Source organism: Astatotilapia calliptera, chromosome 3, assembly GCF_964374335.1.
Source record: "Astatotilapia calliptera chromosome 3, fAstCal68.1, whole genome shotgun sequence".
In the NCBI taxonomy this organism is placed as follows: domain Eukaryota; kingdom Metazoa; phylum Chordata; class Actinopteri; order Cichliformes; family Cichlidae; genus Astatotilapia; species Astatotilapia calliptera.
This window is the reverse complement of record NC_137424.1, coordinates 46324928-46469106: the sequence shown is the minus strand read 5'-3', so window position 1 is coordinate 46469106 and position 144179 is coordinate 46324928. Positions and strand designations below refer to the sequence as shown.

At 40.7% G+C, this 144179-nt stretch overlaps 4 protein-coding genes, 1 long non-coding RNA gene and 1 pseudogene across 5 annotated transcripts in view; 1 reads left to right on the top strand and 5 right to left on the bottom strand.

The window, feature by feature from the left end:
• The window catches only part of LOC145423213 (Fc receptor-like protein 5), a 12147-nt gene extending 6292 nt beyond the window's left edge, over positions 1-5855 (bottom strand). The window contains exons 1-2 of the mRNA XM_080295430.1: positions 5729-5855; positions 3509-3775 (exon numbers count right to left, since the gene is read on the bottom strand). Of these exons, the coding sequence (XP_080151556.1) occupies positions 3509-3775; positions 5729-5855 (394 nt within the window). The remainder of the gene's footprint in view (positions 1-3508; positions 3776-5728) is intronic.
• Positions 5856-32833: 26978 nt separating this feature from the next.
• LOC145425421 (uncharacterized) lies at positions 32834-35008 on the bottom strand. The gene is made up of 3 exons (XR_013906107.1): positions 34974-35008; positions 33812-34084; positions 32834-33190 (listed from the first exon to the last, which is right to left on the bottom strand). It is a non-coding gene; the product is annotated as an uncharacterized LOC145425421 (long non-coding RNA).
• Positions 35009-39023: 4015 nt separating this feature from the next.
• LOC145423209 (Fc receptor-like protein 5) lies at positions 39024-45504 on the bottom strand. The gene is made up of 12 exons (XM_080295426.1): positions 45493-45504; positions 45192-45433; positions 44144-44403; positions 42504-42803; positions 42154-42331; positions 41098-41177; positions 40621-40869; positions 40186-40457; positions 40017-40108; positions 39575-39637; positions 39428-39487; positions 39024-39098 (listed from the first exon to the last, which is right to left on the bottom strand). Exons 1-9 carry the CDS (start codon positions 45502-45504, stop codon positions 40094-40096), a joined length of 1608 nt encoding a protein of 535 aa, XP_080151552.1. The 3' UTR covers positions 39024-39098; positions 39428-39487; positions 39575-39637; positions 40017-40093.
• LOC145423206 (putative high affinity immunoglobulin gamma Fc receptor IC) lies at positions 45406-54119 on the bottom strand. The gene is made up of 3 exons (XM_080295423.1): positions 54089-54119; positions 50695-50955; positions 45406-45935 (listed from the first exon to the last, which is right to left on the bottom strand). The coding sequence occupies exons 1-3, from the start codon at positions 54117-54119 to the stop codon at positions 45547-45549; spliced, it is 681 nt and encodes a 226-aa protein (XP_080151549.1). The 3' UTR covers positions 45406-45546.
• Positions 54120-63029: 8910 nt separating this feature from the next.
• Positions 63030-129335, bottom strand: LOC113017995 (Fc receptor-like protein 5). Its single transcript, XM_080295418.1, has 14 exons — positions 129299-129335; positions 126775-126810; positions 126306-126572; positions 72892-73158; positions 72491-72769; positions 70950-71222; positions 70575-70839; positions 68360-68619; positions 66705-67004; positions 66275-66532; positions 65784-66032; positions 65504-65623; positions 63979-64038; positions 63030-63438 (listed from the first exon to the last, which is right to left on the bottom strand). Exons 1-14 carry the CDS (start codon positions 129333-129335, stop codon positions 63314-63316), a joined length of 2796 nt encoding a protein of 931 aa, XP_080151544.1. The 3' UTR covers positions 63030-63313.
• A 5989-nt stretch (positions 129336-135324) lies between these two features.
• The window catches only part of LOC145423199 (uncharacterized), a 10360-nt pseudogene continuing 1505 nt past the window's right edge, over positions 135325-144179 (top strand).

Below are 144179 nucleotides of genomic sequence, written 5' to 3'. Positions count from 1 at the left end.
GTTTAATAAACTCACAGTTGTTGAATAAAATTGTTAGCACAGAACACAAAATAACATCTCTCAGTTTGGCAAAAATAAAATAATTGAACCCACGAGTTTCTGTAACTGTGACGTCACTGCTGTCCTCTGTGTAGTAAACTGGATCTCCTCTCCCTCCTCTGCAGTGGTACAGACCTCCTTGTGAGACACTAATAACTCCGTTTGCTTCATTTCCTCTCATGAGCTGAGCTTTAGAAGAGACTGAATCACGTCTGAACCAGTCAAACTTCCAGCCAGCAGAGCCCTCCACAGAGCATCTCAGTGTCACACTGCCCCCTGCTGGTATGACTGAACTTTGTGCTGTCAGTGTGGCTCTGGGTTTACTTGCTGTTGAAGAAACAAAATAAGTAAAACATTAAAACATCATGAAGAATAAACTTGTTACAGTACTGATCACACTTTAAACATTCACTGATTAATTTATCTACAAACACAAACAGTAATTAGTAATCCTGCATGTAGGGATGGGAGTAGAGAACTGGATTACAGCATACAGGATGAGAGTGATGGTAAATTGGAAACTGTTCTAGGACAGAAACAACTGCATTCAAATAATCACCTGTTAACACAACTTTGGCTCTTTAAAGCACAGCATGCTAACGCTAAGCTAGCCAAGAACCCAGAGTGACGTTAAAGCTGAGTGAATGCTGACCCCAGACCAGCACTGTGAGAAATGAGTTGTGATTTACAGTAAAGCTGCTGCTGAAATTCAACAGGTAACAAACTGATGAGCAGTCAGGCTGCAGCTCCGTTTCTACCTGTTCAAGTTTCTACTGTAAAATCACCATGACGACCGCTTTAAAGTCTCTTTGTGCTGATTTTGTGTAAGAACTTTTTTCTTTACTTTTTTCTAGTAATGATCCCAACAAAGAGGGGAAATACCTCCAACATGCACAAACATTTGACCTCACAGCCTCTAATCTGCATGAATGTCTTTGATATTCTGCTTAGAGATGGTGGCGACTCTCAAAGTGGAGCCAATGAGAATCAATCAATTCTTATCCATTCCCATCCCTACCTGCATGTGACACATTAGACTGTCTAACAAACTAAAGATTTCACTGATTTATCATTCTCTTATCAAACTGTCATCTCTGCACATTCCTCTTTAAATTGCTGATATTTTAAGAGCCTCCATGGTGTCTCTCCTTTCTGTTTGCACAGTGAGAAAAACTGTTGTCCTGAGCTGCCTGCAGACAGCTGGATCATTGTTGGAGTTTTCCTGTTAAGACAGATGTAAACATGAAAACATGAAATGTCAGCATGAATCATGGTCCAACTCACATGAAACTGTCAGTCTGAAGGCATCACTCCATCCTGTTAAGAGATAGTCACTGCTACCCCGACATCTGTAGTCTCCACTGTGGGACACTGAAACTCTGCTGATCCTGTATTCACTGGATGTTGGAGGGCTGTTTGTGTTGGCTGCTGTCCATTCATATTTCCACACCTTTCCTTCACCTCCCTGAATCTCACATCTGAGAGTGATTGTCTCACCAGTGAATATCTGAGACCAGCTGTGCTGCAGTTTCACAGCAGCCCAAACTTTCCCTAACAAATAAACAGAAACATTAAAATGAAAAAATCATAACTTAATTGTTACTTCAGGTTAATCATGATGTTTCGTTTTATTTCACAACAAGATTTCACCCTCACCTTGTTTCTGAATTGTAACTGCAGCACTGTCCTCTGTGGAGAAAACTGGATCTCCTCTCCCTCCTCTGCAGTAATAGATGCCTCCTTCTGAAATACTGATCGTGTGCTCTGATGTTCCAGCTCCTATTTTCTGAGCTCCAGAAAACCGTGAATCACGTCTGAACCAGTCAAACTTCCAGCCAGCAGAGCCCTCCACAGAGCAGCTCAGTGTCACACTGCCCCCTGCTGGTATGACTGAACTTTGTGCTGTCAGTGTGGCTCTGGGTTTACTTGCTGTTGATGTTACAGGAAAGACAAACATCAGACCGTCAGTTGCTTCAGGAAAAACTTTGTTACAATAAATAAAGATTTTAAAGAGAAAGTAAAAAATTCAAGAATCATTTTAGAAATATGCAATTTGTTGTTTTTTTCAGTAAGTGCTTAATAGTAATGATCAAACTTTACACATTCACTCAGTCATTTAGCTTCTAGCACCAAACAGAAAACATTTACCTGCATGTGACACATTAGACGGTCTTCATGCACAACTACACTACAGATTCCCTCTGATTTATTCTTCATCTATTCAAAGACAAATGTCACAAATACAAAGTACTTTATCCATGTTTAATCCATGGTCAGTGTGTTTGTGTCCTCTCTACATTTCCCTTTAATAATAGTCTAAAGTCACACTACACTGAATGGTGTCTGTTATTGTTCGAGCACCGTGACCATCACTGACATGGTTCCAACATCAAGTTCATGTAGTTTTCTATGATGTAATTTTGAATAATGTAAACACCTTATTTACAGAGGAAAACTGAACAATCAGAGAGGCTGACAGACTCCAATGAAGTCTCCAATAAAATAAAACCACACAGGAGTCCTTTGAGTTTAATTCAGCTAAAGATGGAGTTTGTGTTCCTCATGAGACCAAACTTGCCAAAATGTGATCAACCTGTGGAGGGTCTTGTTTAACGCTGCCACTGCAGCTCGTCTAACATCTGATTGGTTACCATGTAGAGTAAGTCAGCACAGATCAATACTAGACAATCGACTGCGATGAACTGGTGGTACTGTGGGCGTGAGGCAGCCAGGTATCCCAGAATGCATTTCAATTCACAAGCAGCAACTATAGTGGTATAGAGTATAAGTAAAGTTTTAAAATACCCTGTTTGTCTGTCACCAAGTGTACTTTTTTAATCCATACTCAGTTTGTTGCTGACGGACTGTTTTGAGCTCTCGATGCCACAAAGCACGACTCCAGTCACACAGTTTAACACCCACACTGAGTGAACACTGGACATAATTCACTGAGGTTGTATCTGTGGGGTGATGTTTATTTCATTGATTTATTTAATGCTGATTAAATCAGTTTGACTCAGATTAAAGTTTCATAACTGCACAGTGTTACTGAAGTTTAATGTCTGACTGGAGCGCTTGTTGAACTGAAACATTCACTTGCTTTTTCTATGATGTTCACATGTGTTACATGTTTTTAACCATTAATTTTGAATTAAAACTAACATTAAAAATATTTTTATACAAGAAGAAAAGAAAGAATTTCTACCCTGAGAAGAAATGTCTGAACCAGCATGTTGATGCTGTTCATGGACACTGAAGACTGCAGCCTGTCCACAAATGGTTAAATGATCAGTTTTGTAATATAAACACAAACTGTCTGTTATCATGTTTGAAAGTTTACTAGAATAAAAAATAAATAAATTAACATCTGATTTGTGATTTTATTTAATAGGCAGATGACTCATTTTCCCAATTAAAGGTTAGATTAACACAATAAGTAATTTGAAATAATCTGAATGAAAGATCTTACATGATACAGTCAGTGTGATGATATCACTCCACTCTGAGAAGAAATAGTCCCTTCTGCCCCGGCAGCTGTATCCTCCACTGTCAGACTCAGTAGCTCTGATGATTCTGTATTCATTGGATGTTGGAGGTGTGTTTAACTTGGCTGCTCTCCATTCATACGTCCACTGAGCTCCTTCACCTCCCTGAATCTCACATCTGACAGTGACTGTCTCACCGCTGTATATCTGAGGCCAGGATGGCTGCAGGGTCACAGTGGGCTTTCTGGGAACTGTTCACAGACAAATATCCAGTTAGACACAAATAGAAACATGAAGTCATTTTGAAGCCTGACTTTCTTTTTGCTGTTGTTCAGAGGAGAAAGATTTACTGCATCCTGGTGACACTTTGACTTTAAATGAAGTTGGATTTAAAAATCAGTGTTTACATTTATTTAATGTGTGGTGGCCCACTGGTGTATCTGACTCACACAGCCTGTTCTCCACACACTCCACATTTATAAAGTGATCTACAAATCCTAACATTACAGCTAACAGCTGCATTTTCCCTTTGAAGAACCACTTACAGCTACAGAGACAGGGAGTGAAGGTGGACAGTATATCCTTGTTTTATGGCAACAAATTTACCTTGAAAGTGGTGCAACTGTGTATAATATGATTCACAAGCAGAAAGTAAGATTTACAGATGTGTGCAGTGATTTGTGTGCAACTTTTCAGGTCTCCAGTTCACACAAACTATTGTACAAATGTGTCAACACAAACCTGAGTAACTGCTGATCATTGAGGCACAAATTTTAACGTCTGGATTGTTTTTCAGATTTCTTTCTTTAAAATTCATCGTCCATAATTCAGAGATGATAATAAATATACTTAATACAATACAAGATGTCTTAATAAGAAGAAGAGCTTTTTTACCTTTTAAGAACTTTTTAACAAAAACTTTAAAGAGGAGAAAAACAGCACAGGCCTGTGCAGGCCTACTTTAAATAAAGCATCATTCTGCAGGTCTGTTTGACTTCAGAATAAGTAAATAAAATGTAGCTGTGGTCCAATAATTGTAAAATAAGAAGAATAATCATGAAAACTATTTGTATATAATTATGTCTTCAGTCCGTTTCAATGAGCGATCATCTTCTGTTGTTTTCATGCAGCCACGGGCAGCCCTGAGTATAAAATACATCAGCTCAGGGTCGAAAACATAAAGATATTTATTGCACAATAACAGCATATCTGGTGATAATACACAGCTCACAACACCTTAAATACATGTGGACGAATCACCTGACACGCACAGATCACGTCTCGTGCCCACGTGGGGTTTTGAGTCTAATTTAACTGCCAGCTTCACACAGATCCACAAATGTGAGCTGCTTTCAAGTCACAAATCATTGCTTGTTGATCATGTCGTGTGTGTTTGTAACACTTTCAACACAAATTTGTCTCCTTATGGAAAGCAGACTTTGTCGTGTTGACATGAATGTCAGAACGGCAGGTTTATCTCCAGATCCACGGCTCTGACCCACGGAGACCTCTGGCTGATGCTCAGTGTTCTGAGTTTGGCTCGTAGCTGCTAACTAGCTTTCTGCTCTGGGTCAACTTATGGCAAAGTGCAGAGATGGAGAGAGGCGTGGGAAGGTCACAGCAGCACATTTTCTTCCTCTGGAGGCGGTGAACACAGTGAACAGCTGGATACTAACATGTGGCTCACAGCTGGGCCTGTCAGACTCTCTCTGGCTGCAGTAGCTGCTGCTATAAACACACTTTTCTTTTTCTCACTCCATAAACTTCCTCCTGCAGATGTTGGGGATGTTGTGTGGGACTTTTGTTTTTCATTTTTTCACCCAAAGCTTGCAGGAGCCACAGCTGAGGGGCGGAAGAGCCGCGGGTTACCGACCCTGATCTGACCTGATGTTAGCTGAGCTGTTGATGACCTCGGATGACAACATGTTCAGGATTAACCTTTATTTTTGTTTGTTTGTTTGTTTGTTTCTATGGCTCTGTGGCTTCATACATGTAGTCTTTCATGTCCACTTAAAGTCAGTTTAGGATGAAGAAGCATTTAGAAAGAGAGGCCAAAAATATTTAATAAAACACAATTTAAAGACTAACAGCAGCTAATGAGCGATAAATATGCAGGTTTTCTTTGGAGTTGATGCCACAATGTTTATTTTTACATTTGTATGAAACACATGAGAAACTTGAATAACAGAAAGTTTAAAACTCACAAGTCTCCACAACTGTGAGGTTACTGCTGTCCTCTGTGTAGTAAACTGGATCTCCTCTCCCTCCTCTGCAGTGGTACAGACCTCCTTGTGAGACACTAATAACTCCGTTTGCTTCACTTCCTCTCATGAGCTGAGCTTTAGAAGAGACTGAATCACGTCTGAACCAGTCAAACTTCCAGCCAGCAGAGCCCTCCACAGAGCAGCTCAGTGTCACACTGCCCCCTGCTGGTATGACTGAACTTTGTGCTGTCAGTGTGGCTCTGGGTTTACTTGCTGTTGAAGAAACAAAACCATTAAAAAAATTAAATCATCAACATGAATACATTTCTTACAGCACTAATCACACTTTAAACATTCACAGAGTAATTTATCTACAAACACAAAGATTAATTAGTTTCCCTGCATGTGACACATTAGACTGTCTAACAAACTAAAGATTTCACTGATTTATCATTCTCTTATCAAACTGTCATCTCTGCACATTCCTCTTTAAACTGCTGATATTTTAAGAGCCTCCATGGTGTCTCTCCTTTCTGTTCGCACAGTGAGAAAAACTGTTGTCCTGAGCTGCCTGCAGACAGCTGGATCATTGTTGGACTTTTCCTGTTAAGACAGATGTAAACATGAAAACATGAAATGTCAGCATGAATCATGGTCCAACTCACATGAAACTGTCAGTGTGAAGGCATCACTTCATCCTGTTAAGAGATAGTCACTGCTACCCCGACATCTGTAGTCTCCACTGTGGGACACTGAAACTCTGCTGATCCTGTATTCACTGGATGTTGGAGGGCTGTTTGTGTTGGGTGCTGTCCATTCATATTTCCACACCTTTCCTTCACCTCCCTGAATCTCACATCTGAGAGTGATTGTCTCACCAGTGAATATCTGAGACCAGCTGTGCTGCAGTTTCACAGCAGCCCAAACTTTCCCTAACAAATAAACAGAAACATTAAAATGAAAAAATCATAAATTAATTGTTACTTCAGGTTAATCATGATGTTTCGTTTTATTTCACAACAAAATTTCACCCTCACCTTGTTTCTGAATTGTAACTGCAGCACTGTCCTCTGTGGAGAAAACTGGATCTCCTCTCCCTCCTCTGCAGTAATAGATGCCTCCTTCTGAAATACTGATCGTGTGCTCTGATGTTCCAGCTCCTATTTTCTGACCTCCAGAAAACTCTGAATCACGTCTGAACCAGTCAAACTTCCAGCCAGCAGAGCCCTCCACAGAGCAGCTCAGTGTCACACTGCCCCCTGCTGGTATGACTGAACTTTGTGCTGTCAGTGTGGCTCTGGGTTTACTTGCTGTTGTAGTTACAGGAAAGACAAACATCAGACTGTCAGTTGCTTCAGGAAAAACTTTGTTATATAACAAATAAAGATTTCAACACAAAAACTCAATAGTAATTTTTAATTTTATTAATTTATAATTTATGTATTTTTTTAAATTCAATAAGTGCTTAATATGTCACAACCCTTGGTAACCTTCCGATTACTCCCAACTCTTGAGCCACGATCGCCTAACGTGCATAACCAACGGACAGTCAGCAGCATTTATCAGTCATAATTCACACAGATGTTTTTCATACTGTATGCTATCCCCGACCCCAACCAGGGCTGTGATGTGATAACAGAACTCTTCTCTGTTGATGATCAGCCTTTTCTTTTTTCAGCATCTGTATTTCCATCGTCAGACAGCAGCTCTGCTCATTCTGTATTTATTGATCATGTTTGTTCAACAACTTCAAATAAATTATAAAAACAAAATAATTGTGTCATAATTCTGAGCTGCAGTGGTGGAAACTACACATGTGCAGGTACTGAAGAAACTGAGATCATCACATCTGTGTTTAATGTTTGTTACGATTTTCTCTGATTTTGTTACTAAACTAAAACAAAGAACAATATGACTCAATGAAATGTGTCAAACTTACATGATACAGTCAGTGTGATGATGTCACTGCACTTTAAATCAGCTATGGTGCAGCAGCTGTATCCTCCACTGTCAGACTCAGTAGCTCTGCTGATTCTGTATTCAGATGTTTTAGGTCTGATTAACTTGTTTTCTCTCCATACAAACAGCGACTGACTTCCTTCACATCTGACAGTGACTGTCTCACTGCTGTATATCTGAGGCCAGGATGGTTCGAGGATCACGGTGGGCTTATTGGGAACTGTTCACATAAACACATCAAGTTAGAGATTGATGGAAGCATCAAGTCATTTTGAAGCTGAACTGATTTTTATTGCTGCTGTTAAGAGTCAAAAGATTTACTGCATCCTGGTGACATTTGGACTTGAAAATAATAAGATGTGTTTTTATGAAACAAATTAAAGCAGTTAATTAATATTCTGAGTAAAACCACAGAGTGACTGCACAGAGCTGCAGGATTTAACTCACTCACTGTTTATAAACCCATTTAGTATCTTAAATAAAATGATGCACAAACAGAGAAACAGAATGTGATTTAAAATGGTGCATGAAATATAAAATATCAGAGCAAAATTATACATATTATATAAATGTGAAGAAAAGAAAGAAACATTTCTCACCTTCAGCATTAACGTAGAAGAGAGAACCGAGCACTAAAGTAAAGATTAAACATCATCAGGATCAAACTGACAGAAAATCAAAATCAAAATGAACAAAAGTGTTTTTTAAAGATTAATTTTCACATGACGCAGTTACTGCTCATCAAAATATTTCTGTGCATAAAACACTATTAATACAGGGAGCGCAGAATTATTAGGCAAATGAGTATTTTGTCCACATCATCCTCTTCATGCATGTTGTCTTACTCCAAGCTGTATAGGCTCGAAAGCCTACTACCAATTAAGCATATTAGGTGATGTGCATCTCTGTAATGAGAAGGGGTGTGGTCTAATGACATCAACACCCTATATCAGGTGTGCATAATTATTAGGCAACGTCCTTTCCTTTGGCAAAATGGGTCAAAAGAAGGACTTGACAGGCTCAGAAAAGTCAAAAATAGTGAGATATCTTGCAGAGGGATGCAGCAGTCTCAAAATTGCAAAGCTTCTGAAGCGTGATCATCGAACAATCAAGCGTTTCATTCAAAATAGTCAACAGGGTCGCAAGAAGCGTGTGGAAAAACCAAGGCGCAAAATAACTGCCCATGAACTGAGAAAAGTCAAGCGTGCAGCTGCCAAGATGCCACTTGCCACCAGTTTGGCCATATTTCAGAGCTGCAACATCACTGGAGTGCCCAAAAGCACAAGGTGTGCAATACTCAGAGACATGGCCAAGGTAAGAAAGGCTGAAAGACGACCACCACTGAACAAGACACACAAGCTGAAACGTCAAGACTGGGCCAAGAAATATCTCAAGACTGGTTTTTCTAAGGTTTTATGGACTGATGAAATGAGAGTGAGTCTTGATGGGCCAGATGGATGGGCCCGTGGCTGGATTGGTAAAGGGCAGAGAGCTCCAGTCCGACTCAGACGCCAGCAAGGTGGAGGTGGAGTACTGGTTTGGGCTGGTATCATCAAAGATGAGCTTGTGGGGCCTTTTCGGGTTGAGAATGGAGTCAAGCTCAACTCCCAGTCCTACTGCCAGTTTCTGGAAGACACCTTCTTCAAGCAGTGGTACAGGAAGAAGTCTGCATCCTTCAAGAAAAACATGATTTTCATGCAGGACAATGCTCCATCACACGCGTCCAAGTACTCCACAGCGTGGCTGGCAAGAAAGGGTATAAAAGAAGAAAAACTAATGACATGGCCTCCTTGTTCACCTGATCTGAACCCCATTGAGAACCTGTGGTCCATCATCAAATGTGAGATTTACAAGGAGGGAAAACAGTACACCTCTCTGAACAGTGTCTGGGAGGCTGTGGTTGCTGCTGCACGCAATGTTGATGGTGAACAGATCAAAACACTGACAGAATCCATGGATGGCAGGCTTTTGAGTGTCCTTGCAAAGAAAGGTGGCTATATTGGTCGCTGATTTGTTTTTGTTTTGTTTTTGAATGTCAGAAATGTATATTTGTGAATGTGGAGATGTTATATTGGTTTCACTGGTAAAAATAAATAATTGAAATGGGTATATATTTGTTTTTTGTTAAGTTGCCTAATAATTATGCACAGTAATAGTCACCTGCACACACAGATATCCCCCTAAAATAGCTAAAACTAAAAACAAACTAAAAACTACTTCCAAAAACATTCAGCTTTGATATTAATGAGTTTTTTGGGTTCATTGAGAACATGGTTGTTGTTCAATAATAACATTATTCCTCAAAAATACAACTTGCCTAATAATTCTGCACTCCCTGTATATGAACTTGTACACAACAGTGAGTCAAGTGCAACAAGCAGCGATGTATCCAACACGATACTCCAGACTAAACTGAACCAAGGAACCAGCCAACATTTGTCTGTAACTTTCATAAACATCACAAATATGCTTTGTTCAAACTCTCACATAAACACTTCAAACCAGTGATACACTCTAATTCTCACACATGAGAAACACTTTCATTAATCAGTGCCATTCAAACAATGTCACAAATGTACTTACACAATAACCCCGTCATGCAGAGCAAAGAGTGCCCCATCCTCACATCCAGCCCTGCTGCACTCTGATCCTCAGCTGATCTCAAACACTTTGACTTTACATCAATAATAAAACGAGAAGCTGCATTTAATACAGATAAGACCAGAGTGTTTCTTCTGGCTGTGGCCTCTCTGTGCTTCCTTTCCTTTTATACAAACCTCAAACAGCTCCTGTAGCTTTGACCACAGCAGTTGTGTGACGTGTTCACATTTCCTGTCCACTGCAAACATGCAGGCTTGCTTCTTGTGTTTGCTTCTTACCTTCTGTTGTTTCAGGTCAGGTGACATATTTTACCAGCTCATAGTCATGTTTTATTATTATTTATTTTTATTCTTTTATGTGATTTGTGCAGTGTCCTGTGTGGTCATCATAAAGCTGAAATATTTTATCTCGAGTCATCTTATCAGCAAATGTTTCTGAACATCCACAGACATTTATTGTGCGATACATGAATGCTGTCTTCCCAAAATGTGTTGTTTTCAGTTTCTGGCCACCACACTCACTCACTCTCCAGGATTATGCACAGACAATGATCTCAAAATATTTATTTGGTTTCATCTGCTTCCAATATCATATCAAATATCACTCATACGAAGGTGCCAGTGTTCACATTTTGAAAGAGGAGTGAGAAAGTACATCTATGTCCACTGTGGATGACCAGAGGTGGTGCCTTATGGCATCAGCTGTCAGTCACCTACACTGTAGTTTTGAGATCCCTTCCTTGTACCACAACCCCTCCATGGTACTTTCCTCAGGTGACCTCAGTAGGTTACATGATGGGGGGAGGAAAGGTCTCGAACGTCGTGTCCAAATTCATGAGCTGCATCCTCCTGAGGCCGCATTTGTAGACCGATTATGTCACAGCGACGCGCCGAAGGCTGTCCAAATTCATATACTGCTCCGAATGCAGCCGACAAACGAGTCCTCCTTTTCCCCGAATTTGAAGGATGGGTCGGGTGTATCCTTCGTGGCTTACCATATCCCAGAATTCATAGCGCGGCCCAGCCAAACTCCAGTTTCCAACAATGGCGGCCGCTACTAAGTTTTAAAATTACTCATACTAATCTTTCTGGGTCACAAAATAAACTTTTAACGTATTTTCAGGCGAGAAAGTAGCTCTGTAAACATCAAATATCTGCTCGGTTTATCAAGATATTGTATATTTGCATAAGTGCTTCGCCGTTTTCGGAGACGTCTGCTACCCACCAGCTCGAAAGCTAGCCGGGAGCTCGAGGGTTACTGATGCGGCCGAGAACGGCACAACTCCCGGCACATCATTTTCAGATCACCGCGGACTTTCGCTGCTCGGGTTAAACGTAATATATAAGTCACTTAGACAACCTAAAAATGTTATTGTTGGGCTTTTTTCAGTGTTTTGTTTGTTCGTGAGTAAATCGGTTTGGCTGAGATTAAAGTTATTAGATTAGATAAAATAAAACTTTATTAATCCCCCGGGTGGGTTCCTCCTTGATTTTTACACAGCTGACTAAACGTCAAACAGAAAACTGATTAAACAGAAGTATGAGACAGTTGAGAATTTACGCCAGTGTCCTGTTATACTTTAGATAGCAAGGATCAGACGGCTGAGTTTATTAAACTCCACCGAGACAGCGGTGACGCTAATCAGAAGGCTAGACCGTCCAATTTCACGGCCGTTTACTTCCGGCGTACCCGATCTTCTGAGGACCCGGCCCACGTAGACCGCGAAGGCCAGGTCCTCAGGAGAATGCAGCCCATGAATTTGGACACGACAAAAGTGTTCTTACCCCAAATCTCTGGTGATAGTTTTTGAATAAGACAGAAGTTGGAAATTCTGAGTTACCAGTCGAAAAGTTTTTTTGTGGAACACAACTCACATTTACCGCTTGGAAAGTCTGAGCAGACACACAGACTGTGAGTTAGCAATCCAAGATGGCAGCACTGAACCTAAAACAACAGTCAAACTGTAAACTTTTATTTGTGCTGCCACTCTTTTGTATTTTTGAATCACTAAATAAGCCAAACACAGAGCACTGATTAGCTTTGATTCATGAATGTGTTTTTAAGTCCAAAAACTTATAGGTCTATAATGACCCACACCTTTTTTCACAGCTTGGCTCATGTGATGACTCACGTTATTAATTGTGGGTCTTTGACCCACTTGAAGTAAAACCCTCACTGAGGTTAAAATACCTGAGACTCTCTACTGTTTGCTTTTAGAAATGAAAAAGCCTCTTAGATGAGAGGTGACACGTCTTCAAGAAAGTTAAAGAAGTTTAGTTACTTTCCTTCCAAACCTCTTAGACCACCATGAGCTGGATGACTGTGGTTCATACTGTTGCCTCACAGGAAGAAAGTTGTTGGTTTGAATCCACCAGCTGGGCTGTTTGTGTGAAGTTTGCATCTTCTCCCTCCACCTATCTGACTTCTCCCCAGAGTCCAAAGTCATATATTATTATGTTAACTGGTGATTCCAATGATTGCCTGCAGGTGTGAATGTGAACATGAATGGTTGTCTGTCTCTCCATAACCTGTCTAGGTGATCTTTTACACTATGAAAGCTACTATAGGCTCCGCCCACATTAGAGTCCAAAAGGACAACAAAGCAGTGAAAGCTTTAAGGTGTGGTAACTTTGTGATTGGCTAATCCCCTCCATATGAGCATAAGGTGTACCTCAGTTTCTCACTTCTCATTCTCAATATACAGTCTATAATATTAATAATAGTTAAAGCCTGCAAACACAGCATCTGTCCTTATTCTGTCAAACACTTTCTTACAAAGATAACCTTCGATTAAGGTTTGTTGCAGTATCATCTACACACACTCACAAACATGTCGATATCGAAGTGTTTTAGATTGTTTAACAGCAGGTGTGTTTTTCCTTCCCTCCACTTTTCTGTGGGAAAGGTAAAATACATTAAGATGTTACTTCATTTTTTTATGTTATTTGCAGTTTATATGTTAACATAAGTGCAAAAGTTTCAGTACATATCAATATGTTATGAGGCTTGAAGACAGGAAGTCTCTGTGATGCTGCAGAGTCCAGCAGACAGTTTGGAGTCAAACACTGACGTCATCATCACAGGTGTAGGAACCATTTCTGTAACAGCAGCCAAACAGACACATTAGTATCAGTAGGTTTAGATGATTTACTGGCTCCTCTGCTGGTTACAAAGCAGTGATTATACTTTGGAGTTTTGTGTTATACTGTGAGGAACTGGCCTGTTTGGAAGTTGCAGTAAGAAGAAAACATGTCTGTATATGATGTTGTGGACAGAGAGAGTGATGGATGATTTTATTTATTTCAGAGATAAATGAACATTTACAGCACGTCCATGCAGAGACTCTTAAAGACATGAGCGTGAGAAACAAGCTTTTCACCGTTTCTCTTGATGCCCACATGCTTTATTTATCCTTTAGTCCAGCATGTGTCATCACCACAATAAAGCTACTTTTAACCTCTTTTCACACATTGTCATACCTGCACATTTCCACTGTGCTGTGTTGACTTTAAAGAAAACAAACGTTAGACTTCAGGCTGAAACCACAGGCTGCATTTCCTCTTTTCTTGGAGGCCCAGACAGAAATTTTGTGGTATCAGATTTTCAACAGATAAAAATAAACCACATGCAGTCATCACAGTCTGCTCAGAGAAACAAAGGGGGGTCAGAAAAGAATTAAAGGGTGACCTGAACCACTAGACTCACATGTCATATGTACTCTTGTCTACACGCTGAGGCATCTGTCAATTAATATTAATCTGAAACATCATCACCCTCCTTTTTTTCTTCTTTGTGTGTGTGTTTGTATTCAGATTTGTGAAGTTGTGCCCTTAATCTTCATAACATCAAAATCAATAATCAAAAACACAAGCAAAGTGCATCATGATGAGACCCAGAATCAAAACATTACAGCAAAGCTGAATACACTAGTGTATATAACACCCAGCAGTGTGGTAAATTGTGCTGAGAGAGTATCTGCACCCCATAAGACCAAGAAGCCAAGAGCACCAGCATGCTGGGTGAGAAACATGCATGAAAGTCAGAACACCTCTGTCAGTGCATTCATGTGGCTAGTGGGTCCTCTCTGTGGCTGACTGGGTGTTAACCCAGTTAGTGAGAGTTTCTCCCACTGCATAAAGGACAGTTTTGCAGCCATGTAGCTCTGCTCATGTCATGTGCAGCCTTCCCACATCACATAATTTCTGGGCATGACTGTGGAGTCCATCAGAGCCTCCATGTCCCTCACCCCGAATTGACAGCAGGCCTTCGGGGTTTTCCTAGACCCATTTGGGCTTCACTCGTGGGGTCAGCTCCTGAGGCTGAGGGCTCTACAGTCTACAGCTCTTATATCAGTCATTGGGCGTCTCTGACATAAATATGCTGGAGATACAAGCTGTTATCCTGGCACTCAAGCAGTTTCTGTCGTGACTGTTAGGGTACCAAGTTATCATCAAGACAGAAAGCATGGTCACAGTAGCCTACATCAACAGGTAAGGGGGCCGAGGGTCTCCCCTCCTCTGCATGATAGCTACCAGACTGTGGCAGTGGGCTCACCCCGTTCTACTCACTGAAAGCAGTTTATGTGCCAGGACCATTGAACATGAAAGTGGACATTACAATATGTTGAGGGGGAGCCCGATCCAAGAGGAGTGGAGACTCCATCCAGAGGTGGTCCACCAGATCTGGAGTCGCTTCAGAGGAGCAGAAGTTTTTTTTCCCCCAGAGAATCGACACATTGCCATCTGTTCTTCTCCCTGCAGACAACTTGGTGCACTCCTCACCACAGGCTCTTCTCTGTGCCTTCCCTCCATACCCCTCCTCCAGTTATTCCTTCACCAGGGGCCCGTTCTTCGTACGTCGCTTACTAAATCCAAGATCAAATGACACATCCAACACATCCAAGACCAAATCATCGCGCTAACCGTGAGCTCGCTAATCCGGTTCTCCAAACACACCTGCTGTTGACGATTAGTACAGCTGGATGAAGTAATGTGAGATCACTGGGTGTCGTAAAAGGGGCTACGCATCGATAGTAGAAACATTGATCGGCAACCCTCTGATTGGTCGGTGAAAATGTCGAAGGAGCGCGTTCGGTATTTTTCGGCAGCAGAGCAAGAACTCTTGAGTGTGGGATTTCAGGAGTTTCAGAGTTTAATTAAAACGCAAGGGAACACTGCAAAGGCTGCAAAAGCAAGGAGAGAGGGCTGGCAGAAAGTTGCTGACAAATTTAACTCGTAAGTAATTTAATAATAACAATAATAATGGAGCGGATTTATATAGCGCTTTTCAAGGCACCCAAAGCGCATGACAATGCCACTATTCAGTCACTTTATTATTTATTTATAGATTTATTATATTACACTGTATTATCCAATATTATATTACATTATATTATATTGTTATATTATATCCCCTTTCACATTAGAGCCACAACAGGACCCACTAGAACATGGGAACAAGTAAAAGTGAAATATAAGAATATTCTACAGAATGGTAATATTTATCACTTATATTGCTTTTCGTCTCTTGGAAAGAGACCCTGAAATACTCTGTTTGTTTGTTCATAACAGCAACCAAGAAAAGGGCAGAGCACAAAAAAGACAGGTGGTGGTCCTGCACCCCCTCGTCAACAAGTTGGTTAAGTGAATAATACCCTCACGGGAATATCGATATCTCTCAATGAGCACACTGTCGCGCTGAGCTAAAGGATCCTGTCTGTCCCGCAATATACGCTGAATTCTGAAGACTCTCCTTATCAATCTTGCACCTTCCGCAATGGGTGGCTCGCGTATACGGACAGGACATGGCTGCGACAGACTTCCCAAATCCACCTTCGCTTTTATAGCCGTGGTCTCTCATCTTGATTACACGAAGTAATTTACTATTACTACTCTGAAATATGAATTACATCTGTAATAATCACATACATGTAATAGAATGTTAATAGTACATTTCCCTTTTTTAGGAAATGACCTGTATGTATCTGTGTGACATCAATAAAAGGATCAAGTACTGCATTATCTTTAGTTACATTGATGTTATTTATTTATGGTGAAACAGTGGAAAAATATCGCTGTTGCTTTCGTATAAATGAAGCGGACATACCTGCGTGGCCGCGATCTAATCCTGTTTACATAAAGTAAACCTGCTCCCGAGCAGGTTTACGCTTACGGCTCTGTTGCTATGACAGCAAGTCCCAGATGAGCTTCGGGGAACCGAACGATCCAGGATCACGCGAAATCGTCAACAATCTAATCCAGCTAACTTACTTAGTGAGGTACGAAGAACAGGCCCCAGGTCCAGACCGAGGAGTTGATCCTGGTGACCCCTCTTTGGCCACACATGCTAGTTTTCAGCTATCCTGCCAGTCATGACCAGGACACCCGTGGAGCTCCCTGTTCCGAGGGACCTCCTGTTCCAGGTGAGGGGGTCACTGTTCCATCTTTTCCCAGTAGGGCTCAGGGTGACAGCCGTACCCTGAGAGGGAGAGGCTCCATGCCTGGCCTGATCTAAAAGTGAGAATGCTGCAGGAGTTTTGTGTGCTATCCACTAGGGCTGCCTACTGCTTCCTTCGGGGGCTGTTTGCCTCCTGGTGTGCGGCCCACCAGCTGGACCCCCACCAGACCACAGTTAACATGATTCTTTGTGAGCTGCACACTCTGTCGGTCCAAAGGCCATGATGAAGGTGACACAGGGGTTATCCTCCGGCCTAACCCTGGGTTGCTGCTGACGACCCCATCTGAATTTCACCTGTCCAAGTCAGTGGAGTTATGAATATTCCTCACAGGGGACCTGCACAAGGAGGCAGCTGGGAGCCAGGTTGCCCTGTGCCATCTCTGTGCTTTGGCACAGAACTTCTTGCTTATCCGGCCGTTCAGGAAGTCAGACCAGCCGTTTGTGGGCTTCCACTACGGAATTCTGGTCAGACCCTTGTCTAAGTCTCGATTGTCCCACAGGGTTGTGGAGGCCATTCAGCAGGCGTATGCCTCTTCGGATGTTCCCCTCCCTTCCAGAGTGCGGACCCACTGTGTCACAATATTAAAAATTTTAATCCCTTTCAGCCAATAATCAATATACATATATTTTTTAATTAAAATTATTAACCTATTACAGAGAGAGCTATGTGTGCATGCAGCTAAATTTGTCCACCACTACAAACAGTCACGTGTTAGAGAGCACAGCTCATGCAGTGAAAACCTTGTGTGCTGTCCATGGTGCTGAAATTATATCAGTTTAATGAATTTAATATCACTACTTATTAGTCGTGTGCAATACTGCAAGACTTGGTATCAATCTAATACCAAGTAAATACCAGGCCTATATCGCTGATACTGATACCAGTACCAATACTTTTTAATAATTACCATCATCAGTGTTGCTAATTCTGAATGAATTTTCATGACCTTTAAGACAGCCAGGTTGCTTCTTAGATGAAACTGCAGCAGTGCGTACAGGAAAGAAACAGAAAGTAAAGTATCGAGTTCATTACACTCGTAAGGAAAGAGAACGTGTTGGTTGACCAGGAGGACTGGGAGACTATGACAGATACAATAAATTATAAATGGATTATGTCTCCCTCTATTGGCCACCAGCTGTAAACACAGTCCAGTGATTGTACTTGGAAGCTGTGTTCAGAGTCTGACATGAGAAATATGGGAGAGGAACTATATCTGTATGTCCACACTGACACTTACCCTTATTTACCATGGGCCCACCAGCGGAGAATGCGCTTTAGAAAAGAAGAGAAGCTGAGATTTACAGGGATATTTGGTGTATTACGGTACAATCACTATAGTGTAAGCATAGTTTGAGTTCCAAAAATGATAACACTTCGCCCAGTCATGAAGAATTTTCTTAATACTGTTTGTTTAAAGAAATTTTTAACATATTTAAACGATGCCTTCTCTGTGCGATTAATGAATGGTGAAATAAAAAATGTGATATAGGCTTTTAGGCAAGAAGTGCAAAACAAAAAATAACTTAAAAACCTCTGAAATTAAAAAATGGTACAGAAAGAAGGCCTTATCTGTATAAGAAAAATTACCAGTACCGCGATGGTATGAGGGAAATTTCTTTTGCAGTTCGTCTGAAAAGCTGCACTTGTGCTTTGACATCTTTTAAAGATCATCTGTTCCATCTGTGAGGCAGAACAACCACTCACAAAGCAGCAGCTCGGCGTGTGACATCACACATATGCCCCATATGTGTGATGTCACACCTGTAGGCCTATAGAAAAACCCGGACATTTTCATCAGTCTCGAAAATCCCCTCGGACAGAACGTGTAAAGAGGACATGTCCGGGGAAAAGAGGAGGGTTGGTTACCCTAGATCACACGCTATCGCTGTCTTAACACAGAAAAGTCAACTCCGGCTGGTTTTACCAGGGTGACTCGCACTACTGTATCTCTCGACCAGTTGGGCTCGAGAGAAACGGTTACTGAAAGATGAGAAGAAAAACATTACGAAACTTTACGGTGCATCATTAGAATGCACGGTCCAATCACAGGTAAGTAATGATGGCACATGGAGCACTTGGCTCTCCACAATAGAGAGAGATTTGCAATATAAAAAGAAGGATATACAAAAAATTGAGTGGGCTAGGCTCAAATACTTTTTTGTACTAGTATAGTTCATATTTAAAGTTGATGTTGTATTACATTTCATTTATGTTAAATCTGTTTCCACTTCACTATAAATCTGAAAAAACAGAGTCTGTTTTTTCCCCACTGTTGTTCCACTGTCATACGAATACAATAAAGTATAACGACTGCCAGGTATTGAAAGCTGAGGATTTTCTGGGAAAAAGGGCAAAAGCTGTCACTTACAGTATGATTTCTGACACTTTTACAGCCAAGATTATGACACCTGGTAAAGGGTCTTTTAAAGGACCTTTGAACCATGATATCTGCTGTTTTCTGTCTGTACCGTTCGGCACTGTATTTTTGTCTGATATTTTTCTAAATGAGAGTTTTCATCAGTTGTCACAGTGTGGTATTTTTCCTAGTACAGGTAGATCATATAAAATGTGCAGTCCACACAGAGAACAAGTGCAGTCCTACAGTGGCACACCTGACACTTTTGTATCCCTTAAACTAACGAAATACTTTATATTTATATTTGACAATATCAGCATGTAGCTGTCAAGAGAACAACACTGTGCTGTTATTGTCTGCATTTCTTGTTGCCTGTTTGCTAAAACAAGTCATTTACTTTTTCTCTTCAACCACAGGCTGCTTTTCCTCTTTTCTGGGGGCTCAGGCAGAAATCATGAGTCATTTTCAGCTGATTAATAAATAGGATATAGCAGACAATTAGAAAAGACATTTTTATCCACATATAAGCATCACGGGTCACTCAGAAGAACAAAGACGTTTTGTCGTGATATTATTTGATTATTTTTAAAAGCACCACAATTATTTTACACACATCAAACTGTAAACAGCATAAAAGACACAAACATCACCTACAGAAAACAATTTGATTGCACACAAAATGTTCTCTGTCATGGCCTCAGTGATGACATGAATAACATTGAAAAATCTGAACATTGACAATAAGTTTTTGTGCATCACAATTTGGAAACATGTATATTAACATAATTCTTATTATTTATTGTTACTTATATGAAAAATATGCAATAAACATCTCCATACAGCAAGCTTTTGTTAAATTCTCCAATTCTTTGATCTTTGCGCTGAAGGAAGAACAACACTCGGTGTATAAATGCTCAATCAACAATCTCTTTAATCGATACAATTCTCTTTATTCCATACAACACTTTGAGCATTACAAACGGCCAGACGGGAGAGGTGGACAGGAGGGTGTCTGGCAAAATCTTGAAGTGTCTGACCGTTTCTCACACTCTTGTAGCTTCAGCCTCCCTCCAAACTAAGCATTTACATTTTTTTCTCTCTCTCAGTCAGTGTAAGTTATGACCTTGGCTTCCTGTGCAGTATGTTTTGTTCTTTCTAATCAGACAAATAAGGCTATGATTCTCTGCAAACAGCATTTCTTATAAATCAGCACTATAATGCATCATAAGACAGTGTAATATTTCATTCCTGTTTTTTCTCAGAACAAATAATCAACTAATTTTATTACATGTACATGGGGATTTTCACAGTTCAGCATCAATCATCAAAATCTGCTGGGGCAGTCCCAACAGCACACAGAGGTCAACAACCTTTGTCTTCTCAAAACTAGGCGCCTGCTAATGTCTCTCTATCTGCTGTCTCCCTTTCTCGTGTCCTTGCTGCCCATTTCTTTGCACACTGTGTTCTCCTTTCTGTCGCCTCTGCTTCTCACATACACCTCTGACTTATTCTCCCAATTCTGTGTGTCTGCTCTATGTGTGAGTGTTTAGCAGCTTGACCTGTGGCCTACTTAAATGAATAACGGATATAATGCTTTACTATCGTTAATACAACTAAATCCCTAATACTAAAATAATCTGTTCTTACACTTTAAAGATAACATGTAAAATTCAGCAGGAAGTGAGTGAACATCTTATAGAAATAAAACAAAGAGACTGAAACAAACTCACAGAACCAAATCATGAAATTGTGTCTTTTTTTTTTTTTTTTGTCCCGTTTGGATCTATAGCCATCAGAATTGTTGTCTTGAGGCCAAGAAAGATGCCAAGCGGATTTATTTTACCAAGTGGATCATCATGGCCTTGCCATATTGGTCCATTTGATTGACCTTTATTATAATTATGAATTTATTTTATTTTCAGTTGCAAACGGGACAGACATGACTGTGGGATAGGACAGGGGGAAAGAATGAAAGAAAGAGGGGGAGAGAAAGAAAGAAAACCAAAGGGGAGAAGAGAGAGAAAAAAAAACAGAGGAGACAGCAAACAACAAAGAGCAACATAATAATAGAAAAAAAAGCACCATCACAATAAACTAGCTAGCCATAGATATCAATAGTTACTAAATAATAAACGATATTGTTCAGCACGCAAGATAGACAGCGCACAGTGTGCTTTGAGGCAGCAGCCAAGAAAGCTTTAGTCCGCGTCTGTGAATACCCATGTGTACACCTGTGTGCATACCTGTGTGGATCAGCATGCTTGCATTCCAAAGGTTTCTCCATGTAATGATCTGCTAGGGAGTGTGGGGAGCCACAGCCCTGTCCTTTATTGTATCAAGCAGGTATGGAGGAGATCAAAACTCCAGACATCCAGAGGCCCCCAGAACACAAGAGACCAAGGAAGACCCACAGAGGGGCAGCTGCGCCACTGTCCCAGTAAGAGCTAAGGAGAGTCCCAGATGAGGGCTCATTCAGCAGCCGCGGAGCAGAAGCCAGGGGGAGTTGCAGTGACATGCCCGTGGGCTCCGCCGGCAGCCAACTGTGCCTGAGTGACCGAGCCCCAGGCCGAGAGGCCGGGGGCACCCCACCTCCGAAATGGCCCGAGCGAGCCGGTGTGTACCCGGACGCCCACCCCCAGATACAAAGAACCACCAACGCACCGACACCTGAGGGAGTCCGCCACCGGCAGGGGAAGTGGTGGTGGGTGGAGATAGGCCTCCAAACCTTGGAGGGCCCGAGATGTCCCCAGAGAGGTGGCATCTGATACCCAACCTGACATATAGACACAAACATACAGGCACACACAGACACAAACATCCATTCCCACCCTCATGCTCTCATGTGCACTTCACACTCAACCGACGTGGAGACAGACATAAAGAGACGCTGTATACACGATCACACTCCCCAAGCGTACTCTACAAACCGGGTCTAGGTACCCTTGCCCCTGGAGGGGGGAACTGCACCCAGACCCAGGTGGTGTTACCCTTTTCCGGTGGGGAGAGGCAGACCGCCCCGACTCCGCAGCAGCAGGGAGGCCCCATACCCCAGACCGCAGCCGGACGGCCAACTCCTCCTAGCCCCCCTGCTCCAGCAGGCCGCAGAGAACGGGGGTGAGAAAAGACTCCAAACCTCCCTCCACCCGCTCATTGTAGTGTTGATGCATGTGTGTTCTAAGGTGCAATTAAAACCCAGGAGGGCATGGAGCTACCTGCCAGCGAGCAGCAGGTAAGCGCATAGTCCCTCCTGTTAGCCCTCAATGTCTACGTGTATTTAAAATTGAGAGGTGGGCAACGATGCCAGGGATGAGGTGTACACCCTGATGGTAACTTGGACTCCGTGTATTGTGCCCACCCCCAAGATCCTATATGTATGTGTAATGAGGGTGTGAGTAATGTGAATGTCTAAGTTGTGAGATAAAATTGAGGCAGAGGCAGCCAGAAGGGGACAGAGGGGGGGGGGGGGGGGGTAGCCTCCTCTGCACCCTGGTGACATACCCCTACTCCAAGGCCCTGCATGTGTGGGTGGTTGTGGTGGAGCGGGAGGAGGGAGGCAGCTGGAGATGGGGAGGGAAGGAAGGGAGGGGCAGGTGACCCCTCCCTGGGGCCAGCTCCCCCGCTGACCCCAGTAGGCACTCCCATACTCCGCGACCCGCCAGGGAAAAGGGGGCCCAGGCCCATCCAGACCGGGGCCCAGCGCAGCAGCGCCCCCCGGCCCCACAGAGCCCGGGACAGTCCACCCAACCCCACCACAGAGAAAACTGTACCCACCCCACCATCTGCTCGTCTTCCAGACTACATGAGACGATAGACGCCCAGGCTGAGATCTTCCTCCACCTCTCCTGTATCTCCCCCTCCTGCAGAGAGTTCCTGATCCATGAAATTGTGTCTTGATGGAAACAATGTCCCACACCATCCACCCTCCACTTATTACAACAGAAATAAACACAATAGGATTTTAATACAAAGATGAACCATATAATCAGTCTTCCAGTGTTGATATTAAACCAAGAGCATGTCATTGCTTACACTGACGTTGTTGACGTTGTTCGTGAGTCTTGAGTTTTGTTGAAATAATCTTTTTATGGACCTGAAACAAAATCAGAACAAATACGAGTTTGAAAGTGAAAAACAAAGAAATAATGTTGCCAAAGATGTGATGATGCTTTCTGACACGTTCATGCTTTAATCACACAGAACTGGGCCCTATTTCAGGAAGCCGGTTTAGTGGAAAAACTGAGTAAGTATACCCTGAGTTAACGAAAACTCTGGATTTTCGGTTTCACAAAGCGAGTTCAGCTGCAGCCTGAGTGAGTCACTATGACGACACACGCCGTGAAGCTAACCTGCCCCCTAGCAGGTTTACCACAACTAACCCTGACTGTCTCCGCCCCTTTGTCGGAAACCTGACTGTAGGAAGTGTCGGACATGGCGTGTCCCTTCCGTGAAGAGCCAGTAGATCGTGAAGCCCAAATTCTCCGCAGAGCTCTCCGCCGGGAGAGAGTGATCAGAGCACGTTTGGACATTTTATCATTTCCTGATGATTTTCTGTGCGAACGTTACCGTTTCTCAGCACAATCTATAAGTTATTTGGATAACATCCTCAGGCCATATATTACGCATGTGACACATCGCGGACATCCTCTCAGTTCTGTACATATTATTTGTATTGCACTTTGGTTTTTTGCAAACGGGAGCTTTCTGTATAATATTGGTGACGCTGAGCACGTTTCCAAGGCTACCGTCTGTCGGGCAGTCAGGAATGTTACAGTTGCACTGAAACGTCTCCTGCACTCGTTTGTGGTGTTCCCCGGTCACAGACCCACAAGATTCATCAAAGAGGGATGCCACAAAATTGCAGGTATCAGGATGAACAAAACTTAATTTATGGTGTGGTGATACTTGGACTACTACTTAAATTTTACATTTATTTTCAGGGTTCCCAGGCATGATTGGCTGTATAGATGGCACTCACATTCCAATCATTGCTCCTCCAGTAAATGAAGGAGACCATGTGAACAGGAAGTCTTTCCACAGCATTAATGTACAGGTACATAGTTCCCTGTAGCATTTCAAACTAACAAATCATGTCATTATAGTAATGGATGCTAATTTGTGTTCTCTGCACTGTGAAGATCATATGTGATGCTGCCAACATTATCACAAATGTGGAAGCCAAGTGGCCAGGCTCTGTCCATGACTCACAAATATTCCGTGAATGTACACTGAGCACAAAATTTGGACATGGTGAGTTGAGAATACTTTAAAATATATAAAGACCAATTGCTTCAGGGACATTTGAACTGAGGTGTATCCTTCTGTCTTAGGAGAGTTCACTGGCTACTTGCTTGGTGATGGGGGGTATCCATGTTTACCCTATTTGCTTACCCCTTACCCTGACCCTGAACCGGGCCCACAGCAGCGATATAATCTGGCTCATTGCAGGACAAGAGCCAGAATTGAAATGACCATCAGAATGCTTAAGGCCCGGTTCCAGTGCCTGCAAAGACTCAGGGTCACCCCAGAAAGGGCATGTGACATTATTGTGGCATGTGTGATTCTTCACAACATTGCCACAATTAGAGGAGAACACTGTCCTTCTGAACCAAACATCAGCAGTGATCCAAACCATGAACATCCTGACCCTCCCACGGACATACAAGATGGAAGCGCAGTCAGAGACACCATATGTCACAATCATTTCTTTTGACCCATCATCTCAACATGTTGAAAGAAGAATAAACTGATTTTTTGTTCAACTGGCTTTATTGGTCGCCTGTGTTTCCTGTACACAAAGTATTAAAAGATGTAAACCTCATAAAGTGTCTCTGTTGCTTCCTCCTCTGTAACAGCTGTCAATGTTTCTTCATTATTTTCCTGCAGTAAAGAAATAAACAACATTGCTGTTCTACTGTAAACTCATATAATCTGTGGAGTATTACTCACAACTGCATGTTGGTCTGGCTCAACAGGAGGCTGCACCAGCTGCAGTACACCACCACCATCAACTGATAGAATATGAGGTTTATACAGGTCACTTATAACTTACAAGGGACCAAATGGCAATTAACAAACATACCAATCACCTTACACTTCATTGTCATTATGCTCTCAAAGACAACCAAGACTGAGGGAAGGCAAAATCAGTAGGAAAATAACTTCACTACAAAATAATCCATTATGGTAAAGAGTTTATCAAATGAATGAGCAGCACTGCAAAGGTGACTGTGAAGAAAGGATGTATGCACATCATGTATTATTTTGAATTTACCCCCTATGTAGGCACTTGTGTCTTGCGGGGTTATTGACTCAGAGGATGTCCCCGCAGAGATGCCTTCGGCCACAGGGCGCCCACTGTTTTGGCTGAGGGCCAACTGCTCAGCCTCTGTGAGTGGTGGTGGTGGAGGACCCCCACCTGTTTTTCGGGCCTCCGCTTTTTTTCTGTTGGCTATAACGGGCCACATTTGAGCATACAGAGTAAGCAAATATGTACTTGTAATGTGCTCAGATAATTTCAATGAGTGCTTACAGAAAGAAAATTAATGTAGCCTCTAACTGCAATTGATTTACATGGGACAAACAGACCAAGCACTATGGCTCATAATACAATTACACCTCACCTGTTTGGACTATATTTTTATATTTCATTTTTACTTGCTGCCAGGCACGTTTGGGGCCTGTTGGGTTGCACCTGCGCTCACATCACAAAATAAAATGTATAAAATAACAAATAAAATAACATATAATAAAATAACGTGTTAAATGGGTGGAAATCCCTCGATCAATGTTTAAATTAACACTCACGCATTGACTCTTTCGGCTATGTTTTGCCATGCATGCTCCCTGTCTTTTGCAGCTTTGGCTGTGTTACTTTTTTCCGCGTAATCTGCATGTTATCGGCATATGCTGCCATCAGAATTTCGGCCTCAAGCGCTGTAAAATACATTGACCGCGCCTTCTTTCCCTCCGTCTCCATGGTGACTCGCTTAATCTGTGCTCCGCTTATCAGGGCTTTATGTATCCTCGTCCGCGCGCTTGACTTGGGGTTAAAGCAACTCCGCGTTGATTGAACTACTTGTTATCAGCCTTTCTGAAACCGAATATTCCGAGTTGGACAGTTCGGGGTCACTCAACCCTGCGTATCACTCACTCTAACACACACTCACAAAACTCACTCTGAGTTTTCCAAACCGGCTTCCTGAAATAGGGCCCTGATCTCATCTATTTTATTCAGACATCACAACAGCAGCAGAACACAACTAAAGCCAATCGTATAAAAAGTGATTCAGCTCATCAGCTCCACAAACTTTAGCAATGATGTCACACATTTAACTGCACATGTAATCTGATTACTAATGATTCAGTGTGTGTAGAGTTCACATTTGTACCTGAGGCTGATTCAGGATTCACGTTATTGTAGTCAGAGCTCTCCTCTGTGCCATCATGTCTGCCTGTTGTGATGATGGATTATTGTGTTTAATAACATGGAGACTGTCTTCCTCTAAAATGACACAAGTTACAAAAACATTCGACCAATTATTACATTTCATGTTTCTTGTACTCACTCCTTTTATCAAGACCTTCAAGCTGAAATCCAGATGTGACGTTGTTGTATTCATCTGCTGAAATAATGAAGTTTGATCAGTCAGAATAAATATTTACATTTCTTACAGCTCTGCTATTATCAAAGTTTATACTGTTTGTACCACTTCCAGTGTTTCCAGAGCCTCTGATTGATTCATAAACTGAAAGATCACCTACAAGTCATTGAAAATAAGAAAGAAGGAAGAAAAATATTATTTATTTTTGTTTTTGTCACTGTTTGCTGGAAAACTGAGTGTTGAAAACTGGATTAAAGAGAAAAGTAATAATTTCTGGTCTCACCATGAAGAAGAGAGGAGTAAACCTGAGTTTCATTCTGGTTGGATGCTTGTTGTGAAGCAGAGCTTTGATTGGTGCTCTGAGACTGAGTGAGACTGAAACAAATAATGAAAATTTAATGAGGGATAATTCAAAGTTAGTTTCATTTGAAGTTATATAAATGAAACTAAACTGCTGCACCAACCTGTTACAACAGGGTTCTGTAAAAAGCACAAAGATTATTACATCAGTTTGTTTAAAAGTGTCACAGCATTAAAAAAAATATTTTTCTTGTAAATTTTCAAACAGAAAGTCTCTCACCCTTTATCTGTTTATAGCAACACATCAGCAGCAGCACGACAATAATTCCACTAACAAGTCCGATGATGAACGGAACGATAAATGAACTTCTTTCACATCCAAAACCTGAAACTAGAAAATGTCAGATTTTGGATCTGAAATCTTAATATAAAGAAAGAAAAACTGATGTTTACATTGAGATTTTCTGTTTCCTGTCAGAAACTGTCAGCATGACTCTGCTCTGTGGTTTCATGTTGTGACTCCTGTTCTACACTACTTGCAGTCTTACTTGTAGAATTGTTACAGAACTAATTGTGAATTTATGTTGATTTGGAGATTTGCTGAAAATGATTGTTTCACATTCACAATCCCACCTAGTCTCCCCTCCTTGGATCACATTCCTGACACTGATTCTCTAGACTCCACATTTGACATGACTATTCATATTCAACCATTTCCAATAAGAACATTTTTACATTGCCAAAGAGGTTACCATGAGATATAATGCTGTTTGACCTTCATAGTAATCCTCAATCATCAATCAATTCAACATTGTTGCTGAATCCAAACTCACCAGCTGTGTTAATCTGAATTTCTTGGCTGTCCTCTGTGTAGTAAACTGGGTTTCCTCTTCCTCCTCTGCACCTGTAGAGTCCTTCCTGTGAGACACTGATTTGTCCATTTGATGTGGGGACAACATCCACTGTGGTATCATCTCTGTACCAGTAGTATTTCCATCCAGATGATGATGATGGGTTCACAGAGCAGGTCAGGGTCACACTGCCCCCTACTGGAACAGTTGTGTTATCAGCTCTCAGTTTGGCCTTTGGTTTATCTGCAGTTCAGTTTAGAAAAAGAACAAACAAATAAATTGTTAGGTTTTGTATTGTTCATTGTCATTTATGCTTAGAAATATTTACTCATATATGCTTAGTAGTATATAATCATTTGTAGATTGAAAGAATGTCTCATCCTAGGAGGTCTGTAACAACTCTGTGTAGCATGAAGAGGGGAGTGCGTTCACTCCTCTACAGAGTGTTCTGGCATAGATCTGTATCTTCTCTTGTTGATAGGCATAGCAAACACACGTATATCTGTTTAAGTATAAGAGCCTTTTGTTCAGATGGACCCGCTAGACTCTTCACAGGGTCACATCTTGACCTCAAACAAATCACACACACACACATACACACACATACACACACACACACACATACACAGTATTCTTTGTTCACATGTATACCTATGTAAGATGTTATATGTTAATGACCCTATGCATATTCATGTAACCACAACAAAAGGAGTGCTATGGGGAACCTGGCTGAGAGTCTGACGGAGGTCAAGTGGTGGAACGACACTTGGCTCCAGGCAGGTCTCCCTCATGCATGAGTAACATGAAGAACTTTGCCTACTTCGGGTCTTGCTTGCTGTGTAATTATATTGTCCTCAACGTTCCAGCGAATAGGTTCAAGCTACAAACCTATCATTAATGACTGAATCTAAATGTAAATGGTAAATGGCCTGTATTTGTATAGCGCTTTACTAGTCCCTAAGGACTCCAAAGCGCTTTACACATGCAGTCATCCACCCATTCACACACACATTCACACACTGGTGATGGCAAGCTACATTGTAGCCACAGCCACCCTGGGGCGCACTGACAGAGGCGAGGCTGCCGGACACTGGCGCCACCGGGCCCTCTGACCACCACCAGTAGGCAACGGGTGAAGTGTCTTGCCCAAGGACACAACGACCGAGACTGTCCAAGCCGGGGCTCGAACCGGCAACCTTCCAATTAGAAGGCGAACTCCCAACTCTTGAGCCACAATTTAAATTATTTAAATTATTTTTAAATTTAAATAATTTAAAAAACTAGATGGAAATGGTGAACATGACCAAATCGTGATGACAATAATAATAATAATAATGGATTGGATTTATATACAAGATAAAATAAACTTTAAACTCATTTTTATCAACACTGTGAAAGTTTTATATTTTCTTTGCAGTATTTAAAAAGTAATTTGTCATGGTCTGGTGACTCCATGTTTATGAATGAATGAATGAAGTTCATATTTGTCACTTCCAGTTGCCTGCAGTGAAAATGGACCTCTTCCGACCTTACATATATTACACAAACATCACATTACAGGTCAGTATAGGTAGCATTTAAGAAAAACAATGAAAATACACAACATCGGGGACAGGAGGAGAAAAAAAAGGACTCGACTCAGACTGGGCTCCACTAGGGGAGCAGTTTCACACACACATTCACACACTGGTGATGGCAAGCTACCACCCTGGGGCGCACTGACAGAGGCGAGGCTGCCGGACACTGGCGCCACTGGGCCCTCTGACCACCAGCAGTAGGCAACGGGTGAAGTGTCTTACACCTGAGTGCTTCTTGAGAGCAAAACTTTGTAATGAGAAAAATTTGTAATGTGTCTGTAATAAACTGAGGCCATTTTCTGGTCTTTGGTTCGGCTTCTATGACCTGAATAAAGGTGCAGCATCTGGTGCTCATGAGGCCAAACATCTTTCCTGAAAATCTGCACAAACCTCAAACCAAAATACATAAAAAGAACTGGTGACAATTATGACAATTACAGAAGCATAGCCCCTGATAATTACAGGTCTTCATTTTAAACCCAAGCTTCAAATTCGACTCTATTTCCCAGAATGCAACACTGCGCTATTTTTAAAAAGAGACGTTTACTTCCAGTGGAAACACAAACCCTTAATGCAGGGATAAAGGAACATCTAAACAGTTTCCTAAGAAAGTCAAAACTTGACGGACAAAAGTTTTTCTATAGTAAAGAAACTTTTTTGTACAATTTGTAAACAGTAATCTGCATCCACATGTAAAACATGCATTAAAATATATTTATTTATATTTCACAGAGAATCCATTGTCTGTTAGTTGGTTTTGTCATTATTTTTATACCAAAGTCATAAATATGTACGTAGTTATTTTGTGTATTTATTTTGTATTTGAAAGCTTTCATTTTCTTTGTGACCTTTGACTTCCCACACATGTCATTTCCTGTAGTTTTCAAGGAGGCCCTGCTGGGGAGAGATGAGATTATGCTAATGATCCTGTTACAGAGAGGTTAAGCACAGTAAAAGTGATAGATGGTTCTAATCTTTGTTGCTGTACTCATAGACACTGCCTTATACTGAGCAGGTGGCTGTTTGCTCTCCTTCCTGCTCTCTTTTTTAAAGCTGTGCATGTAGAAGCCCAATCACATGAAGTTGCTGAACTGAATTGATTTTTATTTAAACAGTGTTGGAGAATAAACTCAGCAGGCAAAGCAACAGCTGACTCATCTCCTCTTTAACACAACACAGTTTGCAGCAACAGTGTGAGGCCAGACCGGCTACACACAGTAAAATGAAATGGCTTCTTTCTTTGGCTTTGATCCCCCAAATTTCATAAACTGTGTCCTGGTGGTTTTAATGTGACCTCACTGAAAGACAAACAGACTGAAGAACTGCTGGTATCACTGCTGTGATTGTCCTTTCTGCTCTCAGTGTGACTCTGACTCTGACTGGCACCAAACACAAGGTTATAATTTCACACAGGCGATCTGTCTTAGCTCAAAACTACACAACAGACGCACCTGATTTGTTATTTATTCATTAAAACAATCATCTCTTTACATTCCCCTTTAAATGAATCATTGTAGAGTCACAGTGCACTCAGCTGTGTGTCTGTTTGCACAGTGAGTTTCTTGAAGGGTCTGAATTGTTTCCTGATGTTGAGTTTAACACAGGAAACAGGAAACTTCAGTTTGAATCGTAAACCAACTCACATGAAACTGTCAGTCTGAAGCCATCACTCCATCCTGTTAAGAGATAGTCACTGCTACCCCGACATCTGTAGTCTCCACTGTGGGACACTGAAACGCTGCTGATCCTGTATTCACTGGATGTTGGAGGGCTGTTTGTGTTGGGTGCTGTCCATTCATATTTCCACACCTTTCCTTCACCTCCCTGAATCTCACATCTGAGAGTGATTGTCTCACCAGTGAATATCTGAGACCAGCTGTGCTGCAGCTTCACATCGATCCTGTTGGAAACTTTCCACAGCAAAATTCCTCAGTTAGGACACAAAAGGAATTAATTAACATTTTCATAATTTCTGTAACTGAATCTCGTCCTGCTGGATGATGGAAAAAAAAATTCTAAGAAAAGGCTGATTAACCAGAGTGAGAAGTTTGCAGTTTGAAATCCTAACAGAATAAAATCAGATGCAGAAATCTGGAACAAATGTTTTATGTTCACTTTTCTGTTCAGATCAATAATTTTTAAAACAGCTGAAGTCATTTCAAGCATTTATCCTCTGATTCAAATATATAAAAGAGGATGGAGTGGTTTCCAGTAAAAAGGAAAAGTGAGCAAACACTGCATCATCAAAAACATCATTCACTGTTATTTCCATCTACATATAAATTAATGTTGAGCTGTGTGTGCGCGTGTGGTTTGTGGATCAGCTGGGAGAGAGGAGTCTGGAGGACTGAGGATGTCACAAATTGAATGTTTGGGTCAATTGTGAACACTTTTTTTTAATGTGTGTGTGTGTGTGTGTGTGTGTGTGTGTGTGTGTGTGTGTGTGTGTGTGTGCCTGTGTGTGTGTGTGTGTGTGTGTGTGTGTGTGTGTGTGTGTGTGTGTGTGTGTGTGCCTGTGTGTGTGTGTGTGTGTGTGTGTGTGTGTGTGTTCATATTTAGTATGTTGATCAGAATTTAACACCAAAGGGCCGTAGTCCGTGACAAACATAACAAAACTCTGTTTGTATTTTTATTCCAGAACCAGTATATCATTAATAATTCAAAAACATTGGTACCAGTTCAGCTCAGTAGGTGAGCAGTCTGGCCAGGTTCGAGTCCCAGCACGCACCCCTTTCTTCAATTCTATTCTCTCACTCGGCTTTCCTGTCTATCTACATTGTCTCTATCCAATAAAAGCTAAAAGGCCTGAAAAGATCATCTTTAAAAAAGTTAGGAGCATTCATGGTTCACACATTTCATGTGTAATTAATGCTTCACAGGTCATGATGATGTCGATGACTGTATCCGTGCTTCTAGGTCACACGTATGTCTACAGAGCCACAATGGGAGGTGTTTGAACGCTGCATACGTGCATCATCCGTTATTATAGCTTTGATTTGCACAGAGGAGGAGCTCCAGGTCACTGGAAGTCGAGCAGGTGAGAATTTCTGTTCACTCGCTCTGGGCCGTCAGACTCCCACAGAGAACAATGTCTAAGTCTCAGTTTTTACCATTTAAACATGTATAAATAAAATTAAATGCAGACTTCTGGTGAAGCCTGCATCTCCCAGCCGTCATTGTTACCTTTCTGTTGTAAGGACAAGTCACAAAGTCTGTCCCACTCATTGTTCAGTTATGATTTAAATACAAATAAATATAATATTAAATGTTTTTTTAGTGACATAAAAACATGCTTAGGAATGACTGAGCCATACATTTATTTTCTAACTGGTTATATATTATTATTATTATTATTATTATTATTATTATTATTATTATTATTATTATTATTATTATTATTATTATTACATCATAAAATTATAACAGTTTTATTAGCCCTTATTAGATGCTTGACAGGTCCATAATTACTTTCAGATTAAATGTTTAAACTCACCAGTTTCCTGAATGGTGACTGGATCACTTTGTGCTATGAGTGAAGTTTGGTCTGTTCTCCATCCTCTGCATTGGTATTTTCCTCCTTTAGAGATCCTGATCACTTTATCTGATCCAGCAGCTTCTGTGGACTTCACTGCAGATGAGGTTTCTCTGACCCACTCATATTTTAAGTCAGCAGAGTGTTTCACATCACAGGTCAGTGTCACACTGCCCCCTGCTGGTATGGCTGTGCTGTTTGCTGTTACAGTGATATTCACTCCATGTCCTGTAATTAAGAAATAAAAAGAAATGAAAAAAAGTGAAAGTATTTCATGTAAATGAAGTAAAAAAAAATATCACAACAAAACTGAAAGTTAGTGGAGCTACATATTAGTGAGCTTGTAACTTCAATTTGTTCCATCAAAACATCAAACATGGATGTAGAAATCTGGAGTGTGTCATGATCCACTCTGGGTCTGACTTTGTGTTTCTGAATTTTTAGAGGTTAAATTCTTTATTTGTTCGTGTTTGTACTTTTGTTTATTGATCTAATTTATTCTTGAGTATTTTGTGGCACCTTTAGTTCTTCTTATAATTTAGTCTTAGAGTTTAATTTTTTCCTTCAGTGTTGCCAGTCTCACCCTCCTGTGCATTTAGGTCCTCATCTTTCATCACATGACAGGATGAAGAAGTTTGATGTTTTCTTTTCTGCAGTTCAGGTCAATAACTTTAATCCACTGTATTAGGTTTAATGATTTATCCACTAATTAAATATAAAACACAGAACTAAATTTTAAGAGACAATCAAAGGTCACAAACTCTGCATTAAGAGGTTTCACATATTTAGAAATGGAGAAACTTTGGATAATTCAAGCTGTTTTATTCCAGATTAAAATTTTAAACTCACCAGTTTCCCGAATGGTGACAGAGTTACTTTCTTCTGTGACTGAATTTGTCCCTTTTATACGTCCTCTGCAGTTGTAGATGCCGGCGTCAGAGGTCACCAGTTCTCTCTTTGATTCACCAGCTACTGCGAACTTCTGGTTAGAGTTTAAACGGGGTTCTCTGAACCACACATATTCAAAGTCAGCAGAGTACTTCACATCACAGGTCAGTGTCACACTGCCCCCTGCTGGTATAGTTAATCTGTCTGCTGTCAGAGTGGCCTTCACTCCAAGGTCTGTAATTTAGAAAAAGATCAAAAGAATAAAATTGTTGCTCTGAATGTTTGAAGCAAACTTAAATAATGTGAATCATCTTTTGCAGCCACACAATTCGACACACTGAACATCTACAGAGACTTTGGAGTGACGTGTTAAACAGCTTCTAATCAAAACACCAAATGAGGGATGAAGGTAACAAACTCTATGCTGAGCTCAGAGCAGCATTTGGTTACCATGTTCATGTTGGTTTTTCCTTTAATTTGTCATCAGTGTGGAGCTTTTGATAATTAGCATTTTTATAGCTCCAAGAGGTAATACAATACAATACAGTTTTCTTTATATTGTACATTTAAAAACCCGAAGGCACACCAAAGTGCTTCACAGTAATATGGAGAATCAACATAAGTCAACAGGGTACAGATTGGGCACCAGCACAGACAGAATAGAGGCACTAACAGACCAGAGGAGTTAGATAAATACAAAATCCACTAAGAAGACAAAAACAGAAACAAAATTAATAATAAAATAATAAATTTAATAAAATTTAATATAAAATTTATAATCCAAAAATTAATCCAAAAAATCCCACTATATGAAACAACATACATGTCAACAGCAAAACTCAGTGAGATAAACTGCACTACACACACTGCTGATATTTTCTGATCAGATAAACATGAAAAGAAAATCCACATGTATGAAGCCACAGCTCTTCAGTAAATATACAGTTTGTATCGTGGGCGTGTGTTTGAGTGCTCACACACTTAACATGGTTATATTAACATTTTAACCAATAAATCAATGAAATGTTTGGTTCATGATACAAAATATAACACAGAGGACGTCATTTAGAGCAACACAGGAGATGCTAAATATAAATAAATGGAAGAAAAAACAGTTTCTCACCTTCAGTGTTTCCATGTCTGACTGTACTGAGCACTAAAATAATGAATGAAACATCATCAGACATTATACAACTGACAAAATCACAATAAATATATAAACTGAGGGTTTTTAAATCTTCACATGGCACAGTTATCATCACATTTATGTTTCTATTAGCTGTGAAACAGGCTGGAAACATGAAAAAAAAACTAGTCTGCTGTGTTGAAGCTGTCAGGTAAACAGGTTAAAGCAGTGATACACTGTAATTGTCACCAGTGAGAAACATTTTCCTTCATCACTGCCATTCAAACAGTAAAGGTGTGTATTGTACTCACAGAATAAGCCCAGCAAACAGAGCAAAGAGTGCCCCATCCTCACGTCCAGCCCTGCACGCTGATCTGCATCTAATCTCAAAGGTTTCGACTTTGCATTGATAAAGAGAAGCTGCACTTAATGTAGATAAGACCAGAGTTTATATTCAGCTCCTCCTTCTATCACCTCTCTGTGCTTCCTTCCTTTTACACCAACCTCAAACAGCTCCTGTAGCTTTGACTGCAGCAGTTGTGTGACGTATTCATGTTCAAACTTTTTCTTGTTTTGTGATACACAAGTGTCTTTCAACCCTATTTAACAAAGTTTTTGCTTTTTTTTTCTGTTAGTTTCTGTTTAAATTAATTTTATTTACTTTGCTTTACATATCCAAGAAACTCTGTTTTTGGAAAAAAAAATATGAAAAAAAAGTACTGAAGTACCTTTCTTGTACTTAAAGTGCAAAAACTGAACAAAAACATACAGAAATGTAAGCTTGTTGTTAAACCTTCTCAAATTTTGGTTTTCAGTTATCAGTTTTGAATAATTTAACTTTGGTTTGATTTACAGATTTATTACATTGTTAATGAAGAATGATGATGTTGATCTTACTGAAAGGCTCAGCTTCTGCATCACAGACCAAACTCATCCTGGATGGAGCAGCTTAATGTAACTGCAGAGTCCAGCAGACAGATAAATATGAGTGAAGCATAAAGGTTTGGTTATAAAAACCATCATGTGTTACAAGTTAGGATTTTGAGGGTAGAAATAGAAATTATTTTTATTTAATTCACACATAGATGCACTTTTACAGCACATCCATACAGAGACTGAAAGGCAGCGGCTTTTCAGTGTGAGAAACAAACTTTTCACATTTTCCCACAAAGATTTTATTATCTTTATTGTGTCATCACCACAATGATGCTACTTTTGTCTGTTTTCACACCCTGCCATGCATACTTTAATGTAGCATTGATAACTATTGCTATTATTCCAGTACAGGCAGGTCACATAAACATGTGTCATGCACACAAAGATCAAAGTGAAATTTCCACTGTGCTCTTTGTCTGAATTCCTTGTTAACTTTCTGCTGTGAGCTGATAACATAAAACTACACAACTGCTAAACTGAGGACTTCAGGCTGAAACCACAGGCTGCATTTCCTCCTTTCATGGTGATACAGCCACAAACCATGAGGTCAGCCAGTAGATAAATATAAACCTGTGACAGAATAGACAAGGACCAAGGATCGCACACACACACACACACACACACACACACACACACACACACACACACACACACACACACACACACACACACACAGATGCATCGTAGCTGCACAGGAGGAATAAAATGTTGATCTGTATTGTCACATTTGCAGTTTGATGTGTTATTATTGTTTGATATTGCTGCTTGAATGAAACAGTCATTTTACTGGTGTGAATTTATTGGAGTTTTATTTCAGCATTTTAAAAGTTTTAAATAAATTAAAAACATAAAACAATTGTAATGTGTAAAACCTTTCAAAAGATGAATTAAGAGACACAAACATGAGTCAAAAGCAACCTGCACAGGTCCCTAACAGCTCAAAATGTTTTCACATCTTTAACTGAGGGTGTTGATTTTGACTGTACACTGTGTGTCCAGACACATGATGTCTGTGCTGTGAAGTAAAACAGAACGAGGGCTGTAACAGCAGCACAATAATCACACACTCAGGGTAAACACATAAAAACACTTTCAGCATTAAAAAATCTTTAATGACCTGAATCATTGCTGAGAAAAATTACATAAAAATACACAATAACATTAAGCTGTGAAGAGCTGCATGTCAAAACAATATTGGGCCGTTCACCTCTTCTGCTTCTCCTTCATTAGTGCCTGAAAACCAATATGAAGGTGTTTTATTATCACCTACGCAGCTGAAATGGTAAATAAGACTCCTACACTTTCCTATAAACGTCACAGTTAATGAAGCCTTTTTTCTTAATCTATAAAATAAGGTTTCTTTCTTTCTTTTTCCCCTGTTGTCTTCACTTGATCCACTTTGCTTCTGTCTGCCTCTGTGTCCCACCTTTACTGACATTTATTTAATAATTTTAGTGCTTTTACTTCAAGTTTATAGTGTCATCTCCACGCCCACCGTGTCTTGTTTAAGTGTCTATTTTGCCAAAGTGTCTGACATTTTATTTCCCTTAATATCCACGTGTGCTGGAACACAAATGAGTCTGATTTAATGCCGTGCATGTTTCTCTGTTTTCACACAGGTGAACTCAGCTGAAATGAAAGAAGTGTTGGAAGGTCTTTTCCTTCAGCACAGCACAGAGCAGGTATAAATAAATACTAATCTATAGGAGGAGTGTTGGTGACCACACTGGCACCCAGTGGGGCATCACTAGTGTTTAGATGCTGTTTTGTTTCTCCTCATCACTTGCTAGAAAGTAGGAGGTGTCTCTGCGCTAGTAGAGCAGTAATGTGCCTGTTGTACAATGTAAGTACAATGATAAGCTTAAATGAATGTTTTAGGTCTGATGTTTCTGAAATTCTTGTGAGATCAGTTAATGATGTAAATGGAGTGGAGTGCAAAATTATAATACTGCGACTTCTCTGAGTCGTGCTGACCATGATTGATGCAGAGCTTTAGTACTCTGTGATGTTCTGTCTCCATCTTTCATATGAGATTTATCACATCTACAAGTTATATTTTCCTTTAACTGCATCCTGTGACAGCAGCACACAGAGAGCTTCTCTCTGTAAATGTTCTACTTCAGTCCTCTGTGTCAGATACATGCAGACTGCTGTCATGCTCTGAACTGTTAGTGACCGCTTTACAAATAATACTCACATCTGCTTATTTCAGGTTTGCATGATAACGCAGTTACAACCCACTTGTTTTGTTAGTCTGTCATTAATCTCATACAGGAAACAAAAATCAAAGATAAAATGTTCAAATGTAAAAAGATTTTATTTCTACCTTCTAACTAAAAGATGCAAAAAATGATCAGAAACACAAAAATATACATGAAATACATTCAAATATATTCACTGCCTATGATATAATTCTTATTTATATAATGTATGAGATCTTTAGACAAAGACAGTTAAAGTATTTGTTGTTGCCCATATCAGTATTTACTTGTGAAACACTGCAAACACTGACTTTAAGTTGTGCTGTCAGATACTAAACATCACATATTTCACACTGCTGTTGGAACATGTTAGATACATTCAAGGTTTATTACAAATTCTTTAATAAAAAACTGAATATAAAGAGCACGAATACACCTGCATTTATTTATGCTATAAGAGAGCAATATGTCTGATATTATGATGTAATATTGTAACTGCACATAAAGCTGAGCATGTCTGATATTTGGGCAGCAGAGGAGCAAGAGTGGCTTCATAAAAAGCTTCTTCTTGGCTTTGCTGCTACAGCTCTCCTCACTGACCTGTAAGACAAGCACAAAGAGACAAAGTGATTTCCAACATGTAAAGATATTATGAGCTGAAGACATTTAATAATGTGAAGAATAAATCAGCCTGCATGGCAGCAGAATTACTGAGAGAGCTTCCTGATGTGACTTCAGAATAAACTGCTGCATCAGCTGCAGGACTTGATGTTCCTGTGAATGAAGAGAAGATCATTGAAAACAATAATATCATTAACCAGGAGGAAACTGGATGTGTCCACTAATGCAAAGATAATTGAGTATGACAGATTTTAATCAGCTGATGGATTGTCCCTTGGAGATGATGGCAGACTTTGCTCACCTTTGTTTTTCTTGGCTTTTTCTTTTTTGGGCTGTTTGACCTCAGCATACATCAGACTGTCCTCTAAAAGAGACGTCAGAGCTCAGCACACATTTGTTCAGCACAGATATGATACAAAGATGTTGGATACATATGGACTTTAAACTTTTTACAACTACAGTGAAAGAAATCTAAGTAAAAATCATTTGTTGCCTGTGACACTTCAGCTTTGCATGTGTGTGTTTTGTGATTGAGGTCTGGGTCAGAATCTGTGGATGCTGTGATTCAGTAAAGCTGAAACACTGATTAGTAAGTGAATAACTAAACTCCATGTTGACCTATAATTACCTGCAATATAATGATGTGATGACACGTTCAAGTACAAACACTGAATGAGACTGTTGTGACTGTACCTGCAGCTCCCGTCTTCACCTCAGAGTAAACAGCACTCTGCTCTGCTTTATGATGCTTCTCTGTGAAGATGATCAGATTAATAAAAATTTTAAACACTTTAAAAACTTTCCAGGCTTTTTTCTACACTGAGTGTTTTGTGTACTCACTCTTCTTTCTAAGGTTTTGAAGTTTAATAAGAGAGTATGTGACGTCTCGCGCTTCATCTGCACCTGAAATGTAAAAATGTTTGTGAACACATCACATTCAATTTCATTAGTTGTGTTTAAGTCAAATCCAGGACTGTCAGATATTTTCAGAGCATGAACCCATCATGGTGTTACTGTTTGTGTTGCTCTGATATGAAACAACAACATTTGTGGATTCTTTCAGTCCAGTTAAAGATACAATCAGGTTGTAAAATCCTGTTTGTTTCTGATCTTTTGTGCATGTAGTCAGTTGGTTATTTGGATGTTTGTCCAACTGGATTTTGATAAATGTTCTTTGAAAAGCTGCTGAGCACAAACTGAACCTAAGAAATGTTCCTGTTAATGGAGACTGAATGAAAAGTCAATATTAACAATGATAATAAAGATCGGTTTAAGTGCTGACCAGGATGAACAGAGTTGTATTCATGAGTTTCATCCTGGTTGACTCCATGATTTGTGGAGGAGCCCGGACTGTGACTCTCAGACTGGATCCACCTGAAACAGGAAATAAACACAATGAACTCAAAAGTAACTGATGTTTGTTTAAAATGATAATAAAATAATTTACCAACCTGGTGAAGCAGGAACCTGTGAAAGAGACAAATGTTATTACACATGTTTGTGATGTGAATTGTTCGATCAGAATACATGTATATGTGTGAATAATTAAAGTGTGTGTAGTAAATAAACTCTGTAATACAGCATGAAAAGAAGAGGCTCTTACACTTGGACTGTCTGCAGCGATACAACAAGAGCAGGAGAATAATAATGAGAGAGACTCCACAAACCAGTCCAACCATCAACCACACAGGAGATGAAGAGCTGTCAGCTCCTGACATTGTTACTGTAACACAAAACAGAAATTAATTATTAATAAATTATAATCTTATGAATAAATGCATTTATAAAATAGAGCCAACTGACTTTGAGACTTAAATCAGACAATCTAACGTTCCTTCTCAGTCATTGGTTTATAAAAATCGATCAGATGTTTTGATCCTGCTCACCTTTAACTGACATCCAGCTCTGTGCTGACTCTCTTCCTGAGTACTGACACTTGTAGAAACCTTCATCAGACTTTGACACTGCAGAGATCTTCAGCTCCCCTCGGGGATCATTTTCAATAAGTTTGTCATTGTGATAGAAAAACACATTGGAAAGTATTTTTTGTGTTCTCAAACTGCAGCTCAGACTAACAGAAGCTCCCTCAGTCACAGGATGAACAGGACTCACCAGGATAGGACCATTACCATCATCTGTGACACAATCACACACAATTGTTTCAGTCACATCAGCTGGTGCACACTTTGAGAAAAAGCTGACAAACAATAATAAGAACAGATTGTACAAATGCTTTTCATCATGAAGATCTGATCTTGTATTTTTTCCCACATGAAATGACTTCTCATACAGCAAAGCTGGGACAAATGTTCATGTGACGTCTAAATCATCCAAATCCAAGTATTAAATGTATAATAACATACTCTGTACAGTGATGTTGACTGCACTGCTGAACTCTCCTGATCCAGACTCACACCAGTATGAGACTGCATACAGAGCTGAAGTTCAGAGGCTGTCAGATTGGTGTGCAGACAACAACCTGGACCTCAATACCACCAAAACAAAAGAACTGGTAGTTGACTTCAGAAGGAGGAAGTCCGAGTTGCAGCCTGTCAGCATCAACGGGGAGTGCGTGGAAAGGGTCTCCAGTTTCAAGTTTCTGGGTGTGCACATAGACACAGACCTCCAATGGAGCTCTAACACCTCTGCGGTCTTAAAGAAGGCCCAACAGCGTCTCCACTTTCTGAGAATCCTCAGAAAAATGGACCTGAAGAAGGAGCTGCTGACCGTCTTCTACCGCTGCTCCATTGAAAGTGTGCTGACATATTGCATCGGTGTGTGGTTCTCCAGCTGCACCACAGCACACAGAAAGGCACTCCAGAGGGTCATCAACATGGCCCAAAAAATCATTGGACATCCTCTTCCCTCCCTGAAGGACCTGTACAGCACTCGCTGTCTCAAGAGGGCACGCAGCATCCTACGGGACTGCACACACCCAGGACACCGGGTGTTTAAGCTGCTGCCGTCTGGCAGGAGGTTCAGGCTGCTGAGGTCCCAAACAAATAGACTCAAGGACAGCTTTTACAACAGGGCAATAGCCCTGATCAATGTAAATAGCTGACCTGACTGGATACCTCCCTGGACTTTTTAGGGGGAGGTAACAATGTTTAAAACGATAACAATAATATTTATATTTATAACAAGGTGCAATAATAATTAATGTGCAATAATAACAGTGTGCAATACACATACACTTATTCTTCTTTTTTATACTAAGTTAATATACTGTGTTGTGTTGTTTGTTACGTTGTGATGTGTCATATCGTGTCGTGTTGTGTTATATGTAGTGCCGACGTAGGACAGTTTTTCCAATTTCATTGTACTACTGTACTATGTATGACTGTGCAATGACAATAAAGAGTTATCTTATCTTATCTTATCTTATCTTATCTTAGTACACTGAAGTATCTGACTCTGATGTGTTGATGTCACATGTGGATCCAGTCATTCTCCAACAGTCAGAGAGTCGGCCGTCCTCAGAGAACTTCCTCACTCTCCACTCAGTGAAGTTTCCCTCACAGGTCAGTGAGACAGAGTCAGAGGTGAAGTGTTGCACTCTGTCAGGACTCACTGTGAGAGATGCTGCTGAATGAACATCTGGAAACAACATGCAGTGAAGACACAAAGCTCACAGATGTTAGCATTCAAAATATCACAGTGAAAATATACGTTTGACTTTTGTGTGGTTAACAGAAGTCCTGATAGTCATGCAGCCAGATTTACAGACTTTCAAATCATCAACATGAAGATTAAAATTCCTCAAACTGACCTGCAGACCAGACTAACTTTGGTTGACTGTGATCAGTGTGATACTCTGGGTCTCCTCTTCCAGCTCTGCACACATATCCTGCTGTGTGTGTCTGTCCATGAATGATGTAGGAGTCCTGTGCAGTCCCACTGCCATCAGGTAGCAGCTCATAACTGGAGGATTTCTCTGATAGATCAGGAACAGCTTTATACCAGTAGAAGCTCCATCCTGCAGACGGATGTTCAACCTCACAGTTCAGAGTTACTGAGGCTCCAGGACTCAGCCATGATGGAGACACAGTGAGGACAGGACGGGGTTCATCTGTTCAACAAAGATTTTCTCTCAATCTTTCGTCTCTTAACTCTGAATTCAATGTCACCAAAATGTTGACTCACAAATATTTATGATGAACTTTAAGAGTGAGACTATCTAAACATGTCAAATATCTCAACATGTACTAATAAAAACACATTTTTACAAACTGTTTCTATTTCCAGGTTAAATGAACTATGACTCTACTTACTGTCAGAAACTGTCAGTGTGACTGAATCACTCCACTCTGTTGTTTCATGCTGTGAACTTTTCATTCTGCCCTTACAGTGATAGTTTCCACTGTTGGATGATGAAGCAGATCTAATCCTGTATTCATTTTGATTTGGAGCTTTTATCATGCTGTTTGTTTCCCACTCATAATCCCACTCAGTGTCTCCTCCATGGATCTCACATCTGACAGTGATCGTCTCTCCTCTGTATATCTCAGACCAGTTTGGATACAGAGTCACAACAGGTCTGATTGGGACTATATTCAGGAAATGAACAAATGAATGAAAAAAGGGGTCAATTTCCATTAGATACTTTTCATCAGGTAGTGATTTGGGGTTCATTAACATTGAACTCACCAGTTTTCCCAATCCTGACTGACTGGCTGTCCTCTGTGTAGTAAACTGGGTTTCCTCTTCCTCCTCTGCACCTGTAGAGTCCTTCCTGTGAGACACTGATTTGTCCATTTGAGTGGAAAACTGCATCTTGTGTGGTCAGGGCTTCAGAGGATTTCTCATCTCTGTACCAGTAGTATTTCCATCCAGATGATGATGATGGGCTCACAGAGCAGGTCAGGGTCACACTGCCCCCTACTGGAACAGCTGTGTTATCAGCTCTCAGTTTGGCCTTTGGTTTATCTGCAGTTCAGTTTAGAAAAAGAACAAAAGTCAATGACTGAATCAAACCAGTTGAAATAACTTGGTGGAAATATGGAAATAATAAATATCACATAACTTTAATGGTGAAGCTGCAACAAACTGTACAACTATCACACAAACACAACACTAATCTTTCATATTTAATTTGCTGCATTTCTAAGTTAAAAACACACATGAGGAACAATCAGTGGATTTAATGTTTCTTAGTGGATGTGGTGGAGCAGCTGAGACAGATCCAGCATTTGTTCTGCATTTCATCTTTCATGTATTAGAGCTGCACAGCAGAGAAGTTACTCTCATATGTTTTGTTCTCTTCACTGTGAATAAAAAGCTGCTGTTCAGGTTTTTGTTGTTGGAATAAAAACTAAACATTTTACTGACCAACATGAAAGACAGTTATAAAGCTGTAAGAAAGAAGAAGTGCTTTTTCCTTATTTAGATACTGTGGATGAAAGATCTTACATGACACAGTCAGTGTGATGATATCACTCCACTCTGAGAAGAAATAGTCCCTTCTGCCCCGGCAGCTGTATCCTCCACTGTCAGACTCAGTAGCTCTGATGATTCTGTATTCATTGGATGTTGGAGGTGTGTTTAACTTGGCTGCTCTCCATTCATACGTCCACTGAGCTCCTTCACCTCCCTGAATCTCACATCTGACAGTGACTGTCTCACCGCTGTATATCTGAGTCCAGGATGGCTGCAGGGTCACAGTGGGCTTACTGGGAACTGTTCACAGAAAAATATCCAGTTAGAGACAAATAGAAACATAAAGATAAAAAAATAAGACTGAATAAATTCTTCTATTTATCAGGAAGTGTCTCTCATTTCAGGGTTAATAAACTCACAGTTGTTGAATAAAATTGTTAGCACAGAACACAACATAACATCTCTCAGTTTGGCAGAAATAAAATTTTTAATCTCACGAGTTTCTCTAACTGTGACGTCACTGCTGTCCTCTGTGTAGTAAACTGGATCTCCTCTCCCTCCTCTGCAGTGGTACAGACCTCCTTGTGAGACACTAATAACTCTGTTTGCTTCATTTCCTCTCATGAGCTGAGCTTTAGAAGAGACTGAATCACGTCTGAACCAGTCAAACTTCCAGCCAGCAGAGCCCTCCACAGAGCAGCTCAGTGTCACACTGCCCCCTGCTGGTATGACTGAACTTTGTGCTGTCAGTGTGGCTCTGGGTTTACTTGCTGTTGAAGAAACAAAATGAGTAAAACATTAAAACATAATCAAGGGTAAACTTGTGACACTACTGATCACACTTTAAACACTGATTAATTTATCTACAAACACAAACAGTAATTAGTAATCCTGCATGTAGAGATGGGAGTAGAGAACTGGTTCCCAGTAGTCAAAGTCCTGGGAATCATTAGTCTCTGCCTGCTTATCGATCCAACTTATCGGTTCTTGAACTCTCGCTTTCAGTTTGCAGTAACAGTTTTCCTGTTAAGACAGATGTAAACATGAAAACATGAAATGTCAGCATGAATCATGGTCCAACTCACATGAAACTGTCAGTCTGAAGGCATCACTCCATCCTGTTAAGAGATAGTCACTGCTACCCCGACATCTGTAGTCTCCACTGTGGGACACTGAAACTCTGCTGATCCAGTATTCACTGGATGTTGGAGGGCTGTTTGTGTTGGCTGCTCTCCATTCATACGTCCACTGAGCTCCTTCACCTCCCTGAATCTCACATCTGACAGTGACTGTCTCACCGCTGTATATCTGAGGCCAGGATGGCTGCAGGGTCACAGTGGGCTTACTGGGAACTGTTCACATAAGAATATCCAGTTAGATACAAAAAGAAACATGAAGATAAAAAAAAAATAAGACGGAATAAATTCTTCTATTAGTCAGGAGTTGTCTCTCATTTCAGGTTTAATAAACTCACCGTTGTTGAATAAAATTGTTAGCACAGAACACAACATAACATCTCTCAGTCTGGCAGAAATAAAATAATAAAACTCACGAGTTTCTGTAACTGTGACGTCACTGCTGTCCTCTGTGTAGTAAACTGGATCTCCTCTCCCTCCTCTGCAGTGGTACAGACCTCCTTGTGAGACACTAATAACTCTGTTTGCTTCATTTGCTCTCATGAGCTGAGCTGTAGAAGAGACTGAATCTCGTCTGAACCAGTCAAACTTCCAGCCAGCAGAGCCCTCCACAGAGCAGCTCAGTGTCACACTGCCCCCTGCTGGTATGACTGAACTTTGTGCTGTCAGTGTGGCTCTGGGTTTACTTGCTGTTGAAGAAACAAAATAAGTAAAACATTAAAACATAATCAAGAATAAACTTGCTACAGTACTGATCACACTTTAACCATTCACTGATTAATTTATCTACAAACACAAACAGTAATCAGTAATCCTGCATGTAGGGATGGAAGTAGAGAACTGGATTACAGCATACAGGATGAGAGTGATGGTAAAGTGGAAACTGTTCTAGGACAGAAACAACTGCATTCAAATAATCACCTGTTAACACAACTTTGGCTCTTTAAAGCACAGCATGCTAACGCTAAGCTAGCCAAGAACCCAGAGTGACGTTAAAGCTGAGTGAATGCTGACCCCAGACCAGCACTGTGAGAAATGAGTTGTGATTTACAGTAAAGCTGCTGCTGAAATTCAACAGGTAACAAACTGATGAGCAGTCAGGCTGCAGCTCCGTTTCTACCTGTTCAAGTTTCTACAGTAAAATCACCATGACGACCGCTTTAAAGTCTCTTTGTGCTGGTTTTGTGTAAGAGCTTTTTTGCTTTACTTTTTTCTAGTAATGATCCCAACACTGATCACAACAAAGAGGGGAAATACCTCCAACATGCAAAGATTTGACCTCACAGCCTCTAATCTGCATGAATGTCTTTGATATTGTGCTTAGAGATGGTGGCGACTCTCAAAGTGGAGCCAATGAGAATCAATAAATTCTTATCAATTCCCATCCCTACCTGCATGTGACACATTAGACTGTTTAAACGAGGAGTTATCTCATAAAGAGGAACAAACAGTACTCCAAGAACAGACAAAGCCCAGCAGAAACCTTGAGGAGGAGCTCCATTTGCCCCCACCCGGGAAGAGCCTCAGAAAGGAGAGACATCTAAGGCAAGAAGAGGGGTCCCTATTTGCCTCCAACTCTCTCAACAACACCAACGACCAGGACAAGGGACCAGTCCCCAAAACCCCTGAAGGGCCATCACCCTCCTCCCCCTCCCTTTCTCCCTCCTCCCCACACCTGAAATTCACTGAGGAGATGATGGAGCGGGTCAATGCTGGGCTCAGATCTACCCCCCGTCCCAATCCCTTTTTGTCCCCCATAAACCCCCCACCAGAGCGGCCAAAGGTTCGCCATCGAGCCCCACCCTCAACAGAGCAATCGAAGTCACATTGCCCAGCCTCGCCCCCCTTAGTTCCTCCTTACCACCTTCATGCTCTGTCTCCGCAGTCTGATGTGTGATGTGTGAAGGGTCCGAGCTGTGAGGATTATGGCAGTGATGACTTTTCCCAGGAGAAGCTGGGACCCTGTTTACTAGAAGGTTTTAAAATCTCTGTACTTTTAGGTGACAGGAGACATGTGGCCTGGTCAAAACACAGAGAGCTGCACTCTAAAAGATCTTTAAACATAGTAAACATACCTTGTGTGCCACAGACTGCTCCCAAACACGAGGGGACAAGTAATACCTCTAAAACACTTAAGTTGGCTTTATTAAACGTTAGATTTTTAGCTGGGAAAACATTTTTAATTAATGATTTATTCACTGAGCACAGCCTTGATTTTATGTTTTTAACTGAAACTTGGTTGGACCAAAGTAACAGTGGAGCTGTTCTCATCGAGACGACCCCTCCTAACTACAGTTTTATCAGTGAGGCCAGGGTGAGCAGGAGAGGAGGGGGGGTTGCTGTCTTATTTAATGAATCATTTCAATGTAAGCAGCTATCTCCTGGAAGTTTTCAGTCTTTTGAATATGTGGCTTTACAGCTGAAGGCCCCATCCAAAGTTGTGTTTCTTAATGTTTACAGGCCTCCCAAATACTGCACAGACTTTTTTAATGACCTCAGTGAACTGCTGTCTGTGATCTGTGTTGATTTTGACTGTGTAATTATTGTTGGGAATTTTAACATCCATGTGGACAACCCTCAGGACAAAGGGACTAAAGACCTGAGTAACACTCTGGGCAACTTTGGGCTGACTCAGCATGTAACAGAGGCCACACATAATAGAGGACACACTCTTGACCTACTGATCTCCAAGGGCCTGAGCATTTCAAAGGTTACTGTGTCTGATGTGGGCCTGTCTGATCATTACTGTGTTTTCTTTGAAAGTAAAATCTCAGCCCACATAAATATATCAACAACAGTGATCACAAAACGGTGTATAACTGAACACAGTAGTGCAATTTTTAACCAGGCCTTCCCATTAACACCTGACCTGTCCAGAGGGTCAGTCAATGAGCTCGTCAATAGCTTCAATGCTAACATGTTAAATGTAATGGACACTATTGCTCCCATTAAGGTGAAGGTTATCTCTGGAAGGAAAAAGTCTCCATGGAGAAACTCCACACTGGTGAAAAATGAAAAAAGAGAGTGTAGGAAAGCTGAGCGCAGATGGAGAAAAACAAACCTCCAGGTTCATTATGACATTTATAAAGAGAAACTTCACAATTATAATTTACAACTGAGGAGTGCAAGGAGGTCCTACTTCTCTGACATCATCACTAAAAACAGCCATAATGCTCGGGTCTTATTTTCTACAGTTGACAGGCTAACAAACCCTCCTGTGTCAGTGGCAGCTGAACTTCATTCAACCATGGCCTGCAATGACTTTGCCAAATTCTTCACAGAAAAAATCCAAAAAATTAGACAAGCAATTGGTACATCAACAGCAGATCCAGGATATGTACTGTGTCCACCAAAAAACTGTTTAAATACCATGAAACAGTTTAAACCTATTAACAGCAAAGACCTGGAGGACATCTTAGGTCAACTGAACTCCTCCTCCTGCTGTTTAGATGTCCTGCCAACAAGTTTTTTCAAAAAGGTCTCAAAGACTTTAGAGTCAGACCTGTTACAGATCGTCAACTTTTCTTTATTATCAGGTGTGTTTCCAGAATCACTAAAAACTGCTGTAATTAAACCTATACTGAAAAAGGACAATCTTGACAAGACACAAATGAACAACTACAGGCCGATCTCAAATCTCCCATTTTTAAGTAAGATCATTGAAAAAGCAGTTTCTCAACAGCTCAATTACTTCTTAAAACAGAATAATTGCTACGATGCCTTCCAGTCAGGTTTTAGACAGAACCACAGCACTGAAACCGCTCTGACCAAAGTGTTTAATGACATATGTCTGAATACAGACAGTGGAAAAATGTCAGTCTTAGTTTTACTGGATCTCAGTGCAGCATTTGATACAGTTGACCACAACATATTACTCAAACGACTGGAGAACTGGACAGGTCTTTCAGGAACTGTACTAAACTGGTTCAAAACATACTTAGAAAACAGGAAATACTTTGTATCAATAGGTAACTTCACATCTGAGCAGACAAGTATCACATGTGGAGTTCCCCAAGGTTCCATCTTGGGACCCCTTCTGTTTAACATTTACATGCTCCCACTGGCACAGATTATAAACAACAACAAAATAAACTATCACAGCTATGCAGATGACACACAAATATATATCACAATGTCACCAGGAGACCAAGGCCCTGTGCAGGCTCTTGGTAAATGCATTGAGGAAATCAATGACTGGTTGTGCCACAATTTTCTCCAGCTAAACAAAAATAAAACTGAGGTAATAGTCTTTGGCGCCAAAGAAAAACGATTACAGGTCACCAGAGAACTTCAATTTATACATCTAAAAACCACAAACCAGGCGAGAAATTTGGGTGTAGTGATGGATGCAGACCTAAACTTAGAAAAACACATTAAGACAATAACAAAGTCAGCTTACTATCACCTCAAGAATATTTCAAGGATAAAAGATCTGATGTCTCAACAGGACCTGGAAAAACTAGTCCATGCATTCATCTTTAGTAGGCTTGATTACTGTAACAGCATCTTTACAGGTCTACCGAAAAAATCAGTCAGACAACTACAGCTCATTCAGAACTCTGCTGCTCGAGTCCTCACTAAGACCAAAAAAGTGGACCACATCAGTCCAGCTCTGAGGTCTTTACACTGGCTGCCTGTCCGTCAGAGGATAGACTTTAAAGTTCTGATGCTGGTCTATAAAGCCCTGAATGGTTTAGGACCAAAATACATCAACGACCTCCTGACCCAGTATGAACCTTCCAGATCCCTTAGGTCATCTGGATCCGGTCTTTTATCAGTTCCCAGAGTCAGAACCAGACACGGAGAAGCTGCGTTCAGCTTTTATGCTCCTTATATCTGGAACAAACTCCCAGAAAGCCTCAGATCAGCTGAAACACTCAGTTTATTTAAATCCAGGTTGAAGACTCATCTGTTCTCAGCTGCATTTGAATAAAGCACCAAATCCACACTTTTAAGCTTAAATTTCAAAACTTACATTTAACTACTGATTTTATCTACTGTTCTGATTTTATCTGTTTTGATTTTATATACTGTTTTGTCTGTTTGTTTGTTTGTTAATTAGTTAGTTAGTTTATTTGCTTGTTTTAATCAATTTTAAATCATGCTTTTTATTTGTTTTTGTTTCTAATGTCTCTGTAAAGCACTTTGAATCACCTTGTTGTTGAATTGTGCTATACAAATAAACTTGCCTTGCCTTGCCTTGCCTTAACAAACTAAAGATTTCACTGATTTATCATTCTCTTATCAAACTGTCATCTCTGTACATTCCTCTGTAAATTGCTGATATTTTAAGAGCCTCCATGGTGTCTCTCCTTTCTGTTTGCACAGTGAGAAAAACTGTTGTCCTGAGCTGCCTGCAGACAGCTGGATCATTGTTGGAGTTTTCCTGTTAAGACAGATGTAAACATGAAAACATGAAATGTCAGCATGAATCATGGTCCAACTCACATGAAACTGTCAGTCTGAAGTCATCACTCCATCCTGTTAAGAGATAGTCACTGCTACCCCGACATCTGTAGTCTCCACTGTGGGACACTGAAACTCTGCTGATCCTGTATTCACTGGATGTTGGAGGGCTGTTTGTGTTGGGTGCTGTCCATTCATATTTCCACACCTTTCCTTCACCTCCCTGAATCTCACATCTGAGAGTGATTGTCTCACCAGTGAATATCTGAGACCAGCTGTGCTGCAGCGTCACAGCAGCCAGAACTGTCAACAAACAAACACAAATATTTAAATAAATATATCAAGAAGAACCACAAAACAAATAACAAAAATCATAGTTATATTGTTACTTTAATTCATTTATAAATTTCAGTTTTATTTCACAACAAAATTTCACCCTCACCTTGTTTCTGAATTGTAACTGCAGCACTGTCCTCTGTGGAGAAAACTGGATCTCCTCTCCCTCCTCTGCAGTAATAGATGCCTCCTTCTGAAATATTGATCGTGTGCTCTGATGTTCCAGCTCCTAGTTTTTGAGCTCCAGAAAACTCTGAATCACGTCTGAACCAGTCAAACTTCCAGCCAGCAGAGCCCTCCACAGAGCAGCTCGGTGTCACACTGCCCCCTGCTGGTATGACTGAACTGTGTGCTGTCAGTGTGGCTCTGGGTTTACTTGCTGTATAAGATACAGAAAAAGTTAATCATTAAATTGTTGGTTGTCTAAGGAAGAAATGTTGTTTGTTTGTTTCAAATAAAGCGAGTGTAAAACCAGTAATGTACAGTAGTTCTTGTTAAAGTTTCAAGTTTCAAGGACAACAATTATTAAATGTATTCAGAATTTCATAATTTTTTCAACAGGAATCATCACATTATTGGTCACTGAGGGCTTACCTAACACAGTTATAGAGACAGTGTTACTGTTCTTTGTAACACGTGGATGCTTCCTGAGACCAGAGCACTGGTATTCACCATTTTGACTTGTTGTTGTAATTTGTGATCTGTGGTCTGTGTGTTCACTGTAGAGGATAAATGCTTGACCATCCAAGTTTATTGTGTAATACCAGTCAGTGTCTTCGCCTTCATTCATGTCACATTTGAAGGTAACAAACTCTCCGATGAAAAAACTGGACCACCTGGGTTCAATAGTTAGCACAGCATCTAGAATCCAACACAAACACAAAGTTAACAATCTGAAACACTTTTGCACGACACAATCTGTGACAGTATGTTCATACACTGTTCATACATTGATTAGTAAATAAATATAAAACATAAGTCAACTGTGATTACGATTTATTCAGTATTTTGCGATTAATCTTTACCAAATAAATTAAAAGACAGAAAAAAAGTGAAAACTGTTCAGTCACCTTGAGCGTGTCCAGTGCAGACGAGTGTACAGAGCACTACAATAAAGACAGAAACTTCAGACATGATCAAACTAAAGACACTCAAATATAAAATAAATCAAACACTTGCAGTTGTACCAGTGGCTGCTATGATTTGTATGCATCAAATTATCACTGATGGAGAAACAAACCTTTGTTAGATAAACTAAACCAGCTCCACTCTGATCTGAGTCAGTGCACTAAAATCTAATCCAGTCTACAAACAACCATGTTGGTAACAAACATGAGAGTCCTCTGATCACATGACCTGAAATGGTCAAATGACTGATGCTCTGTTCTTCTTACTAAAACATGTTTATGGATCAGTATGAATCAAACAATAGAAGTCGGTGATGTACTCACAGAATAGGCCCAGCTCACAGAGCAAAGTGGCTCCCATCCTCACATCCAGCAGTGACACGTCTGAAAACCTCTACAACTTTCTGTAAAGAGAGAGAGTGAAGCAGCAGCACAGCAGATACCAAAGAGCTGAGAAGGAAACAAAGAGGTTTTAAAACTTCTCTCTGCTTCCTTCCTTTTACACAGAAATAACAACTTAACAAGCTCTGACCATGTCTGCCAGATTTTTATGAAAAGGCCTTTAACACTTGGACTAAACTGACCAATAACAGACAGACAGTAAGTTTCATTTCACATATGTGAGCTGACTGAGGGTTAAAGAGGAAATGAGGAGAACAAGACTTGTTTTAAGTGTAAAATACATTTATTTTATTTAAATATTGTTAACATAAAATAATAATACAAATAATTCTCATTAAATGTTTTCAGTGAGAACATCTGCAGTAAAAACAGATGATAATAACTCATTTGGAAGGTTAAATATTTGGATACAGCACAGCCACAAACACAGCAGTTATATGAATGTTGTAAGTGGTGAAACAGGAAGAATGTAGTTTTAACATTTGTGCTTAAAACCATGTTTAGTTTAGTTTAGTTTAGTTTAGTTTAGTTTCCTGATCTATGTCTGTTTTTAGATTTAACACTGCAGCAAAGTTTTACAGAGAATAGTCACAAGAGAAAATAACCAGTGAGCAGCAGTTCACTGGGTGACAATAACTCAATGTTAGAGGAGAATGGCCAAACCACTCATTGCAACCGAGATATGCAGAACAGTGTCTTTGAATGCACAACATGAAGTAAATGTCATATAGCAGCAGATGACCACACCAGCTGCCATGCCTGTCAGCTATGAACAGGAAACTGAGGCTATAATTCAAAACCAAAACCTGACAACATGAGTTTGTAAAAACATTGTCTGATCTGATGAGTCTCAGTTTCTGCTCCAACATTCAGATGGTAGGGTCAGAATTTGGCATAACATCATGAAAGCATGGATCCATTGTATCAGAAATTAGGCTGACTGATACTAAGTGTCTTTTACAGAGAACAGATGCAAGAGTGTCTGATCATGTAAATCAAATTTATTTCACTTTCATCTGCAAATAAAGTTCTGTCCATGTTTCCTTTTTTAGGCTGTGGGACTGTAACCTTTAAAGTTTAAATTGATCCAGTTTAAAGTTTCAGAGCCTCAGAAATCAACAGCTGCACTGAGAGCACACTCAACAATAAAACAATTAATGGGAATAAAAATGTTTCATTCATGTGTCGACTTTGTAGACTTTTCATTAGGACAGAGAGGGGGAGGGGCTTTCACCCACCCAACACATGCTTCGTGCATCCTCTAAGGTCCTGACTGCATGTTGTTTGAAGTTGATGATGTCAGCTTCTGCTGAATGTTTGATTTGTTGGCAAGTGAAGCAAAATATAGCAGAGAGTGAGAGCAGAGTTCAGCAGGAAAGGGAGAAGCGCAAAAAACACTTCAAAGGTCTAAAATGCACACATGCGAGAGCGCAAATCTGGTGTGCGATGGCTTCTTTATGCGTGCTTGCATGAACTTGAGTTCTACGCACAAAGGTTGTTGAATTTGCACACGAGGAATTTCTGATAACTGTTACATAATTCAATATTAGTGAAACAGGAGCTTTGCTGACCTCTGACCTTTCCTACTAAAGTGTTGAACATTATGATCATTCAGCTGTTAGTGAAGGGAGGAGCTGCGTGCCTGTCTGTCTGCAGCAGTGCTGTCAAATTATGCCTCGGCTGGAGGAAGCCGAGACAAGACTACTGATATCAACATTGATATGTTGATATCAATGTTGAATGAGCAGAATGAGCATCTTCATTCTGTTTTAGTAATGACTACTAAGGAAGTGTCAATTTTGGACAACCCTACTCTACACACGTACAATGATAAAACTACTCTGATATGTTCTGTCTCTGAAGTTTCACTGCAGATATTTGCGTTTCTAAAATGCAAACATCTGCAGTGGTCTTTCCTCTTCTTAACATTAAAAAGTAAAAATAAAAATCCAATTATTTATTGAGTAAAGAGAAAAATAACAATGTCTCACCATCAGCATTAACGTAGAAAAGAGTACTGAGTAATGAAGTAAAGATTAAACAGCATCAGGATCAAACTGAGAGAAAATCAAACAAAACAAACAAAGTTAGAGCATTGTTTTAAAAGATTCTTATTCATATAACAGTTGCTGCTCAGCAAAATATTTCTGTTTTATTTATTATATATTTTATTTGGTAACAATTTTATTTGAAACATAAAAAACTGTTTTAAAATGATAGTTATAAAAATAACTATTGTTTACAAAAAATATTTATAAAAGTTATTACACAAATGTACTTACACAATAACCCCGTCATGCAGAGCAAAGAGTGCCCCATCCTCACATCCAGCCCTGCTGCACTCTGATCCTCAGCTGATCTCAAACACTTTGACTTTACATCAATAATAAAAAGAGAAGCTGCATTTAATACAGATAAGACCAGAGTGTTTCTTCTGACTGTGGCCTCTCTGTGCTTCCTTTCCTTTTATACAAACCTCAAACAGCTCCTGTAGCTTTGACCACAGCAGTTGTGTGACGTGTTCACATTTCCTGTCCACTGCAAACATGCAGGCTTGCTTCTTGTGTTTGCTTTTTACCTTCTGTTGTTTCAGTTCAGGGGACATATTTATGTTTTATTCTCAGAGACTTTTATATGATTTGTGCAGTGTCGTGTCATGACTAGGGATGGGTATTGTTTAGGTTTTATCCGATACAGTACCAAACCGGTACTTTTGAAACGGTGCTGGTGCTTAAACGGTGCTCGAACCGGTGCTTAAAGAATGGAAAAACACAAACTTTGTCCAAAAACCTCTCATGTTTAGCTAGTTTTTTTGCAAAAAGATAACAATGTTAGCCTTTTCTGCAGCTATGGGGCATATATGGTATCACTCTTGGCTGGAAGCAGTGCTTAAACAATGGAAAAAACACAAACTTTGTCCAAAAACCTCTCATGTTTAGCTGTTTCCCACTTTTTCTTTGGTCATTTTAGCCTTTTTGGCCAGGGTGAAGGGAGTATCTGCCATCAAACAAGAGGACAGCCACATGTAACTACGACGGCGTTTGCTAGTTCACCTTACATGCATTAATGTAATAACGTGGTTAGCCTACTCAACGTAAATTACACACGAACAACATTAAGCTACTCACGCAGAGAAGAACGGCTGCTGCTGCATCATCATCCTCATCATTTCTGCTACACTGGCAGGGCTAGGGGCCAGGACTCTCCTCTTCGGGTTCTTGCGGGATGTTACCAACTCCGGTCCGATGACAGGCATCACACCCATAGTAGGTACGGTGCATTTCTCGGCTTTAAAAAGAACGCTATGCGTCGCCAGGTGTTTCATCAGATTTGAGGTGTTACCTCATTTGCACAGTATCACCTTAAAGGACTTCTTGCAGGCTGCTGAGTTTGCATCTTTGGCTGTGAAGTACAGCCAGACTTTTGACCGCTTCGCCTTGGGCATTTTTAATCTGTAGTTCTGCTCTAAAAGAACGTGTGTACCTGGGCCCGCCTACTATCCTTGGAAAGGTAAAATGATTGGCTAGAATCTGAAGTGTATCACATCTCAGGAAAATAAAGCACCGAAATGTGCGCTGCTTTTCGGTCTGTTTATGTCAGAACTGGTGCCATGATAGCACCGGATACCGGTACCTATCTTGAACCTTGAATTGGTCACATGATAGGGTGAGGCAAGGTCTCTCCTGAAATCTCTGGTTAGAATTCCTGAATAAGTCGAAGTTGCCATTCACAATTTTTTTTTGTGGAACGCTTCCTCAACTCAGATCTCCCACTCTGAAAGTCTGAGCAGACCAGCGTACTCTGAGTTAACGATCCAAGATGGCGGCACTGAACATAAACAGGAGTAAAACTGTTATGGTTCGAGGTCGTTTGACCCAGCAGTTTGAGTTTTTTGTGTTTTTGTGATTTCTTTGTGTTGTGATCTTTTAGTTTTCTATTAGTTAGCATTGAGGTTAGACCTGGTTTTGCATCCAAGTTTAGTCATATTTCTGATCGATGTTTTCTTGTCGCTGTTTCATTCCCTGTTTCCTGTCTGAGTCATGAACTCTGTGTTTGTTCCTTAGTCATGTCCGTGTCTCGTCTCCTTGTTCCCTTGCCACGTTCCCCTGGTACTTCCATGTCGCCTCTGTCAGTCTTGTATGTTCACGTGTGTTGTGTCGAGTCATGTCACTGTTTTCACCTCCCATTTCTGCTTCTATGTCCCCATGTCTGTTTCTTCCCCGGTTCAGGTGTCTTTTTCCGTTTTTTCTGTTTTATTTTGACAGTATCACGTCCTGTGTTTGGTTTGTCCTCCTCGTGCGTCATTATGTTTATTGCAGTTGTGTTTCCCGTGTGTTCCACTTCCTTCGTCAGCCTCTTGTGTATTTTTGGTGTGAGTTTTCATTCGTTCGTTGGCAGGTCATCTTTTCACCATGTGCCATGTTTCTGTTCAGTCAAGTCTCAGGTATTCATGTCCATGTTAGCCACATTCAGGTTTCATGTTCACTGTGTCTAGTGTTAGTTTTCCCCAGTTTAGTTCACTGTTAACATCGTCCTAGTTTCTGTTTGCTTTTGTTTATATTGTTGATCCAGCCTAAAGTAAACGGCTTGTTTTTTGTTAAGTTCATTCCTGTCTCAACCGTCTGCTTTTGGGCTCGCGCCACTCTCCAGTCATCTGGCCACAACAAAGTCTGTACTGCCACTGTGGTGTATTTTTGACTCACTAAAAAAGCCGTGATTAGGTTTGAGCACCAATTAGTCAAAAAAATAAGTATTATGCTGCACTGCTATTCATACCTGCGTGGCTCTAATTTACCAAGAACCAAAACAAATCCTGTGTTTCCTAGCTTTTTTTCTGACTCGGGAGTGACGTCACTCCCAATTTCCAACATCCGAGTTCAGAGGAGTCTTCAATGCAGCATAATGACCCAAACCTTTATTCACACCTTGGCTCATGTGATGACACACATGATTAGTATTGGGTCTACGAACCTTTTTAAGAGACAACTCCCACTAAGGTTAAAATACTCTGGAGTCTCCACTGTTTGCCTCTAGAAGTGAAGAAGCCTCTTAGATGAGAGGTGACACGTCTTAAAGAAACTTAAAGAAGTTTAGTCACTTTCTTTCCAAACTCCTTAGATCACCATGAGATGGATGACTGAGAACCTACACAGACATTAAACATTAAGGAGGTTGCAGGTTTGAATCCACCAGCTGAGGATTTTTGTATGGAGTTTGCATGTTCTCCTTGTCTGGGTTCTCTCCAGGTACTCTGGCTTCCTCACACAGTCAAAAGTCATATATTATTATGTTAACTGGTGATTCAGGTGATTGCAACTAGGTATAGATGCGAACATGAATGGTTGTCTGGCTCTCCATAACCTGTCTAAATGGACTTCATCTTTCACACTATAAAAGTTATTATAGGGTCCGCCCACATTAGTCCAAAAAGACAACAGAGCAGTGAAAGCTTTAAGGTGTGGTAACTTTGCGATTGGCTAGTCCCCTCCATATGAGCATGCAGTGTACCTCAGTTTATCACTCAAAAAACGAGACAGTGGCCATTGTCAATATACAGTCTATAATATCAATCTAAGTTAAAGCCTGCAAACACAGCCTCCATCCTTAATCCTGTCAAACACATTCTTACAAAGGTTATAATTAAGGTTTGGTGCAGTATCATCTACACATACAAACATGGTGACATCCTGGTGTTTTAGATTCTTTAACAGCAGGTGTGTTTCTTCTTCCCATCACTTTTGTGTTTGAAAGGTAAAATACATTAACATATATGTTAATATATTATATTAACATATAATATATTAACATATAATTTCATGTTTTTAGCTTATTTGCAGCTTATATATTTTTGTGTTATACTGTGAGGAACTGGCCTGTTTGGAAGTTGCAGTAAGAAGAAAAACATGTCTGTATATGATGTTGTGGACAGAGAGAGTGATGGATGATTTTATTTATTTCAGAGATAAATGAACATTTACAGCACGTCCATGCAGAGACTCTTAAAGACATGAGCGTGAGAAACAAGCTTTTCACCGTTTCTCTTGATGCCCACATGCTTTATTTATCCTTTAGTCCAGCATGTGTCATCACCACAATAAAGCTACTTTTAACCTGTTTTCACACATTGTCATACCTGCACATTTCCACTGTGCTGTGTTGACTTTAAATAAAATAAACCACAGGCTTCATTTCCTCTTATGAGGTATCTGACTTTCAGCAGATAAAAATAAACCTGTTGGAGAAAAGACATAACCAACAACTATCTCTTACACACATAGGCATCACAGTCTGTTCAGAGGAAGAAAGACGTTATTCTGTATTGTCTTATTTACAGTTTGATCTTGTAGTTTTACTGCTTATTGCTTCTTAAATAAAACAGATCACTATATTAATTTTCAGGTATGCTGAAAATATTTATCAAAATAATCTACAGTTTTCTCCACTCTGTACGAGTGCAATGTATGGTGTCCAAACAACCAAGTTAACCAGCAGAGTATGAGGAGGAAGCAGAGGGGCGGGGATCAGGAAGGTCAGGTGGTTATCAGGAGGATAGGAAAAAGCAAAAGGGTTGGGTGTAGTTTCTGGATTTCCATCATTAAAAAAAAAAAAAAGGTGCACGAGAAAAAGTCTCAACATGATGTAAGATAATGTCACACCAACAGGGGGCAGTATAATCTGAACTGTAAGGCCATGTCTGCTGATTCAGAGCTTGAAAACAACGTTTAAATAAAGGAGATGAAAGAAAATATAATTAGTAAAATACACAAAAGGTAAGATTGTGTTAAAGCTGCATGTTGGCCATGGCTTGTTATGGACCTGAAACAAAAAACAGAACAAATACAACTGAAAAACTGACAAAGACTAAAAGGTGCTGAAGATGTGGGGCTGCTGTCTGATGAGATGTGTGTTGCAATAACCTGTCAAAACACGGTCAGTACAAATGATTAAACTTGTGATGGTGCTTTGTACACAGTTTATTTAACATGTTGTGTCACAACGTTAGAAATTATGAATCACTTTCAGCCAATAATCAATAAGAAACGTTTCACCCTTTCTGTAGCCACACAACAACAGAACGAGGATAATTAGCATGAATCCATGTTGTTCATGTTGTTTCTGACTCAGTCGATGTCACAGCTGCTCACTGATTCTGTTCTGTTGCTGCTGCTCTCCCTGATTCAGGTTTTACATGTTTGCATGTCATCAGCTGATCTCAGAACAGCAACATGACACTAAATATTAATGGCGTGTGAGTGCAATCCCATGTGTTTCATTTATAAATTTCCTCCAAATTAACTGTGGGAACAATAAATTATAAATGGATTAATGTCTCCCTCTATTGGCCACTGGTTGTAATTACAATCCAGTGATTGTACTTGGAAGCTGTGACAAGCTGGGATAAGGAGCTGTATCTGTATATCCACACTGACGCTTAAAGCCTGTCACAGGACCTACCTTGAACACTGATTCAATTCAATTCAATTCAATTCAATTTTATTTATATAGCGCCAAATCACAACAAAAGTCACCTCAAGGCGCTTCATAGATACAGAGAAAAACCCAACAATCATATGACCCCCTATGAGCAAGCACTTTGGCAACAGTGGGAAGGAAAAACTCCCTTTTAACAGGAAGAAACCTCCGGCAGAACCAGGCTCAGGGAGGGGCGGAGCCATCTGCTGCGACCGGTTGGGGTGAGAGAAGGAAGACAGGATAAAGACATGCTGTGGAAGAGAGACAGAGGTTAATAACAGATATGATTCAATGCAGAGAGGTCTATTAACACATAGTGAGTGAGAAAGGTGACTGGAAAGGAAAAACTCAATGCATCATGGGAATCTCCCGGCAGCCTATGTCTATTGCAGCATAACTAAGGGAGGATTCAGGGTCACCTGGTCCAGCCCTAACTATATGCTTTAGCAAAAAGGAAAGTTTTAAGCCTAATCTTAAAAGTAGAGATAGTGTCTGTCTCCTGAATCCAAACTGGAAGCTGGTTCCACAGAAGAGGGGCCTGAAAACTGAAGGCTCTCCCTCTCTTTCTACTTTTAAATACTCTAGGAACAACAAGTAGGCCTGCAGAGCGAGAGCGAAGTGCTCTAATAGGGTGATATGGTACTACAAGGTCATTAAGATAAGACGGGGCCTGATTATTTAAGACCTTGTATGTGAGGAGCAGGATTTTGAATTCAATTCTGGATTTAACAGGAAGCCAATGAAGGGAAGCCAAAACAGGAGAAATATGCTCTGATGTTGCTCTAATGTGGAGAATAGATTACTTCAAATGTTCTGTTAGCAAGATAAGATAAGATAAGATAAGATAAGATAAGATAAGATAAGATAAGATAAGATAAGATAAGATAAGATAACCTTTATTAGTCCCACATGTGGGAAATTTGTTTTGTCACAGCAGAGAGTGGACAGTGCAAAGTTAATTAGCAATTAGAGAACACTGGAAAACAATAAGAATAATATACTGTACACAACTTTACAGAATAGAATAGAATGAAATAATATAAAATGTATAATAGGATAAAAATAGAATACAAATGCTATATACAACTGAGTAAAAATATAACTTTGTCAGAAAACAGTATTGCACTTAGTCTTAATGCACATGTGTGTGTTTGATCAGCTGCAAAAGTCTTTGTTGTGGAGTCTGACAGCAGTGGGGAGGAAAGACCTGCGAAATCTCTCCATCCCACACCGTGGGTGCTGCAGCCTGCCACTGAAGGAGCTGCTCAGTGCTGTCAGAGACTCCTGCATGGGGAGGTAGCAATGAATTGAAAATAGAATAACTAGGCTTTCTGATATGGAGAATAGAATAGAATAGACAATGCAGAGCATATTCAGGTAATGCCACCAGGCGGCACCCTGGTAACTGTTATTGATGCATTTACATACACATGTATAATAACTTGCATCTTGACAGTTACAGGATAGAAATACAGATACTCAGAGTTGCACTGATGACCTCTTTGTTTTCTCTTTCAGACAAAAAGAAAATAGAAGAAATAAAAACAGTCACCAGTGTAGTTATAGTTGTTCACCTACTTTATAGGACAAGGTCATGATTGCTAGTGAAGAGAGAAAACCATCCACAGCACATACTGAGGTGTTAGAGCATATGACCAGCAGTGTTTATCACCATCATGCTGACTTCAGGGGAAAACACTGAGCTAGCTCAACCCAGCTGGTTTAGTTTACCTGACTGAGCAGGAGCCTGACCTGTACCTCCACCTTACTGTGACTAAATGTTTGTGTTTGTGTCATATTTTTAAATTCTTGTGCGATCAGTTAATGATCAAAAGGGAGCGTAATGGAAAGGTTTAATCCTTCTACTTCTTTCAGTCATGCTGACCACGATTGATGCAGAGCTTTAGTTCTCTGTGATGTTCTGTCTCCATCTTTCATATGAGATTTACCACATGTACAAGTTATCTTTTCCTTTAACTGCATCCTGTGACAGCAGCACACAGAGAGCTTCTCTCTGTAAATGTTCTACTTCAGTCCTCTGTGTCAGATACATGCAGACTGCTGTCATGCTCTGAACTGTTAGTGACCGCTTTGCAAATAATACTCACATCTGTTTATTTCAGGTTTCCATGACAACACCATTACAAACTGTTTAAGTGGTTGTTTTGTTACTTTGTGAATAATCTCATACAGGAAACAAAAATCAAATGTAAAATGTTCAAATGTTGTTAGATTCTAATATTATTTTATGCCATGTTATACCCCTAATTAAAGGTTGTGAATTATTATGTAGTTTTAGTTTGCATTATTCTCCTAAATTAGAAGAAGTTGATAACTATTGCATTAGTTAAACTGATTTGCATTATATTAAACTGTTGATTTATTGTGAATGAATGATATTGTTTTATGATGCATTATACTGCTGAGTTATAAGAAATACTGTTTGCAGAAAGTCATTGCCTTATTTGTCTAATTAGAAGAGAACAGAACATACTGGAGTTTTCTGCCCCATCTCAGCAGGAGCAGATAAACGGGGAGCCAAGGTCGTAGCTTAGGCGCTGTGTGAGAGAAAGCATGTAAATGTTTAGGCTTTATGATAAGGTGGAGACACCAGAGGCTATAAAAGTTTGAGCAATGCTCCACCATTTTGAGATTTTGAGGCTGTCTGCATCAGTGTCCATCTCCCACGCGTGTGTTCATTAAAACCATCGTTTGACTCAACCCGACCGGACCAGTGTTGTTATTGTGGTTTTTCTCTTGTCTCCATCCCGATATTTTGAACCTTAACAATGTGAAAAGATTTTATTTCTCCTTCAAACTACAAAAGCACAGAATGATCAGAAACAATAATATACATATATTCACAATTAATATGAAATAATTCTTATTTATATAATGTATGAGATCTTTGGACAAACACAGTTAAAGTATTTGTTGGTGCCCATATCAGTATTTACTTGTGAAACACTGCAAACACTGACTTTAAGTTGTGCTGTCAGATACTAAACATCACATATTTCTCACTGCTGTTGGAACATGTTAGATACAGTCAAGGTTTATTACAATTTTTTTTTATAAAAGTAACAGAAGATAAAGAGCACGAATACACCTCCATTTGTTTTATGCTATAAGAGAGCAATATGTCTGATATTATGATGTAATATTGTAACTGCACATAAAGCTGAGCATGTCTGATATTTGGGCAGCAGAGGAGCAAGAGTGGCTTCATAAAAAGCTTCTTCTTGGCTTTGCTGCTACAGCTCTCCTCACTGACCTGTAAGACAAGCACAAAGAGACAAAGTGATTTCCAACATGTAAAGATATTATGAGCTGAAGACATTTAATAATGTGAAGAATAAATCAGCCTGCATGGCAGCAGAATTACTGAGAGAGCTTCCTGATGTGACTTCAGAATAAACTGCTGCATCAGCTGCAGGACTTGATGTTCCTGTGAATGAAGACAAGATCATTGAAAACAATAATATCATTAACCAGGAGGAAACTGGACGTCTCCACTAATGCAAAGATAATTGAGTATGACAGATTTTAATCAGCTGATGGATTGTCCCTTGGAGATGATGGCAGACTTTGCTCACCTTTGTTTTTCTTGGCTTTTTCTTTTTTGGGCTGTTTGACCTCAGCATACATCAGACTGTCCTCTGAAAGAGACGTCAGAGCTCAGGACACATTTGTTCAGCACAGATATGATACAAAGATGTTGGATACATATAAAATTTAAACTTTTTACAACTACAGTGAAAGAAATCTAAGTAAAAATCATTTGTTGCCTGTGACTCTTCAGCTTTGCATGTGTGTGTTTTGTGATTGAGGTCTGGGTCAGAATCTGTGGATGCTGTGATTCAGTAAAGCTGAAACACTGATTAGTAAGTGAATAACTAAACTCCATGTTGACCTATAATTACCTGCAATATAATGATGTGATGACACGTTCAAGTACAAACACTGAATGAGACTGTTGTGACTGTACCTGCAGCTCCCGTCTTCACCTCAGAGTAAACAGCACTCTGCTCTGGTTTATGATGCTTCCCTGTTAAGATGATCGAATCCACAAAAGAAAAACATTTAATACATTTTTAAACGTTTCAAAAACTTTCCAGGCTTTTCTTCAACACTGTATATGTTTTGTGTACTCACACTTATTTCCAAAGTTTTCCAGTTCAATATTAGAGTAAATGACATCTGGGGGTTTATCTGCACCTGAAATGTTCATATTTTAGTTACACAATTGTAAACCAATGACATGGTGCCAGTTTCCTTAAAGTAAAAGACTGTTTCATCTCTAGCTGCTCTGTGCTTTTCACATGATGTACTGCACCAGTGTTTCAGTGGCTCACACATGAAAACCAACATGACACATTTTTCAAAGATAAATGAAAAAACAGAAAAACCTTTTACAGAGTTTCATTAGTTGTGTTTAAATCAACAACAGGACTATCAGATATTTTCAGAGCATGAACCCATCATGGTGTTACTGTTTGTGTTGTTCTGATATGAAACAACAACATTTGTGGATTCTTTCAGTCGAGTTAAAGATACAATCAGGTTGTAAAATCCTGTTTGTTTCTGATCTTTTGTGCATGTAGTCAGTTGGTTATTTGGATGAAACTGAACCTAAGAAATGTTCCTGTCAATGGAGATGAATGAAGAGTCAATATTAATAATGATAATAAAGATCGGTTTAAGTGCTGACCACTTACTCGAGGTCTCAGTGTCAGTCATTTCCTGTTTTATTCTCCCCTGTATCTTGTGTCATTCTGTGAACATGTTTTCCATTAGTAACTAAAACACAGTTTTCAGGGTTTTCCATCAGATAGTTCTGATTCCATCAGATCCAGTAGTACTATTTTAGTATTTACTCAGCCGGAGTTCCAAGTGATCCGAGGCGATCCCAAAATGTGATGTCAATAGCGTACATGCCGATTGACTGGTCAGTGGCATCACTTGATGAGTTACGAGAGCTTCTTATTGATAAAAAAAAAGCCATTTTTGAAACCCGGCAACCCGGAATTGCTACACAAGCAACACCGTGGCCCCCGAGTCTATAGAAAGATGACCGAGCAGCAGGTAAATCATCGCCGTGATGTTCACCTTTGTTGAATCATTTGTGACAAATACTAATTAAATCATGGGGTGCTCGACCACGTCACTATGACGATGACCACACACATTAGGTGGTACTTGAGCGTGATGGAAAACCAGTCGATCTGAGTAATTATTAATGGAAAAGAGGCTTTAGTTAGTTAGTTAACACCTGTTACTCATCATCTCATTATCATGTGTTTTATAAACTGCCTCAGTTTTCCTTTGCTTTGTCACATCTTTTCTCATAGTTTGTTTTCCTAACAATTGTAGAAATGTGGTTTCCAACTTTTTTAAAAATTTGGATTCGTACTGAGTTTAATTTTTACAAAAAAGTCGTCATTTAATTTAGTAACCCTGAAAGAGTCCTAATTTAATATGAATAACAATAAAAATAGAAAAGAGGCTCTTACGCTTGGACTGTCTGCAGCGATACAACAAGAGCAGGAGAATAATAATGAGAGAGACTCCACAAACCAGTCCAACCATCAACCACACAGGAGATGAAGAGCTGTCAGCTCCTGACACAGTTACTGTGACACAAAACAGAAATTAATTAATAAATTATAATCTTATAAATAAATGCATTTATAAAATAGAGCCAACTGACTTTGAGACTTAAATCAGACAATCTAACGTTCCTTCTCAGTCATTGGTTTAGAAAAATCGATCAGATGTTTTGATCCTGCTCACCTTTAACTGACATCCAGCTCTGTGCTGACTCTCTTCCTGAGTACTGACACTTGTAGAAACCTTCATCAGACTTTGACACTGCAGAGATCTTCAGCTCCCCTCGGGGATCATTTTCAATAAGTTTGTCATTGTGATAGAAAAACACATTGGAAAGTATTTTTTGTGTTCTCAAACTGCAGCTCAGACTAACAGAAGCTCCCTCAGTCACAGGATGAACAGGACTCACCAGGATAGGACCATCACCATCATCTGTGACACAATCACACACAATTGTTTCAGTCACATCAGCTGGTGCACACTTTTAGAAAGAGCTGACAAACAATAATAAGAACAGATTGTACAAATGTTTTTCATCATGAAGATCTGATCTTGTGTATTTAAAAACTGCTATTTCTCCAGATAAAATGACTTCACATACAGCAAAGCTGGGACAAATGTTCATGTGACATCTAAATCATTCAAATCCAAGAAGTAAATGTATAATAACATACTCTGTACAGTGATGTTGACTGCACTGCTGAACTCTCCTGATCCAGACTCACACCAGTACACTGCAGTATCTGACTTTGATGTGTTGATGTCACATGTGGATCCAGTCATTCTCCTACAGTCAGAGAGTCGGCCGTCCTCAGAGAACTTCCTCACTCTCCACTCAGTGAAGTTTCCCTCACAGGTCAGTGAGACAGAGTCAGAGGTGAAGTGTTGCACTCTGTCAGGACTCACTGTGAGAGACGCTGCTGAATGAACATCTGGAAACAACATCCAGTGAAGACACAAAGCTCACAGATGTTAGGATTCAAAATATCACTGTGGAAATATACATTTGCCTTTTGTGTGGTTCACAGGAGTCCTGATAGTCATGCAGCCAGATTTACAGACTTTCAAATCATCAACATGAAGATTAAAAATCCTCAAACTGACCTGCAGACCAGACAAACTTTGGTCGACTGTGATCAGTGTGATACTCTGGGTCTCCTCTTCCAGCTCTGCACACATATCCTGCTGTGTGTGTCTGTCCATGAATGATGTAGGAGTCCTGTGCAGTCCCACTGCCATCAGGTAGCAGCTCATAACTGGAGGATTTCTCTGATAGATCAGGAACAGCTTTATACCAGTAGAAGCTCCATCCTGCAGACGGATGTTCAACCTCACAGTTCAGAGTTACTGAGGCTCCAGGACTCAGCCATGATGGAGACACAGTGAGGACAGGACGGGGTTCATCTGTTCAACAAAGATTTTCTCTCAATCTTTCGTCTCTTAACTCTGAATTCAATGTCACTAAAATGTTGACTCACAAATATTTATGATGAACTTTAAGAGTGAGACTATCTAAACATGTCAAATATCTCAACATGTACTAATAAAAACACATTTTTACAAACTGTTTCTATTTCCAGGTTAAATGAACTATGACTCTACTTACTGTCAGAAACTGTCAGTGTGACTGAATCACTCCACTCTGTTGTTTCATGCTGTGAACTTTTCATTCTGCCCTTACAGCGATAGTTTCCACTGTTGGATGATGAAGCAGATCTAATCCTGTATTCATTTTGATTTGGAGCTTTTATCCTGCTGTTTGTTTCCCACTCATAATCCCACTCAGTGTCTCCTCCATGGATCTCACATCTGACAGTGATCGTCTCTCCTCTGTATATCTCAGACCAGTTTGGATACAGAGTCACAACAGGCCTGTTTGAGGCTGTTACTGTTCAAGAAAGTACAATAAAAACACATGAATGTCAAAAATGTTAATGCCTTTTGTTTATCATCTTCCTCCTTAATCAGGAATTTATCTGACTTCATGTTAAACTCACCAGTTTTCCCAATCCTGACTGACTGGCTGTCCTCTGTGTAGTAAACTGGGTTTCCTCTTCCTCCTCTGCACCTGTAGAGTCCTTCCTGTGAGACACTGATTTGTCCATTTGAGTGGAAAACTGCATCTTGTGTGGTCAGGGCTTCAGAGGATTTCTCATCTCTGTACCAGTAGTATTTCCATCCAGATGATGATGATGGGTTCACAGAGCAGGTCAGGGTCACACTGCCCCCTACTGGAACAGCTGTGTTATCAGCTCTCAGTTTGGCCTTTGGTTTATCTGCAGTTCAGTTTAGAAAAAGAACAAAAGTCAATGACTGAATCAAACCAGTTGAAATAACTTGGTGGAAATATGGAAATAATAAACATCACATAACTTTAATGGTGAAGCTGCAACAAACTGCACAACTATCACACAAACACAACACTAATCTTTCATATTTAATTTGCTGCATTTCTAAGTTAAAAACACACATGAGGAACAATCAGTGGATTTAATGTTTCTTAGTGGATGTGGTGGAGCAGCTGAGACAGATCCAGCATTTGTTCTGCATTTCATCTTTCATGTATTAGAGCTGCACAGCAGAGAAGTTACTCTCATATGTTTTGTTCTCTTCACTGTGAATAAAAAGCTGCTGTTCAGGTTTTTGTTGTTGGAATAAAAACTAAACATTTTACTGACCAACATGAAAGACAGTTATAAAGCTGTAAGAAAGAAGAAGTGCTTTTTTCTTATTTAGATACTCTGGATGAAAGATCTTACATGATACAGTCAGTGTGATGATATCACTCCACTCTGAGAAGAAATAGTCCCTTCTGCCCCGGCAGCTGTATCCTCCACTGTCAGACTCAGTAGCTCTGATGATTCTGTATTCATTGGATGTTGGAGGTGTGTTTAACTTGGCTGCTCTCCATTCATACGTCCACTGAGCTCCTTCACCTCCCTGAATCTCACATCTGACAGTGACTGTCTCACCGCTGTATATCTGAGGCCAGGATGGCTGCAGGGTCACAGTGGGCTTACTGGGAACTGTTCACAGACAAATATCCAGTTAGACACAAATAGAAACATAAAAATTCAGCTGTTTAAAACAGGAGAGTAACGTGAGTGAAAAAAATAAACCTCCAAAAGGCTACAGGATTAAACCACACCTCGGGCCAGTCTGTCCACTGATAACTGTTTTTGATCACGGCCACATCCCACTTAGTAAAATTGCTACAATCAGTACAAAGACAGTCAAAACCTGTCCACAGGCAGGACTGTTTCATCAGGATGCACTGAGATATTCTCAAACACCCTGACCTGTAGCTGGTTTTTGATAGCATACTGCGCTACATGAAGAACTGTATAGCACAGCTGCACAGTAGCACAGAGGAAATAGCTCCACAGGGTTATACAGGTCACCCAGAGGATAGTCGGCCATCCTTTGCCCTCATTTGAAGACCTGCACAGCTCCCGCAGTCTCAGGAACACGAAGGAAATCCTTCAGGATCCATCTCACCCAGGTCATGCACTGTGTGAACGTCTACCTTCAGGCAGACATTTCAGAGCCAGAAAGACAAGAACTAACAAACTAAGGAACAGCTTTGATCCCTCAGCCATCACCATGCTGAACACTGAACAATCAGATCCAACACAACTCTCATATACAGAGAGTAACACAGAAACAATAGTGTTGTTGTTTGTTATTAAAACAAAATCTGAAACTTTTCACTGCAAGATTTAATTTTTCTCTTCAATTTGAACTTTTGTAGCTCACACACCTTTCTTGAAAGGTGTAAATATTTTTGTGTGTTTAATTGATGTATTTTGGAGAGCACATTCTCTGTAAGGGCGAGTCCTTAATCTCACAATTTTTGACTTGAATCAAAAATTGTGATCACATAATAACCTCTTGATCTGGTAGAAATAAATCAACTACACTCACGAGTTTCTGTAACTGTGACGTCACTGCTGTCCTCTGTGTAGTAAACTGGATCTCCTCTCCCTCCTCTGCAGTGGTACAGACCTCCTTGTGAGACACTAATAACTCTGTTTGCTTCATTTGCTCTCATGAGCTGAGCTTTAGAAGAGACTGAATCACGTCTGAACCAGTCAAACTTCCAGCCAGCAGAGCCCTCCACAGAGCAGCTCAGTGTCACACTGCCCCCTGCTGGTATGACTGAACTTTGTGCTGTCAGTGTGGCTCTGGGTTTACTTGCTGTTGAAGAAACAAAATAAGTAAAACATTAAATCACCCTCAAGAATAAACTTGTTACAGCACTGATCAAACTTTAAACATTCACTGATTAATTTATCTACAAACAGAAACAAAGTAGTTTTTGTTGGAGCTCTTTAAAGCACCTGCAAGGATAGCATGCTAATGCTAAGCTAGCCAATAACCAAGAGTGATGAACTTCATCCTAACAAACTGATGAGCAGTCAGGCTGCAGCTCCATTTCTACCTGTTCATGTTTCTACTGTAGAATCACCATGACAACTGATTTAAGGTCTCTTTGTGCTGATTTTGTGTAAGAACTTTTTGCTTTACTATTTTGAGAAATGATCCCAACACTGATCACAACAAAGAGGGGAAATACCTCCAACATGCACAAACATTTGACCTCACAGCCTCTAATCTGCATGAATGTCTTTGATATTCTGCTTAGAGATGGTGGCGACTCTCAAAGTGGAGCCAATGAGAATCAATCAATTCTTATCCATTCCCATCCCTACCTGCATGTGACACATTAGACTGTTTAACAAACTAAAGATTTCACTGATTTATCATTCTCTTATCAAACTGTCATCTCTGTACATTCCTCTTTAAACTGCTGATATTTTAAGAGCCTCCATGGTGTCTCTCCTTTCTGTGTGCACAGTGAGAAAAACTGTTGTCCTGAGCTGCCTGCAGACAGCTGGATCATTGTTGGAGTTTTCCTGTTAAGACAGATGTAAACATGAAAACATTAAATGTCAGCATGAATCATGGTCCAGCTTACATGAAACTGTCAGTCTGAAGGCATCACTCCATCCTGTTAAGAGATAGTCACTGCTACCCCGACATCTGTAGTCTCCACTGTGGGACACTGAAACTCTGCTGATCCTGTATTCACTGGATGTTGGAGGGCTGTTTGTGTTGGGTGCTGTCCATTCATATTTCCACACCTTTCCTTCACCTCCCTGAATCTCACATCTGAGAGTGATTGTCTCACCAGTGAATATCTGAGACCAGCTGTGCTGCAGATTCACATCAGCTAAAACTGTTCAACAAACAAACACAAATATTGAAATGAAAAAAATCATAAATCAATTGTTACTTCAGTTTAATCATGATGTTTCGTTTTATTTCACAACAAAATTTCACCCTCACCTTGTTTCTGAATTGTAACTGCAGCACTGTCCTCTGTGGAGAAAACTGGATCTCCTCTCCCTCCTCTGCAGTAATAGATGCCTCCTTCTGAAATACTGATCGTGTGCTCTGATGTTCCAGCTCCTATTTTCTGAGCTCCAGAAAACCGTGAATCACGTCTGAACCAGTCAAACTTCCAGCCAGCAGAGCCCTCCACAGAGCAGCTCAGTGTCACACTGCCCCCTGCTGGTATGACTGAACTTTGTGCTGTCAGTGTGGCTCTGGGTTTACTTGCTGTTGATGTTACAGGAAAGACAAACATCAGACTGTCAGTTGCTTCGGAGAAAACTTTGTTATATAACAAATAAAGATTTCAACATAAAAACTCAATAGTAATTTAAAAAAATAAAATTTATTTTTATTAATTTATAATTTATGTATTTTTTTATTCAGTAAGTGCTTAATAGGTCACGACCCTGGATGATGGGTTAAGAAGATGGATGGAGTTCAATAATAGATCTCAGGTTTCTCAGGTAGGTCGGTCCCTGATCTCAGTGTGATCATCACACTTGATGCAAACAGGCACCAACAGCACCACAACAAAAAAGTGTCTTTAAAACAAATTTGATGAGAATCAACAACTGGCAGCAGCACACATGAGGACAGCACAGGTATCTCAGCTAACTGTTAGCCAGCTAGAGAGCCAGGAGCTAACGCTGGATGTATATAACATGATGAAAACTTTATCAGAGTGAATCAAGAATCAGGTGAGACTGTTTTTATGCTCTGTCACCAAACTGTACTCCTAAATGCAGAGACAGGTGAACTATACACTGTTAGCTGATCTGAGGCCAGCTGTTAAACTGGGATATTTGAGCTTCCACTGTTTACCTGATTTTTTTTTTAGATAAAGTGAGTGAAAAACAGCTGATTCACAGAAAGAAATTTAGTTTAAAGGAATGAAAATTACACACACAGTCATAATACAATATAAAGACCTTAAAATATCAGCTTTAAGTAAATTGTTCTAGCATTTCTGCTGTTTATTTATTTGAAATAAAGTGGAATGGGTATGATTTGCTTTCATAAACTGAATTTGAGGCGAACAAGCATATCAATGAATTTAACAGAAATAAAATCAAAACCTTTAGATTGTAAAAGCTTTTTTTCTTTTTTGTATTAAACCCACACATGTGTGTGTTTTAAATCAATTGTAAAAAAAACAGCAGTATTTGATGAGATCATAAGCCAAATTATTTTTATATAAATTGTAGATTTGTTGTTGTTTCTTGAGGAAGTTTGAAGAACACAATATTTTTTATCCTGTTTATTTCTGTCAGTATTGTCCTCAGGTGATGGAGCAGCAGGTCAGCATTGGCGTCTCTATACCAGCTGAAGGTTCATGACACAAAGTGGTGACAAACTGTCTACAATGAGGCTACTATCAGCTGCAGCTCTTTGTCTGACTAACAATGTAACATGCTTTGTAGACCATTGAATCCATCCTGTGCTGACCATGATGACATTTGTCAAATGGAGATCACACAACAAACATGACTTACTTGATGCTGACAATGTGAAGGCTTCACTCCACTCTGTTGAAGAATATGAGTCATCTCTGCGTCGACTCTTACACATGTAGTCTCCACTGCTGGACTCAGAAACTCTGAATGTCACATCATTATTGTGTGTCCACTGTGTGGGTGTCCTGGGTCCTCTCCATTCATACTCCCACTCAGTGGTTTCACCTCCTTCCTGCACCTCACATGTCAGAGTGATCGTCTCACCTCTGAATATCTGAGGCCAGTTGGGTCGTTGTTTTACAACAACTTTATTGGAAACTGTTTACACATATTAACAGTTGAGATACAAACAGAAACATGAAATCAACACAGAAAACTTCACATTGTATGTTTGACAATCATGAGTGAATGTATATTTCAAACTAAATTACTGAACTCACAGGTTTTCTCAATGGTGACATCATCACTTCTATAAGTGTAGTAAACTGGGTTTCCTCTTGTTCCTCTGCAGCGGTAGATTCCTCCTTGAGATACTCTGATATCTCTGTTTTGTTGATCTCTGATTTTACCTTCAGAGGTTGTTTGGGTTCGTCTGAACCACTCATATTTCCATCCATCAGAGCTCTGCACAGAGCAGGTCAGTGTCACACTGCCCCCTACTGGTATGATTGTTGTTCCTGCTGTCAGTGTGGCCCTGGGTTTATCTGCTGTTATGAAAAACAAGGAAAGAAAATATACGCCATATTTGTCTAATCTCTTCTGCTTGATTCTTTTCCTTAGTCGTGGTTTCTTAGCAACTATTTGACCATAAAGGCCTGATTCAAACAGGCTCCTCTGAACAGTTGATGTAGAGATGTGTCTGCTACTGAAACTCTGTGTGGCATTTATCTGGGCTCTAATCTGAAGTGCTGTTAACCTGTAATTTCTGAGGCTGTTGACTTGGATGAATTTATCCTCAGCAGCAGAGGTGACTCTTGGTCTTCCTTTCCTGGGGTGGTCCTCATGTGAGCCAGTTTCATCGTAGCATTTGATGGTTTTTGTGACACATTAAAAGTTTTAGCAGTTTTCCACACTAACCAACTTTCAGCTCTTAAAGTAATGATGGACTGTTTTTTTCTGTTTGTTTAGCTAATTGGTTCTTGCCATAAAATAAATTCCAACAGTTGTCAAATCGGGCTGTCAGCTGTGAACCAACCTGATTTCTGCACAACACAAAATGACAAAAGCAGGTAAAAACTCCAAAACACAACGGAAGTGCTCCAGGACGCTAGGGGCAGTGTTGAGCTTTTCTCTGAGCAAAGCACACTGACTGTTCGCTAAAGTTTAATTAAAAACAAACGAAAAAAAAGCAACAGTTTGCACATTACCTTTAATATAAAGTGTGGTTGTTCTATCCTTGCAGGTGTTTTCTGGCTGCAACACGTTCTCACTCCCAAACAGAGATGGGCAGTAACGCGTAACACGTTACTGTAATCCGATTACTTTTTTCAAGTAACGAGTAAAGTAAGGGATTACTATTGTAAAAAAAGGTAATTAGATTACTGTTACTTTCCCGTAAGCATGCTGCGTTACTGCGTTACTAAAACTGTGATTTTTTTGCGAGAATGTCTCATGACAATGACGAAGCGAGTGCGACGTTCGTGACAACAGCTGTGTGCAGATCAACAATGGATAATATATCGAGTGAGGGAGAGAGTATGAGCATGCAGCGTTTAAAGCGTGGAAGTACTGACCTTACTTTGAGTTTGATTCCATAACGTGCAGGGGGGGGGGGCTAGAGGGGCTTGAGCACCCGCCCCTTTCCTGATGGGTGCCCAAAGTGCCCTTTTGATAAGGCAACTTTTTAAAAAAAAAATATTATTATTTTTTATGTGTGTGTGGGTGCGGAGTCCTGTCTGTGCCCCTCAACAATAATATTTAACTATTAATCACAGTTTTGCTAAATAAAAGGATCTGGCTTGCATTAGTCACATGATCACATTTAACCAATGATCGCCCTTGACGGCAGAATGCGCTGGTTACGAGCCGGGAACGAGCTCACAAAGAGCACGCACATTTTTAGCGGTCCGGAGCTGTAGGAGAAACACAAGTTAACTCAGAGACACAGACTGATACGACAAAACCAGTAAGTAGGTGTACAGCGTACACTGTAGTGTATAGCACCCAGGAGTATTGGCTTATTATGTACATGTTGGTAAGCTGTCTTGTTGCAACTGACGAACTGAAACAAACGAGCGTGCTGTGTGTGCAACAGTGCGACAAACATTACCTGTCCTTTTATTAACTGCACATGTAGTGCTGGTCATAGCTGCTGGCTACCTGTGTAAGGCTGTCATGGGTCTGTAGCTCTGTCACTGTTTTAGGGAACATATTTAGTTTTAAAGTAAGTTTCCGGGCTTTTCCTGCCTTTCTGGAGGGATTATATTTCACTAAAAAACGATCTAATATGCATGTCCACATAATTATGCATTATTATAATTATAATATATTAAAAAACACACGTTGTATTTTAAAGAACATACATTAAGAAGCAGTTTATATTAGATTTATATTTTAAATAGGACAAAATTTGGATTTTACAGCAGTAAAATGATTGTATCTCTACAGTTTAAACATGTAATAAGCTTTGCCCCTGCACAGAGTGGATAGTGAAACAAATGGAATCATCATAAATACATTATTTCATATTTATTACTTCCCCCTCCTCATTGCTTTATTATTTTAGCTCTAGTAATAAATAATAATGTAAGGATTCTGGATCAGCACCATGATGCCCATAGTATATACAGTATTCTGAAGAAGGTCTAAAATGTCACTGTGTGTGTGTGCATGTGTGTGTTTTATTTAGATGGATTTTTAAAAAAAATATTACTCATGATATAACATTGTCCAGACATGGCTGGTAAGGACATGAGGAGGAAACAGTAGGAGCTGTGTGAGGCTACTAAAGGCAGTGCTATAACATTTTTCTGTCATCATTTTATTATAGATTAAGTGCAAGAGTTGTTAGGTGTGGATAATTAGATAATAGTTTATTGCAATAACAAGTTGTGCCTTGTTCTCAGATGGACAGCAAGTGGAGAGTGATATATGAAATGATGGGATGGAAGGAAGAAGAGAAGCAAAGAGAGATTCACAGGCAGAGCCTAAATTATTTCTCACAGTTTTTTGTTGCCTTATGGTTCCAAGCGCTGTCACCAATCTTTGCATTTTGTTATTATCTCATGACACTTGTTTAATCAGCTACCATCTCTCCTGTGGACTTTTTAATGTCTACAGTCTCAGATCAACACAGCCCTGCCCTTCCCATATTAGATTCTTGATGAATGTGTGTTGTTGTTATTCAACCTGGTTCAATGTGCCCCTTTTTAACTTTGAGCACCCGCCCCTTTAAAGCCCTCTGACCACCACCAGTAGGCAACGGGTGAAGTGTCTTGCCCAAGGACACAACAACCGGGACTGACTGAGCCGGGTCTCAAACCGGCAACCTTCCGATTACAAGGTGAACTCCCAACTCTTGAGCCACGATCGCCCCCTAAAACCCCTAGACTTCCAAGCAAGCACCGAGTGCACTACGACATAATGGGAAATTCACAGAGAAACTCGCAGATTCTTCCACCAACCGATGCGGCACACCTGCACCAGGGCAAACCTCCGCCTACCCCACTCCTGCTATACAGGTGAAAATAGAGCAACAGGACCACGAGTCTTTGATTTTATTTATTTTCTGCTGTGTTTTACTTGCATCTATTTGAAAGAGTGAGTGTAAAAACAAAAAAAATATTTTATTTTATGTGCTGGAATGTGCAGAAAATAAGTTTAAATGTTAAACAAATTTCTTCCAGTCAGAGAATGTTGCATATAATGTAATTTTTGCTTGATGCGTAAAGTTAAAAGATTAAAACTAGTAAAACAAGGTTTAAAAAGAGACTTTTCTGTCACGGTCCGCTGTGACAGACCGTGCGGTGGTGTGTGTGGTGGACCCAGGTGCGAACACAAGTGAGCAGACGGGAGTGAACTTTAAACAAAAGCGAACCTTTTATTGTGGCTGGTAATGCAAGAGAAACAAACAAGAATAAGGGCAGCACAAAAGCAATAACTAAACAGAAACCTAAACTGGGAATGAACTAAGGTAAGGCTATGACTTAGAATACAACAGACCGGGCATGGAAACATGGAGGGTGGGAACACAGACGACGCGACACAGACTGTAAGAAACACAGAGACTAAATACACATGAGGGATGATCAGGGGAAGTGGCCACACATGGGAACGCAGCTGATATACATGAACTTAACGACAGGAGGAGTGAAACTGAATACACTGACATTCAATACAGACTTTCAAAGTAAAACAGGAAACATGGAAATTAGACATGACATGAACTAAACATAACCATGCAGACATGACTCATGACAGATAGACGCACGAACCAGGGAGACTCAGTACAGGGGAAGATGACAGAAGCGACAGCATGAACTTGACAACACAAGACACACGGACATAAACACATGAAGGGCAAGGGAGGCTATATACAAGGGTAATGTAATTACAAAATGAGCTGGAATAACTAAATGAACCTAAACAATCAATAAACATCAAAACAGACTAAACACAAAACACTGGGTCACATGACCTAGGACCATGACACTTTTCCATTTGATTACATTTTGTATGATGGATTATGCAGAAAAAGTAGAATTGGGCTTAAAGATCTATCGTTTTATCACCTATTCAGGTTATAAATCATGTTTTTAAAAGTAACTAAGTAACTAAGTAATTACTTTTGAAAATAAGTAATCAGTAAAGAAACTGGATTACTTTTGGGGGGAAATAATCAGTAATTAGTTACTGATTACTTTTTTCCAGTTACTTGACCAACACTGCTCCCAAAGCGTAACATTTTACGCTAGGTGACAAATCGTCAACATTTTACGTTTTCGGGCACCCAACACGTTCCTAAATGACGGCATCAGAAAAATGAGGAACTATGAGAACCGTTTGGACTCAATCTGCACGTTTGCTCTTTTTATTAAAATTGCTTGGGAAAACACTATCTCATGTCATTAAAGTGCTGGTTAACCTTAGGAATATGGTTATGGTTAGGGCTAGGGATAAGGTTAGGTTTAGGACTGGAATACAGGGCTGGAATGTCTATTACCACGGGACTGTCATTCCACTGGATTTCATCCATAACCCGGCACATTCCTCAGGAACGCCGCGGGACATGGCAAAACGCCGGGATGTTACGCCTCAGGAGTGAGAACGGACTGGTTTTCCTGCCGGTATCCAACTCCATGTGTTTGCAACAAACTTGCTGCTTATTTTGCAAATCGAGCTCAACGCTGCTCCTAGCGTCCTGGAGCACTTCTGTTGTGTTTTGGAGTTTGTATGCGTTTTGGAGTTTGCACGTATTTTGTCTCTAGGGGCCACTGTAGAATACCTACATGAGGCCCTAGATCAGGCATGCCCAATCCCAGTTCTCGAGAGCTACTATCCTGCAGCTTTTAGATGCATCCCTACTCCAACACAGCTGAATCAAATGGTTTGTTCTCTTCAGCATGCCACCATGTTTGGCAAAGGCCTGATAACAAGCCTTTCATTTGATTCAGGTGTGTGGGAACAAGGATGCATCTAAAAGCTGCAGGACGGTAGCTCTCGAGGACCAGGATTGGGCACCCCTGCCCTAGATAATATAAATATAGACACACACACACCTAATTAACCACTCACTCTTAGATTGATTTAAGACTCATGTTATTATTGGGCAACAGCATGTCACTAAGCTCCCTAACTGCTAATACATTTTTTCTTTTTTGGTCGTTTCATAATGTGCTAATAATCTCCTTGCAAGCTGTGATCATCCTCAGAATCAGCTCAGATCCAGTTCATGTAAAAAACTTAATGTCTGCGTATTTTCAACTGCTCGAATAACATAACAAGGTAGTGACGTCATTTCAGAGAAACGAGGCGTCGTTCACGTGATATTCTGAAAAACTGACAGGCTGCAGGCCTCCACACAGGCTTCATTTGGACACGCCCACTTGACTCCACACAGACCTCGGGGCTTCAGTGTCAGACATAACATTACTAATTTCAGGTGATACATCATAAAGCTCACTGAGAGACGGCCAAGGGGTCGCAGCACTGTCAATAAGCAAAGGCTTCTTTCAGGAATCTAAAATATCAAACTTTTTTAGACTTATTTTTTCTTTGCTACATAATTGCATATATCTGGCTTCATATATTTGATGTCTTCAGTTTGAATCTACGACGTAGAAAGTAGTAAAAATAAAGAAAAACCATGAAATGAGAAGGTGTGTCCAAACTTTTGACTTGTAGTTTATGTTATAAAGTTGTTTTTTTATTCCAGATTTTTCACCGTGGTGATTACTGTGTATTTGGATCACCACGTTTAATCTTTCTCACTGATTTTGTTACAAAACTAAAACAGAGAACAATATTACTGAATGAAATGTGTCCAACTTACATGATACAGTCAGTGGGATGATGTCACTGCACAACGAAAGACTCATGGTGCAGCATTTGTATCCTCCAGTGTCAGACTCAGTAGCTCTGCTGATATTGTGTTCAGATGTTGGCGGTAGGATTAACTTGTCTTCTCTCCATACAAACAATTGAGTTCCTTCACATCTGAAAGTGACTGTCTCACTGATGTAGATCTGAGGCCAGGATGGTTCGAGGATCACGGTGGGCTTATTGGGAACTGTTCACATAAACACATCAAGTGAGAGATTGATGGAAGCATGAAGTCATTTTGAAGCTGAACTGATTTTTATTGCTGCTGTTAAGAGTCAAAAGATTTACTGCATCCTGGTGACATTTGGACTTGAAAACAATAAGATGTGTTTTTACGAAACAAATTAAAGCAGTTAATTAATATTCAGAGCAAAACCAATTCAATTCAATTCAATTTTATTTATATAGCGCCAAATCAGAACAAAAGTTGCCTCAAGGCGCTTCATAGATACAGAGAAAAACCCAACAATCATATGACCCCCTATGAGCAGGAACTTTGGCGACAGTGGGAAGGAAAAACTCCCTTTTAACAGGAAGAAACCTCCGGCAGAACCAGGCTCAGGGAGGGGCGGCCATCTGCTGCGACTGGTTGGGGTGAGAGAAGGAAGACAGGATAAAAGACATGCTGTGGAAGAGAGACAGAGGTTAATAACAGATATGATTCAATGCAGAGAGGTCTATTAATACATAGTGAGTGAGAAAGGTGACTGGAAAGGAAAAACTCAATGCATTATGGGAATCCCCCGGCAGCCTACGTCTATTGCAGCATAACTAAGGGAGGATTCAGGGTCACCTGGTCCAGCCCTAACTATATGCTTTAGCAAAAAGGAAAGTTTTAAGCCTAATCTTAAAAGTAGAGATAGTGTCTGTCTCCCGAATCCAAACTGGAAGCTGGTTCCACAGAAGAGGGGCCTGAAAACTGAAGGCTCTCCCTCCCATTCTACTTTTAAATACTCTAGGAACAACAAGTAGGCCTGCAGAGTGAGAGCGAAGTGCTCTAATAGGGTGATATGGTACTACAAGGTAATTAAGATAAGATGGGGCCTGATTATTTAAGACCTTGTATGTGAGGAGCAGGATTTTGAATTCAATTCTGGATTTAACAGGAAGCCAATGAAGGGAAGCCAAAACAGGAGAAATATGCTCTCTCTTTCTAGTCCCTGTCAGGACTCTTGCTGCAGCATTTTGGATTAGCTGAAGGCTTTTCAGTGAGTTTTTTGGACATCCTGATAATAATGAATTACAGTAGTCCAGCCTGGAAGTAATAAAAGCATGAACTAGTTTTTCAGCATCACTCTGAGACAGGATATTTCTAATTTTAGAGATGTTGCGCAAATGGAAGAATGCAGTTTTACATATTTGTTTAATATGTGCGTTGAAGGACATATCCTGGTCAAAAATGACTCCAAGGTTCCTCACAGCATTACTGGAAGTCAAGGTAATGCTATCCAGGGTAAGAATCTGGTTAGATACCATATTTCTAAGCTTTTCAGGGCCGAGTACAATAACCTCAGTTTTATCTGAATTAAGAAACAGAAAGTTAGCGGCCATCCAGGTCTTTATGTCTTTAAGACATTCCTGCAGTTTAACTAATTGGTGTGTGTTATCTGGCTTCATGGACAGATAGAGCTGGGTGTCATCTGCATAGCAGTGAAAATGTATGCTGTGTCTTCTAATGATGCTGCCTAAGGGAAGCATGTACAATGTAAACAGAATTGGTCCTAGCACTGAACCCTGTGGAACTCCATAATTAACCTCAGTGTGTGAAGTGGACTCTTCATTAACATGTACAAATTGGAGTCTATTAGATAGATATGATACAAACCACTGCAGCGCAGTACCTGTAATACCTACAGCATGTTCTAATCGCTCTAATAGGATATTATGGTCAACAGTATCGAACACTGCACTAAGGTCTAGCAGGACAAGCACAGAGATGAGTCCACTGTCAGAGGCCATAAGAAGATCATTTGTAACCTTCACTAAAGCTGTTTCTGTGCTGTGATGAATAGAATAGAATTCAACTTTATTGTCATTGCACATGCACAGGTACAGGGCAACGAAATGCAGTTTGCATCCATCCAGAAGTGCTTTAGTGATATAGATATATTACAATATATATTAGCAATAGTATAGATATGTAAGTATATTACAGAAATGGGTCTATTATGGTATGTTATAATGTACACGGTATGAAGTATGTTGTGAATATTCTATAACTAAGTATGTACAGGCTGTAGTGAGTACAAGCTATGTACAGGCTATGAACAGGATATAAATATGAAAAACTATACAGAATATGAAATAAATAACTTTACAGAAATTTGAGATATACAGCTATACAGAAATGGGAACTATGCAAGTTGTAAACAGTTGTAGGATTAAAGATTATTGAATGTACAGAATGATTATTTACACAGAGCTATACAGTAGTGCAGTTAAGATAAGTGAGATATAATTCCTACAGAGGCTATATAAAGTGCTAGTGGTTGTGAGTGGTGGTTCAGTCCATGTTATTATTGCGTGTTTGAGGGTACAGTTGTCCATTGTGGGTGTGTGTATGTTCAGTGCATGAGTTAACGTGGGTCAGATGTCAGGAGGCAGAGTTCAGGAGTCTGACAGCTGTGGGGAAGAAGCTGTTCCAGTACCTGGTGGTCTTAGTCCGGAGGCTCCTGTCACAGTCTGGCGAGGGCAGACTGTATGAATTAAAAAAGGACCCAAAATGCAGACTCCAAGGAACAGGGAACAAACTTGAAGGTTAACAAAAAGTGAGCCGTTTAATATGGCTGGTAGAAAAGGTACAAACAAAGGGCAAGGCAAACTGAAGCAAAATTAACACAAACCTAAACTGGGGAATCTAAACAAACAATAAGAAAAACCTAGACAAGAAACTTGGAAGGGAAGCGAAGCGAAGCGAAGCATAGCATGGACAACAGACGACCTGACAATCACACACTGAAAACAGAGGACTTAAATACACAGGAGGTGATTAGGGGAAGTGGGAACACATAGAGGAACAGCTGAGAGTAATTAAGCAGGACGAGGCAAGGGAAGCAAAACTAGAAACATTAACATAGAACAGACTGTGAAAGTAAAACAGGAAACACACTGATGGAACTCAAGACTTAACAGACTGGGGGAGACAGAACATAGGGATCTGAAAAATGGAACAGAAAGGCACAGTAGATCAACATGAACATAACGCCACAGGGGAAAAGTAAAACTGAACACGATGAACACAGAAACACCAGACCTCTTCACAATAAAACAGGAAACATAATGAGACGTAGACATGACAACCCAAACTTCACAATATAAGACACAGACATGAAACACATGAAGAGCAGGGGAGATTTACCATAGTAGGAAACACGAGGGGGAAATAATAAAACTAGAAACACTTAAGCATGATAACAAATGAACTTAGGAACCTGAAGGGCTTACATAAACTAAAACATCAAAATGAACTAAAACTCAAAACACTGGGTCATAAGACCCAGGATCGTGACAGAGCCCCCCCTTCAAGGGCGGATTCCAGACGCCCAAAACCATGAACAAAGAAACAAACACGAAACAAAACCAAAACAACCCACCCAGGGCGGGCGGAGGGGGTCCAGGACGGAGGGCCCGAAACAAAACAAAGAATCTGAAGCACTCAGTCCAAACACAAGGGCTTAAGAGTCCGAGACCCTGCTTCAGGAGGGCGACCATGATCTCGGCAGAAAAGGAGTTCATGGCGGAGAAGTTCAGGTGGCCGACCTGGAGGCCGATGGCACAGTGGTCCATAGTTCAAAGGTTCAGGGGGCCGGCCATGTGGAAGGTGGCAGTGGCGAAGCAAGCATGGCTGGCCACACTCGGATGGCTTGGCTGGCGGCCGGCGGCGACGTGGACAAGACCTGTCGGGTGGCTTGGCTGGTGGCCGGCGGTAGTGTGGATGTGGACGTGGACAAGACCTGTCGGGTGGCTTGGCTGGCGGTCGGCGGTAGTGTGGATGTGGACGTGACCCCTCGGGTGGTTTGGTGGGTTTCCGTGAACAGGCTGTTTTGACAGGCCCCGGAAACAGCCATGCTGGACGTGGCTTGCCAGGCGAGACGAGCAGAGGCGTGGCGTCGACCTCAGGCTGGGTCGTGGGTGGCGAAGCATGAACAGAGGCCGAGGCTGGACCAGGCGAGGCAGAAGCAGGAGCCGGTCCAGGTGAGGCAGAAGCCACACCAGGCGAAGCACAGGCTGAAGCAGAGGCTGAAGCAGAAGCCGGACCAGGCGTAGCAGAAGCAGAAGCCACACCAGGCGAAGCAGAAGCCGGACCAGGCGAAGCAGAAGACGAAGTCGAAGCCGACCCAGGCGAAGCAGTAGCAGAGGCAGAGGCTGGACCAGGCGTAGCAGAGGCAGAGGCTGGACCAGGCGTAGCAGAGGCAGAGGCAGAGGCTGGACCAGGCATAGCAGAGGCAGATGGTGGCTGGACGGGCTCCTCAGGTCCTCTAGCTGACGAGGCGTGAGGCTGGACGGGCTCCTCAGGTCCTCTAGCTGACGAGGCGTGAGGCTGGACGGGCTCCTCGGGCCCGCCAGCTGACGTGGCGTGAGGCTGGACGGGCTCCTCGGGCCCGCCAGCTGACGTGGCGTGAGGCTGGACGGGCTCCTCGGGTCCGCCAGCTGACGAGGCGTGAGGCTGGACGGGCTCCTCGGGCCCGCCAGCTGACGTGGCGTGAGGCTGGACGGGCTCCTCGGGCCCGCCAGCTGACGTGGCGTGAGGCTGGACGGGCTCCTCGGGCCCGCCAGCTGACGTGGCGTGAGGCTGGACGGGCTCCTCGGGCCCGCCAGCTGACGTGGCGTGAGGCTGGACGGGCTCCTCGGGCCCGCCAGCTGACGTGGCCTGAGGCTGGACGGGCTCCTCGGGCCCTCCAGCTGACACAGGAAAAGGCTGCACAAACTCCAACTTAGCCCCTGGCACCAACCTGGCCTGGATCTCGGTCCCACAGTGGCTTAGCTGAGCCTCATGGCTAGCACTTCCAGTGCAAACAGTCTTATAATTTGGCTTCTTGGAAGCAAAGTTCGTAGCATGATCAATACACAGGGATGCTAGGTAGTTGTGCAGAGGGATAAGATGTTCCGTGGAAGACTTGGCTGGTGAGTTTTCAGTCTTAGTCATTTCATAAACATGCCCATGAACCTTTGAGGCAGTGTTTGTTCCAATATTGTCCATAGAAAAAACGCGTGGATTCAGAATACAATCACCCACCTCATGTTGCTGTGAGCCGTGGTGACGACCTGGACGCCGCCTCCTCTTGGAAGCGGTGGTTGTGGAGGCCGGCGCCGCTACGGCTGAGATGAAGGTAGCGCTGGAAGCAGCCACCGGTTGAGTTGAGGGAAACGCAGCACTTGTCTGCTGCAGTGGCGACATGGACATGGAGACAGGTGAGAGACTGAATAAGCCGACTCTTACTCCTGTAGCCGGTGAAGGAAGAGCTGCATCACCGCAGGGCTGGTGTGATTCAGCCTGCACACTGGGCACCTGCTCAGACGATGATGGTGAGGCAGAGGAGATCGTGGCTGTAGCAAACTTCTTTAAATCTGCAGGCAGGCAGTCCATAAAACCTGGGTTAGCCGTGGCTATCCGGGTTAACTGAGCCCGAATAGCCTCCTTCTCCTCCCCCTGCTTCCCTGCACAGGAGATAATCCAAAGTCCACGAAGCTGTGTAACACGAATCTTGAATTCAATAAAGTCACTGAAATAAATGTCCGCTGGGTCCATCATGGTCAGGTCGTTCTGTCACAGTCTGGCGAGGGCAGACTGTATGAATTAAAAAAGGACCCAAAATGCAGACTCCAAGGAACAGGGAACAAACTTGAAGGTTAACAAAAAGTGAGCCGTTTAATATGGCTGGTAGAAAAGGTACAAACAAAGGGCAAGGCAAACTGAAGCAAAATTAACACAAACCTAAACTGGGGAATCTAAACAAACAATAAGAAAAACCTAGACAAGAAACTTGGAAGGGAAGCGAAGCGAAGCGAAGCGAGGCATGGCATGGCATGGCATGGCATGGCATGGCATGGCATGGCATGGCATGGCATGGCATGGCATGGCATGGCATGGCATGGACAACAGACGACCTGACAATTACACACTGAAAACAGAGGACTTAAATACACAGGAGGTGATTAGGGGAAGTGGGAACACATGGAGGAACAGCTGAGAGTAATTAAGCAGGACGAGGCAAGGGAAGCAAAACTAGAAACATTAACATAGAACAGACTGTGAAAGTAAAACAGGAAACACACTGATGGAACTCAAGACTTAACAGACTGGGGGAGACAGAACATAGGGATCTGAAAAATGGAACAGAAAGGCACAGTAGATCAACATGAACATAACGCCACAGGGGAAAAGTAAAACTGAACACGATGAACACAGAAACACCAGACCTCTTCACAATAAAACAGGAAACATAATGAGACGTAGACATGACAACCCAAACTTCACAATGTAAGACACAGACATGAAACACATGAAGAGCAGGGGAGATTTACCATAGTAGGAAACACGAGGGGGAAATAATAAAACTAGAAACACTTAAGCATGATAACAAATGAACTTAGGAACCTGAAGGGCTTACATAAACTAAAACATCAAAATGAACTAAAACTCAAAACACTGGGTCATAAGACCCAGGATCGTGACAGCTCCTGTGGCGCCTCCCAGAGGGCAGGAGGGTGAAGAGTCCATGTGATGGATGACTGGGGTCTTTGATGATTTTCCCAGCCCTTTTCAGACACCGCTTCCTGTAGATGTCTTTTATGGCAGGAAGTGGTGCTCCGGCGATGCGCTGGGCAGTTTTCACGACCCTCTGCAATGCCTTCCGGTCCGAGGCAGAGCAATTCCCGTACCAGACTGTTATACAGTTGGTCAGGATGCTCTCGATGGTGCAGCGATAGAAGTTCACCAGGATGTCTGAGGACAGGTGGTTCTTCCTCAGGGTCCTCAAGAAGAAGAGGCGCTGGTGAGCCTTCTTGACCAGCTTGGAGCAGTTGGTCGTCCAGGTGAGATCCTCGGAGATGTGGACTCCCAGGAACTTGAAGCTGCTCACACGCTCCACAGCCGTCCCCTTAATGTGGATGGGTGGATGTGGGTCAGCATTCCTCCTGTAGTCCACGATGAGCTCCTTGGTCTTCTCGGTGTTAAGCAGCAGGTTGTTTGTGTCGCACCACTCAGCCAGACGATCCACCTCCTCCCTGTAGGTGGCCTCATCGTTGTCACTGATGAGGCCAATCACCGTGGTGTCATCTGCAAACTTAATGATGGTGTTGGAACCATCAGCAGGTCTGCAGTCGTGGGTGAAGAGGGAGTAGAGGAAAGGGCTCATCACACAGCCTTGTGGTACACCAGTGTTCATTGTGATGGTAGATGAGCAGTGGTTATCCAGCCGGACATGTTGGGGGCGGTTGGTCAGGAAGTCCAGTAACCATTTGCAGATGAGGGAACTGATGCCCAGGTCTGTCAGTTTCCTGATGAGTTGTGAGGGGTGGATTGTATTGAATGCTGAACTGAAGTCATCCTCTGTGCTCCTGTTCTGGCGGTATGCGAATTGGTGGGAGTCCAGGGTGGGGGGGAGACAGGATTTGAAGTGTGCTAGGACCAGCTGCTCTAAGCACTTAGTGATGATGGGGGTGAGTGCTACTGGGCGGTAGTCATTGAGGCAAGATGGGTTGGAGTTTTTGGGTATCGGGACGATGGAGGTGGATTTGAAGCAGGCCGGTACCACAGCGTGGGCCAAGGACAGATTGAATATGTCTGTGAGCACTCCTGCAAGCTCCCCAGAACACGCTCTGAGAACACGCCCGGGGATGCCATCTGGACCTGCAGCCTTGTGGACATTGATCCTGCTCAGCACCGCTCCTACATCGGTGGGGGAGAGAGTCAGAGGTTGGTGGTCTGGCGTCATGTCTGCTTTGGTTGTGGTTGTGGGGTTCCCTCGCTCAAAACGAGCATAAAAGTTGTTGAGCTCGTTGAGGAAGGAGACATCAGAGGATGCGGGGGAGGGTTTGGTGGTCCTGTAGTCTGTAATGGTCTGGAGTCCTTGCCACATGCGTCGGGGGTTGGAGTTGGAGAAGTGTTCTTCTACCTTCTTTTTGTAATGGTGTTTGGCTTTTTTGATGCCCTTCTTTAGATTAGCCCTGGCTGTGCTGTAGGCGTGTGCATCTCCTGACCTAAAGGCGGTGTTGCGGGCCTTCAGGAGGAAACGAACATCCCGGTTCATCCAAGGCTTCTGGTTGGGGTACATGGTGATCCGTTTCTGGGTGGTGACACTGTCTGTGGTTTCGGAGATGTAATCCAGTACAGATGAGGCGTACTGGTCCAGGTCTGTGTGGGTGAACATATTCCAGTCTGTGTTTTTAAATCTGTCCTGGAGCACTGCGTCTGTCCCCTCTGGCCACACTTTAATTGTCCTCACAGCAGGTTTTACACGTTGGATGAGTGGTGAATACCTAGGTGTGAGGAACAGGGAGAGATGGTCCGATTGTCCAATGTGGGGGAGGGGTGTGGCTTTGTAGGCTCCAGCCAGGTTGGAATACACATGGTCTAAAGTCTTGTCTCCTCTGGTGTGGCAGGATACATGTTGGTGGAATCTGGGGAGGACTGTTTTTAAGTTGGTGTGGTTGAAGTCACCAGCAACAATAAAAGCAGCCTCGGGGTGTTTATTCTGGTGTTTGTTAACCCTTTACAGCCGATCGGAGCGGGCACGCTCTGTTTTGCGTAACTATTTTTAAATCCCAGTAGCTCTGCAACAACGTAAGCTAGCGCCAAAATTTTTTTTGCATATGAAACCGGAGGAGTTGTACTTACATCTTATGCCATCAGCTTGTCCTAGATCACGGTTTCCTTCCACATACAGCTTTACAAAAACTGCATAAAAAGCGCTTGCAGGAACAAAAACATAATATTCCAGAAACACGCTTTGCCGATCCGATCAGCTGTTCATAACACTTCCTATGTTGGAACAGACGTCAGCGCGAACTTTTGCATTTCCGCCATTACCTGCCCGAAACCGGAAGTGACGTCATTTTCGCGGAAATGTAGTCTTTTTTATGATCAGGGCCTCAGGGTCTATACTGGTCTTTTTAAAAGTTATCTTTGACTTTATGACTTTCTGTGTCGTTTCTGGGATGCTTAAGACTCATATTGCACTGCTGGAAATAGTTTATTTTGATGCATATGCTGCTTTTTTGCAAATTTGCAGTATAATTTTTATTTTTGTTTTTCCTGCAGTATATAAAAATTGGTGTATTTCAAAAATAAAACTATGAAGACACTCAAAATAAATTTCCTGTGGTGGGAAACTATTTTGTGCAACTTTTTTGTATTTACAGTTTTGAGGGATAAGCCTCTTAAATTTCTCTAACTACAAATATATGTTAAAAAAGCAAAAACGATTTTCAATTTTTTTGTAGTTTATTGCACTTTTTTGCAATTTATGTAATTACTATCCACTTATAGAATACATATTATTAAAATCTGGGCTATAATGGTTGTATTGATGTATAGCAACTTGAAATGCTCCCAAAAATGGCTCCACAGCATGTAAAAATATAATATAAGCTCTGGCGGACTTGGTTCTATGGTAGGTCTTAAAGGGTTAATGGCTGCAGAAAGTTCTTTCATGGCTAACCTAGCATTACCGTCGGGGGGGATATACACGGCAGTGAGTATGATTGAAGTGAGTTCTCTGGGGAGATAATAAGGTCTGCATTTGACCATTAAAAACTCCGCATTAGGTGAGCAGTGACTCTCAGTAGTAGTGGAGTTCATGCACCAAGCATTGTTAATATAAATGCACAGACCTCCACCTCTGGTCTTGCCGGAGTCATCTGCTAGCCTGTCGGCTCGGTGTGTGTGGCGTCCTGCTAACTCGATAGCATTGTCCGGGCAGCTGTTGTTCAACCATGTTTCGGTGAAAAACATGACATTTGAGTCCATAATCCGTCTGTTGTTAGTGATGGAGAGCCGTATCTCATCCATTTTGTTTGCCAGAGAATGGACATTGGCGAGGAAAATACTGGGTAAAGGCAGCCGGTGTGGTGTTAGCTTTAGCTTAGCCCGTAGCCCTCCGCGCCTACCTCGCCTTTGTTTACGATCTCGGCGCCGTCTGAGTGCACTTCCACCCGGCCGGGGAGAGTGGGCAGCCTCCAGTGTTCTGGAGATCTCTGGGATGAGTCAGAGATCAGCGATAAAACTGTTGGAGTTGTGAGTCCAGATGTCCAGAAGCTCTTGTCTGCTGTAGGTCAGCAACGCACAGCAATTCTGGACGAATAATCCGGTTGAAAGTAGATAAAAATCTGCTAACTAGCAGATTCTGGAGAGACACTGAGCCTCGCGTTGTTCACGCGCCGCCATCTTGGTTGTATTGAGCTCTCAAACCTGACTGAAAATCTTCAAATAAACCATTCCTCTGCAGATGATCTGTTAACTGTTTGACAACTACTCTTTCAAGGATTTTTGATATGAAAGGAAGGTTGGAGATTGGCCTATAATTAACTAAGACTGCTGGGTCTAGAGATGGCTTTTTGAGTAAAGGTTTAACTACAGCCAGCTTGAAGGCCTGTGGTACATAGCCGATTATTAGAGATAGGTTGATCATATTTAAGATCGAATAATTAATTAATGGCAGGAAAGATCAACTGGGGAAAAAGAGTCTAACTTAACATCCATGGTACTAAGAGTAGCTGTAGATAATCTTACATCTGTGGGATGATTATTGGTAATTTTTTCTCTAATGATAAAAATTTTATTTGTGAAGAAGTTCATGAAGTCATTACTAGTTAACCCTTTACAGCCGATCGGAGCGGGCACGCTCTGTTTTGCGTAACTATCTTTAAATCCCGGTAGCTCTGCAACCACGTAAGCTAGCGCCATCATTTTTTTTGCATATGAAACTGGAGGAGTTGTACTTACATCTCATGCCATCAGCTTGTCCTAGGTCACAGTTTCCTTCCACATAAAGCTTTGCAAAAACTGCATAAAAATCACTTGCAGCAACAAAAACATGATATTCCAGAAACACGCTTCGCCGACCTGATCAGCTGTTTGCAAAACTTCCTACGTCCATCAGCGCGAACTATCACATGACCGCATGACCTGCCCGAAACCGGAAGTGACGTCATTTTGCGGAAATGTAGTTTTTTTACCATCGTGGCCTCAAGAGCTTATACTTGTGTTTTTAAAAGTTATGTTTGACTTCATGACTTTCTGTGTCGTTTCTGGGATGCTTAGGACTCATATTGCACTGCTGGAAATAGTTTATTGTGATGCACATGCTGTCATTTTGCAAATTTGCAGTATAATATTTATTTTCGTTTTTCCTGCAGTATATAAAAATTGGTGTATTTCAAAAATAAAACTATGAAGACACTCAAAATAAATTTCCTGTGGTGGGAAACTAGTTTGTGCAACTTTTTTGTATTTACAGTTTTGAGGGATAAGCCTCTTAAATTTCTCTAACTAGAAATATATGTTAAAAAAACAAAAACGATATTCAATTTTTTTGTAGTTTATTGCACTTTTTTGCAATTTATGTAATCACTATGCACCTAATGCAGACATATTATTAAAGTTTGGGCTATAATGGTTGTATTGATGTATAGCAACTTGAAATGCTCCCAAAAATGGCTCCACAGCATTTAAAAATATAATATAAGCTCTGGCGGACTTGGTTCTATGGTAGGTCTTAAAGGGTTATTAAGGTTAAAGGGATGGTTGGCTCAAAAGAGCTCTGACTTTTTGTCAGCCTGGCTACAGTGCTGAAGAGAAACCTGGGGTTGTTCTTATTTTCTTCAATCAGTGATGAATAGTAAGATGTTCTGGCTTTGCGGAGGGCTTTCTTATAAAGCAGCAAACTATTTCTCCAGGCTAAATGATGATGCTATAAATTAGTGACACGCCATTTCCTCTCCAGATTACGAGTCATCTGCTTTAGGCTACGTGTTTTAGAATTATACCACGGAGTCAGGTACTTCTGATTAGAGACCTTGGTTTTCACAGGAGCTACAGTATCCAGAGTCGTACGTAGTAAGGAGGTGAAATTATTAACAGGATAATCGACCTCTGTTGGGGTAGCGTTCAGATAGCTGCTCCACTCTGTGTTGGTACAGGGCATTGAAGATGATAACAGTGGGTGGATTATGTTCTTAAACTTAGCTACAGCGCTTTCAGAAAGACATCTGCTTTGTTAAAGTCTACTCTCCACCTCTGTAATCAATTATTGTAAATGTAAATGTTAATCAACCGTGGAATGACCCTGAGGGTAGCTGGCCAACGGGTCCAGCCTAACTCGAGCTGCTACACTGTAGTAGTACCATAAGGACATTTTGAAATGAGAATCGGTTAGTACAGTCACTTTGCACAAAGATTTGTAGCACTGCCATATGCCAATAAGAAACACACCAATACCATTGATGTAAAAATACTGAAATTGTTACTTTACAGAATTGCTAGATGACCAGATGCTGGGGGCAGAGGAAGCATGTTCACTGCAGACCAAGTAACCCATATAGTCATTATGGCGATTGCAAATAATCCTATACTTGGAAATAAACACTTGTGTTTGTTTTGATGTGTTTGAATAAACACCAGTACTTGAAGTTTGGATCCCTCTATGCTTATGGATCTATGACAGAAGTATGAGCTCAAACTGACATAGCCTACCTTGTGCACAGAGAAAGCAAAAGCCAGATGTGTTTTGTATTCATACCATCAGTGTGCAGTTGGCACATTGTGTGCTTAGTAGATGATGGCTTGTGTGTACTGTTTGATACGGAAACACCATTTTTACGAAGGTGTGAAGAGTTAATCTAGCTGTGTTTGCTTTTGCTAGAGGACTACAATGTTTTGATGATTGGGTGACAGGTTTTCTTATTTGTGTGAAGAGTTTTGCAAAATTAGCCAATAGTTACAAAACATGTGCTTAAGCAATCAGAAAAAACTGTAAAACAAGATCTAGAGTGTGATAAAAGTGGTGGGTGGGTTCTTTTACATTTTGAGAGTAACCAATTGAGTCTGATAACTGCCATGTTGAGGCTGTCATTTTTAGCATCTACATGGATGTTAAAATCACCCACAATAATTATTTTATCTGAGCTCAGAACTAAATTAGATATAAAGTCTGAGAAATCAGACAAACTCTGTGTAAGGCCCAGGTGGATGATAGATGATAACAAGTAAGACTGGTTTCTGAGTTTCACAGCTGGGGTGGACAATGTTAAGCATCAGGCTTTCAAATGAATTAAAAGTCTGTCTTGGTCTTTCATTAATTAATAGGCTGGTGTGAAAAATTACTGCCACACCGCCCCCTCGGCCTGTACTTCGAGATTTCTGGTAGTTAGAATGACTCGGGGGTGTTGATTCACTTAAACTAACATAATCATCCTGCTGCAACCAGGTTTCTGTAAGGCAGAGTAAATCAATTTGTTGATCAATTATTAAGTCATGTACTAACAGAGACTTGGAGGAGAGAGACCTAATATTTAATAATCCACATTTCACTGTTTTACTCTTTGGTTCAGATGCGGATACTGTATTGTTCTTTCTTTGTAATTGTTTATGTTTAAGTTGTTTGTTGCTGGTTTTTAGTTTGTTTTTGTCTTTTTGGAAGCTGACTGTCAGATTCTAATATTATTTTATGCCATGCTATACCCCTAATTAAAAATTGTGAATTATTATGTAGTTTTAGTTTGCATTATTCTCCTGAATTAGAAGAAGTTGATAACTATTGCATTAGTTAAACTGATTTTCATTACATTAAACTGCTGACTTGTTGTGAATGAATGATATTGCTTTATGATGCATTATACTGCTGAGTTATAAGAAATACTGTTTGCAGAAAGTCATTGCCTTATTTGTCTGATTAGAAGAGAACAGAACATACTGGAGTTTTCTGCCCCATCTCAGCAGGAGCAGATAAACGGAGAGCCAAGGTCGTAGCTTAGGCGCTGTGTGAGAGAAGGCATGTGAAATGTTTATGCTTTGTATGATAAGGTGGAGACACCAGAGGCTATAAAAGTTTGAGCAATGCTCCACCATTTTGAGATTTTGAGGCTGTCTGCATCAGTGTCCATCTCCCACGTGTGTGATCATTAAAACATCGTTTGACTCAACCCGACCGGACCAGTGTTGTTATTGTGGTTTTTCTCTTGTCTCCATCCCCAATATTTTTGAACCTTAACATTTTGGGGGCTCGTCCTGTGGTATTGGGGTGGAATTTAAAAGTTTTGACGGTCTGAGGTTGTCGAACGGACAGGCACGAGCCAGTGGTCTGATGTGAGTGGACAAAAGCCGGCTTATCTAAAGGTAAGGCACTACCTGTTGAATTATTTCCAAAGTGTGCCAAATTGGATATGACTAAATTAAAGTCTACTCACTGAAATTACTGGTAGAGGGTCTGTTTTGATTGTGATGAGGATCCGCGTGTGTTATGCAGTTAAAGTCGGCTAAGAGTCTTTAACCCTTTAAGACCTACCATAGAACCAAGTCCGCCAGAGCTTATATTATATTTTTACATGCTGTGGAGCCATTTTTGGGAGCATTTCAAGTTGCTATACATCAATACAACCATTATAGCCCAAACTTTAATAATATGTCTGCATTAGGTGCATAGTAATTACATAAATTGCAAAAAAGTGCAATAAACTACAAAAAAATTGAAAATCGTTTTTGTTTTTTTAACATATATTTCTAGTTAGAGAAATTTAAGAGGCTTATCCCTCAAAACTGTAAATACAAAAAAGTTACACAAACTAGTTTCCCACCACAGGAAATTTATTTTGAGTGTCTTCATAGTTTTATTTTTGAAATACACCAATTTTTATATACAGCAGAAAAAACGAAAATAAATATTATAGTGCAAATTTGCAAAATAACAGCATATGCATCAAAATAAACTATTTCCAGCAGTGCAATATGAGTCCTAAGCATCCCAGAAACGACACAGAAAGTCATAAACTCAAACATAACTTTTTAAAACACATAACAAGTAAAACACAAGCTCATAAGGCCCCGATAGTAAAAAACTACATTTCCGCAAAATGACGTCACTTCCGGTTTCGGGCAGGTCATGCGGTCATGTGATAGTTCGCGCTGATGGACGTAGGAAGTGTTACAAACAGCTGATGGATCGGCGAAGCGTGTTTCTGGAATATCATGTTTTTGTTGCTGCAAGTGATTTTTATGCAGTTTTTGCAAAGCTATATGTGGAAGGAAACTGTGACCTAGGACAAGCTGATGGCATAAGATGTAAGTACAACTCCTCCAGTTTCATATGCAAAAAAAATTATTGCGCTAGCTTACGTGGTTGCAGAGCTACCGGGATTTAAAAATAGTTACGCAAAACAGAGCGTGCCCGCTCCGATCGGCTGTAAAGGGTTAATGAAGTTGAAAAAGTATGAAATGCTGGGTTAGAGTCCCAAGGAAATGAAAGAAATGCTGGGTTCGAGTCCCAAGGCATTGAGATAAAGGCTGAAGTAGTTTGTTAGGGAATTGGTCATGTTGTTGGTTAAAGTCCAAATTGGTTATAAGTGTGGTCCTGTGTGATTATAAGTGAGGGTTGGCTCCATTGACCTCTAGGTGGCACTTGCCTTAGTCAGACTCTTGTTTTAGGGTGTTGACTATTGTTTCAAATTGTTATAAATTATTATAGGACGGCACTGGAAGATGCTAAGAAGCGCATAGCCCGGAGGTTACGCTCCCTCCTGGCCGTGGACGCGCGGCTTTGACCTGTCGGCGAACAGGGTTAGTTCAGTTTGGCTTAGCTGTGGGGTACAGGGCATCTCGAGAATAAGCTAGGAGTTAGAGTCTCCTCATCGTTGAAAACGGTGTCATGTGCTTTTTTGGATACTGTTAAATTGAGTTAGGGAATTTAGAAATCAGGCCATAGGCTGTTCTGGAGGAAACAGATACTGGTTAATTGATTACAAAAAAGTGAGACTTTATTCGGTAAGACCCGTTATTTTAAATTTGTCGAAATTGTTTAGGTTCTTTAGAAATCAGGCCATAGGCTGTTCTGGAGGAAACAGATACTGGTTAATTGATTACAAAAAAGTGAGACTTTCTTCGGTAAGACCCGTTATATTAAATTTGTCGAAATTTGTTAGGCGCTGAATCTGTCAGGCCTGTCAGTGATTGAAAATATAAGACGTCTGTGTAATATAAAATAAAAGAGTTTTGTCTGAGCTTTGTGTGACCCTGTGTGTGACGACAGCGCACTGCAGCGCTGCGAGCTATTTTTAGACTGTGTGTGAACATGCAAATGAGTGGTGACGCGCACAGAGGACTTTGCTTCCTGTTTAGCGTGTTTTTGAGTTTTATAATTATGATTTGCAAATAATGATACATGCCTGTAATTAAAACGCTGATTTTGCTGATTATAATATTACAAATAAGGTTTTGAATGACTATGGTGTGAATGATGTTGGGTTTTAGAACTGAAACTCAGAGAGGAGTGTGTTGGGAGACTGTCATGTAGTCTGCAGTGCAAAGGTGGGTGTCTTGCCTGCTGGTCTATTTAACAGTGATGAAAATGATATTAAATAAATCTCTCAGTGTGTTGATACAGGTGGCTATGGGCCTGGACCAACTGCCCCCACAAGCACAGCGGCCGAAGCAAATTATAGTAATGGAAACCAAACTCAGCAAGGATCAGCAGCTGTGGAAAAGACAGCAGCTAGCAGAGAATTAAAGGAGAAATTAAGAGAAGTTTTTAATTCATAAAATTGGGGCCAACGGACTTGTGCAGGTTGGGAAAGGTGCCTGGAGCATCACAACAAAAAGGTGAAACAAAAACACACACAAGCAGAGAAATGTGAGAGAGAGGCACATGTTAGAGAAATGCCTCGTTTGAGGAAAAATGTTAAATTAGCCCATTTACAAACGCACATACACGCAATGAAGAAACAGCTTACACCCATGAACACGTGAAGATTTTCCAGCAAGTAAAGCAGTGAAACTTAACATACAGTTGTGGTCAAAAGTTTACATACACTTGTAAAGAATAGAATATAATGGCTCTACCGAGTGTCCCGTTATTTCTAAAACTCTGATTTTTCTCTGATAGAGTGATTGGAACAGATACTTCTTTGTCACAAAAAACATTCATGAAGTTTGGTTCTTTAATGACTTTTTTATGGGTTAACAGAAAAAAGTGATCACATCTGCTGGTTCAAAAATATACATACAGCAGTGCTAATATTTGGTTACATGTCCCTTAGCCATTTTCACTTAAATTAGGCGCTTTTGGTAGCCATCCACAAGCTTCTGGTTGAATCTTTGACCACTCCTCTTGACAGAATTGGTGCAGTTCAGTTAAATTTGATGGCTTTCTGACATGGACTTGTTTCTTCAGCATTGTCCACGTGTTTTCAATGGGGTTTAAGTCAGGACTTTGGGAAGGCCATTCTAAAACCCTTATTCTAGCCTGATTTAGCCATTTCTTTACCACTTTTGATGTGTGTTTGGAGTCATTGTCCTGTTGGAATACCCAACTGCGCCCAAGACCCAACCTTCATGCTGATGATTTTAGGCTATGTTGAAGAATGTGAAGGTAATCCTCCTTCTTCATTGTCCCATTTACTCTCTGTAAAGCACCAGTTCCATTGGCAGCAAAACAGCCCCACAGCATAATACTCCCACCACCATGCTTTATTGTAGGCATGGTGTTCTTGGGGTCAAAGGCCTCACCTTTTCTCCTCCAAACATATCGCTGGGCATTGTGGCCAAAAAGCTCGATTTTTGTTTAGTCTGACCACAGAACTTTCCTCCAGAAGGTCTTATCTTTGTCCATGTGATCAGCAGCAAACTTCAGTCGAGCCTTAAGGTGCCGCTTTTGGAGCAAGGGCTTCCTTCTTGCACGGCAGCCTCTCAGTCCATGGAGACGCAAAACACGTTTAACTGTGGACAATGACACCTGTGTTCCAGCACCTTCTAATTCTTGGCAGATCTGCCTTTTGGTGATTCTTGGTTGACTTTTTACCCTCCTGACCAATTTTCTCTCAGCAGCAGGTGATAGCTTGCGTTCTCTTCCTGATCTTGGCAGTGACGAAACAGTGCCATGCACTTTATACTTACAAACAATTGTTTGCACTGTTGCTCTTGGGACATGCAGCTGCTTTGAAATGGCCCCAAGTGACTTTCCTGACTTGTTCAAGTCAATAATTCACTTTTTCAGATCCATGCTGAGCTCCTTTGACTTTCCCATTGTAGCATTTGTGGGCGTTTGTATCCAATGAGCCCTATTTAACTGGTCTAAGAGAAGTCACCAGCTGTCGTCACTCATAATCACTCACAAGAAGTTAAGAGGCCATGCTATAAAGCTCAGTTCACTGACAACTTTCTAAGTCACCAAAATTGCTAATTCATGTTGCTGTATGTATATTTTTGACCCAGCAGATGTGATCACTTTTTTTCTGTTAACCCATGATAGAGTCATTAAAGAACCAAACTTCATGAATGTTTTTTGTGACAAAGAAGTATCTGTTCTAATCACTCTATCAGAGGAAAATCAGAATTTTAGAAATAATGGGACACTCGGTAGAGCCATTATGTTATATTGTTTACAAGTGTATGTAAACTTTTGACCACAACTGTACATCCGCCGTTAAAAAATAAAGTTTATCCACTACTAACAAATGAACTCCTTGAGTTGCAGGACAACAACTTGATTTCAAAAACAAAAAAAACAAAAAAAAGACACGACAAATTTAGTGGTTAATAAAAGTCAAATTGTGACATGTTTTCTGCTGATTGATTAATACATGTGATTACTAAATGAAGGAAAATTCCAATTTTTTGTGCTTTTAAACATGATCTTAAGAATTTTAACATGTACCTGTGTTGTCCTGTCAGCTTAGTGGGTCATGAGTGGATTATATGGAGAGAAAAAACAAAAAAAGGGGGAGAGAAGGCTGACACAGGGCCTGGTCTCGTTGTTTCTCCCCTCTCTGAATAATGCAGCCAAAATAACATCATTTTCCTGTTCGTTTGTTTTTGTTTTGTGTTTGTTTTGTTTTTTCTCTTTATGCTTGATTACAGGCTGCTTTGTCGGCCTGGGAAGCCGAGGCTGACCCTGGACTCCTGCTCTCCCCCCTACCATCTTTGCTCTCTCCTTTACCATCTTTGATGTGACCCTGACCAAATGCTAAAGCAGCTGGACCCACAACAACAACTTGAAAACGTCAACAGTGCTGCAGGAAAACGATCTCATGCAGCAGAGACGGAGAGCGTTAAATCCAAGGCCCGTTTCACTACACGGGGAGATTTCCGTCAGCGTCTTTTCTTTCTGAGAAGACTGAGAAAAGGCCCGGCTTCTATAGAGGAACTACCGAGAGCATACTGAGCAGCTGTATCACTGTCTGGTTTGGGAACAGCACCATGCCGGACGGACAAGCTCTACAGAGGGTTGTGAAATCAGCTGAGCACACCATCCGCTCCAAGCACATCATCCGCTCCGAGCACCCTGACCTGCATTCAATCTACAGCAGGCGGTGCTGGACCAAGACCAGGAAGATCGTGAAGGACCTCAGCCATCCCAACAACAGACTGTTCTCTCTGTTGCTGTGTACGTGACAAATAAACATCTGGATTTGGAAAACGAGGCACTCGCAAAGCCACCAGCGTTGTGCCTGATCGGACACACCCCTCTCACACACTCTTCAAACTCTTGTCATATGGAAAAAAGACAGCTCCAGCTGACAGAGCTGTGACGAGACGCCCATTAAGCCCAGATGAAAAGAGAGGCCGAGCAAAACCATGCTGACCTTAAACACTCTGCATTAAAACTGTGCAGGACAGTGACGGACCAACAATGACCATCGGGCAGCAAAAAGGGCGTGCCAGAGACAGGAGGAGTAACTGAGGTCAGGAGGCACCTCAGAATGGACAAAACACCAGGAGAAAATAAGCTGAAGGCACAGGTGTCGGGGCTCGGCCAGGAGCTGACCTCTGAGAAGAGCTGAACAGCAAAGCCGCAAAAGGCTGTGGAGCAAAGCAAGGAAAACATCGATGGACTTCAATCTGAAGTGGACGGAAAAGATTGTGAGGTTTCTGCCCTCAGTAAGAGCTCAAGGCATCAGAGCAGAAAACTGAGCGTGGCTCAGGAGGAGCTGGCTGATTGTCAAATCCATCAGACTTGGAGTCCCAGACACACGACTTGAAATCAGGCTCAGGACCTCAGCAAGGAGATGAGAACAAAGCAGAACGAGCAGCAGTGACAGCAGCTGAACTTTGACCTGAACAAAATCTTGAATTGGCTGGGAGAAACAGAGGAAGAGCTGGAGCAGCAGCGTAGACTGGAGCTTGACACTGACATCCAGACGATTGAGCTGCGTATCAAAACCCTGAAGGAGCTACAGAAGCAAAAGGGTCAAGCTAAGGAGGGGTGGAATAAGGAGAAGATGCAGGATACTGGAGAAAAAGACCTGCCTCAATTGGGGCCAGAACCAGTATGGACAGAACTTTGAGCAGCAGCACCAACGGATGCAAACGGACTGAAAAGGAGGAGGGCAGGACCCCAGGGCACGCTTCAGGCCGTGGTTTACCCAGAACACCAGAACAGGAAAGTGATGAACACAAACACCCACACAAACACACACATCTACATGCATTGACTCAGAATGAAGAGAAACACACATATGAACTAGGGGTGCAACGATACACAAAATTCACGGTTCGGTTCGGTTCGATACTTTGGTGTCACGGTTCGATATTTTTTCGATACAAAAAAAATGTTCATGCCTTTTTAATTTGTCATTTATTAAAATTATAAATATATATTTTAACTCAAAAGTACAGTTTTTAAGGAAAGTTGATAAAAAAAATTACAAATTTTGTATTGTTCTTTTTTTTTCTCCCCTTTGGTTTTCTTTCTTTCTCTCCCCTCTTTCTTTCATTCTTTCCCCCTGTCCTATCCCACAGTCATGTCTGTCCCGTTTGCAACTGAAAATAAAATAAATTCATAATTATAATAAAGGTCAATCAAATGGACCAATATGATGATCCACTTAAAATAAATCCTCTTGGCATCTTTCTTGGCCTCAAGACAACAATTCTGATGGCTATAGATCCAAACAGGACAAAAAAAAAAAAAAAATTTTTTTTTTTTTAAAAATTGTATTGTTCGATACATATGCGTACCGAACCGAAAGCACTGTATCGAACGGTTCGATATCGATACGAATATCGTTGCACCCCTAATATGAACATATGCACTCGTTGATTGAGTGAGAAATGACACACACATGTGCAAAAGGAAAAAATAAAAATAAAAAATCGAAATGCTGATTCAATTCACTGAAGAGTGATCCACACACACACACATTTACAAGCTTGTGCAATAAAGAGTGATACACACACACGCTGATGCAATGAAGAATGCTTTACTAACAAATGCTGCACACAAACATCCAAATATGGAGTCGGTTACAACAATAAGAACTCATTGATTGTTTATTGGTTAAATGCATTTCATGCCACACAGAGGGCATCTGTGTAGATTTAGGGGACAAGGTCTAAAGTAGTTTGGTTGTGAAAACAATGTCTGTGCGTGATGTCTGTTTATGGCTTAAGGCCTCCACTGAATTGTGTACTGTGCTTCACACAGCCTGATAAGGAGCAGTGGTACAGAGTGAAAATGATGAGTGAATGGTGTGAGTTTTATTTCGGAGAGAGTATGAAAAGGTTGTGTTGATTTGACTCAGTTGTTTAAGTTTCTGCCAAAGCAAAACATTTGTGTGTAACCAGTGTTTACTATTGAATCAAGTCAATCCAACATGTTTTTGTCAGTGAAAAAAAAGGAGTTACGGTGCCTGTATGCCTACACAATATAGTGTGTGAAGTCTTGGTTGAAATTTGGGTTTTGTTTGACGCTAGGTTGATTCTATCAGTGAGGTTTGGATTGTTCTCTTTCTATAAGAGAGAGAAAGATGGTTTGAACTTTGGACATGTTTGCAATGGGCCCCAGTATCTGTTATTATATGAGTGTTTTATTGTTTACGTTTGTTTTTTCTTTTGTTACAGTGCACTGAGATAAGAACATCAGAGAGGTATGATCCACCGGTGGTGATATTTTGGTATTTTGTGAGTTCCTGATTTAACAAATCAGCTCTTTAATCCAGGCCTGAGAGATTGAACTTTAAAGCGCTATAAAATATTCTTATTGAAAACAGTCGCAAAGTATTTTTTCTCCATGATTATAATGGGATTGGGAGAAAATTCACTTATATGGGACACTAATTGAATGAGAAGCCTGAAGCCTAAAAGGATTGCAGCGAGTCAATCCAGTCCAAAGAAGGAAAAACAAACAAGGAACTGTTTCCTTTAAAATGATGACGTCATCTTGCTGGTGATGGAGCCTCGAATAGGTTGCGCGTGAGACTCCATTATCAGCAACTTCTGGTATGAATGTGTGTGGAGGTATGCATGACTGGACTGCAATGGACTGACGACTAGAAGTTTAACTGACTTGATACTGAGACAAAAACGGTGCCGACTTTAGGATTATTGAATGTCCACAGACAATTCACCCAGCCTGTAAAAGAAGGGTGGATGTTTTGTCTTGCTTTGTTTTGTTTTTGCAAGAACAGGTGGAGGTCAGAGATTAAAGAGCTGTAGCTTCACAGCAGTGTGAAATGAAGACTTAACCCTTTAGTTGCTAATTTTGAGTTACTGATGTTTGCATTAAGAAAATTGTGTTTTAGTAGCTGTGTTTTAATTAATGTATCATATTATATGGTTGGGAATGTTAAATGCTAAAGTGAAGAAAAGGTTTGATTCCACTCATGACTGAACATGTTATTATTAACCATAGTGGGTCACTGTAAAAGTCAATTAATTTTTTAGAGGTAAAAACAAACAAACAAACAAACAAACAACCCTCCACCGAGGTCTATGAATAACAGGGGAATGATAGACAGCCACACTCAAAATGGAGATATGTAATGATAAACACTGGTCCCTGTCTTTTGGGCGCTTTCTTGAAGTAGTCAACAATTTAAAAGTAAGATAAAATAACAGGGGCATGTGCTGAGGGGTGGTGCTGCACAAGAACAAGAGTAAAATAAAGAAAATATTGTTTTTAGTTTGGAGAAGTGCAAATTAAAATGTACCAGTACACTCAGAGGATCAATAGGAAGTTTGATATATGTTAATTTTGAATGAAGTACATGACTGGTGACTGTTCTGTCCTGAGCTTTTGTTTTTACAGCACCCGCTTGATCACACCAACAGTTTCTCGCCACCGAAGAGGGGTACTTGCAAAAAATAGAGAATGGGGAGGAATATCATCAAAACTGGAAAAAGGTAATCCCCAAAGGGGGTGATAACGCCATAACTTTCACTTATGGTCAAATTCTCAAAATTTGACCCTGAACTTAAAAATTCTTCAAACATTTAGAGACAGAGTGGAGGTTTAGATCAACACATGTCACAAACCACATAAGGCTGGAGCATTTGAATAAAAAAGGTGAATTGATACGCAGCAAAATGTTGATCATACTGATTATGTTTATTCCAGTGTGCAGAGCAAGGTTATTATTATTAAAGACAACAAATGAAATAATGAAAACTAGAAGTGAAAAAAATTTGCGTTAACGGTAATAAAGTCAAAACAAAAAGGAAAACTAACTAATACTGTAATGAATGTTCACAAAATTAACTAAAATTAACTGGATTTATAGCAAAATGTGTTTAGTTGCATTGATAAGTATTTTCATTTTTTCTTTTTCTTTTTTCTTTTTTTCTTTTTAAGATAAATCAAGTGTTGGGACGGTAAAATAAACACATTACAAAAACAAAATTGTTTTGAACTAATTTTATTTAAATTTTATAACATGTGCACTACAGTGCACAAGGGGAGTTCATTGATCACGAATGTGAAACTAACAACAGTCAAGAGCTATTTAAGAAGATTACACGTTCCACTGAAAATTTTGTAAGCAGGATATTAAAACTTATTTATATAACAATATCATAAAATTGGAGATCAGGGATCAAATTAGAAGTCACTGACACTTCACTAGCTGTAAGCCATGGGTTCAGGAACAAGTAATTGCACTGGGCTTTCTAGTTCACAAAAGTCAATTTATTTAGGATATCTGAGGAAGTACTGATTTTTATTTGGAGACACAAAGGAACATTTGGCACTTCCCTCATCTCACATGTTTTACTGTTGCAACCATTTTATAACTGAAATGCCTTGGACTGTTAACCATTTCAGCCAAGAGGAGCCTGAACTCCAGATACTGTGAGTTCTTTTCACACATTGAGATCACTGATAATTTTTAGCAACGACGTGATCTTGTAGAAACAATTAGGTGTTATGGATTCAGCTATAACTGCGACTCTTATTTTTTACTTTACTGGAAAAGATTTCTGCATTTTATCCATATTTTATTTTTAACCCAAAATCGAAAATTCCAGATTCTCCTACATGTGTTAGGATGCCTGGGTCGTTGACCCAGGGGTTTTGAGTTTATTATATTATTTATACTTTCTAGCTTTTGGTTTCTTTGAGTTCTGTATTATGGCTTATGTCTCTGTCTTCTTTAGTTGCTCTGTCTCCCCTATCACCTGCATCCCCTTGTCTAGTTCGTGTTTATGTGTATCTTTAGTTCCTATTTCTCAGTGTTTGTGTCTGCCCTGTTCCCACGTCTCTGTTCCCTTTGTTATAGTGCCTGCCCATGAGTCTGTGTTATGTTTCCTGTTTTACTTTGAAAGTCCATGTCTGATGTTAATGTGTCTGGTTTTGCTTCCCCCTTGTCTCGTTAGGCCTGATTTGCCCCAGCTGTGTTTCCCTCCTGTTACCCATTCCCTGATTGCTCCCTCTGTGTATTTAAGCCCTGTGTTTCTTGGTGTCTGTGTCGCGATCTACCGTTTACGTTGCTGTGTGTTTTGTCAATCCGCCGGTGTTAGTTTGTTTTTGGACCTTTTTTCCAGTTATGTTATGTTTGAGTTCAGCATTAAAGCTGTTTTTGGTTTAAGTTCTGTCTCCGGAGTCTGCACATTGGGTCCTATCCCTGCCTGCACACAGCCCTCACCTAACAGAAGATCGCGACCAGAACATGGACCCAGCAGACTCCGTGTGGTATCAGCGACCCGCAGTTTCTGTCTTCCTCAAGGAGATCGTGAGGAAGGAAGCTGAGCATGTCCAGGAGCTCCAGTCACCCTTCTATGGGTCACGTTTGGCTTTTGGAGGGCCCCGCAGCCTCCAAACTGCCATGGCTACGACCGAGCCAGCATCTATGCCTCGGGCGATCAGGTTGAGCACGTGCTCCTTCGCACCATTGTGTTCCTGCTCTCAGGGCAGCTCGGGCCCAGCCTTCCCCTGCACCTGTTTCTGTGCTTCAGGTGAGGGAGGCTGAGGTCCAGCTGGTCCCTGCTCAGGTGTCTAGGCTGGCTGAGCCTCTGCCTGTCGCCGCACCTGTATCAGCTCCTCGGGTGGGGACAGCAGCTGCCCAGCCGTTGACTGTGCCTGTCCCGGCTCCCAGGGTGAGGATGACCGGGAACCAGTTAGCTCCTGCACCCGTACCTTCTCCTCGGGTGGGAGTGGCTGGTGTCCGGCAGGTACCTGCACCTGTTTCTGACCTCGCTGGAGGCTCGGGTGAGCCCGTCCAGCAGTTTTCTGTGGAATCCGTAGGCTCAGACAACCTAGCCCAACCATATGTTAATTTGCCACCTCACGCACCATTACCACTTTCTTTACAACAGTCGATACATATTACACTTCGCTCCATTGCTCAGACATTAGCTCACCTATCGGCTCAGTCACCTGCTCAGTTTCCGCCTCAGTTGTTTGCTCAGCCACCTGTCTCCGCTGGAGGGTCCGAGGAACCGCTTCAGCCACCTGTCTCCGCTGGAGGGTCCGAGGAATCGCTTCAGCCACCTGTCTCCGCTGGAGGGTCCGAGGAATCGCTTCAGCCACCTGTCTCCGCTGGAGGGTCCGAGGAATCGCTTCAGCCGTCTCTTCCTGCTGGAGGGCCCGTGGAGCCCGTTCAGTCTCACGCCACCTCAGCTGGAGGGCCCGTGGAGCCCGTTCAGTCTCACGCCACCTCAGCTGGAGGGCCCGAGGAGCTCGTTCAGTCTCACGCCACCTCAGCTGGAGGGCCCGAGGAGCCCATCCAGCCGCCATCAGCCTCTGCAGCTCCGCCCGGTCCGGCCTCTGACTCTGCAGCTCCGCCTGGTTCTGACTCTGCAGCTCCGCCTGGTTCTGACTCTGCAGCTCCGCCTGGTCCAGCCTCCGAGGGTTCAGTTTTGTCTGCCCCTGAGGTCTCCAATCTGTCTGTTCCTGCCCGGCCTGCACGTCCTGCCCGGCCTGCCCGGCCTGCCCGTCCTGCCCGGCCTGCCCGTCCTGCCCGTCTTGTCCGGCCTGCTCGTCCTGTCCGGCCTGCTCGTCCTGTCCGGCCTGCACGTCCTGCACGGCCTGCACGTCCTGTCCGGCCTGCACATCCTGTCCGGCCTGCACATCCTGTCCGGCCTGCTCGTCTTGCACGTTCTGTCCGGCTGATGACTGGACGTCGTTGCCGTCATGGACAGCCCTCGGAACTACGCCGCCGTCATGGACGGCCCCCTGAACTGCTCCGCCACCAGTGCCTCCCGCCCGGCCGGCCTCCTGACCTGCTCGGTCGCCGTCGCTGCCTCCCGCCCGGCCGGCCTCCTGATCTGCTCCATCGCCACCGGTGCCTTCTGCCTGGCCGGCCTCCTGAACTGTTTTTTGGGCTTTTGGACCATCAGCCTCCGGGCCGGCCCCCTGAATTTTTTTTTTTTTGGAACTATTGCCTGGGCCTCTGCGCCTTTCATGGGCTTGTTTGTTTGTTTTTGGACTATTCCTGGGCCTTTGTGCTGTTGTTTTGGACTGTTTCTTGTGTTTTGGTTTCTGGTTTTCTGTGTTTCATTTGTTTCGAGCCCTCCATCCTGTTTCCCCCGCCGCCCGCCCTGGTTGGGTTGTTTTTTGTTTTTTGATGTTCTGGTTTGGGCTGTCTGGAAGCCAGCCCTTGAGGGGGGGGTACTGTTAGGATGCCTGGGTCGTTGACCCAGGGGTCTTGAGTTTATTATATTATTTATACTTTCTAGCTTTTGGTTTCTTTGAGTTCTGTATTATGGCTTATGTCTCTGTCTTCTTTAGTTGCTCTGTCTCCCCTATCACCTGCATCCCCTTGTCTAGTTCGTGTTTATGTGTATCTTTAGTTCCTATTTCTCAGTGTTTGTGTCTGCCCTGTTCCCACGTCTCTGTTCCCTTTGTTATAGTGCCTGCCCATGAGTCTGTGTTATGTTTCCTGTTTTACTTTGAAAGTCCATGTCTGATGTTAATGTGTCTGGTTTTGCTTCCCCCTTGTCTCGTTAGGCCTGATTTGCCCCAGCTGTGTTTCCCTCCTGTTACCCATTCCCTGATTGCTCCCTCTGTGTATTTAAGCCCTGTGTTTCTTGGTGTCTGTGTCGCGATCTACCGTTTACGTTGCTGTGTGTTTTGTCAATCCGCCGGTGTTAGTTTGTTTTTGGACCTTTTTTCCAGTTATGTTATGTTTGAGTTCAGCATTAAAGCTGTTTTTGGTTTAAGTTCTGTCTCCGGAGTCTGCACATTGGGTCCTATCCCTGCCTGCACACAGCCCTCACCTAACAACATGTTGGTTTTGCACTAAATGGGATGACAGATTTTAGGTGGCCCTGTGTTTTTCTCTATTACATCTGCCACTGCATCTTGATAATCTTTGTGTGGTTGTCTATTAGGAAACAGTGAAATAAATATAAGTACAAAGTCCCAATGTGCAGAGCACACATTAATAAAGTAGTCATGTTTTCCGTGAAACAAAATAAGACTAATTCTCAAAGACCCCTCAAATTATTTACTAGATGTTTATTTTTTGAATAAAATAAAAATCTGAGTTTAACAAAATATTTTAAATGTAAATATCAAGCTTACCTTTCCTTCTTCCATAAAATGTGCTGGTGGGCACGCCAGCCATTTTGAAAAGGTGGGAAAAACAATTGGCAAGGCCACACCCCCACATATGTGATATAATTTTAAAGGTACTGTTGTCCTCTCTAAGAAACATCAGGACTTAGAGGAGTGGCAAGTAGAGTATGAGAGCTACAAGCAAAAACTAAATGTGTACTACATTGTGCAAAAATGAAATACTGGGTCATCAGGGGGTTATGAGGGACATTTGTGACACGAAAAATCCCACAAACTTTCAAGTGCACTTGAAAAGCTCACACAAGAAGGTTAACCTAGCTTACCTAGAAGACCTCATCAGGGGGAGTACTCTCCCCCTCTTTGAAGAGCTCACCCACTTAACTCGCATCCCCCGAAAACAGCTAACCCCAGATGAGGCAGCGTGATGCATCCCGAGATAATAGGACTGGGACATCTAAATAAAGGTGTGAAACAATCGCCTTCAAAAGGTTATCAATTAACTTTAACCAAAATTAGGACCACTCGGTGCGGCAAGAGTTAATAGTTATTAGTCTCGACACCCAAGGATAACCAGAAGAGCATGATTGATATGATGGAACTGAGATTTTGTTACACTTAATTTTTGCAAAACACAACTAAAACTGAACTGAAACTGAGGATTTTTAGAAAATAAAAACTAGACTAGACTAGCAAAGAATTGGTAAAAACTAATTACAACTGGTAAAAAATTGAAAATCTGGAGTTGAAACTAAATAAAAAATAACAACTAATGAAAATGGCGAAACGTTTAAAACCCTGGTGCAGAGATTGGCAAATCTGACCAGGAAACGTTATAAAATGGATTGTCAGAACAGTCAGCGTTAAAGCCACTTTTGACAGTCCATACTAGGATGGCATTGGACATCTTCGGGGCGGAAAAGGGTTGGTGTGACCAAGGTGTGGTTTGGCTTGTTGCATGTATATTTGAGATCATATGGCTCTGGATGGACCAGTTACCAGGGCATGGAAGGAGGACAGAATCATTAAAGGAGGAGAAGGAATTTCCTGGGATTGGAGATCCTCTGGGTGAGTGGTTGATTAAAAGCATTCATAAAATAGAAGTTATCTGTTGTTATTGATTGGTAATAGATTGATAATTGGCCACATTTACAGCTGTATTGACTTGTTGTGGACGTAGTCGACTTCAGGTTTAAACACTCTAATTAACAGGTTGAAAAATAGTGACATTAAAGGAAGAGTATGCAGCGCCACCCTGTCAGACGCCAGTGATGGTGGAGCTCACTGATGAATCAGGTGAGCTGGATTCATGGTTGATTCAAAATTAAGATCCCCCTGCTGTGGTCAGTAAGGGGAGAACAGGGGGAAATAAAATTAAGAATAAAAGAGGCATTTATAAACGTTTATGGGTCAAGTGAAACGGAAAAAGAAAAAGGGTGTTTTACTGTTATTTTTAATATCAGCATTATTATTGTAGGAGATTCATGCAACAGATATTGCATGGATGATCATTTATTGAAGCTTTTGACCTTATACTAACATCTGTGTTCCTGTGATTATTATAACCTCTGATGAATCTTTATTTACAGGTGTTAGGATAATGATATAATTTTTCATTGCAGGTGTAACCATGATCATTTTATACATATTGCAACTTGTTGCTCATTGTAGAGTTGTGCTCAAGTTAATAAGGGTTGATAGTTACAGTCAGCGCGATGTCTGACTGATCTATTGAGGGAAAAGGCTTCGAGCATAGAAGGCCGCACGCGCTTACAAAACACTGATATCATGTTATTCTTTGTGATCTTTTCTTCAATTATGTCTTTAAGGTTAGTTTAAGTAGCAGCAGTTGATTAAACGACATTTATTAAAATATTAAATACCTGAGTCAGAACATTACACGCGGATCACCTTAAGAGTCTGGGAAACTTTGTAGCTGCCTAACTTTTTTTTGAATGTTCTAGCTCTGTTGATTTGACACATTGGAATGTGTCAAAAAAGGGGGGGGGGGGGGGAGTGGAGCTTTAACATCAAACAAGGATTATTTGAACATTTTATAACTTGATTTGTGTATTTAATACCTTGGGTATGGTAAAGCTTAAGCTAATAGCGGTCCGAGAAGTTTCTGGACCTTTTAGAGAATCAGTGAAAAAAGCATAAACCATCACTTTCATGTTTAATCATTACTCATTGAAATGAACTGAGTAGCGTTTAGAAGATTTGTTAATTTCTTTGTCTTTGTTAAAAAGAGAGGGTTTCAATAATTTTCAGACACACTTTGCAAATGTGCTTATAATGAGTTGGCACTTGGTCTTTTGAAGGTCATAAGCTTCATTCGGCGTGACTGTCCGGATTAATATATCGCAGGTATTGACTTTGAGTGCAGAGGGCTAAATGCAAACACGCTTACACACACATAGGATATGATTAGAATAAGTCCCTGGGACATTCTGAAATGTTTTAGACCAATTCTGAATCACTAGAAGGTCAATAGATAACAACATTAGATTATTAGGGTTAGGAAGAGAGGTGTTTTGGTTTTCTGTCTCTTACAGGGAAAGGAACAGACACCAGACGAGGTCACAGATATGCGAGGATCCTCCGTAGCAGAGACAGACACAGTGACTGCCGAGACATCAACTGGGTCCAATGGTCATGGCGTTTGGGCTCCAGCTAGTCACCACAAAAAGGATGTATCCCATAAACACAGCAATAACCATGAAGGGGTTGGCGGAAATCCGGGAACACCAGACCAACGAAGTTCGAGAGGCTTTTGGGCAAAAAGGGGACACCTTCCTGTTCCTTTTTCTGGAGAATACACAGATCGTTGTTTGAAATCGGGGCAGAATAATCCCCTGATCTGTGCCACGACTGAAGGGTTGTCTAACCCCTAAAGTTGAAGAATGAAGAGCAAAGGATCACCCAACTGGACGACACTGGTAGCTGCAGCAATAAAATAAAGGCTAAAAGCTGTAGGAGACCTGGAGAGTGTCATCTGTACCCGCTATTGTTGGAATAATAGTTTTTCTTGCCTCTGAACTGCGCGAACACAGAGGTCATCCCACATATGGTTCGCCCCTCAGGGGGACAAAGAACCTCAGGAGCGAGAAGAGATGAACCCGGCCACACTGAATTGAAGGGTGTTTGTGAGGTCATTATTCTAATGACCTCATCAGGGGGAATTGTCAGATTCTAATATTATTTTATGCCATGCTATACCCCTAATTAAAGATTGTGAATTATTATGTAGTTTTAGTTTGCATTATTCTCCTGAATTAGAAGAAGTTGATAACTATTGCATTAGTTAAACTGATTTGCATTACATTAAACTGCTGACTTGTTGTGAATGAATGATATTGCTTTATGATGCATTATACTGCTGAGTTATAAGAAATACTGTTTGCAGAAAGTCATTGCCTTATTTGTCTGATTAGAAGAGAACAGAACATACTGGAGTTTTCTGCCCCATCTCAGCAGGAGCAGATAAACGGAGAGCCAAGGTCGTAGCTTAGGCGCTGTGTGAGAGAAGGCATGTGAAATGTTTATGCTTTGTATGATAAGGTGGAGACACCAGAGGCTATAAAAGTTTGAGCAATGCTCCACCATTTTGAGATTTTGAGGCTGTCTGCATCAGTGTCCATCTCCCACGTGTGTGATCATTAAAACATCGTTTGACTCAACCCGACCGGACCAGTGTTGTTATTGTGGTTTTTCTCTTGTCTCCATCCCCAATATTTTTGAACCTTAACACTGACACAGTCTCTACGGTGATGGGTTTTTTGGGGGGTAGCAGGAGGAGAGAAGCTGCAGAGAGGTGTGTAAGACTGCAACTCTGCTTCCTGGTCCCAACTCTGGATAGTCATATTGTGGGGGGGGGGTTAATACATTTGTCCATATTTCTAGAAATGAGAGCTGCTCCATCCAAAGTGGGATGGATGCCGTCTCTCCTAACAAGACCAGGTTTCCTCCAGAAGGTTTGCCAATTATCTATGAAGCCCACATCGTTTCTGGGACACCACTCAGACAGCCAGCAGTTTAAGGAGAACATGCAGCTAAACATGTCACTCCTGGTCTGATTGGGGAGGGGACCAGAGAAAACTACAGAGTCCGACATTGTTTTGGCAAAGTTGCACACCGATTCAATATTGATTTTAGTGACCTCCGATTGGCGTAACCGGGTGTCATTACTGCCGACGTGAATTATGATTTTACTGAATTTACGTTTACCCTTAGCCAGCAGTTTTAAATTTCCTTCAATGTCGCCTGCTCTGGCCCCTGGAAGACAATTGACTATGGTTGCCGGTGTCTCTAGCTTCACATGTCTGAGAACAGAATCACCAATTACCAGAGTTTGACCCCCGGCGAGTGTATCGCCGAGTGGGGAAAAACAGTTAGACACATGACCAGGTGGTGTACCTGGGGCTTCTGTTTAGGACTATGCTTCCTCCCCACCGTCACCCAGCCGCCCTCTTTCCCCAGCTGCTTGGGGTCTGCCGGGGAACAGCTAGCAGGGCCTACGCTATCTTCGGCTGCACCAGCTACAGGGGCCTGGCTAGCTACGGGTGAATGAAGGGTGCGAAGCCGAGTCTCCAATTCAGTAATCCTGGCCTCCAGAGCTGCAAATATGCTACATTTGTTACAGATATCATTACTGCTAATGGAGGCCGAGGAGTAACTAAACATCTGACACAATGAGCAAGAAAGTGCAGGAGGGACAGGTGAAGTAGCCATGGTGCTAACGAGTCGGCTACGAGCTAAGCTAAGCTAACGAAACAGTACAGAGACAGTGAGTGAATACTTTGGCTATAAATTAGGTAGTGACTACACAGAAAGTGTGCTTCGGATGAAGCACGTGAAGATTATACTATGAAAAAAGAATGTATTTAAAAGTTGTTAATTAAATTGCTAAGCAAACAAGCTACTCAGAAACACCACTGTGTTTGAGCAGGAACAGGAAGTGATACTCTACCGCAGAGCGAGTGAACACCAAGTGACAGCGCCACCACAGAGTGACTGCACAGACCTGCAGGATTTAATTGACTTCACTGTTAATAAACTGATTTTATATCTTAAATAAAGCGATGCACAAACAGAGAGACGGGATGTAATTTAAAATGGTGCATGAAATATGAAATATCAGAGCAAAATTATACATATTTTATAAATGTGAAGAAAAGAAAAAGAAACATTTCTCACCTTCAGCATTAATGTAGAAGAGAGTATCAAGCACTGCAGTAAAGATTAAACATCATCAGGATCAAACTGGCAGAAAATCAAATGAACTAAAGTATTTTTTTAAGATAATTTTTTTCACATGACACAGTTACTGCTCATCAGAAGGTTTCTGTGCACATAAACTATAATTTAGTAACAAGTTGGAAACAAAAAAAAAAACTGTTTTCAAATTATTAGTAGCATAAAATACTATGAATATATGAACTTGTACACAACAACAATGAGTCAAGTGCAACAAGCAGCGATGTATCCAACACGATACTCAGACTAAACTGAACCAAGGAACCAGCCAACATTTGTCTGTAACTTTCATAAACATCACAAATATGCTTTGATCAAACTCTCACATAAACACTTCAAACCAGTGATACACTCTAATTCTCACACATGAGAAACACTTTCATTAAGCAGTGCCATTCAAACAATGTCACAAATGTACTTACACAATAACCCCGTCATGCAGAGCAAAGAGTGTCCCATCCTCACATCCAGCCCTGCTGCACTCTGATCCTCAGCTGATCTCAAACACTTTGACTTTACATCAATAATAAAAAGAGAAGCTGCATTTAATACAGATAAGACCAGAGTGTTTCTTCTGACTGTGGCCTCTCTGTGCTTCCTTTCCTTTTATACAAACCTCAAACAGCTCCTGTAGCTTTGACCACAGCAGTTGTGTGACGTGTTCACATTTCCTGTCCACTGCAAACATGCAGGCTTGCTTCTTGTGTTTTCTTCTTACCTTCTGTTGTTTCAGGTCAGGTGACATATTTTACCAGCTCATAATTATGTTTTATTCTCAGAGAACTTCATCTTATTTGTGCAGTGTGCGGTGGATCTCCATAATGTTGGAATATTTTATCTTGAGTCATCTTATCAACCAATGTTTGTGAAAATCCACAGACATTTATTGTGCGATACATGAATGCTGTCTTCCCAAAATGTATTGTTCTCAGTTTCAGGCGACCACACTCACTCACTCTCCAGGATTATGCACAGACAATGATCTTAAAATATTTAATTTGGTTTTTATCTGCTTTCAATATCATATCAAATATTACTCATTTGAAAGTACCAGTGTTCACATTTTGAAGTAACAAGACCAATAGTTAGAAAGAGGAGTGAAAGAGGCCGTCTATGCCCACTGTGAATGACGATCATTGACCAGAAGTGGTGGATTATGGCATCAGCTGTCAGTCACCTACCTTCTTTCCTCAGGTGACCATAATATGTCACATGATAGGGTGAGGCAAGCTGTCACCCTGATCTCACCCAAAATCTCCAGTGGTAATCTCTGAATAAGTCAAAAAAATGTAAATTCTGAGTTCCCAGATGTCGGATGTTTTTTCATTGAATGCCCCCTCAGCTCGGATTTTCCACTCGGAAAGTCTGAGCAGACAAACATACAGTGAGTTAGTCCAAAAACGTTTAGGTCCATAATGACGCACATCTTTTTTTCACACCTTGGCTCATGGGATGACACACATGATTAAAAATGGGTGTATAACCCTCTTAAGGGACAATCTCCCACTAAGATTAAACACTCGGGACTCTCCTCCATTTGCTTTTAGAAGTGAAGAAGCCTCTTAGATGAGAGGTGAGACATCTTCAAGAAACCTAAGGAAGTTTAGTGACTTTCTTTCCAAACTTACCAAAGCAATAAGACAAATGGGTGGCACAGAGGTACAGTGGTTCATACTGTTACCTCACAGGAAGAAGTTTGTCGGTTTGAATCCATCAGCTGGGCTTTTTGTGTGGAGATTGCATGTTCTCCCTCCACCTGTCTGGGTTCTCTCCAGGTACTCTGGCTACTCTGTTAGTCTCCTCTATATGAGCCTACAGTGTACCTCAGTTTTCACTCGATCAAAACACATGGCAATGGCCATTGTCAATATACAGTCTGTAGTATCAATCACAGGTAGAGCACACAAACACAGCCTCCATCCTTCATTCTCAAAAAGTTGATTCTGATCATCTGGATGTAGTTTTCAGTGAGAAAAACTTTTCTCACTCATCCAAGTGACTCCTTCAGTCTCAGCTGACTGCAGGTTTCCCCAACATTATAAACAGTGCTGTTTATAATGCTTCACATAAAAGTACTGACCCTTGTATGTGAAGTAGGTGGAATGAAGACACGGTACCAAGAGCAAACACACTTGGTCGGTGCTGAGAGTGGTCCTGTTGCTGAGGTTGGGGTTATCCAGTAATCTCTTACAAACTACCTCCACTGCTCCAGTGACTGGAACACAAGTCCAGTGTGTTATCTACCTTCATAATAACATCTCGTACCCTCTCAACAAAATCCAAGGTGTTCTGGATGTGGTGTTTAGACTGCCTATCAACGGGTTGAGGATTAAAGCCAGCTATAACTTTGAGATGTTATAGGTGACCAATTGGATCATACAGACAATTGGTCTTAAAGGCTCAGCATTCATTAAAACATACAGACTTGGTGTGGCTTCCCCTGGGTATAGACTGTGGAATGAGGTCAGGTCAATAGCTTTGTGCTTTTATAACTGCTTCAGACAATCGATCAGCCTCTTTGCTTAACCACAACCTGGGTCTCGTTTCAGGGCCTCAAAAGTATTTTGTCACTGACTAGTGCCAAACTCAATCCTTCATTCTGTCAAACACTTTCTTACAAAGGTTATGATTAAGGTTTGTTGCAGTATCATCTACACACACTCACGAACATGTTGATATCCAAGTGTTTTATATTGTTTAACAGCAGGTGTGTTTCTCCATCCCTCCACTTTTCTGTGGGAAAGGAAAAATAAATTAAGACTTAACATCCTGTTTTTCGCTTATTTGTAGCTTATACCTTGAAGTAAGTGCAGTGTTTCAGTACATATCAATATTTTAAGAGTTTATAATGCTTCAAGATATAACGTCTAATAAAGCCTAAAAACTTGGGGACTCTGTGATACTGCAGATTCCAGCAGGATAGGGCTGTTCAATATGTATCGGATGAAGATATAAAAACGTCTATCGTTTCCTATTGCACAATATATTACAGCAATATTTTTTTCATCATTTTAATGGCCACTATAGTGGCTTTATTCATTTCTTAAAGTTCTCTCTTTCTCTTATATTTAATATAACCACACTACACACGGACAAGCGCCTGTTTTTAAGTGTTGTCGTTACCAAAAATGATGTTAAAACCATTGCGTGGCTCCGCTCTCCGCCAGTTTGTTTTCCACGCGAACCTTTCACAATAAAGGTCAAGACTTTTCAAAATAAACTGATTCACGTGGAAAAAGTATGCAGAGAGTTTATGGATGAGAAGCAAAAAAGATCCGTCAGGTGCTAAAAAATAAACCTTGGCCGTTACAACTTATGTCTAAAAATGTATAGTTTCATGCATCGGTTAAAACACTCATTCCAGGTAAAGGACGCCCAGCTAGAAACACTTCATGCAAGTTGAGTTGCCTGAGATTCATAGAATTTACAGAAAATGTTAAATTTTTGGGATTTATATCGTCGTCAGGATGATAAATGTCTAATATCAGGATATGAGATTTTAGTCAAATAGCACAGCCCCACAGCAGACAGTTTGGAGTCAAACACTGACGTCATAATCACAGGTGTAGGAACCATTTCTGTAACACCAGCCAAACAGACACATTAGTATCAGTAGGTATAGATGATTTGTAACCAGATCCTCTGCTGGTTACAAAGCTGTGATTATAGTTATACTGTGAGGAACTGGCCTGTTTAGAAGTTGCAGTAAGAAAAACATATCTGTAAATGATGTTGTGGACAGAGACTCTCTCTCCATCACTCTGATGGATGATTTTATTTATTTCAGAGATAAATGAACATTTACAGCACGTCCATGCAGAGACTCTTAAAGACATGAGCGTGAGAAACAAGCTTTTCACCGTTTCTCTTGATGCCCACATGCTTTATTTATTCTTTAGTCCAGCATGTGTCATCACCACAATAAAGCTACTTTTAACCTGTTTTCACACATTGTCATACCTGCAAATTTCCACTCTGCTGTGTTGAAAGATGAACGTTAGAATTCAGGCTGAAACCACAGGCTGCACTTCCTCTTTTCTTCGAGGCCCAGACAGAAATTTTGTGGTGTCTGATTTTCAGCAGATAAAAATAAACCAAAAACAGTCTTTTACACACATGCAGTCATCACAGTCTGTCAGGAGGGGGGTGGGGGATACTAAAGGGTGACCTGAACCACTAGACATGTCATATGTAGTTTAATAGTTTAATAGTTTAATTATTTATATAGCACATTTAATTACAACAGGAGCGTTGACCAAAGTGCTGTACAAGAATACAACATACATAATAAAACATCTTAGAGTATTAAAAGCAAACACCAAATATGAATTAACAAACAACTCTCATGCTGTATTAAAAGCCAGTAAATAAAAATGCGTTTTAAGATAAGATTTAAAAAGATTGACAGTATGAGCCTGTCTGATGTGTAGGGGTAAATTATTCCACAGCTTAGGCGCTACGACTGCAAATGCTCGATCACCTCTATGAACCAGCCTCGACCTTGGTACAGCTAAAAGTAGTTGAGCCATTTGTCAATTACTATTATTCTGAAACATCATCACTCCCCTCTTTCTTCTGTGTGTGTGTGTGTGTGTATGAAGATTTGTGAAGTTGTGCCTTTAATCTTCATAATATCAAAACCCATGAAACACCAGCAAAGTGCACCATGGTGAGACTCAGAATAGAAACATTACAGCAAAGCTGAATACACTAGTTTAGACAACACCTGTCAGTGTGGTAAATTGTGCTTAATAATAATAATAATAATGGATTGGATTTATATAGCGCTTTTCTAGGCACCCAAAGCGCTTTACAATACCACTATTCATTCACTCTCGCATTCACACACTGGTGGAGACAAGCTACAGTTGTAGCCACAGCTGCCCTGGGGCAGACTGACAGAAGCGAGGCTGCCATATCGCGCCAATCGGCCCCTCTGGCCAACACCAGTAGGCAAGTAGGGGTGGTGCAGATACTTATAGAGTATCTGCACCACCCCATAAGTCCAATAAGCCAAGAACACCAGCCTGCTGTGTGAGAAACATGGATGAAAGTCAGAACACCTCTGGTGTCTTGCCCACAGTCTTGTGGGTTCATGTGGCTAGTGGGTCATCTCTGTGGCTGACTGGCAGTTAACCCAGTGAGTTAGATTCTCCTGCTGCTCCGACCATATCACTTTGCTGTACTGAAGGACAGTGCTGCAGCCATGTAGCTCTGCTCATCTCACATGTGGCCTTCTCAGGACTATGGGGTTGTGGCGGGGCGTGGCTTGCAGTGCCGTGCAGGGAAGGCGGATGCACCTACACGGCATCCACAATCATGCCCCACTGACTGAAGTATTGTACTGGGTCCTGTGATTGGGGCTGTTGTTGATATGTGTGCTAAATTTGTCCACCCCTACAAACAGTCACGTGTTAGAGAGCACAGCTCATGCAGTGAAAACCTGGTGTGCTGTCCATGGTGCTGAAATAATAACGGTATAGGGCTTTGAAGCGTGATGTCACGGGGGTGGGCGTGGAAAGGATTTTGGCCCGATCCGCCATTTTGGCCCGATCCGCCATTTTGGGGTCTAAACAAAGCGAAAAGGGAGCGAAGGCACACACAACAGCCACCGTTCATATTTGCTGTGTGGTCGGCTGCAATGTTCGATCGCACGACCGGCAAGAGAATAAGCTTGAAAAGGGTTTGTCTTTTCATTCTTTCCCAACCTGGAAGCAACATGAGGCAGCTCGTGTATCGAGGTTACCAAACGAAGGCATGTAGCCTGGATAGCAGCTGTGAGATGAGCTGACGTGCAGTTCTCTTCCATCTCCAAATATCTGTTGGTGCTCCAGACATTTTCATTCCAGTAAGTTCTAAATATGTTCATATCACTCTTTATAGCCTATTAGTTTTATTTTCGATGCGCTCTGAGCTCATAGCAAATTAGAACAAACATCCTACTGAGTGGTTTTGCAGAACTAGCTTTTATTTATAGAGTTGCTAATTATTTGGCATTATTGCAGCAAACTAGTCTATGAAATGGATGAAACATCGTGACTGGGTTCCAGCGCTACACAATGGACCTGCTTCAAACATACCACCATGCCAATCAAATTACTTCTTCCAAGTGAGGGTGAAGAGGTGACCCTTCTGGATAAGATGGTGAAGGTTTGCTGCCGTTTGTTGAAAATGGTGCTGCGCTCCCACAATGCATTGCGGTGTGACGTCAACTCCAACGCCCTATAGTGATTTTAACATTACTATTTGTTATGTTGTGTTCAATAATACAAGATTTGGTATCAATCTGATACCAAGTAAATACAGGGCCTGTATCGCTGATACTGATATTAGTACCAATACTTTTTAATAATTAAGGTACATGATCATTGTCACTATAGTTCTGAATGAATTTTCATCACCTTTAAGACAGCCAGGTTGCCTCTTTGGTGAAATTGCAGCAGTGCATAAAGGAGAGAAACACAAAGTAAAGTATTGAGTTCATTAGAAACAACGTGTTGATTGACCAGGTGGACTGGGAGACCATGACAGATACAATACATTCTAAGTGGATCAATGTCTCCCTCTATTGGCCACCAGCTGTAAACACAGTCCTGTGATTGTACTTGGAAGCTGTTCAGAGTCTGACATGGGAAATATGGGACAAGGAACTATATCTGTATATCCACACTGACACTTAACTTTATTTACCATGGGCCCACCAGCGGGTGGGCTCATGGTAAATAAAGTTAAAGTTTTTTTTTCTTCAAACCTCTTCCACCCACTTAATTAGCAGTGGTTGATGAAAGCTGAAAATTACGGAGCCCCGTAAGGGACAAAAAGAGAAAAAAAATTAAAATGACCTAAGATGAACCTTTGTGAGCGCTAGCAGAACTTTTGCGATATCTTTTGCGAGACCCCGTGCTTACTAACTGACATCACACTCATTCATAGCATGCATAGATGCATCAGAGAGCAACTTAGGGGTTAGTATCTTTAAATATATTGGCAATGCTGAGGTCTTATTGAGTCAGTAGAGGGCGCTCTGGTGCCGTTGTGAATTCAACAGACAGCCTGCAGCAAGCCCTGCGCATGTGCAGCTCAGCAGTAAATAAAACAGCTTCCCAGATTTGGCTACATCTGTGACTTCAGTAACACTTTAACATAAATACTAGTGAGCATTAGTGATGTATAAGCAAATATTGACTTAATCTCTCATAAAGCTTTTCTCCTGCATTACTACACTTTAGTGTGTAATTTATAAACACAGGCAACCACATTATTCTTTATTAAAAATATGTATATTTATTTGTTTATTTATAAGGAACCCCATTAGCTTCCACAACAGTGGTTGCTAGTCTTCCTGGGGCTTACTTAATATGCTTAAGTAATGTCTGATGTTATAAATGATGATGTAATGATTTTTAAATAAAGTATTACATGACGTACAAACCTATTACTGTGGTTCATGGGGTCATTTTGAATTACCATTTGGAAAACAGAAAATGTTATAGACTAAATTTAACATTACAGTCTCCTGAGAAGGTGATTGGCTGCAGACTCCCATCTCTGCAGGACCTGTACACCTCCAGGACACTGGGGCGTGTAGCTCGGATCTCAGCTGACCCTTCTCACCCTGGACACAGTCTGTTTGACCTGCTCCCCTCAGGCAGGAGGCTCCGGTCCATTCGCACCAGAACCTCTCGCCATAAGAACAGTTTCTTCCCCTCTGCTGTTGGACACATGAAAAATAACCATATGACTGTCCCCGCCACTAACACATGACCCTACGCTGTGTTCACTGCATCATTCCATGTTTGGCACTGATCACCACCTGCACTCATGTATATATCTTTCTACGCAGCACTTTTAATTCTTATTCTCATGTATATCTCATGCACATATCTTTCTACGTAGCACCTTTAATTCTTATTCCTACTTATTTTTTTTTCATGTCTATTTAAGTGCTATTTATGACACCATGTTTGCACTGAAGCACCGCAGCAATTTCCTAATGTTGTAAACCTGCTCAACATTTGGCAATAAACCCCTTTCTGATTCTGATTCTGATTCCTGTAGTGGAAGCTGCTGTTAACCTCTTGTTGTGTTGTTAGTGTGGAAATAATCTTACACACTGAACCAAAATCAACATAAAACATTCAAATGTAAAAGACTTTACTCTCTACCTTCTAACTATACACGTAGAAAATTAGAAATTAGGAAAAAAAAAACAGAAAAAAATACATGAAACATATTTATTGCATTTAAATTCATACAGTACCGATCATATCATTTGTATCAATTTAGACCAATAAAGATATTTGTTGTTGCCCATACCATTACGTCCTAATGTGAGTCGTCCTATCAGATACTAAAGATCGCGTTTCAAACTTTCTTCTCACTGCTCTTGAAAAAGTCTTTAACAAAAGTTTTAAGAATGAATATAAGAAATACCTGACTATAACGTACAAAACTCAAATATGAATATACCTCCATTTACTTTTTGCTATAAGTAAGTATATGATATTATGATGTAATATTGTAACTGTACATAAAGCTGAGCATGTCTGATATTTGGGCAGCAGAGGAGCAAGAGTGGCTTCATAAAAAGCTTCTTCTTGGCTTTGCTGCTACAGCTCTCCTCACTGACCTGTAAGACAAGCACAAAGAGACAAAGTGATTTCCAACATGTAAAGATATTATGAGCTGAAGACATTTAATAATGTGAAGAATAAACCAGCCTGCATGGCAGCAGAATTACTGAGAGAGAGTAAAAACATAGAGGAAACTATTTATTTTGGGGACATATAGATGGACAATACCATACTGTACAATAACAATATCATTCTGTATATGAAGCAGACAAACTTACACTAAACTCTGAACGGCCCTCGATGTGTATAAGATCGGTTTAAGTGCTGACCAGGATGAACAGAGTCGTACACATGAGTTTCATCCTGGTTGACTCCATGATTTGTGGAGGAGCCCGGACTGTGACTCTCAGACTGGATCAACCTGAAACAGGAAATAAACACAATAAACTCAAAAGTAACTGATGTTTGTTTAAAATAATAATAAAAAGTATTTTACCAACCTGGTGAAGCAGGAACCTGTGAAAGAGACAAATGTTATTACACATGTTTGTGATGTGAATTGTTCGATCAGAATACATGTATATGTGTGAATAATTAAAGTGTATGTAGTAAATAAACTCTGTAATACAGCATGAAAAGAAGAGGCTCTTACACTTGGACTGTCTGCAGCGATACAACAAGAGCAGGAGAATAATAATGAGAGAGACTCCACAAACCAGTCCAACCACCAACCACACAGGAGACGAAGAGTTGTCAGCTTCTGAGACAGTTACTGTAATAACAAACAAAAATTAATTATTAATCAACTTTTTTATGTTTAATATTGCATAACATAACTTTATAAAAGATCCAGTTCATCTGTTTTCCTTGACTAGATTATGAGTCAACCCCTGCTGTGTTTAAATGACTTGACCCTCCACAGTGAACACATCAACACGAGCCCAGTCTCTTAAAATGTCCTAACAAACTCACAGTTTTTGTTAATCTGAATTTCTTGGCTGTCCTCTGTGTAGTAAACTGGGTTTCCACTTCCTCCTCTGCACCTGTAGAGTCCTTCCTGTGAGACACTGATTTGTCCATTTGATGTGGGGACAACATCCACTGTGGTATTATCTCTGTACCAGTAGTATTTCCATCCAGATGATGATGGTGGGTTCACAGAGCAGGTCAGGGTCACACTGCCCCCTACTGGAACAGCTGTGTTATCAGCTCTCAGTTTGGCCTTTGGTTTATCTGCAGTTCAGATTAGACAAAGAACAAACAAATAAATGACTCAATCTAAACAATTTAAACAACTAGATGGAAATGGTGAACATAAACAATAAACTGTAAACTAATTTAGATTGACACTGTGAAACTTTTTTATTTTCTTTGCTGTATTTTAAAAAAGTAATTTGTCATGGTCTGTTGACTCTGTGTTTAGGTTTTTGATTCTTTAAGATTCTTTTATTTAGTGGTTTTTCATGGTTTTGCCTTTTCTATTTCTAGTTCCCTTTGTTATTCCTTAGCCCTTAGGTTTGTGACTGTGCCTCTCGTGTTCAGACATTACATAATTAAGGATGCATTAATAACCACCAGTGTTGGGGAGTAACGGAATACATGTACCACAATTAGGTATTTAAAATACAAAATATGAGTAACTATATTCTGTTACAGTTACCGTTTAAAAAGGTGGTATTTAGAATACAGTTACTTTGTTGAAATAAATGGATTACATGGCGGTCTTTTCCTGTTTCATATTGTCACGGGTCAGGACTGTTTGGGTTTTGTTTGACAGCTATGTTGTGTTGTTCCAAGCGGCAAGGTTATGGTTGCCTTGGTTACAGGGTGATGCGCTCTCGCTGTAGTGATGGGATTTCCGACTCTTTTTAGAGAACTGGTTCTTTCGGCTCACTAAAAAGAGCCAACTCTTTCGGCGTTAACTGAATTTCCAAAACAGAGCTGCCTAGATCACTTAAATTACACAATTGAAAGCATATGTGTATTGTTTGTATATTTATACACAAGCACTCAAATATATTCAAATTATTTTAAAAAAATGTTCATTTACCTTTTACTTTTACACACCAAATCCGGTCGTTGGTACTTCCTGGCTTGTGTAGCTACTAGGTAACAAAAGTTCCAACACTGCCCTTAGCATCCTGGAGCACTTCTGTTGTGTTTTGTACGTGCTTCTGAGTTTGTACGTGCTTCTGAGTTTTTACGTGTTTTGGAATTTTTACGTGCTTCGGGGTTTGTACGTGCTCTGTCTCTAACGGCCACCGTAAGTATACTTTTATTTATTCACTCCACATAAAATGTAATAAATAAATCATATAATACAAAAACCAACTATTTACATTTCAACTTTTAACTATTAAAATTTTCGCTTTTTCCTTTCCAAAACACTGCAAACCACAACACAATTAAATATAAATAAAAATATGAAAACAAAAAGAAGATGCATATTCTCTGTCATATAGGCCTGCATGAATAAACATTCTGATTTCTTTATCATCTGCAACTGAAAATAGTTGTGGATGACTACTATACCTTTCTAATTTGATGTTATTGTCCCTGGCTCTCTTTCCCTGCCGCTCTGTTCCTGCTACTGGGAGTGTAACTACCGCCCCTCCCCCTACTTCCCAGCAAAGCACAAGGCTCGTGTGCGGAGTGAAGCGGAAAAAAAGTGCGAGAGAGAGGGTGAGAGAAAGAAAAAAAAACCATGGCTCGCGATAAGGAGCCGACTCGTGTCGTTCACTTCAAAGAGTCGGCTCTAAGAGCCATTTCGTTTGCGACGACACATCACTATCTCTCTGCAACCGTGTGTTCCTGGGTGAGAGAGCACCTTTTTTTGTTGTGCTAAGCTAATAGGCAGAGTGTTACAGGCATAGCCCTAAAGAATGTAGCCTCATGGGCAGTGTAGTCCGTACAGCAAGGAGAGTGGACTGCCATACCCGTTATGTGTCTGTGAGGGGGAGGAGGGAGAAAAAGGATAGTGGAAAAGTACGAGTTGTCATCGAGCAGAAACAGGAGCTGGAAGCATGTAAATATAATAATAATCACTGCAGACAAAAAGAGTGCCTGATGAGCCCGGTTGTAAGTAAGCTATTAAGACTCGACTGTACACTGTGTTCGTGTTTTCCTCAGAAACAATAAGTTCTGTTGGAGCAGCCTTTCAACGCCTCTCTCTGTCTCTCGCTAGCAAACTTGACCCAGACAACAAAGTAAAGCTATTTTTTGGCTACGAGCCTGACACAGAACCTGACATATTAGCCAGAGGTCCCTTTACTATGGTTTGGAGCCGCAGACCTTCAGTAATAGTAATAAATCACATTCATGTAGTTGTAAACAGCATGAATATATATTAAGTAATCCAAAGTATTCAGAATACGTTATTCTCATTGAGTAACGTAACGGAATACGTTACGAAATACATTTTTGGGGCATGTATTCTGTAATCTGTAGTGGAATACATTTTAAAAGTAACCTTCCCAACATTAATAACCACCACATGCAGGAGACTCTGACAGCACTGAGCAGCTCCTTCGGTGGCAGGCTGTGGCACCCACAATGTGGGACAGATGACAGATGTAGGTGTTTCCTTCCTGCTGCTGTCAGACTCCACAACAAAGACTTTGCAGCTGACCAAACACACACATCCACACATGTGCAATAACACTAAGTACAATTCTCTTTCTCTGACAACATTGTATTTTACTCAGTTCTATATAGCATTTGTATTCTATTGTTTATAGTATTTTATTTTATTCTATTCTATTGTGTACGGTACAGTGGTCCCTCGCTATAACGCAGGTCAACTTTCACGCCCCTCTGTTTCGTGGATATTTTTTGTGCAGCTTTCATGCTTTTTTATTTTTATTTTTTATTTTCAGCGCATTGTGTTCTGCGTCCTGATTGCCTGTAGACCATTGTCAGTCAATCTCGTGCAATGTCTCCTGTACAGAATGCATTCAGCTTACTCAGTTTACAAATATTAACGGTTGAGATACAAACAGAAACATGAAATCAACACAGAAAACTTAACATTGTATGTTTGATAATCACGAGTGAATGTATATTTCAAACTAAATGACTGAACTCACAGGTTATCGTAACAGTGGCATCATCACTTCTATCAGTGTAGTAAACTGGGTTTCCTCTTGTTCCTCTGCAGCGGTAGATTCCTCCTTCAGATACTCTGATATCTCTGTTTTGTTGACCTCTTATTGGAACTTCAAAGGTTGTTTGGGTTCGTCTGAACCACTCATATTTCCATCCATCAGAGCTCTGCACAAAGCAGTTCAGTGTCACACTGCCCCCTACTGGTATGATTGTTGTTGCTGCTGTCAGTGTGGCCCTGGGTTTATCTGCTGTTATGAAAAAGAAGGGAGGACAATGTTCACCTGATTCATTATAAAGATTTAAAAAATCCTAAATTTTAAAACATTTTTTTTCATGTGACTCAAATTCCAACAAAACAAAATCTCCAAATGTTTTCATTATATTCTAAGGAGCTTGCAAAGAAAAGCGTCTGGACTTCTTTGAGTTGCTTGAAGACGTTTCACCTCTCATCCGAGAAGCTTCTTCAGTTCTAAGGTCAAATGGTGGAGAGTCCCAGATTTTAACCCCGTGGGAGTTTCCCCCCACAGAGGGACAAAGAACCCCTGATGATCCTCTACTTAATCACATGAGCCAAGGTGTGAAACCGGGTGTGGGTCACATTCAGCCAAGGTTTTGGGTGAGCTCATTGTGAAACCTAGCCCCACCCTATCATGTGATTTCCTGAGGTCAGATGGCCCAGGATGTGAGTGGGCGTTAAGGCGTCTGGGAAGGGATCTCAAAACTGGATTATAGATCGCACACAGTTGGTGTCGTAAACCCCCGCCTCTGTTCAAAGATGGTCACTCACAAACCATCTGTCATGGTTTGAAAGAGGAGTGAAAGAAGCCATTTGGGGGGAAACTCCCACGGGGTTTAAATCTGGGACTCTCCAAGATTTTACCCTAGAACTGAAGAAGCTTCTCGGATGAGAGGTGAAACGTCTTCAAGCAACCTAAAAAAGTCCAGACGCTTTTCTTTCCAAGCTCCTTAGACTACGATGACCTGGATGACTGAGAACCTTCACAGACATGTTTTCATTATATTGTTTTTCCAGTCACACTGGATGTAAACTAATGCAGTTCACTGTTGAAGGAAACACAATGATGGGTTCAGAGGGATCTGCCTAGTTTCAGGTTTAGACAACAGAAACATCATCACCTTAAATTTTATGAAGCTTTTGATGCTTTTTCTTCTCCTTATTTAAAATTAATTTAATCCACAGTTATTCTTGTTATACATTAAAATACACACATTTAGTAATAATACATGACAGTCTGTGGGTTTTGTAATACTGTGTATACTATGAGCAAAGTAACCAGTAAAATACAGAAGTTCTTGTTAAAGTTTCTAGTTTCAATGTATCAGAAAAAAACAAGTTTCAGTGACAATATTCATTAAATGTCAGAACTTTATGATTCAAATGATTTTCAACATGAATCATCACATTATTGGTCATTGAGGACTTACCTAATACAGTTATAGAGACAGTGTTACTGATCTTTGTATAATATGATCCCTTCATGCGACCAAAGCACTGATATTCACCACTGTGACTTGAATATTTAATTTCTAATGTGTGCTCTTTGATTGTGCTGTAGCGGATTAATTCTCGACCATCCTTGTTGGTTTTGTATTCCCAGTCAATGTCTTTTCCTTCATTCATGTCACATTTGAAGGTAACAAACTCTCCAATGAAAAAACTGGACCAGCTGGGTTCAATAGTTAGCACAGCATCTAGAATCCAACACAACCACAAAGTTAACAACCTGAAAAACATTTATGCACGACACAATCTGTGACAGTACGTTCATACACTGTTCATATACTAAATAATAAAAAATATAAAACACATGTGAACTGTAATTAAGATTTATCTGGTATTTTAAGATGAATATTTAACAAATAAATTAAATAAAAGTGAAAACCTCTCAGTCACCTTGAGCGTGTCCAGTGCAGAGCAGCGTACATAGCACTACAATAAAGACAGAAACTTCAGACATTATCAAACTAAAGACACTCAAATGTGGCTGTTATCGCCTAGGGATGTAAGGAGGTAACATCAGAGACAGCCCCAGTCAGTGTCAAAGGTTTGGGCTTTATTAACAGAGGCAAACACAAAACACACACAACAGAAAACCGGCAGCGGTCGTGTATTTGACCTCACATGTAGGGAAGCGGCCAGTGCCTGTGTCAGCGCTAACACCCTAGTCACATATCAAGTGAAGGGTCATAATCCGATTCTCTAGAGGCAACTGGGGTGGGGCGGAGCTGGTAGCCTCAGCACCTCACAAAGTGCCTGTTTCGCTTGGCACATCATCCTCCTTTTATAACCGTGGAATGCCAGGACTGCCAAAATGAATTAAATAAATACACTGTTAAATAATGAATTTAATGTGTCAATAATTAATTAAAATTAGAATTTATACATGTGTATTTAATTAATTAATTATTGACACATTTAATTGTTTTTTGACACATTTAATTAATTATTTATTTATTTCACATTTTAATTAATTATTGACACATTTAATTAATTATTTCATGGTGTATTTATTTATTTCATTTTGGCAGTCCTGGCCCTAGAATATCAGTATGACCCGTGAATTAGATTCATATGACCATTTTATTCGTTTCATACTACCGACACTGTTAACCCTGGGTTAACATAACGTGCTCCAGTGTGACATTAAACTTCAGTAAAACTATGCAGTTATGAAACGTAACTTTAATCTGAGCCAAACCGATTTGCTCAGTGTTAAATAAAACAGTGAAGTAAACATGACCCAACAGAGAGAACCTGAGTAAATTAAGTCCAGTGTTCATTCGTTTTAAAGCTGTGTGCCAGTGACCAGATATCAGCCGCTGATAAAGTGCTCTGTAGTTTTCTAGGTGTCCATCACTCCCGGTTTAAATTGTGTTTGTCATCTCTAACCCAGGTCAGTCACTGTGAGGGAAACACAAGCACCAGCAGCTCTGAACTAAAAAAAACCCAAAACAAACTAATTTACTTGTGCACAATATTGTTACGACATTACGTTGAACTTTAACTGCCCACGTTAAACAGTGAATATCACCAGGTAACGTGGGCGTTTCCTGAATAAGCAGCAGGTGTTAAACAGCTGACAGGTGAGCAGGATGTGTGCTAGAGCGCTGAAGATATCCTGGATATGCTGACCTCGCTCTGTGGTGTACAGGGCTGCAAGGCAGCAAAGTGAGCTTTCAGTTTACCCTCATGATCAATATTCACAATAAAAATATTTGTCGAAAAGCATAAGGTCTGTACGTGTTTCATAGTGTCTAACAAGCTTTGTACAGTTAAACCTAATGGTTACTACATGACTGAAACACCAAAGTTATCTCTTTGAATAAAGTTTATGCTTTTAAACACAGGTCACGATGATTACTGAACAAAAAGCACAAAGATCTGATGTTAACTGGATTTTTTGCTCTATCTCCTCCTTAAACATGTCTTTAACATTAGTTATAATTCAGAATTGGTGACTGAAACAAGCATACAAACATCAGGAAAAAAAGACTCGATAGATATAATCTCAGTAAATGAAGTCTCTATTGAACCTCCGAGAGGTAGCAGTCGGGGGGGGGGGGGGGGGGGTTATGACAGCTGTGTATTAGGACCCACGCTTTGTCTGCGGGTCGAGCGGGTCTGTCACACATCTGTGAAGCTTCTCAGTCATCCAGGTCATCGTAGTCTAAGGAGCTTGGAAAGAAAAACATCTGGACTTCTTTAACGTCTTCACGGAAACTTAAAGAAGTCCAGACGCTTTTCTTTCCAAGCTCCTTAGAGGGACTATCACACACTTTGTTGTGAGACTGGGCGCTCGATATTATTTAATCATGTATTTAATTTATTCATTTAATTCATTTTAATTAAATGTGTCAATAATTAATTAAAAGGTGAAATAAATACATGCTTAATTAAATGTGTTGATAATTAACAAATGAAATATGTCATAAATATGTATTTAATTTGTTAATTAATTAAAATTGTTATTAATTACTGACACATTTAATTAATTATTTAACAGTGTATTTAATTAATTCATTTTGGCAGTCCTGGCATTCCACAGTTCCTCATTGTGTGAGGCATATAAATAGAATAAATAGTCAGTTTATGATCTTCTTAAGGGACAAATGCCATTAAGGTTTAAACTCCAGTCGCTTTCTTACCAAGCTCCTTAAATTGCTTAGAGTCTTATCAGTGTCTAGTACGATTGGTTACATTTTATATTACAATACAAAATGCATCAAATTATCACTGATGGAGAAACAAACTTTTCTTAGATAAACTAAACCAGCTTCACTCTGATCTGAGTCAGTGCACTAAAATCCTCTGATCACATGACCTGCAATGGTACAAATGACTGATGCTCTGTTCTTCTTACTAAAACATGTTTATGGATCAGTATGAATCAAACAATAGGAGTCAGTGATGTACTCACAGAATAGGCCCAGCTCACAGAGCAAAGTGGCTCCCATCCTCACATCCAGCAGTGACACGTCTGAAAACTTCTACAACTTTCTGCAAAGAGAGAGAGTGAAGCAGCAGCACAGCAGATACCAAAGAGCTGTGATGGAAACAAAGAGACTTTTTTTAACTTCTTCTCTCAGCTTCCTTCCTTTTACACTGAAATAGCAACTTAACAAGGTCTGACCATGTTTGTCAGATTTTTATGAAAAGGCCTGTAATATGCAGACTAAACTGACCAATAACAGACAGACAGTACGTTTTATTACACATATGTATAATTTTAATAAATATTTACAAACCTCCAAGTGCACAGATATATGAATGAAAGATAATAAATATCCATAAATAATCTAAACAGTATAACCAAACTCTTCTCCACCTGCACCCATAAACTGCTAGAACTAATTAAATGTGTTTTTGCCTCTGAAAATTAATTTGAACACACTGGGAGATTAAAATAAATTAACAAATGAATGTCTTAAAACTTGACTGAATGAATTATCAAAATTGGTGCCATTCAAACAATGACAAAAATGTACTTACAGAATAACCCCGTCATGCAGAGCAAAGTATGCCATCCTCACTGACTCTGATTCACTCTGATGTGATGCAGACGATCACAAAGTGTTTTGTTTGAATAATAATAAATGCAGAAAAAGAAGCTGCACTTAAACCAGATAAGATCAGATTTTCATCTCTCTGTGCTTCTTTCGCTGTTACACTAACCTCAAACAGTACCTGTAGCTTTGACTACAGCAGTTGTTTGACGTGAGTACATTTCCTGTCCATTGCAAACACATATCCGCTTCTTTCACATGTTGTGTTTCATGTCTTTCTCTATGATATATAAATGTGTTGTTTTCCTTCAAGTCAGGAAGTCAGTTTTTGCCTTTTTCTTCTTTGAAAACTCTCACGTCATTTTTGAAGTGAAACACTTTTAAGCTGCAATGTTCCTCTTCTGTCAGGTTTTGTATATCCATAGATGGTGCCATCTATAAATCTAATATACATGTATACATATATATATATATATATACATATATATATATATATATATATATATATATAAAACACCCAGCACGCCCCTGCGGGCGGTTTATCCTTCAAGCTCGGGTCCTCTACCAGAGGCCTGGGAGCTTGAGGGTCCTGCGCAGTATCTTAGCTGTTCCCAGGACTGCGCTCTTCTGGACAGAGATCTCCGATGTTATTCCCGGGATCTGCTGGAGCCACTCGCCTAGCTTGGGAGTCACCGCACCTAGTGCTCCAATTACCACGGGGACCACCATTACCTTCACCCTCCACATCCTCTCGAGCTCTTCTCTGAGCCCTTGGTATTTCTCCAGCTTCTCGTGTTCCTTCTTCCTGATATTGCTGTCATTCGGAACCGCTACATCGATCACTACGGCCGTCTTCTTCTGTTTGTCTACCACCACTATGTCCGGTTGGTTAGCCACCACCATTTTGTCCGTCTGTATCTGGAAGTCCCACAGGATCTTAGCTCGGTCATTCTCCACCACCCTTGGGGGCATCTCCCATATATATATATATATATATATATATATATATATATATATATATATATATATATATATATATATATATATATATATATATATATATATTAGGGGTGCAACGATACTCATATCAATATTGAACCATTCGATACAGTGCTTTCGGTTCGGTAGGTATATGTATCGAACAATACAACATTTTTAATTTATTTGATCAACTTTTCTTCTGAGGATGCTGTCTGTGTTGAGAGCTCAGTGGATCTGCGTTCGATTACTCCGCCTAGGGTGCACTGTCGAGCGCAGATCCACTGAGCGCAGCACAAGCTAGCAAGACAGAAGGTAAGCTCATTGCAACATGGCAAATTGAACCTCCCCCACCCTCATTCAGATCTGGCCTTTGGAATTATCTTGGTCTTCATGTGAAGCATGACCCTGAAGGTAAGCGTGTCATGGACAAAAGTAAAACAGTATGTTGGATATGCCAGGCAATGCTAGTTGGTGGGAACTAGTGTGTTAGCGCAGTTAGCTCGTTAACGTGTTGGCAATCCAGCCCCACGCACGGGGCGATCAGGGGTAGCTCGTTAACGGAGATTTGCCGTGTTGTGGCGTTGACGTCATTTTTGCTTAACGCTGACAGCACTAGTGGGAACAAAATGAATATGACTGCACATTTACGCCGACATCATCCTAGTGCAAAGACAAGTGGAAGCAGACAAAAACAACAAGCACGCATGCTGCAAACTTTACCCGAGTCATTTAGACAGCCGTTAGCACAGGATTCTCCTTATGGGGACCTGATATGTTTAATATGCTGCTGAGAATATAGCCCAGAAGAAGCGTGTAGTATAACATCTCTTTTGGAAAGAGCCATTTCTCTGTAATAAACTCTCTTTTCCAAAGATGAGTGATTCCTCAATCATATATATATATATATATATATATATATATATATATATATATATATATATATATTAGGGGTGCAACGATATTCGTATCGATATTGAACCGTTCGATACAGTGCTTTCGGTTCGGTACGCATATGTATCGAACAATACATTTAAAAAAAAAAAAAAATTTTTCTTTTTTTTTATGTGTCCCGTTTGGATCTATAGCCATCAGAATTGTTGTCTTGAGGCCAAGAAAGATGCCAAGAGGATTTATTTTACCAAGTGGATCATCATATTGGTCCATTTGATTGACCTTTATTATAATTAGAATTTATTTTATTTTCAGTTGCAAACGGGACAGACATGACTGTGGGATAGGACAGGGGGAAAGAATGAAAGAAAGAGAGGGAGAGAAAGAAAGAAAACCAAAGGGGATAAAAAAAAAAGAACAATACAAAATTTGTAATTTATTTTATCAACTTTCCTTCTGACGATGCTGTCTGTGTTGAGCGCTCAGTGAATCTGCATTTGACTACTCCGCCTAGGCTCGAGAGTGCAGCCTAGGCGGAGTAGTCGAACGCAGATTCACTGAGCACTCAACACAGACAGCATGGTAAAACAGTAAAACAGTATGTTGGATGTGCCATGCAATGCTCAATTACATGGGTGGGAACTAGTGTGTTAGCGCAGTTAGCTCGTTAACGTGTTGGCCGTCTAGCCCCATGCACGGGGCGATCGGCAGTAGCTCGTTAACGGAGATTTGCCGTGTTGTGGCGTTAAGGTTATTTCAACGAGATTAACCTGAAAGCACTAGTGGGAACACAACGAATATGACTGCACATTTACGCCGACATCATCCTAGTGCAAAGACAAAAACAACAAGCACGCATGCTACAAACTTTAGCCGAGTCATTTAGACAGCTGTTAGCACAGGATTCTCCATATGGAGACCTGATATGTTTAATATGCTGTTGAGAATATAGCCCAGAAGAAGCGGATAGTATAGCTTTTATTTTGGAAAGAGACATTTCTCTGTAATAAACTCTCTTTTCCAAAGATGAGTGATTCCTCAATCAGATACAGGAATATCGCTAGCCCGACGTCCCGGGGCTATCTCTGCCCTGCCTGTCGGGCTATTGTAGGAAGGAAAAATATATGTCAATGCTTTTGCATTCTTTCAGAAATGTAGCTGGGTAATTATGTCATTGGGTGAGCCACTGTCAATATGTGACATATTGAAATCGTGTTTGAATTTGCGCTTGTTTTTTTTGCTTTCACTTTGCAATCGCGCGAACTGTGTATAGAGAGCGACAGCACTGATCTGTGAGTGATGATAATTTGTGCACCAATTCCTCTGACATCGTCTTATTAATTGTTAGCTTACTACGCAAACATGACAAGTGAAATCTCCCGCAGCTTAAACATGTGAGAGGTTGATCGCGCAGAGAATCGCTGAGCTTATGTGAGTGTGTGTGTAAAAGCAGCAGGATATATATTTTAGTTCTGCTGAGCCAAATAAGACAGGTCAGGGTGAAGAAGTGACAGCCAAAGAAAAGCTTACCACAAAACGGAGAAGTTATGACAAATCAGACTATAAGGCAAAAAGAAAGTGCAGCTTTATGGTTTCATGGACAAAAGAATTTCTGTGGCTGCAATATGACGAGCTAAATAACCAGGGTCCACAGGTGCGTATTCGCTGTCAAAATAAAAAACACGCACAAGGGTTAGGGTTAAATTTAAAAACTGTACTTTTGAGTTAAAATATATATTTATAATTTTAATAAATGACAAATTAAAAAGGCATGAACATTTTTTTGTATCGAAAAAATATCGAACCATGACACCAAAGTATCGAACCGAACCGAACCGTGAATTTTGTGTATTGTTGCACCCCTAATATATATATATATTACTTTGTTGTTTCAGCAACATTAAATTTAAAAACTGTACATTTGAGTTAAAATATATATTTATTATTTTAATAAATGACAAATTAAAAAAGCATGAGCATTTTTTGTATCGAAAAAATATCAAACCATGACACCAAAATATCGAACCGAACCGAATTTTGTGTATCGTTGCACCCCTAATGTATATATACATTAGGGGTGCAACAATATATATATATATATATATATATATATATATATATATATATATATATATATATATATATATATATATAGGGATGGGTACCGGTGTCGTTCTGACATAAACGGTAGTAACCAGACCGAAAAGCAGCGCACATTTCAGTGCTTTATTTCGGTGCTTTTTTTCCTGAGCTGTGATACACTTCTAGCCAATCATTTTACGTTTCCGAGGATAGTAGGTGGGGCCAGGTACGTACGTTCTGTTAGAGCAGAGCTACAGATTAAAAATGCCCAAGGCAAAGCGGTCAAAAGTCTGGCTGTACTTCACAGCAAAAGATACAAACTCAGCAGCAACAAGTGCTTTAAGCTGATACTGTAATGCTGTCAAAGGAGGTAACACCTCAAATCCGATGAAACACCTGGCGACGCATAGCGTTTTTTTTAAAAGCTGAGAAATGCGCCGTATTTAATGGCAGCAGCAGCCGTTCTTCTCTGCGTGAGTAGCTTCATGTTGTTCGCGTGTAATTTACGTTGAGTAGGCTAACCACGTTATTACATTAATGCATGTAAGGTGAACTAGCAAACATCATCATAGCTACATGCAGCTGTCTTCTTGTTTGATGGCAGATACTCCCTTCACCCTGGTCAAAAAGGCTAAAATGACCAAAGAAAAAGTGGAAAACAGTTAAACATGAGAGGTTTTTGGACAAAGTTTGTGTTTTTTCCATTGTTTAAGCACTGCTTCCAGCTAAGAGTGATACCATATATGCCCCATAGCTGCAGAAAAGGCTAACATTGTTATCTTTTTACAAAAAAACAGTTAAACATGAGAGGGTTTTGGACCAATTTTGTGTTCTCCATTCTTTAAGCACCGGTTTGAGCACCGTTTAAGCACCGGCACCGTTTTCAAAAGTACCGATTTGGCACCGGTATCGGATAAAACCTAAACGATACCCATCCCTATATATATATATATATATATATATATATATATATATATATATATATATATATATATATATATATATATATATATATACACACACATACATATATATGTGTGTGTGTATGTATATATATATATATATATATATATATATATATATATATATATATATATATATATATATATATATATATTCTTATATATATATATATTCTTCTTCTTATATATATATATATCAAGCCAAATCTTACTTTTGCAGTTATATGTGTTGTTCTTATGCAGTGAGTGCCCTTTGTACTGTCTGAGACAGAATTTATTTATTCATTTATTTATCTTTTTAAGTAACTGTTAGTCTGATGTATCGCTCTCTCTCTCGTTCTCTCTCTCTCCTTTTTTTTTAGCTTGACCTCACATTTATACTGTATTTTGCATATAGAAGACAGCTCTGGTGAGTTGTAATCTAATTTGTTCTTCATGCACAGATCTTCCTATACCATTCTCATCTTTCTTAAAACTATAACTTTTTGAGTCATTCTGGAGATTCTTTACGTTTTTATGTTGTGATGCCGACCATCAGACTGAGGTGGCAGGTATGAAACTGAGAAAGGTCTGATTCACAGCATGTTTTATTTATGTATTTAATGCCCATTGGATAATGGAAATCACAGGTGTATTTTTATTGCTGTTTAAATAGTCACAGGGTTTCTAACTTATGAAGTATCAAAGTCTCACCTTTGTTAGAGTTTTGTATGTTTGTAGTCTTTGCTTTTGATTGTTTACAACAGGAAATATGTTGTAAATCCTTCCTCCATACTTTATAAAAAGATATAAAATATATTTGACTGTTAGATTAAATATTATCATGCAGCACTAATGTGAAAAAGCTCACTTAACCTCAGAATAGATCTGTGAATGTTCTCTCTTTGTGCTGGAAATATGTTTTAAATTTGGCTGTGACCCGAAACACAGGAAATGACTCACTGTGTGGCTGGACTGAAGCTAAAGCTTAAGATGAAATCTAAAGACAACATTTACATTCACAGTTACATTTATTATCTGACGGCATATCAAAGTAACATTAAGTACTAACACATTTAATCTGAAACAATTATTTGTCTTACTTGGACATAAACGTACAGACTAGACCTGAGCATCTGACTAAAGGTCAAAAAATAGTTAAGAGAATCCAAATATGTGATGTGAATTTTTTTTTTTTTTTCTTTAAAGCTGCAATAAAAAAAAGGTTTGTTTTGAAAACTGCATGTTGTGGATCAAGTTTATGTAACTCTACCATGTGGAAATGTAAAGTATGCATTTCTAGTATTTAATTTACAAATGTTTTGAATTACATCCTTCATAAAACTAAAGAAATAAACTGTAAACTTATGTATACTTATGTATATTGTATACTTCCATAAAACCAGTTCTACAAAATCTTGCCCTCTTTCCAAACTATTTAATTGCATGTATAACACCCCATCAGAAGATGTTGTAGTGTATTACCAGCAATATGACTGAATTAACTCTGAACGGTTACCAACACATGATCCTTGAATACATTTTTATTGTAATGTGTAGTTTGTTTGTTTTGTTGTTCTTTTTTTTCCTAAAACAAATAACAATTTAGCAAATTTGTTGTCGGAGCTCAAAACAGAGCTACTGTAGAGGTAGAAGTATTCTTTTTACTGGTCAACTGTATCCTCAGTTTAAGTGAGCAGAACCTGGACGATACATTGTGTAAGTAGAGCACCGCTATTCCCTCCTGAGTTGACTGAGGGGTTTTCCAGAATCACTTTGGCGATGACAATAAGTCTCGTTCTCTAGCCTTATTGTTTTTGCTTCACCCACTGCCAGAGCCACACACCATTTGGCCCGTTGGTACCTATCACTTGTTTCCTGCCTCCCACAACTTCACCCACCACTTTAACTTGATGGCTCCATGCACCTCAGGCGTCCACCTTTTGGTTCGTGGATTACCATCACGAGAGGCAACAACCACTTTGCAGCCACAATTTAATACAGTAGTTCTGATGCGGATCACAAGTTATTTGAATCCCATGTCCCCAATCTCCCTATCGAAACCCTATGCTATCGAAACTGTGCTGGAGGGGAGAATTGAAGACCTTGCCCCCAGCACACCCTCACTTCACAGTTTGGTGTATCAGGCCTGTCTAGCATCCTTTCCCACCATCTGATCCAACTCACCATCATGTGGTGATCAGTTGACAGCTGAGCTTCTCTCTTTATCAATCATTATTACAGAGTTCAACAGAAGGGATCTAAGAACACAGACACATGTAACTGAGATTTCTATGAGCATTTACATCATGTCAACGCAGAGACTTTTGAGGGCAGTTGCTTATTAACGTGGGAAACAAACTCTGCACAGATTCTCTTGATGCCCACACAGTTTTTATCAGTAGTCCACCATGTGTCATCATGACAACAGTTTTTGATCCGTTTTCACTGAATGTTATGCATGCTTACATGTAGCAGTGATAATTATTACTATCATTTCAGTACAGATAAATCATAAACATAAACATGTGCCATCTACACAGAGATCAAAGTGAAACTTCCACTGTGCTTTTTGCAACTCGCTGTTGCTTGATGCACGCTGCACTATGCACTTTTTAACAGACCCCTTTTGGCTGAAACCACAAGCTGCATTTCCTGTTTTCTAGGTAGCCTGACTCGAAACCATGATGTTTTTCAGTAGATTCACAATAAGCCTGAGGCAGAATAGATCATAATCTACAGTTTGACAGACATGCAGGCATTGGAGCCTGCTCAGAAGAACAAAAAACATTATGCTGCATCTCTATGTTTCCAGTTTGATCTTTTAATGCTTGATATTGCTTCTCAAAACTGTATTTTTAACAGATCTGGATTTACTGTATTTTTGTTTCATTGTTTAATTTTTATTTTTATTTTTTGCATTAATCAAAAAGTCTACTGTATTCTTTATTTCTCCAAGTGACACAAACAGAGGTCAAAAACAGTCTGCTCTGGTGTCCAACAGCTCCAAAGTTCTTCATGTCAAAAACGAAGGTTGTTGAACTGATATCATAAAATTGGACATCTGCTGATACTGATATGAATCCGATATAGTGTATTTTATAATCAATAAAAGTCAAGTTTTAAAAAAGAAAACACTAAAGCTATTCTTTTATAACAGTATGCAAAAAATACTCTGCACCAAAAATATTCCACAGTTCAGCAATACGGATCTTTTTATTTAAACTATTAGCAGAACTTTAAATGTAAGTATTTAAGTAATATTCAAAAAGCAATTTAAAATGCAATTTTATGCAGATTCCAAAAACTCTTTCGTTCTGAAAAAATGTGTAATATCAGCACAAAATAATGTTTGCATTCAACAACTTAAAAACAAACAAACAAAAAACAAGAACTTGTAGAATGGATGCTTTTATACTTACAGCTCAACATAAATAGACATCCAGTGGTAAGTATGAAAAAGTAATTTTCATAGTGTTTTTGAACCACAAAAAAAAAAAGTTTAGCCTGCAAAACTGTGTTTTGCAAAGTAAAACTTGAGTCTATCCATTGTGCAGACTTGACAATGCAGAGTCAGGCCATGAAAACGAACAGACGTCGGCGCTCCACATATCGGTTGTTAAGCTTAACATAGGAATGCTTTACAAACATTCAGAGATGAACTTAAACACTTAATTTACTTAATTTTTAAACACTTAATTGTTCTACCCATTTTAATTTAAAATGAGTAGAACAATAAAATCAATAGAAGGATATCTCAATTTTTGTTTCACATACAAATACTGTGTTTTGTCTATGCATTAATATTTGACATTTACAAAAAATATTCATTGGTAATCATTGGGTGTTCGGTGAACAGACAGCAACACTGAGTGGTGTTTCAGCTTTGGAATAAAATACTAAACTCACAGATTTCCCCAACAGTGACGTCAGTACTGTCTTTTGTGAAGAAAACTGGATCTCCTCTCCCTCCTCTGCACTGGTACAGACCTCCTTGCGAGACACTAATAACATTTTTTCCATGATTTTCTTTTAGGTTTTGAGCTTCAGAAGCAACTGAGTCACGCCTGAACCAGTCAATTGTCCAGCTAAAGGAGGCCTCCACGAAGCAGAGCAGTCTCACACTGCCCCCTGCTGGTATGCTTGAACTTTGTGCTATTAGTGTGGCTCTGGGTTTACTTGCTGTTGAAATTACAGAAAAAATTACAACATTAAATCATCGCATCTCAGGAAGAAATTCCCTACAACACCGATCTTAATTTTGAATAATTTCTGTACAAACACCAAACATAAATTAGTAATTACTCTGTATGTGACATATTACTGTAATTTAAAAAGAAAAAAGAAAATAAAAAGAGCCTGCCATTGTTTGACTTTTTTCTCAGAATTCTGACTTTTTTCTCAGATTTATTTTCCAGTGGCCCTAATCCTCTTCTGTACAGTTGCGGGGTTAGACCTTCACTGTTGATAAAGATTTCTCTTACTGCAGTTTCAGTGCCTCACCCGTCACTTCTCACGGAGTGGGTAGATGACATGAAACGATGTTAGCTACATCGACATTATTAATTACCTTATATTTTCCGAAGGCGTTGATGGCGAGGAATTACGTAATTACAAGAGCACCGAGGCGTATAATTACCTGCACAGAAATACAATTGATAAAGTATTGCTCAACAAACAAGGCGACTTTATTATTCTTAAAGCAGCTGTAGAGCCGAGCCAGAGCATTAATCAAGCGAAACACTTAGCATGGGTAATGCTAAGAGAAAGTGGAGTAGTGGAGACAGTCGGCTGTTCCTGTATCGCCGGATTAGGGAGATCATGTAGTCATGCGGCTGCTATTCTGTGGAAGGTATATCACTTTTCTGGATATCACAATGTTTAAATCACTGAAACAGAAACTACGGACTGGTTAAAGGCTGTGATTAAGGAGTCACGCTACTGCCATCTAGCCAAGTATTACGTGGAGCACTGTTTACATGTGAAAGCCACTCGTTAACTTTGTGTGGGCTGTATGCTGTACAATCACATGAAGATAAAATATAAAAAAGTTCCAGTACGTGCCACCACAAAAAATGACATGTTTTTATCTGAGCACATGTACCCTTCTTTTCGTGGGAATTATGAAGCAAACTATGGTAAAGAAAATGAAGTTAGAGCTTGTCATCAGCTAAAAGAACAGGGTATGAACATCCTTCACATGGGTAGTGTTATCAGCATCCAGGATGGCTCTCTGCAAGTCCTGACGAGGTCATTGACTCAGATGTGCTTCTAGAAATAAAATGTCCTGTGCCGACTTATCCTTCACTCACAGAGCAGTTTACCCAGAAATGCAGCGATATCAAACTGGTAGATGGAGAACTGCAGCTGCAGAAAACTGACAGCAGAGGCTATTACATGCAAGTGCAACTTACAATGTTTTGCACAGGGCTCAAGACTGCCACACTTGTGATCTGGACACCTACTGAGCATGTTTCATTTACAGTGCAATATGATGAAGCATTTGTAAAGGAACAAGTAAAGCGCTTGAGAGGGTTTTACTTCTCATATTTCTTACCTCGACTTGTAGAGGAGTATGGAGCAGGACGGTTTCAGTTAAATGAGAGATACTTGAAGATAATGGGCAAGGTTTAATGCATGTTACAACTATAAATGGGACAGTCAGACACCAACATGTCTGCAGAGTTTGGTCTCTGTCTTGTGAATGAAAGGAGACATTCAATATGAAATCTGTTAAATATTTCAATACAACTAAAATGTACATAGTTGTATATGGTGGGAAATGAATGACAAACTGACAACATTAAATGTTGTAAATAGTTCTGTATTTCTGTAATCTTCCAACACAAAAAAATGTCAAAAATGCACAACTAACTATTGTAGATTTGAGAACAACATTTTTTTTTCATTTGAAGAACTTATCACATTGTGGTTGAATAAAAAAGTAGTTATTGTTCAATTGATTGCAATTTATATATATATATATATATATATATATATATATATATATATATATATATATATATATATATATATATATATATATATATATATATATATACTGTATCACATAACCTTTCTTCTAGAACAGAAGAAGCTGCCAGCCACGCTAGTTTCCGATCCTCCTTCCGCGGCATAGAAAGCAGTGAGTAGGGCGGTGGGCACAGACAGGCCTTTCTAAGTTGTTGATGCTCAAGGCAGAATGTTTCTAATGCGTTTTTCAGTTTTCTTTAATTATTGTGGCAGCCGACAATAGCACACGTTGAACCCGAGCTCATCCTCGAACAGGTAAAGCCACTTATTACAGCACAAAGTAACTGATTTTGTTGTTAGCAACGACTGAACACTGGGCTCGCTTTGAGTAACCGGAAGTATAAAACTTGACAACGGAAGTAGTGGTCTGTCATGGCAGCCTACGTACGCTCTTACAGAAACCTTGTGTGTGTGAGCTTGCCTTGTAATCGGAAGGTTCGAGCCCCGGCTTGGACAGTCTCGGTCATTGTGTCCTTGGGCAAGACACTTCACCCATTGCCTACTGGTGGTGGTCAGAGGGCCCGGTGGCGCCAGTGTCCGGCAGCCTCACCCCTGTCAGTGCGCCCCAGGTTGGCTGTGGCTACAATGTAGCTTGCCATCACCAGTGTGTGAATGTGTGTGTGAATGGGTGAATGACTGGATATGTAAAGCGCTTTGGGGTCATTAGGGACCAAGTAAAGCGCTATACAAATACAGGCCATTTACCAATTTTTTTTTTTTTAAATTCTGTCCTATGTTGAATACTAGCTGCAAAAACAACCCAGTGATTATATCTGAGAGATGCTTTTGTATGGGAAAGGTGGAGAATGACAATGATCTGACAATCTTAAGTTACAGAAAGAAAAATATATTTATATAATTTTGTGGGTACAGAGAGTGACAGATTCTCTTAAGATTTCTTTATTCAAATATACACTGAACAAAAATATAAACGCAACACCTTTGTTACTGCTCCCATTCCCCATGGGATGGAGGTAGAGACCTAAAATTCATTCCAGATAAACAATATAACCATCCCTCCCAAACAGTGGTCACAAATCAGTCCAAATGTGTGGTAGTGGGCACATCTGCTATATTGAGATAATCCATCCCACCTCACAGGTGTGCCACATCAGGATGCTGATCTGACATCATGAGTAGTGCACAGGTGTACCTCAGACTGCCCACAACAAAAGGCCACCCTGGAATGTGCAGTTTTTTGCGCTATTGGGGGTCTGGGGACCCAGAACCGGTCAGTATCTGGTGTGACCACCATTTGCCTCATGCAGTGCAACACATCGTCGCATGGAGTCTATCAGATTGTCAATTGTGGCCTGTGCAATGTTGGTCCACTCCACTTCAATGGCTGTGCGAGGTTGTTGGATATTCATGGGAACTGGTACACGCTGTCGTATACGCCGGTCAAGCACATCCCGAACATGCTCAATGGGTGACATGTCCGGTGAGTATGCTGGCCATGCAAGAACTGGGACATTCTCAGCTGCCATCTGCCCTGAACAATGTGAACCATGATTCATCCATGAAGCGCACACCTCTCCAACGTGCCAGACGCCATCGAATGTGAGCATTTGCCCACACAAGTCTGTTACGGTGACGAGCTGGAGTCAGGTCAAGACCCCGATGAGGACGACGGGCATGCAGTTGAGCGTCCCTGAGACGGTTTCTGACAGTTTGTGCAGAAATTGTTTGGTTGTGCAAACCAATTGTTCCAGCAGCTGTCTGGGTGGCTGGTCTCAGACGATCTTGGAGGTGAACCTGCTGGATGTGGAGGTCCTGGGCTGGTGTGGTTACACGAGGTCTGCGGTTGTGAGGCCGGTTGGATGTGCTGCCATATTCTCTGAAACGCCTGTGGAGACGGCTTATGGTTGAGAAATGAACATTCAATGCACGGGCGACAGATCTGGTTGACATTCCTGCTGTCAGCATGCCAATTGCACGCTCCCTCATTGCTTGTGGCATCTGTGGCATTTTGCTGTGAGACAAAACTGCACATTCCAGGGTGGCCTTTTGTTGTGGGCAGTCTGAGGTACACCTGTGCACTACTCATGATGTCAGATCAGCATCCTGATGTGGCACACCTGTGAGGTGGGCTGGATTATCTCAATATAGCAGATGTGCCCACTACCACACATTTGGACTGATTTGTGACCACTGTTTGGGAGGGATGGTTATATTGTGTATCTGGAATGAATTTTAGGTCTCTACCTCCATCCCATGGGGAATGGGAGCAGTAACAAAGGTGTTGCGTTTATATTTTTGTTGAGTGTATGTTATTTGCAGCTTATGTTAAGTAAGTGCAAAAATTTCAGTACATATCAATATGTCATGAGGTTGTAATGCCTCCAGACATGAAGTCTAAAAACTTGTGGACTCTGTGATGCTGCAGAGTCCAGCAGACAGTTTGGAGTCAAACACTGACGTCATCATCACAGGTGTAGGAACCATTTCTGTAACAGCAGCCAAACAGACACATTAGTATCAGTAAGTATAGATGATTTACTGGCTCCTCTGCTGGTTACAAAGCAGTGATTATACTTTGGAGTTTCGTGTTATACTGTGAGGAACTGACATGTTTGGAAGTTGCAGTAAGAAGGAAAACATACAGTGAGGAACAGAAGTATTTGAACACCCTGCGACTTTGCAAGTTTCCCCACTTAGAAATCATGGAGGGATCTGAAATTCACAATGTAGCTGCATTCCCACTGTGAGAGACAGGATTTTAAAAACAATTCAGGAAATCACATTGCATGATTTTTAAATAATTTATTTGTATCACTGTATCTGTATATGATGTTGTGGACAGAGAGAGTGATGGATGATTTTATTTATTTCAGAGATAAATGAACATTTACAGCACATTCACAGTCCATGAAGGCTCTCGGCTCAGCAGCTGTTAGATCAGTCATTGGTTGTCTCAGACATTTACAGTGAGGTCAATAAGTATTTGATCATCCTGTGATTTTGCAACTTCTCTTACTTAGAAGTGATGGAGGGGTCTACAATTTTCAGCATAGGTGCATTTCCACTGTGAGAGACAGAATCTAAAAAGAAAAATCCGGTAATCACATTGTATGATTTTCAAACAATTTATTTGTGAATTACTGTGTCAAATAAGTATTTGATCACTTGCTTATCAGCCAGATTTCTGACCCTCAAAGACCTGTTATTTTGCTTTCAAATAGTCCAGCTACACTCTGCTCATGATTCTAAATAAGTAGCACCTGTTTGAGGTCGTTAGCTGTCATAAAGACACCTGTGCACCCCACAACCAGCCAAGTCTAAGTAGCAACATAGGCAAAACCAAAGAGCTGTCAAAAGACACAAGAGACAAAACTGTAGACCTCGCTGGAAAGGGCTACGGGGCAAT

Bases quoted from the DNA above. Each gene is read 5' to 3' on its own strand.
- LOC145423206 (XM_080295423.1), bottom strand. From the start codon at position 54,119: ATGTTCAACACTTTAGTAGGAAAGGTCAGAG. The intron at 50,956-54,088 runs GTCAGCAAAGCT...GTTTGTTGACAG, and splicing joins TTTAGTAGGAAAGGTCAGAG to TTCTGGCTGCTGTGACGCTG. The intron at 45,936-50,694 runs GTGAGTTGGACC...TTTCTTCAACAG, and splicing joins CTTCAGACTGACAGTTTCAT to CAAGTAAACCCAGAGCCACA.
- LOC113017995 (XM_080295418.1), bottom strand. From the start codon at position 129,335: ATGGGAGCCACTTTGCTCTGTGAGCTGGGCCTATTCT. The intron at 70,840-70,949 runs GTGAGGGTGAAA...TTTGTTGAACAG, and splicing joins AGTTACAATTCAGAAACAAG to TTTTAGCTGATGTGAATCTG. The intron at 67,005-68,359 runs GTAAGATCTTTC...TTTGTTGAACAG, and splicing joins CATCACACTGACTGTATCAT to ATGAACCCCGTCCTGTCCTC.
- LOC145423209 (XM_080295426.1), bottom strand. The intron at 42,332-42,503 runs GTCAGTTTGAGG...TGTTGTTTCCAG, and splicing joins AAAGTTAGTCTGGTCTGCAG to ATGTTCATTCAGCAGCATCT. The intron at 40,458-40,620 runs GTGAGCAGGATC...TTTGTGTTACAG, and splicing joins GAGCTGGATGTCAGTTAAAG to TAACAATGTCAGGAGCTGAC.